Source organism: Callorhinus ursinus, unplaced genomic scaffold (genome assembly GCF_003265705.2).
Source record: "Callorhinus ursinus isolate GAN/ISIS: 27379988/994484 unplaced genomic scaffold, GSC_fseal_2.0 scaffold25, whole genome shotgun sequence".
In the NCBI taxonomy this organism is placed as follows: Eukaryota; Metazoa; Chordata; class Mammalia; order Carnivora; family Otariidae; genus Callorhinus; species Callorhinus ursinus.
This window is the reverse complement of record NW_027397087.1, coordinates 38,229,527-38,351,422: the sequence shown is the minus strand read 5'-3', so window position 1 is coordinate 38,351,422 and position 121,896 is coordinate 38,229,527. Positions and strand designations below refer to the sequence as shown.

The window sequence follows — 121,896 nt, the reverse complement described above, 5'->3', positions numbered from 1 at the left end:
TCCCCATGAAGTCCTGGTCAGCACCGCTCACCGAGGGCTTATGGAATATTCGATCCACTATCATAGAATTCCAAAGAAATATATCAGGTCAGGGGCCAACTTAAAAGCGTAAGTGTCATGGGAATAGGCCCAGGGCCATGGTATTAAGGGTCATGTCCTGTGCTGTACCTGATACATGAAATGCTTGCCCCATAGAGTATTGGGGCAGTCTGCTGCAGGCACAGCTGAAGCTGAGGGCGATGCTCTGCAAAGATAGGGTGCCATTCTCCAGGACATAGAACATTCATTGAATCAACATAACAGCAGTGGTGCGCCACGGGTATTTGGAATTATGCTAGGATGGATAATATGGATTACTAGTATGGGTGACTATCTTAAAATAATTTCAAACTTAAGAGGAATTGCAAGAATAGTGCAAAGAACTTTTTTGCCCTGAGCTATTTAAGAGTATGTTGCCCTGGCACCCATGAGAATACCTTACTGTGTGTATCTCCTACAATCAACAACATCCTTTTACGTAAGTACAACACAACCATCAAAACCAGGACGTGTTACTACAATCAAACCCCCAGAGACCATTCAAGTTTCACCAATGATCCCAAAAATGTCCTTGCAAAAGAAGCCAACCCAGGATCACCCTGTTTTCGGTTTTCATCCCTCTTTGGTTTTCTTTATTCCGGAATATTTCCTCAGTCTTTCCTTGACCGGTACAACCACTTTTGATGGTGACAGGCCAGGTGTTTTGTAGACTGTCGCTTGATCTGAGTTTGTCTGATGTATTGTCATGTCTAGATTCAAGTTATGCACTCTGGCAGGGATATCTTCCTGTTGCATCTTATCAGGTGATGCACAATTTCAATTTGGTGCATTACTTGTGATGTTAACTTTGATTACTTGATTTACTTGATGAAGATGGTCTCTTCCAGGCTTCTCAGCACTCAGAATCTAAGATCTCAATACCAAGTAGACTTCTTGCTTCTGCATTGTTGTTCCCAGTCTTTCTTCTTTCTCAGTGGACAGATCAAGGGAATATATGTTTTAGATATACATACATACACTTATACATACATTATTACCTATTTATTATATTAAATGAAAACCATTCCAATTCCAACCCAACACCACAGGGTTTTTCTGGTTTCTCCATTACTTATTTGTCCTTTCGTTTCTGATAGTGAGAAAATTGGTTCCTATTATTCCATGATCCTTGACATATTTACTTATTTGATCAATCCCTTTGTATCTTTTTTTTTTTAAGATTTTATTTATTTGTCAGAGAGAGAGAGAGCACAACAGGGGGAGCAGCAGAGGCAGAGGGAGAAGCAGACTCCTTGCTGAGCAAGGAGCCCAATGTGGGACTCGATCCCAGGACATTGGGATCATGACCTGAGCCGAAGGCAGATGCTTAACTGACTGAGCCACCCAGGCGTCCCCCGTTTGTATCTTCTGTGTCACCACTGTCCTGCCCCTCCCTGAACTTTCTCCTTACCTGGCTTAGACTCTGATATCCTAGCTGGGTGGCGACTGCCACATCCCCATCCCACTATAGAAAACTTCCTTGTGCTTGGGCTCCAACACCTCACTGTTGACCATCACCAATCTACCTCTCCTCACCAGACTTCCTCCTCATTCTGCTTGGGCTTCGATACTCTGAGCTGAGTCATGAAATGGGATTTTTATAAAGCCAAGGGATTAAGAATGTGCACTATAAGTTCTGACTGTGATGAAATCAGCCATATGTCTTTGTTTGGCATGAGGACAAAATTAACAATATTCTGTATTTATGCTAGAGTTCTTAAAGTACCAACTACATTTCAGCATTTAATCTACTTGGCACTTGTTTTTATACATGGTATAAAATTGGGGTCTAGTTTTTTTCCCTGGTAGATAACATCAGCACCATTTATTATATATTCATCCTTTTATCACTGAATTTCACCTTTCATGCTTCTATCCTTTAAACACATTGCTATTCCTGGATTTTCTAGTAGTTACACTGGCTCATTTGTCTCTTCCTATGCCAATTTCATATGGGTTTTATGGTAGCTTTACAGCATCTTCCAATATTTGGTAAGCTAAGTGTACCTTTAGTGTACTTCTTCCTACATTATTGGCTATTCACAGGTACTTTATTCTTTCCAAATGAATTTTAAGATAATCTAATCCAATTAAAAAGAAACCAGGAGATACTGGGAATGAGCCCCAACCCTTGGAAGAACAAGGAGTTCTGAAGGGATCTCCCTCAAAAGGGGGCCGTGGTCAAGGCGGGGAAGCTGGGCCAGGAGCCAGCACCCAGAGAGGGTGGTGGGAGTGAGCACAAGTCAGGTCCCAAGGTGCACGTGGTGCACTGCCGGCACACAGATGACCAGTCCTCGACGGTGGAAGCCCAACATCGAGGTGTCGGCAGAGCCAGCTCCCTCTGAGACTCTGGGTGGCATCCTTCCTTCCCTCTCTCCAGCTTCTGGCGGTGGCCAGCGATCCTCAGCATCCTTGGCTTGCAGCGGCGTGGCTCCAGTCTCTGAGTCTGTCCTCACTTGGTGTTCTCCCCGTGTGTCTTCCTGGGGCACTTTCGTCTTCTTCTGAGGACACTAGTCATATTGGATTAGGACCCACTCCCATGACCTCCTCTTAACTTGATTACATCAGCAAAGACCCTATTTCCCTATAAGGTCACATTCGCAGGTGACCCTGAAGATCAGCCAGCTTTGGAAGTCACTGATCACGAATTGTTTGCAACTGGGAGAAATGTCCCAGCATCACCTATGTGCACAGATTATCCTAAACTAGATATTACTGGAATGTTTCCATTTATGTTAAAATTTCTGGGTGGGATGCGTTATTTCTATTCTCTAGCTAAGCCAACCTGGGGATTCTAAGTTCTTAAAATACTTACCCTTCATTTAACTTGGTGTTGGCCTGGATGTCTCTGATGCCCCGGACCAATTTAATGTGTGCAAATAAAAGGAAGGAATCCATTAAAAAAAAAAAAAAGAAAGAAACCGGGTGGAAAATTAATTGAAATTAATTTTATATAAATTTATGGAGTTGACCTTTTTGTGACATTAAGTCTTCATATTCTAGGATAAAACAATGAGCCCATACAATGCTTATTCATTGTTCAGATCTTGTTTCATTTATTTATCCAACAAATATTCTTGAGCACCTACTACTGGCTAAGCCCTATTCTAAATGTTGGGGATACAACAGTGAACAAAACAGACAAGTTTCCTGCCTTTTTAAAGTATACATTCCAGCAGGGCAGACAGGTAATAAACAAACACATAATATACATAACAAGTAAATATGCAATGTGTCACACGGTGTTACATGCTACGACAAAAAAAAAAAAGAATCCAACTGAGGGGGCGCTATAGAATGATGGATGTCTCTTTTTTTTAATTTAGGGCAATAAAGTGATATGGTGACGTTTGTGCGCAGCCATTAAAGAGTAACCCGCGCGGTGCAGGTAGAAGAGGTAGTTTCTGCCAGGGCGCGCGCATGCGTGGTGTGTTACACCGGCAGAGGAAGGCTAAGCAGCCCAGCATGGCCGGCATGGAGTAAGGGTATATGGGTAGGAGGGGAAATGAAGACATTGGCTTTAGCTCTGACTGAGAAAGAAAGCTGCTCCTGAGTTTTGAACAGAAGAGTAACATGATCTTGATGAAGGTTTTAAAAGATCATTCTGGGGGCGGCTGGGTGGCTCAGTGGGTTGAGCCTCGGACTCATGATCTCAGGGTCTCCACATGGAGCCCCCGGGTGAGGCTCCACACTCAGGGGAATGTGCTTCTCTCCTTCCTCTGCCCGTCCCCACGCTCGTGCGCGCAGGCATGCACTGTCTCTCTCAAATAAATAAATCTTTAAAAAAAAAAAAGATCATTCTGGTGGACAGGTGGGGAAGGAGGGAGACCCATCAGAAATCCCTTAGGATAATGCTTGCCTGAGGCGATGGCTTGGACACGGTGGAAGTGGGAAGAAGTGGGGGGGTTCTGAGTGGCCTGACTGAAGTGCCACCGTAGTCCACCAGGGGGCAGTACACACGTGTCTTGAAGGGACCAAGCCGTGACAGCCGGTCCTTCTCCCTCCCATAATGATAGTTTGTGATTATCTTCCTATATAACAGCCAACCCTTACCCTTTGCTGCTAGAACTTACATTTTATTTGGGACTGTGGTATGCCCAGCCTTAGGGGATGAATCATGACGGTATAAGCACCATTTCCATCTCCATGATGGCAGTCACCTAATGTCATAACCATCAGCCCCACCTTCTATACATGTACAGGCATCAACTAGCGTATTCATGTAGTCTGGGAAAGCAGGTTTGCTGAGTGTGACTAGGAGCTCCTTTCTTTGCCATTATTTCTTATGGGAACATTGTCTTTTTAAACCTGTAACGTTGAAAAGAAAAAAACAACATTTTAAAAAAATTTAATTCACGGACATGTGAAGAAAATTTGCAATGTACAAGAGTTTACAGCAGTGCTGTCCAATAAAACTATAATGTATAGTTTAGAGCCACATAGGTAATTTGAAATTTTCATTTACACACATAACCAAATTTTTTAAAGTAAAAGGAAACAGGTTGAAATTAAGTTTAATAATGTATTTTATTTAATCAACTATATAAAAATATTATCATTTCAAAATACAATCGATATAAAATATACTTAATATTTTACATCCCCTTTTTCATACAAAGTCTGAAATCTAGTGGATATTTTGCGATTATAGCACATCTCAGTTTGGACTGGCCACATTTCAAGTACTCAATACCCACCCGTGGCTAGTGTCTGCTGTATTGGACAATGCAGGCTTACAGAGTATGCAAGAACATCTTATCCCCCCATTCTTCTCTCTCTCTCTCTCTTTTTTAAAGATTTTATTTATTTATTTGAGAGAGCGAGAATGAGAGAGAGAGAGAGCACATGAGAGGGGGGAGGGTCAGAGGGAGAAGCAGACTCCCTGCCGAGCAGGGAGCCCGATGCGGGACTCGATCCCGGGACTCCAGGATCATGACCTGAGCCGAAGGCAGTCGCTTAACCACCTGAGCCACCCAGGTGCCCTCTCTCTTTTTTTTTTTTAAGATTTTATTTATTTGACAGAGAGACACACAGCGAGAGGGAACAACAAGCAGGGGGAGTGGGAGAGGGAGAAGCAGGCTTCCCGCCGAGCAGGGAGCCCGATGCGGGGCTCGATCCCAGGACGCTGGGATCATGACCTGAGCCGAAGGCAGATGCTTAACACTTAACGACTGAGCCACGCAGGTGCCCCCCCTTCTCTTTGTTTTATTATAGATGCATCCCACCCTCAAGTTTAACAATGCATATGAATGCCCAGCTGGAGACACCATCTCCCAGCCTCCCTAAGAGTTGTGTGTGGCCATGAGGCTTCATTTTCTATTACAGTGTAAAAAGCTACTACAAACTTAGCAGCTTATAACAACACCACTTATTGTCCCAGAGTTCTGTAGGTCAGAATTCTGAGCTTGGTTGTTTTCTGTTCAGGGTCCCACAAGGCCAAAATCAAGGTGTCAGCTGGGCAGGGCTCTTGTCTGGAGGCTCCCTTGTCTGGAGGCTCCAGGTAAGAACCTCCTTCTAAACTCATTCAGGCTGTTGGTAGAGGCCAGAGCCTTGTGGCCATGGATCTGAGGTCCCATTTCCTGCTCTCTGTTCCTTGAGGCTGCCTGGACCCCTCCTCTTGTGGCCCTCTCCATCTTTAAAACAGCATCAGTACAGCAAGTCCTCAGGCTTTGAATCCTTGACTTCCCCCTCTGCTCACCAGAAGGAAAAAGCTGTGCATTTAAAGGGCCTGTGATTAAAGTAGGCCCACCTGGGTAGCCTTCTTTTTGCTATATAATACAACACGACCACAGGATGAGATTGATGTGGGAAATAAAAGCAGAAGAAAAATTATTAAATTTCCTTACTACCTACAGCCCATTGACAAGTCCTTGAAACAGGCAGAGTGACATTCCTCTAGGGACACAACTGCCTCAATGTTAATACTTTGTTAAGGGCAAAAGGCAATCCTAGCCTGACTGGAACCGCAGGATCCTCTAAGTCTACTTTAACGTGTAAGAAGTCCTTTAGAAACTTCCTTTATCTCTAAACCCTCCAAGATATGTGTTGGCAATCATCCCCCAAGCATACGGCCCACCGATATACATCTGAGGGGTCTAACCACTAAGGTTTTAGCAGATGGTAACAAATGACCCTTTTCCAACAATAGCTAGCCCCCTCAAGGTCCTGGAAACCTTGCTTCCAAAATTCCTTAGAGACTTATGCACTCCCTAACCCCCTCCCAACTTGAAAGTATATAATAGGCCGCTCCTCATGACCCCAGTGCGGCTCTTTCTGCCCACGGGTCCTGTCCCCGGGCTTTAATAAAACCACCTTTTTGCACCAAAAATGTCTCAAGAATTCTTTCTTGGCCATTGGCTTCAAACCCTAATAACGTCTTTCCCACATCAAGATCATACCCACACTCGAAGGGGAGGGATTTCACGGGACATTGAAGGCATTCTTAGAATCCGGCCTCCTATAGCATGTGACTAAATGCCAGGCAATAGGAAGTTAATGGCAACTCTATCCTTCCAGCTGCTCAGGGCAACGTTTTGGGTGTCATCCTTGTCCTCTTGCTTTTCCTTACACCTCACTGGTGTTAAAAAACAAAATTTAACCAAGTAATCTTAAAGATCTTACTGGCTTTATTCAGCAATTCATAAATCAGGCAGCATCCCATCTAGCAGGAAGAAAGGAGCTCCAAGTTGCTCTACAAAGTGAAAGACTTATAGGCAGAAGGGAGTGGGAACAAAGACGCTCTACCAGCAAAAAGGGGATTGGGGTGGTGAGGTCACTTTCCTTTAGGGGATGGCCGGGGCCTATCAGGCAGATTACCTCACTAGTGCAGACCGGGTGATTCCTGATCAATTGATTTAAGATTCCACTTCTGGGAGAGGCCAAAACTATAATTCAGTTAAGTCTCGTTTTGGTGACATGGGGCTTAGCGTAAGTGACTCCATGTTGGGTCTGTTGCCTTGTTTTTAACACTGGTCAGTCATCAAATTCTGTCAGCTCAACTTTCAAAATACACTCAGAATATAACCACTTCTCATCACCTTCCCGGTGCCCTAGCTTGGGCCAGCCATCATTACCTTTCACGTGGATTACTGCAGTAACCTCCTAACTGGCCTGGCCTCAGCCATCTTTTCTCAGTAACCCATGTGGTCCTGGTACAACCTATGCCAGACCATGTAGTTCCTCTGTTCAGCACCCTTCATTGGAGGCCCATTTTTTTTTTTTAAAGATTTTATTTATTTATTCATGAGAGACAGACAGAGAGAGAGAGAGAGAGGCAGAGGGAGAAGCAGGCTCCCTAGGAGCAGGGAGCCCGATGCGGGACTCGATCCCAGGACCCTGGGATCATGACCTGAGCCGAAGGCAGACGCTTAACCATCTGAGCCACCCAGGCGCCCTTGGAGGCCCATTTTGGAATAAAAGCCAAAATCCCTAATATGGACTAGTCCAGACTGTAGTCCTTGTGAGGCTGTACTTTGGTCTCCTCATTAGCTCCTGTGACCTCAAATCCTACCATTCTTCCCTCTGTCTCTTCACTGCAGCTTCACCGGCCTTCTTGTCAAAAAGTCCTCTAAGGCTTTTGCATCTGATCCTCTCTGTGCCTAGAACGTTCTTCCCCAAGATACCTGCATAGCTAGCTACAAACACACACACACACACACACACACACACACACACACACACACACACACAGGGGAGATTTCATATTCCCCTACCTTGCTTAATTTTTGCTCTGTAGTACTTTTCATTATGTAACATATTACATATTTTAAATCCGTATCTTGTTTGTCTCTCCCACTAAAATGCAAATCCTTCAGAACAGGGATTCTACCCTCCCCCCACTTTTGTTCATTATTGTATCAAGCTGGCACATGGTAAGTACTCCAAATTGTTTGGTAAGAATAGCAACATCAGAGGGAGATGACAGGAGTCAAAGCATCATAAGGTCCTTAGGTCCTTTGGAAGGAAGGCAGTGATGTTAACTTTAGACTTTGCTAAGCTAAATGTGCGTGCTACACTGTTCGCGGTTACCACTCAGAGAACAGAAATAGAACTGTGACTTCAACGTTCAGGAAAAGGAATGGGCAAAAGAGAATATTTGAGTAAACCAAAGGAAGGCAGGACTGAAGAAGAAACAGCAAAATGGATATGATAAAAGGAAAGCACAGAGCTCCCTGATTCCTGTAGAATAATGGCAGATGCCTAAATCCCTTCACAATCCTCGTGAAACCACACAGATCAACAATGACAGCAAATGAAATCACCCCAGCCCTCACCTACAGCATCCTAGGAGACAGAGAATACCTCACACTTCAATTTACATGTAAATGGACAGATAAATATCTGGAAGTCAGCTCCAGAGCTCACAGCAGAACTGGGGCATCGTGGGGGTGGGGGGTGGAGGTGGGGGAGTGGGGGTTAGGGATGGTGTGTGGAAAAGAGAAGTACAGCTGGTCCTAGAGGAGGCCTATACCAACACCATCAGCTCCAACTAGCCTCAGAAGTAGAGGGTTTGATCCCACGACGGGAGATACCAAGGACAGTCTGAGACCTGGTGGATCAGAACACTGGCTACTGGGTAATCGAAAGGCACATTCGTGAAAATGGGTGATTCATTAGGTCACAAAAGAAAATCTCAGTAACTTTATTTAAAAAAAAAGATTTTATTTATTTATTTGAAAGAGAGAGAGTGAATGAGAGAGAGGGAGCACAAGTGGGGGAAGAGGCAGAGGGAGAGGGACAAGCAGACTCCCCACCGAACAGGAAGCCTGATGTGGGGCTCAGTCCAGGATTCTGGGATCATGACCTGAGCCAAAGGCAGCCACTTAACCAACTGAGTCACCCAGGCGCCCCATTAGTAACTTTAAGAATAACAATAATGTAAGCAACATTCTCAGATCACAAGTCAAAAAAATTATAATAACAAAATTAAGAGCAAAAAGATCCCTCCACGGGAGGCTGGGTGCCTCAGTTGGTTAAGCCTCTGCCTTCATCTCAGGTCATGATCTCAGGGTCCTGGGATCGAGTCCTGTATCGCATTCCCTGCTCAGCGGGGAGCCTGCTTCTCCCTCTACGCCTCCCCCTTGCTCATGATCTCTGTCTCTCTCTCTCAAATAAATAAATAAAATAAAAAAAACAATAAAAAAGATCCTTCCACCAATTAAAAAAACTGTATTAAGCACATAGGCCAATAAGGCAATACAAACCAAAATCACAGAATTTTATGAAATAGCAGTTATGAAAACAGCTTATCTGAAGCTATAACATACTGCAAAAGCAGTTGTTAGAAGAAAATATATTACATGAGTTACCTGTTATCAGTAAAATTAAACATCAATTAAAAAGCTTAAAGAGGGATGCCTGGGTGGCTCAGTTGGTTAAGTGTCTGCCTTTAGCTCAGGTCATGATCTCAGGGTCCTGGGATCAAGTCCCGCGTCGGGCTCTTTGCTCAGCGGGAAGCCTGCTTCTCCTGCTCTCCCGGCTTGTACTCTCTTGCTGTCAAATAAATAAATAAAATCTTAAAAAAAAAAGCTTAAAAAATAAGTAAACCTAAAGAAAGCAGAATGAAGGGACTATTAAAGATAAAAGCAGAGGGGCGCCTGGGTGGCTCTGTCATTAAGCGTCTGCCTTCGGCTCAGGTCATGATCTCAGGGTCCTGGGATCAAGTCCTGCATTGGGCTCCTTGCTCAGTGTGGAGCCTGCTTCTCCCTCTGCCTGCCACTCCCCCTGCTTGTGTTCCCTCTCTTGCTATGTCTCTCCCTGTCAAATAAATAAATAAAATCTTAAAAAAAAAGAAAAGAAAAGCAGAAATTAATGAGTTAGCAGAAAAAAATCTAAAGAGAATAAACCCATCCAATTGCTGGTTCTTAAAAAAAATCAAATCGGGGCGCCTGGGTGGCTCAGTTGGTTAAGCGACTGCTTTTGGCTCAGGTCATGATCCTGGAGTCCCAGGATTGAGTCCCGCATTGGGCTCCCTGCTCAGCAGGGAGTCTGCTTCTCCCTCTGACCCTCCCCCCCTCTCATGTGCTTTCTCTCTTCTCTCATTCTCTCTCTCTCAAATAAATAAATAAAATCTTAAAAAAAAATCAGATCAATCCAGTTCAATCCAATCCAATCAATCAAACAAACCATCAGCTAATATAATTAGGAACAAAAAAGAAAAGGCATAAATATGGAAGATAAGAAATGACAGGGAGGAAATAGCCATTGAAACAGAAGAAAAATTAAAAATCTTAAGATACTACTTTTCCCAAGTCTAGACCAACACATTCAAAAACCAATGATGATTTCCTAGGAGGATATCATTCACTGAAATTGACCCCAGTAAACATAAAAAATTTAAACACACGGAAGAGTTACCCTCAAAAAGACACGGGACCCAGATGGATTCATAGCAGAATCTCCTAAACCTTCCAAGCTACTTAAAATATTCCAGAGCATAGAAAAGGGAAGCTCCCACATTATTTTTAACTAGTCACATGCATGTACAAAAACCAAGAAGAATAAGTAGTCTTTGACATTTATCCACATATTTACCACTTCCAATGCTCCTTATTCCTTCCTGAAGATTCAAATTTCCATCTGGTTCCAGGCAAGAAAAGAAGAAGCGAAAAGGAGAGAAGGAATGATACCTACAGCCAGAAAGCAAAGCTTTTCCAGATACCCTTGGCAGAATTTTGCTGATGTCTCATTGGCCAGAAAACCTTTGTGTAGTTTTTAGCTGGGCATATTGCTTTACCAAACAAATTCAAGGTTCCACTAATAAAGAAGACAAGGAGAATTGTTCTTGGGTAGGAAAAAGCAGTGACTGCCACAGTCCACCCTTTTGGCTATCCGTCATACACCCTCCCTCATGGAGACAGTGCTGAGGTCTCGGCCAGACAGTGCATCCATCTCAAAAGCCCGGATCCCTAGCCAGTGAGCAGTTTTCTCCACGTAACCCTGATGGGAAACCTTGGAGTCCAATAACCTGCAAAGTAAGAGGCAAGTTATTTTCCCCTAATATGTTCCATGTATAAGAGGAGAAGGAAATACAACTCCGACATAGAAGGGGAAGAATGGGAAATACAACCTCAGCAAACACCAGATGCTGCTAGATGGGAGTGACCAGGACTCCCTCCCTGATAGTAATTTCCTTACTCAGCCAATCTACTCTCTGGGAGGACATCCCTCTTAGATGGAGCTCTGCGGTCCAAATTCCATCTTCTTTGGAGAGGACTTTTTGTCCATTGTCCTCTTCAGTCATATTGGGAGTGAACTCTGGGGAGGAGGCCCATTCTGCTGTGTGTGTTCAGGGGTCTGGGGTGAAAATGATAAGGTGTTGCTAGCCAGATTCTTAAATTCTCATTTTTGGTGATATGATTCCCTCAAAAATGTAGGCTTTCAGTCTATTTGCCTCTCATTCAGTCCTATCTGTGAGTAGCCACAGCCAAAGCTCCTATATGGCCATGACTTCTTTTTTTAAGAGAGAGAGAGAGAGCACAAGTGGGGAGGGGCAGAGGGAGAGGGAGAGAGAGAATCTCAAGCAGGCTCCTCACCCCAGCATGAAGCCAGACATGGGACTCAAGCTCATGATCCTGAGATCATGACCTGAGCCAAAATCAAGAGTTGGACACTTAACGGAGCCACCCAGGCACCCTATAGCACTGGTCTTTAAACCTGAAAGTCCTCTATAATCTTCTGGCCTCTGTGCTCTGCCTATGTCTCAAGCCTTCAACTTAATGTTTACTGACTTGAGACAACTGGAAACAAAAGACTGGAGTGGGAAGAGAATGCTTTGCAGACCTCACTTCCTCTGTTGAGTGGTGGCTCTTAAAGGAGGGTGCTTAGGAAAGTTCCAGGACACCAGTCTTATCTTCTTCTAAGCTACTGCTTGGCAGCTACCACTCCTATTTAGAAAGGAGAAAGAACAATCCTTTTTCAGCTCTGTAAATCTCCAAATTATGAGAGGCTCCTTCAAAGATTTGCAGGCCCTAGGCAGAGTGTTTTTTCTTAGTGAAGGACCTCAGTGAACAGGTACTTCCTTCCCTTTTTCCTTCAGCTTGGATAACTCTAGTACACTGGTCTCTCTCAGGACTTTGTGGAACGTGGAGCAAAGTGACCTGCACGTGTTAATATTCTGAATTATTCCAGCTATTTCCCCAATACAACAGACTTGGTTTGCATGTAGGGTATCTTGCATCAAAGAGCAAATAGACCCAATGTTTCACCACTGCATAAGGAGGGTGTGGGCATTCCCATCTGCAATGTCTGCACCCTCACAGCCCAAGGTCCCATCTCTACCAGTCAGTAGAGTCCATGTTTCATGGGCTGAATTCTCTAAGTGATTGCATTTGGCTGCATTTCACAAAAACCCAACAGAGTGGCTAACCCAATAATGGGTTTACTTTTTTTCAAGTTACGATGAGTCTGGCATATGCAGTCGGGGCTGGTGCAACTGTTCATGGAATTAGGCTCCTTCTATCTTCTTTGGCCATCCGTAGTGTCTTTTGGGTTTATAATCACAAGTTTGCTGTCACTCTTCTGGATGTTGTATCTGCTTTGCAGGCTGGAAGAAGGGGGTAGAGGAAGGCAGAATGCATGCACCAGTGAATCTGCCCTTTTTTTTTTTTTTTAGTCAGGAAGTCAATCACTTTTACAAAATCAATTTTCCTAGTGAGTTTCACTTGCATCTTATTGGCTGCATTGCCACCCTTAGCTCCAGGGGAGCTGATTTTTTTTTTTAAGATTTTATTTATTTGTCAGAGAGCATACACGCAGAGGGAGGCAGGCAGTGGGAGAAGCACGCTCTGCCCTGAGTAGGGAGTCTGATGCAGGACTCCATCCCAGGACTCTAGCATCATGCCCTGAGCCAAAGGCAGTAGCTTAACTGACTGAGCCACCCAGGCGTCCCAGGAGCTGAATATTTTTATTCATAGGAGGTTCTGGAGGTTCTGTAAATAAGGAAGAAGAGGAGAATAGATATTGGGTAGTCAACTGGGTCTGCCAGACCAATGCAAACTATTTACGCAAGAAAAGGAATATCTTGGCTCAAGTAACTGAAAAGTCCAATTCTCTTCAGCTCTCCACTCTACCTTCTTCTGTGTCAGGATAATCTGAGGCTGACTCCCCTTTTGGTGATCAGATGGCTCCCAGGGCTACAAGCTTTGTCATTCATGCCCAATAGCAAATAGAGGGTTATCAAGCTCCCAGCATTTGCAGCTGACATGCTCCACCCAAGACGGGGCTCAGAGGATGGGATGTGCTCATTGCTCAGCCTAGGTAGCAAGCTCCAAATCTAGATTTGCGGTGGAATCATCCCAGGAATTACATGGATCAGATCCCCAAATGGAAGCTATGGTCTGTTAAAAGGGTCAGGGACCTCTGGAGAGTAAGGTAGGGAAGTGGAGGATAGGAACACGATCAACAAATGTCCTCCAGGACAGCTAAAGAAAGAAGGAATCAATCAAAAGTGGATTAGTTAGCACTGGAAATAGCAAGAAAAAGGAGAGTCTCTAAAGTAACATTGACAGCATTCATCGATCCAAGCACTGGTGGGAAGAGGAAGGCCTGGCCCAAGGTCATATCTTGTCCACTTCCAATGGCAGATCCATTTTTACTGTGAAGGTCTTAGAAACACACTCCTGTTACTCCCAGCCCCCATCTCTCATTCTGATGCTCTAATTGCAGCTCATCATGCAGGCTTCTCCCAAGTTATTTTCTTATAGGAAGAGAGTACTCTAATCAGAGAACAGAACGCTTGGCAATACTGGTTCACAGTATAAACCAATACATCAGCCTTCTGGTTTTTATATTAATTTCTGACTCACTGTGTCTACAAAAGTTCCTTTCTGAGCCTGTGTGGCTATGAATCAGACCCTGAAGTCCTGGTGTTCCCAAGATATCTGAAAACTTGTGAGTCTATCAGCAACCAGCCAATGGGTTTCCTTTGAAGACTCCCACATCATCATGTGTCCAACCCATCACCCCCTTCTCAGGTATTGATTTGAGGTTCCATAGCATTCAGTGTCTTACACTGGAATCCCACTGTTTTATTCCTAATGTAGATAAGGCTGGGTTTGAGCTGATGCCAAGTTCTTTTTCATCTTCAGGATCTCTTGCTGGAAGCCTCATGACCTGCCTAGTTGTCCTTCTGATCCTGTAGCAGAAGTCTACGAGGCACTAAGTTGAATCTTACGTGAGCAGACACTTCAGAAAAGAGGATACTTGAATGCTCATAGGAAAATGTATTCATGTTCACTAGTCATAAGGCATATGTGAATTAAAGCCAAAATGAGGAACTACTACATACCCACTGGAATGACTAAAATTAAAAGAACTGACAATACCAAGCGTTTACAAGAAAGTAGAGAAAGTGGGACTCATATATTTCTGCTGGGAGTGTAAGTTGGTACAACTATTTGGGACTTCTGTTTGGCAACATATATGAAGCTGAACACACACTTACCCTATATCCCGGCAACTCTACTCCTAATATACAAGAGAAATGCATGCATATGCTCACCAAAAGATGTGCATAAGAATATCCACTGCGGCACCATTCCTAATACCTCTGACTGGGAAACACCCCAAATAGTAGAATTAATAAATACATTGTATTACAGCCAAACCATCTATACTACAAAGCAATGCAGATGAAGGACCTACCACTGTTCACAACAACGGGGGGAAATCCCATTAACATAATGTTGAACGAAAGAAGCCAGACACAAAAGACTATTTTTGGTATGATTCCACTTAGAAGAAGTTCAAGAGCAGGCAAAACCTAATTTTTGTTGTTAGAAGTCAAGATGATGGTTATCTTTGGAGAAAGAGGGGGTAATGACTGGAAAGGACCGTGTGAGGTGCTCCCAAGTGTGGTGAATGTTCGGGTTTTTGATCTGGGTGGTGATTATATGAATGTGTGCAACTTAGTGAAAATTCATCAAGTTGTACAATTATAATTTGTACACTTTTCTTGGCTAGGCTCACCAACATGTCTAGAGATTCATCTGACACTCAGCCACCTGGGCTGGCCTCTGCTAGGACAATTCAGGAGACTCAGCTCTGCAATGTGTGCCTGTCATCCACCATGGGCCAGCCAGGCATGGTCTCACGGTGATGGCAAAGAAGCACAAAGGGTAATTCCCGATGTTCAAGTCCTTATCAAGCCATCCTAGCTGCTAACATTCCACTGGCCAAAGCAAGTCAAACGGTGGAAACTAGAATCAAGGGGCCGGCGGGTTACTCTTCTCATGATAGGCAGACACTGATTGCACAGTTATGTGGTAAAGGGCATGGCTATAGGGAGGGTGATGACCACAATCTCCCACAGTGTGGGAATAAGAAACCTGAAGCTAACGACAAAACAGTGAAACACATACATAACTGAGAAGTGCAGGGTGCTTTAAGGGCACAGAAAAGGGATTATTTCATGTTTTATCTCATACTCAAATTATTCATGAAAAAATTTATGCATGGACATATCCCTTCCAGACTATGAACTTCTTGTATGTGCTTCATTTTCACATTTTCCCCCAGCTGCTGGCATAATGCCTTGCATAAAATAGGCACTTGAACATTTGTGAAATTAATGTTCAGCCATAAAGGTAGTCCTATTTATTTCAGGCTCCAGAGGAAGGAAGAGACCCACATACATAGCAATACCTATCTTTATATTTTATAGTCATTTCAGTGAGCTCATAATCTCTATTCATAGAATAGTTTCCTGTCAAGTGAAGAGTTGGAGGAGTTCCAGCCCAGTGACTGATGGGTAGGATCATTCAAATTTTGATGTGTTCCCTTTTATGGATGGGTGCATGGTGATGGGGGTCTTCACCATTTTAAAAAATTGTGATAAAATAGGGGCACATAGGTAGCACAGTTGGTTAAGTGTCTGACTCTTGGTTTTGGCTTAGGTCATGATCTCAGGGTTGTGGGATCAAGCCCCACTTTGGACTCCACACTCAGCAAGGAGTCTGCTTGGGATTCTCTCTCCCTTTCCCTCCACCCCTCCACACCAAGCATGCACACCCTCCCCCTCTCTACCTCTCAAATAAATAAATAAATCTTTTAAAAAATTGTGGTAAAATATATATAACATGAAATTTACCATCTTAACTTTTTAAAAAGATTTTATTTATTCATTTTAGAGAGAGAGTATGTGTGCGCGCAGAGGGGGAAGAAGGGGCAGAGGGAGACAAAGAGTCTCAAGCAGACTCCATCCTGAGTGTGGAACCTGGAACCTGAGATCACAACCTGAGCCAGAATCAAGAGTTGGACACCTAACTGACTGCATCACCCAGGAACCCCATCTTAACTTTTTTTTAAGGGTATAGTTCAGTGGCATTAAGTACATTCATATTATTGTGCAACCACCACCACCATCCATCTCTAGACTGTTACCTTCCCAAACTGAAACTCTATACTCATTAAACAATAACTCCCCATTCTCCCTGCCCCCCAGCCCCCCAGCCCCTGGCAACCACCATTTTACTTTTTCTCTACATGAATGTGACTGTTTTAGGTACCTCATGTGTGACTGGATTATTTCACTGGCATAATGTCCTCAAGATTCATCTATGTTATAGTATATGTCAGAATTTCCTTCCTTTTATTTGAGAAACAAGGCAGAGGATCACAGGGGAAGGGAGGGGAAAATGAAACAAGACGAAACCAGAGAGGGAGACAAACCATAAGAGACTCTTAATCTCAGGAAACAAACTGAGGGTTGCTGGAGTGGAGGGGGGTGGGAGGGATGGGGTGGCTGGGTGATGGACATTGGGGAGGGTATGTGCTATGGTGAGCGCGGTGAATTGTGTAAGACCGATGAATCACAGACCTGTACCCCTGAAACAAATAATACATTATTGTTAACAAAAAAAAAAGAAAATCCAAAAAAATAAAAGAACTTTCTTCCTTTTTAATGCTGAATAATATTCCATTGTATGCATATACCACATTTTATTTAGCTATTCACCTATTGAGGGGCCCTTGGGTTGCTTTACCTTTGACTATTGTGAAGTGATGTGCTCCTTTTATATGCAAAACAAATTCCACCTAGGTATGGGAACTAGTGCAGTATGAATGCCCTCCACCTAGCTTGCTAACAGCATGCCCTGCTCCCATGTTCTCCTGTGGACCTGCCCCATCCAACATGCCCTGGGCAAGAATTTTCCAAAGCAGCTACAGGTCCCTTCCCACAGCAAAGCAGTGCAGACCTCATTAACACCAGTGCCCCACACCCACATTCTCTTGCAGACCTACCTGATCCAACATGTCCTCAGCAGGAGTCCATGCAAAGCAGAACCACAAGCTGGGCACTATGCAAGCAGCCTCAATGGGTCAGCACCACAGCAGAGGGACTCCTGCCCCGGGGAAGGGGGAAGATAACCATATTCCAGTTCAACTGTAGCCCTAGCAGTGGGCTGGGGGCAGACATCTGGTCTGACTGCAGGCCCCACCCACCAGTGAAAGATTTTCAGGGGGACAACACAGGGAAAGTGCCCTGAAGTTTGGTGCTACTGCATCTCTGGCAAACACTTGGTCTGACTCAACTCAAGCCCAAGGTGTCCCCAGACTGGCCCACTAACAACACAGGGAAAAACCCTGCCCACAGCAGGCAAAGAGAACCATTGTAGACAACTGGACTGAAGACAAAGGTGGCTCAACCACAAGAGTAGGGCACACACAACACATGTAGGAGACACCCCAGAAGGGCCAGGTCTGGTAAACAGGGGATATTGCACTATGGGTTACCATAAACCTCTTCTTCATAAGGCCACTACTTGCAAGAGGAGACATAGCTGACTTTCCTAACACTTAGAAACAGACACAGAGAGTTAGAGAGAATGAGGAGACAGAGGAATATGTCCCAAATGAAAGAACAGGATAAAAATCGCAGTAAGAGAGCAAAACAGAGATAAGTAATATGCCTTACAGGGAATTTAAAGTAATGGTCATAAAGATACTCAATGGACTTGAGAAAAGATCAGAGGATTTCAGTGAGACCCTCAATAAAGAGACAGAAAAAATGAAAAGAAACAGTCAGAGATGGAGAACTCAATAACTGAAATTTAAAATACACGAGATGGAATGGCTACTAGACTAGAGGAAGCAGAACAAGTCAGCAACCTGGAGGTAATGGAAAGCAATCAAGCCGAATGGGAGAGAGAAAAAGGAATAATAAAAAAGTAAAACAGATTAAGGGAACTCAGTGACACCATCATGCATAATAACATTTGCTTTATAGGGATCCCAGAAGGAGAAGAGAGAGAAAAGCAGGCAGAAAATGTATTTGAAGAAATTATAGCTGAAAACTTCCTGAATCAGGGCAAGGAAACAGACATCTAGACCCATCTCCAACAAATTAACCCAAGGGGGTCCACACCAAGACACATAGTAATTAAAATGGTAAAAAGTAGTGATAAATAGAGAATTTTAAAAGCGGCAAGAAAACAGTTATGTAGAAGGGAAACCTCTGATAACCCAGGTTATCAGCTGATTTTTCAACAGAAACTTTGCAGGCCAGAAGGGAGTGGAATGTTATATTCAAAGTGCCGAAAGAAAAAAACCTGCAGCCAAGAATCTCTATCCAGCAAGGCTATCATTCAGAATAGAAGGAGATAAAGAGTTTCCCAGACAAACAAAAGTTAAAGGAATTCATTAACACTAAACCAACCTTATAAGAAATGTTAAAGGGGATTCTTTGAGTGGAAAAGAGAGATGATAAGCAGGGGGAAGAAAAACAGGAAAATTAAGTATATCTATAAAAATGAGTCAAGAAATTCATAAAATAAAAGAATGTAAATTACAGCATCATATACCCAAAACGTGGTGGGGACAGGAGTAAAAGTTTAGTGCTTTTAGAATGAGTTGAAACTTAAGCAACCATCAACTTAATATAGACTGCTATATGCATAAGATGCTATACTTAAATCTAATGGTAACCACAAATTAAAAACTGGCAAGAGATATGCAAAAAATAAAGAGAAAGGAATCCAAGTATATCACTAAAGAAATTCAGCAAACTGAGAGAAGAGAGTAAGAGAAGAACTACAAAAACAACCACAAAACAAGTACTCAAATAGCAGTAAGTACATACCTACCAATAATTACTTAGAATGTAAATGGACTCAGTGCTCATTGAAAGATATAGGGTGGGGTGCCTGGGTGGCTCAGTCAGTTAAGCATCTGCCTTCAGCTCAGGTCATGATCCCAGGGTCCTGGGATAGAGCCCCCATCGGGCTCCCTACTCAATGGGGAGCCTGCTTCTCCCATTCCCTCTGCCCCTCCCCCTACTGGTGTGCACGCTTTCTCTCACTCTCTTGCTCTACTCTCTCTCTCAAATAAATAAATACGTTTTTTTTTTTGGAAAAAGAAAGATACAGGGTGATGGAATGGATGAAAAAGCAAGACCCATCTATATGCTGCCTACAAGAGACTCATTTCGGACTTAAAGACACGTGCAGATTGAAAGTGAAGGGATGGAAAAGCATTTAACATGCAAACAAAAGTGAAAAAAAAGCCAAGGTAGCAATGCTTACATCACACAAAATAGACTTTAAAAGGACTGTAATGGGACAAAGAAGGACAATACGTAATCATAAAGGGAACAATCCAACAAGAGGACAACCATTTTTTTTTTAAGATTTTTTTATTTATTTGACAGAGAGAGAAACAGTGAAAGAGGGAACAGAAGCAGGGGGAGTGGAAGAGGGAGAAGCAGGCTCTCTGCTGAGCAGGGAGCCCGATGTGGGGCTTGATCCCAGGACCCTGGGATCATGACCTGAGCTGAAGGCAGCCGCTTAACGACTGAGCCACCCAGGCGCCCCACGAGGACAACTATTAAAAGGGGAGGAGTTAAGATGGTGGAGGAGTAGGGGATCCAAATTTCGTCTGGTCCCTGGAATTCAGCTAGAGAGTTAGTTATCAAATCATTCTGAACACCTGTGAAATTAACCAGAGATGTGCGAAAAGAATTGTTGCAATTCTACAAATAGAAAAGCAACCACTTTTTGCAAGGTAGGAGGTGCAGAGAGGTGAATCTGAAACAATATATCAGAAGATAAACTATGGGGGGAGGGAGCCTCCATAAGCCGGGTACCAGAAAGTGTTTTAAGCAGCAGAGCCTAAGATCCTTACTTTTAGAAATCGGCCTGAAACGTGCTCAGGGGCGAAGTGGGGTGGAATCCCAGGTGGGACAGCATGGTTTCAGGATCCCTGGGATCACAAAAAGAATGGGGGTACCTAAGTGCAGCAGAGTTCCCAAGCATCGGAGTGGGGAAGCCAGCTGCAAACAGCAAGTCCAGCCACCAACTTTCTGCTTGGTGTTGCCATAAACTGAGAACTGCTGCAGGGTGGGGCCACTGCACTCTCCGAGCAGGGGCCCAGCAAGAGGCCGAACTGCAGAGAAACACCCCCTCCCTCCTTTGGGAGGAACAGCACAGGTGGGTGCTGCAGGAGTCTGCAGGGTTTGGAGAGTCCAAGCTGGGTCGTGTGACTAAGATAGGTCACAGGCTGGGTGAGCACAGAGTGCTGACAGAGACCAGGGAGAGAAGAGCAATTGACTGCTTTTCGGTGAGGGCTCACTGAAGAGTGGGAGGGCACAAACTTTCAGCTCTGGGGCTAGACATCGGGGTGCCACCACCATTTTCATCCTCCCCTCCCCCATTGGTGCTAAAAGCCTTCAGAGAGCAAAACAGCCACATAGTGCAATATGGAGGGAGCCGCTTACACTGAGCCTGGCCCCCTGGCACAGACCACTGGGGGAAAGACACCTGAGAATCAGCCCAACAGACCTCTCCCCCCAGAAGACCAAGTTTACTGATGACAGAGAGCTGCAAAACTCCAGCTCTTGGGGAATATGGTATATAGCATTCATGGTTTTTTTTCCTTATTATTTTTTACTCTTTCAAGTTTTATATTTTTTCTTTTACAGCTATTTTCTTATTTTATCAAATCTTTTTTTAAGTCTTTTTAAATTTTCATTTACATTTTATATATATTTTTTTCATTTTTGGCTTCCTTTCATTGTGTTCAGTTTTATTTTTGTATAAGTTTTTCTTGCTCTCCTATTTTGAGATCTAGTTTCTTCTAACAAACAGACCAAAATACAACCAAAATCTAGTTTATTGTTCTGTTCTGTTCTACTTCTTGGTTGATTTCTCTCTCTCTCTCTCTCTCCTTTTTTTTGGTTTCTGTTCTCTTCTGATTCGTTTAGTGTATATTTTTCTGGTGTCTTGTTTCTATTTTTGTATTTCTCTTTCGTCTATTATTTTCTGGACATAATGATGAGATGGAAAAACTCACCCCAAAAGAGAGAACAGGAGGCAGTACTCATTGCCAGGGACTTAATCAATATGGATACAAGTAAGATGTGGAAATTAGAATTCAAAACAATGATTATAAAGATACTATCTGGGCTTGAAAAAAGCATAGAAGATACTACAGAATCCCTTACTGGAGAAATAAAAGAACTAAAATCTAATCAGGTTAAAATAAAAAAGGCTATTACTGAGATGCAATAAAAAATGGAGGCTCTAACTGCTAGGATAAATGAGGCAGAAAAGAGAGTCAGTGATATAGAAGACAAAATGATGGAGAACAAGGAAATGGAGAAAAAGAGAGATAAACAACTACTAGATCACAAAGGGAGGATTCGAGAGATCAGTGATACCATAATGTGAAACAATAATAGAATAATTTGGGTGCCAGAGGAAGAGAAAAGAGAGAGAAGTTTTATTTGAACAAATTATAGCTGAGAACTTCCCTAATCCAGGGAAGGAAACAGGCGTTCAAGTCCAGGAGGCACAGGGAACCCTCCTCAAAATCAATAAAAATAGGTTAACACCTCGACATATAATAGTGAAGCTTGCAAATTTCAGAGATAAAGAGAAAATCCTAAAGGTAGCTCGGGATAAGAGGTCCTTAACCTATAAGGGTAGAAACATAAGGCTAGCAGCAGACCTGTCCACAGAGACCTGGCAGGCCAGAAAGGACTGGCATGATATATGCAAGGTGCTAAATGAGAAAAATATGCAGCCAGAATACTTTATCCAGCAAGGCTGCCATTCAGAATGGAAGGAGAGATAAAGAGCTTCCAGGACAAATAGAAACCAAAAGAATTTGTGATCACTAAACCAGCCATGCAAGAAATATTAAGGGGTGTGGGGCGTCTGAGTGGCTCAGTCTGGTCAAGTGTCTGCCTTAATCCCAGGCAGGTCATGATCCTAGGGTCCTGGGATCAAGCCCCACATGGGGCTCCCTGCTCAGTGGGGAGCCTGCTTCTCCCTCTCCCTTTGCCCCTCCTCCCACTCATGCTTTCTCTCGTGTGCTCTCTCTCTCTCAAATAAATAAATAAAATCTTTACCAAAAAAAGAGAGAAATATTAAAGGGGATTCTTTGAGGGAAGAGAGAGCCCCAAAGTAACAAAAACCAGAAAGGAACAGACATAATATACAGACACAGTAAGTTTTCAGGCAATACAATGGCACTAAATTCATATCTTTCAATAATTACTCTGAATGTAAATGGACTAAACACTCCAAAAGACACAGGGTATCAGACTGGATAAAAAAACAAGACCCATTGATATGCTGTCTACAAGAGACTCATTTTAGGCCAAAAGACACCTCCAGATTGAAAGTGAGGGGGCGGAGAACCATTTATCATGCTAATGGACATCAAAAGAAAGCTGGGGTGGCAATCCTTACATCAGACAAATTAGATTTTAAACCAGAGACTGTAATAAGAGATGAAGAAGGACACTATATCATAATAAAAGTGTCTATCCAATAAGAAGATCTAACAATTATAAATATTTGTGCCCTTAACTTGGGAGCAGCCAATTATATAAACCAATTAATAACAAAATTAAGGAAACACATTGATAATAATACAATAATATCAGGGGACTTTAACACCCCACTCACAGCAATGGACAGATCACCTAAGCAGAAGATCAACAAGGAAACAAGGGCTTTGAATGACACACTGGACCATACGGACTTTACAGATATATTCAGAGCATTTCATCCTGAAGCCATAGAATGCACATTCTTCTCGAGTGTACGTGGAATATTCTCCAGAATAGATCACATACTGGGTCACAAATCAGGTCTCAACTGGTACTAAAAGATTGGGATTATTTCTGCATATTTTCAGACCACAATGCTTTAAAACTGGAACTCAATCACAAGAGAAAATTTGGAAGGAATACAAATACATGGAGGCTAAAGAGCATCCTACTAAAGAATGAATGTGTCAACCAGGAAATTAAAGAAGAATTTTTAAAAAACTCATGGAAACAAATGAAAATGAAAACACAACTCCTCAGAACCTTTGGGATGCAGCAAAGGCAGTCCTAAGAGGGAATTATATAGCAATAAAAACCTTACTCAAGAAACAAGAAAAGTCCCCAAAATACAATCTAACCTTACACCCAAAGGAGCTGGAGAAAGAACAGCAAATAAAGCCTAAATCCAGCATGAGAAGAGAAATAATAAAGATTAGAGCAGAAATCAATGAAATAGAAACCAAAAGAACAGTAGAACAGATCAATGAAACTAGGAGCTGCTTCTTTGAAAGAATTAATAAGATCAATAAACCCCTAACCAGACTTATCAAAAAGAAAAGAGAAAGGACCCAAATAAACAAAATCACAAATGAAAGAGGAGAGATCACAACCAACACCGAAGAAATACAAACAATTATAAGAACATATTATGAGCAACTATATTGCCAACAAATTAGGCAATCTGGAGGAAATGGATGCATTCCTAGGAACATATAAACTATCAAAACTGAAATAGGAAGAAAGAGAAAACCTGAACAGACCCATAACCGGCAAAGAAATTGAAGCAGTAATTAAAAATCTCCCAACAAACAAGAGTCCAGGACCAGATGGCCTCCCAGAGGAATTCTACCAACTATATAAAGAAGAATTAATACCTATTCTTCCAAAGCTGTTTCAAAAAACAGAAATGGAAGGAAAACTTCCAAACTCATTTTATGAGGCCAGCATTATCTTGATCCCCAAACCAAAGACCCCACCAAGAAGGAGAATTACAGACCAACATCCATGATGAACATGGATACAAAAATTCTCACCAAGATACTAGAGGGAACATACCTTAATATCATAAAACATGATATATCACATCAACAGGAGAAAGGATAAAAACCAGATGATCATTTCAATAGATGCAGAAAAAGCATTTGACAAGGTACAACATCCATTCATGATAAAAACCCTCAACAAAGCAGGTTTAGAGGGAACATACCTCAACATAATAAAGGCATATATGAAAAACCCACAGCTAATATCCCATCCTCAATGAGGGAAAATCTGACAGCTTTTCCTCTACGGTCAAGAGCAAGACAGGGATGTCCACTTTCACCACTTTTATTCAGCATAGTACTGGAAGTCCTAGCCTCAGCAATCAGACAATGAAAAGAAATAAAACGCATCCAAATTGGCAAGGAAGAAGTAAAACTTCTACTATTTGCAGATGACATGATATATATATATATATATATATATATATATATATATATATATATATAAAACCTGAAAGACTCCACCAAAAACTGCTAGAACTAATAAATGAGTTCGATAAAGTTGCAGCCTACAAAATCAATATACAGAGAAGTCCATTGTATTTCTATAAAATAATAATGAAGTAGCAGAAAGAGAAATTAAGAAAACAACCCTATTTACAATTGCACCCAAAATAATGAAATATCTAGGAGTGAACTTAACCAAGGAGGTGAAAGACCTATACTCTGAAAACTATAAAACACTGATGAAAGAAATTGAAGATGACACAAATGGAAAGATATTCCATGCTCATGAGTTAGAAGAACAAATGTTGATAAAATGTCCATACTACCCAAAGCAATCTACAGATTGAATGCAATCCCTCTCAAAATACCAACAGCATTTTCCACCAAACTAGAACAAACAATCCTAAAATTTGTATGGAACCGCAAAGACCCTGAATGGACAAAGTGATCTTGAAAAAGAAGAACAAAACTGGAGGTATCACAATCCCAGATTTCAAGATCCACTACAAAACTACAGTAATCAAAACAGTATGGTACTGGCACAAAAATAGAAACATATATCAATGGAACAGGATAGAGAGCCCAGAAACAAACCCATGATTTACTTATATAGTCAATTAATAGTCTATAAAGGAGGCAAGAATATGCAATGGGAGAAAGATAGTCTCTTCAACAAATGGTGCTGGGAAAACTGGACAGCTACATGGAAAAGAATGAAACTGGACCACTTTCTTACACCACACACAAAAATAAATACAAAATGGATTAAAGACCTAACTGTGAGACCTCAAACCATGAAAATCCTAGAAGAGAGCATAGGCAGTAATGTCCCTGACATTGGCTGTCACATTTTTCTACATATGTCTCTTGAGGCAAGGGAAACAAAAGCAAAAATAAACTACTGGAACTACACGAAAATAAAAAGCTTCTGTACAGCAAAGGAAACAATCAACAAAGCTAAAAGACAATCTACTTAATGGAAGAAGATATTTGCAAATGACATATCCAGAAAAGGGCCAGTATCCAAAATATATAAAGAACAATTCAACACCAAAACTCACAAATAATTCAATTAAAAATGGGTAAAAGACATACGGATGGCCAACAGACACAGGAAAAGATGCTCAACATCACTAATCACAGGGAAATGTAAATCAAAAGCACAATGAGATATCACCTCACACCTGTCAGAATGGCTAAAATCAACAACACAAGAAACAACAGGTGTTGGCAAGAATGTGGAGCAAAAGGAACCCCGTGCACTGTTGGTGGGAATGCAAACTGGTGCAGCCACTGTGGAAGACAGTATGGAGGGTCCTCAAAAGATTAAAAATAGAACTATCCTATGATTCAGTAATTCCACTACTGGAGGTGTACCCAAAGAATACAGAAACACTAATTCGAAAAGATATATGCACCCCTATGTTTACAGTAGCATTATTTACAATAGCCAAATTATGGAAGTAGCCCAAGTGTCTAATAACAGATCAATGGATAAAGAAGATGTGGTATATATATACAATGGATATTAGTCAGCCATAAAAAAATGAATGAAATCTTGCCATGTGCAACAACATGGATGGAGCTAGAGAGTATTACCCCGAGTGAAATACGTCAGTCAGAGAAAGGCAAATACTATACGATTTCACTCTCATGTGGCATTGAAGAAACAAAACAAATGAACAACAAAAAAGAGACAAACCCAAAAACAGACTCTTAACTGTAGAGAACAAGTGATGGTTACCAGAGGGGAGATGGGTGGGGGGGGATGGGTGAAACAGGTGATGGGGGTTAGAGGACACTTATCATGATGAGCACTGAGTAATGTATAGGATTGTTGAATCGCTCTATTGTACACCTGAAAACTCTATTCCAGTATGTTAACCATACTAGAATTAAAATTTAAAAATTAATTAATTAGTTAAAATTAATTAACTAACTTTTTAAAAAGAACTACTTTTCTGAGGGGATAAATCAGCCCAGGAACTTAGGAACAGGATAAGACATTAAGCCAAACCTCATTATTAACCCCAGGAACAATACCCAGAGTGTGGCAAGCACCATGATTTCAAAGCTAGGCTTGTGGGTGGAAGGTCACAGTAGACTGATACAGGATATTTCTAAGGTTGGTTCTTGCCTCCCTTCATGTTTATGTCCACTTTCATTGATTCTGAGAGCTTCACAGCACCATTCCAATATATTCCTTTTCTGCTAAGGTTAGCCAGAATTAGTGTCTGTTGTTTGTAACCAAGAACACTGACTGCTGTACTACAGTGACATCTTTTTGTTTGTCATTATATTAAGACAAATTAAAACTTTATTGTAGTTCATTTTTTAAGTCTATCCAATTGGCATGAACTAAAGAAAGATAATACTCATTGTCGAAAAGGATGTGAAGAGTAGGTTCTGATGGGTTTTAACCGAGAACACTGTTTAAAGATTGAAAGTTTGGAGAGGATTCTGGAAGATGATGTTGGTGACATGGCTTTTCCCCCGTTTTTTCTTTAAAAAATTTTTTTTTAAGATTTTATTTTTTTTAAGTAATCTCTACACCCACTGTGGGGCTGGAATCACAACCCTGAGATCAAGAGTCCCATGCTCCGCTGACTGAGCCAGCCAGGTGTCCCCCATTTATTAAATTATTATAAAAAACACATCAAATTCTAAGCATTTTAAGTTTGCAGTATTAAGTACAGTCACATTGTGGTGCACCATCATCCATCTCCAGAATTCTTTTCATCCTGCAAAACTGAACCTCTATGCCCACCAGACAGTAACTCCCCATCCTCCCCTCCCCCAAACCCTAGCAACCACCCTTATACTTTCTGTCTCTATGATATTAACTACTCTGGGTACTTAATATAAGTGAAATCATATATTTGTCTTTTTTTCCTGACTGGTTTATTTCACCTAACATAATGGGGGACAGGCTTCTTAATCTCTCTGTATCCCCAGTTAAAAACAGAACTGGGGTCAAACCCAAAAACACAAGGACAATATTTGTAACAATACTAGGTGCCATGAACTGTTTGTCCACCAAATTTTTTTTTTTTTAAAGATTTTATTTATTTATTTGACAGAGAGAAACAGCGAGAGCAGGAACATAAGCAGGGGGAGTGGGAGAGGGAGAAGCAGGCTTCCCGCCGAGCAGGGAGCCCGATGTGGGGCTCGATCCCAGGATCCTGGAATCATGACCTGAGCTGAAGGCAGACGCCTAACGACTGAGCCACCCAGGCGCCCTTGTCCACCAAATTTATACGTTGAACCCTAAACTTCAATATGACATTATCTGGAGATAGAGCTTTTAGGAAGTAATTAAGGTTCAATGAAGTCATGAGTCCCTAATACAATAGGATGGGTGGCTTTATAAGAGGGAGAGATCTCTCTCTCTCTCTCTCCATGAACACAGACCAATGAAAGGCCATCTACAAACCAGAAAATGAGTCCTCGCTAGAAACCAAATCCTGTTCGACTTTAATCTTGGACTTTCCAGGTTCCAGAACTGTGAGAGATACATTTCTATTGTCTGTGGTATTTTTTTATGGCAGCGTTACCAGAATTATATACGAGGTGATGGTATTTCCATGAACTCCAAAATACAAGTTGGTGAGGACAAAATATTGGTAACCACAGACTTGCAGGGTATTAGCATCTGTGCAGAAAGAAGCAGAAAGAAGTAAGGAGGCATCTCACAGATTTGAGAATAGGAATTCATGTAAATAGTCAACAGATATTCACTGAAAAGCCTAATCATTTTGAACAGCAGCTGAAACAGGGAGGGTTTTTTGCCCATTCCAACAGTGGCTAAAGGCAAGGGATCCGCTTTAGGTCTAAATAGACTGGAGCAGTCTCGTCAGTACGGCCACAAAAACTGACCTGTCAGGGCTTCCTTCCAAGTAGGCCCTCACACGTGGGAAGGAGAAGGCAGTGCGGATGACACGCAAATTCCGAGAAGCGGGCACGCAAGGGTGAGGCATGGAGGGCTTTTCAAAAACCACAGAAACCAACTCCGCCTCATTTATAGGCCAGGTGGAGCCCGTGAAAGCTCCTGAGCTGGACAGCAGAGGGAAGAGGTATCTACCTGCGGAAGATAAAGGAACGGAAAAGACAAGCTGTCCACGGGTCCTGCTCCTGTTCCCCTCGCTGTCCATCAGGGCCACGTGGTCTAGAGAAAAGCCACAGGAGCTTGAGCCCTGTCCTTCCCCCTGGATGGCTTCATGACCCTGGAATGACACTCGTCTCCCAGGCTCACTGTGAGGAGCAAAGGAAACAGAGTGCAGCAGACAGCTCGTGCACGGAGACGTGCAAGCAAACGCCCCACGGCCGAGAGAGGGGCCCTCTCCCTCCCCTGCGCCCCGGCGCTGCGGTTCCCGGCTGGGGGCGGACTTGGAGCGACTTAGCCGGGGCTCCGGCCCCCGCCGCTCGCTCACCGCGGCGTTACAGCCCGCTCCGGCGTGCCAGAGCGCACACTCACACGCTCACCCAGACCCACACGCTCCCCGCGGGGACAGCCCGGGACCCGCAGTGGCGCGCACGTACTCCCTCCCGGGCCCGCACACTCCGCACCCGCGCGGCGCGGCGTCCGATCCCGCGCCGCACCGGCCGCGCGGCGCCGACTACCTTTCCAGACAGCGGAGATGCGGGGTCCGTTCTTCGGGTGGCCTTGGGTGGCGGCGGCCGTCCACAGCAGCCGCAGCCGCAGCGGGAGCCGGGACCGAGCCAGCGGGCCGGGGGGCAAGGAGCAGAGTCTAGCGAGGCACATCTGAGCAGAGGTGGTGGCGTCCCGAGGACCCGGAGCAACAGTAGCCAGCCGCCCAGCCGGCGAGGTCTCCGCGCGGGGAGGGGGCGTCAAACGCCGACCTCACCCGGTCCCTCGCAGCCTTTACCTCCCGGAGTAAGCAATGCCAACCGCCCCGGGGAACCTTCGCCGCCCGCCCTCCGGGGAGGTGACCAAGGGGAGAACCCAGGCCACCGGGGACAAGACAGACTTGGGGACTTCTGTGATCGGTGGCAGGCCTTGTCCCCTCTCTGAGCCTCAGATCCACTCCGCTCCACCCCATGAAAGGGTTGGCCTAGAAGTGGGCGAGTCTTAATAAGCTAGCAGACAAGTCTAGCACCAGGCAGTCTCACTAATGGCCAGCTAAGTGGTTTGGATCCTGAAAGTTGTGTTTCTCAGAGGACAGGCTGGCTTGAGTGGACATCACTTCCTCCGAGCCTATCAGCAGGAGAAAGATGCCTTCCCTTCAGGAGGCGGGCAGAGGGCAGGGGTCAGCACCGCATCATTGCTCTGCTGGGAGAACACAGAATTTTTTTTTAAAGATTTTATTTATTTGAGAGAGCGAGCGAGCACACAAACGGGGAAAGGCCGAGGGAGAGGGAGAAGCAGACTCCCCACTGATCAGAGTCCGATGCGATGCGGGGGTGGGGGACTCAATGCCAGGCCCCAGGGAACATGACCTGAGCCCAAGGCAGATGCTTAACTCACAGCAACCCAGGCGCCCTAACACAGAATTTTCATCTTGGCCTGACTCCCTCCCCTCTCCCTTCTCCTCCCGTCCCCAATCAACAGCCTTCTGGACTGCCTCCCCCAAGCCAGCTGGTGTTTGCTCAGAAAATCCAAACTCATTTCCATGTCAGTGGAGGGGGGTATAATTAAGAAGGCCCCTTTTATTTTGTTGAGGTAGTTTACTTCTATTGCTAGTTTGTTAAGTGTCTTTATCTTAGAAGAGTATCAAATTTTGTCAGTGCTTTTTCTATATTAAAATGCTCATGTGGTTTTTCCCCAATTCCTTTTGTTGCTGTGGTATAAATTACATTAATAAATTTTTGTATGTTGAACTATCTTTGCATTGCAGAATAAATCCCCCCTTGGTCATGGTGTATAATCCTTTTAATATGCTACTGAATTATTTGCTAGTATCTTGTTGAGGATTTTTGCATCACTGCTCAAAAGGGTGTATTGGTCTGTAGTTTTCTTGTAGTGTCTTTGGTTTTGATAACAGTATAATATTGCCCTTGTGAACTGAGTTAGGAAGTGTTCCCTCCTCTTCAGTTTTTTGGAAAAGTCTGAGAAGGATTGGTATTAGTTCTTTAAATGTTTGGTAGAATCACCAATGAAGCCATTAAATTCAGGGCTTTTCTTTGTTGGTTTGTTAAAAAAAGTGTGTTACTCAAAACTTCTCATCACCATCTAGTTGTCAGATGTTGGGAGATTTGTGATTACTGATTCAGTCTCCTTACTAGTTATAGTTCTTTTCAGATCTATTTCTTCATGATTTAGTCTTGGTAGGTTTTGTGTTTCTAGGAATTTGTCCTTTTCATCAATGTTATTCAATCTGTTAGCATACAATGTTCACAGTACTCTCTTACAGTCTTTTTATTTCTGTAGAATCAGTGGTAATGTACCCACTTTCATTTCTGATTTGAGTAATTTGTCTTCTCTTTTTTTTCAGTCCATCTAGCTAAAGGTTTGCCAATTTTGTTGATTTTTTCAAAGAACCACTGGTTCCATTGATATTTTCTTCTGTATTTCATTTCTCTTTGCTCTAATCTTTATTATTTCCTCCCTTCTGCTAGCTTTGGGTTTAGGTTGTTCTTCTTTTTCTAGTTCCTTAAGTTGTAAAGTAGGTTGCTGATTTGAGACCTTTCTTGTTTTTTAACATAAGCATTCATAGCTATACATAATAAACAACAGAAAAGAAAGTCAAATCTCATACAAGATTATTATAAGTAAAGGAGAATAAGGAGCAGAATTATGAAAGCATACCAATGGGATATGAGCAAGAGACAGATATAAATGACAATCACCTATTTCAAAATGAACTAAAAGATTTTTTTTTAAAGTAGCCTCCATGCCAACATGGGGCTTGAACTCACAACCCTGAGATCAAGACCTGAACTGAAATCAAGAGTTGGTCACCCAACTGACTGAGCCACCCTGACACCCCAAAATGAACTAAAAGATCTTAAGAAAATGGTATATGATATGAAAGCACAACATTAGTTAGAACTAGGAAAGCTCAGAAATGAGGTGACAGAACTTAGGAAAGAACATTACAAGTAAAAGAAAAAAAAACAAAGTAAAATCTAAAAAGGAATGCAAGAAGGAATAAATACAACAGATAATGCTATAAGAGAAATATGAGGAAAGGAGGAACACCTTAAAAATAAAAAAAAAAGATATAAAAAGATTGGAGAAAAAGCAATAAATACTGAAGAGAGAACAAAGATCCAACATATGAATAACAAGAGTCTCCTTAAGAAGCATATCAGAGCAAGAGATCAGAACTATTCTAAAACTTATATTTCAAAAAGCTGTCTTGAAATAAAAAAAAAAAAGATACTACATTTTGAAAGATCTTACCACATGCCTGAGATGACTAACCTTGAACAAGTGACACCAAGACATAGTCTGGTAAAATTATAGGACCTTATAGAAAAAGAAAATTATTTTTAAAAAATTTTTATCTTATTTTTATTAGAGAGAGAGAGCCTGCATGCGTGTACATGATTTGGGGAAGGAGGGGCAGAGGGAGAGGAAGAGAGAGAGAATCTTAAGCGGCTCCACACTCAGTGCAGAGCTGAACGTGGGGCTCCATCTCACGACCCTGAGATCATGACCTGACCCAAAATCAAGTGTCGGGCTTAACTCACTGAACCACCCAGGTGTCCTGAAAAAGAAAAATATTTGACTAAACTAGGAGCAAGTAAAAAGAGCAAACAAGTTGTAAGGGAAAGAAAATTTGGTTTTCATCATAAGAAAATGAAATATCTCAAGGAAAGAAAATGTGAGCCAAGAATTTTATGTTTAGAAAGCTGACTTTCACATGTAAAGGCTATTAATATGAAAAAGCTCAGGGAATATAGTACCCCTTCCTGGGAAATCTAGGAGAGAATGAGTTGCAATTGTAAAAAACTAGTGGTGAGCATTAAACACAGAATTCTTTGGAAAATAAAAGTGTTAAAAGGAAGAAGGTAAAGTATTTAATGGTATAGGGTCAGATAATATGTAATATGTCTGTTGAAGTAGGAGTGGAAGGGGTAGAGTGAAAAGTATATGCAAAAAAATTTTAAACTTTTCTCTTTAATTTCAAAAGTTATTTATTTAACTTTTTATTTTATTTATTTGAGAGAGAGAGTGAGCAACTGAGAGAGAGAGAGAAAGAGCACGAGCAGGGGGAAAGGGAGAAGCAGACTCCTCACTAAGCAGGGAGCCCGATGCAGGGATGGATCCCAGGGCCCTGGGATCACGACTGGAGCAGAAGGCAGATGCTCAACTGATTAAGCCACCCAGGTGCCCCAAATTATTTTTTTTTTAAAGATTTTATTTATTTGACAGAGAGAGAGAGAGGGAGAGCACAAGCAGGGGGAGTGACAGACAGAGGGAGAGGGAGAAGTCTCTCTGCTGAGCAGGGAGACCAATGTGGGGCTCAATCCCAGGACCCTGGGATCATGACCTGAAGTGTTAACAGATGCTTAACTGACTGAGCCACCCAGGCACCCCTAAAAGTTATGTATTTTATTTAAGCAATCTCTACACCTAGTGTGGGAATCGAACTCATGAGTCAAGAGTCACAAGCTCTTCCAACTGAGCCAGCCAGGCACCCCTTAAATGTTTCTTAATAATTACATTGGTGATGATTGTATTGTTATTTTGGAGAGTGTTGTTTATGTAATGTGGGCTAAAGTAAATGAACAATTATGGATTACCCCCTATGCTCTTGAGAACTAGGATTCTCAGGGTGGAAGATAGGAAATAAACATGCAGTATAGAAAAGGTTACAAAAAAACCCTGCAGTCTTGAATTTTAAGTAGCAGTATAAACTTTTTTCTCTATGAATATAGATCTAGACATAAATTGGTATAGATCTAGATCTCTCTCTAGCTCTGACCAACAAAGCGGCTTAGAAATAATGATCAGTCTGGTAGCAATGAGCATCTCTAGTGCCGATTGTGGTCTTGAAATACAATTTCCCACTAAAAACCATTTGAACTTCTTTTGAAGGAATGGTTCTTTCTTGTGTCTGGGGCAGGAAATGTACAAGATGAGCCTGGAACTCTTGTCATGCCAGATAGTATGGAAACCAGCAAAAACTTCCAGGATTGTATGTTAAAAGGACTCAGCCTCAATTTCAACATGAACAAATACAGGTAAATATACTGTGGAAAATGGGAGCCATTTTGAAGAGCAGTAAAATTATAGAGGAGGAGAAGACTAGAACAAAGTGTGGTGTTGGATTAGAATTTGAAGTATTGGTGTTAAAACATACATAATTTATATTTACATATTTCCTATATGTATGAAATAGAAATATAGATGAATGGGTTTGTGTGTGTAAACATTCATACATTTCCTAAGTCTATCCACTTTGAGGGACTGGAAATAATGCCATCCCGGTGGCAATAAGCACACCTAGCATCCAGACTTGGATTCTAAATACCATTCTCTACTAAAATAAACTAAGGCTGTTTGGATTAATGACTAATGGGACAGCCTTTGTCAAAATTTCCCACATCACTTATGAAAACAGCAGTGAGGGGGCACCCGGGTAGTTTAGTTGGTTGAGTGTCCAACTCTTGATTTCGGCTCAAGTTATGATCTCATGGTCCTGGTATGGAGCCCCACTTTGGCTCCGTACTTAGTTGCTTGAGATTCTTTCCCTCTGCCTCTCCCTCTGCCCTTCCTCCCCACACCCCACCTTGTGCGCGCATCACTCTCTCTCTCTAATAAATAAACAAATCTTAAAAAAAGAAAGAAAACAGCAGTGAGGTGATCAGTCTCCATCTACCTGGGGCAGTTGAAATTTGAATTACATCTGTGGATTAACTATAGATGGTAGTACTGTATTAATATTAATTTCTTGATTCTGATAGGTTGTACTGTGGCTATGTAGGAGAGCATGTCTTTGTTTTTAGGAAACACACACTGAAATATTTAAGAGTAATGGGGCATCATATCTGCAACTTGCTTTCAAATGGCTTGGGGATGGGGTGGGAAAAGAATAATATATCTAGAGAGGGTGAGAAAGAATGAAAAGGTAAATGTTGTAAAATGTTAACAATTGGGGCTTTAGGTGAAGGTTAAAAGGGAGTTATTTTCTATTATTTTTGTAACTTTACTGTAAACTTCAAAATTATTTTAAAATAAAAATGGGGGGCGCCTGGATGGCTCAGTCGGTTGAGTGTCTAACTAGATTTTGGCTCAGGTCATGATCTCAGGGTCCTGGGATCCAGCCCTGCATCACCCTCCAAACTAACGGGGGGGATCTGCTTCTTTCTGTCTCCCTCTGCCACTCCTGCTCGCATTCTCTACCTCTACAAAGTAAATAAATCTTAAAAAAAAAAAAATGGAAAAGTCATGTTCTCAAACATGAGCATATGGGGAAATATTTAGCTTACTAAACATGTGCAGTATAATCTAAATCTTGTTGAATACATGCATTTATCTAATTCAATATAGTTATATTTTTAGAAGTATAAAAAAAGTTAACAATCATCATCTATTAGTGATAGATCCATCTTAAAACAAAACAAATTTGGAGGACGTATACTACCAGATATCAAGACCTATTCTGAAGCTACAGAAATCAAGTTGTATGGTATTGGCACAGGGATAGAAAAATATATCACTGAGATAGAATAATCAGAAATTGATACATACAAAACAGTCACCTTATTTATGACAAATTCAATGGGGACAGGATAAAAAAAAGGAGTGCTGGATCAATTGATACTCATACAGAAAATAAAAATCTTGATTCCTTATCTCACTTTGCACATAAAAACTAATTTGAAATTAATCATGACCTGAATGTGAAAGATAAAACTTACAGAAGGTAACAGGAAAATATCTTCAAAATTAGGGCAAAGATTTCTTAAATGGGACATATAGAACTTGGGGAGAGGAATTTCCACTGAACTGTTACAGAGAAACTGCATATTTTAGATGCACAGTTCGAATTGGATTGTTTGCACGAAGTTAGAATTAGCGCTAAGATGTTGAGGAGCTACTTCTAATTGGACTCTATTCGAGAATTAAGGACTAAGGAAAGAAAAAAAAACAAAAAAAAGTGAATATAAGAAGTAAATGAGGTTGATCATAGCAGCTGAAGGCTGATCTGGTGTGCACAAACGTAAAAGTGTAATTCCAGAACATCCAACCAACAAAATAAAATTTCATAAATTGGACTTCTAAGAAATTCTTTAAAAACACCATTAAGAGTGTAAAAAAGCAAGCCACTAATTGGGAGGATATTCACAATATACATTCTTGACAAGGACCCACGTTTGTGCAACTCCTAATTTCAGTGACCATACTTATTTCTAAAAGTTCTTTTTGGTTCTTCTCGAATATGCCTGTTCTTTTTTCATCATGTCTTACTCTTAAAGGCTTGATATCTTCTTTAATGTCTTTAATAATTTAAATTTGCTTTACCAAGAGCCCCAGGACTATTTTTTAAAATGTACATTTTATTGTGTATAAATTCTTTCTAAATAAAGTGGACTTAACAAAACTTGAGGTAATACTTAAGATAACACTTTGAACATCCTACCTGATTTTATTCTCATGTCTTTAGTTTTATATATTTTGTTCATATAGATCTGGGTTTTGTTGCTCTCTGTAAAAGAATAAATTAGATTTAAAAATTTTAATTGTAGACACTCAAATGACATGTTATTTGCCTTTTCCCCCCTTAAGTAGCAGACCTCAGCCAAATCAACCTAACTCACAAAAGCCACCCAGCTACACATTTTCTCCTGCCACCGAATCTTTAATCTTTTTTAAATTATTATATTATGTTAATCACCATTACATCATTAGTTTGTGATGTAGTGTTCCATGATTCATTGTTTGCATATAACACACAGTGCTCCATGCAGAACGTGCCCTCTTTAATACCCATCACCAGGCGAACACATCCCCCCACCCCCCTCTCCTCTAGAACCCTCAGTTTGTTTCTCAGAGTCCATAGTCTCTCATGGTTCGTCTCCCCCTCCGATTTCCCCCCCTTCTTCCCTTCCTGCTATCTTCTTCTTCTTCTTTTTTTTAACATATAATGTATTGTTTCAGAGGTACAGGTCTGTGATTCAACAGTCTTACACAATTCACAGTGCTCACCATAGCACACACCCTCCCCAATGTCTATCACCCAGCCACCCCATCCCTCCCACCCCCCCACCACTCCAGCAACCCTCAGTTTGTTTCCTGAGATTAAGAATTCCTCATATCAGTGAGGTCATATGATACATGTCTTTCTCTGATTGACTTACTTCACTCAGCATAATACTCTCCAGTTCCATCCACGTCGTTGCAAATGGCAAGATTTCATTCCTTTTGATGGCTGCATAATATTCCATTGTGTATATATACCACATCTTCTTTATCCATTCATCTGTCGATGGACATCTTGGCTCTTTCCATAGTTTGGCTATAAACATCGAGGTGCACGTACCCCTTCGGATCCCTACATTTGTATCTTTGGGGTAAATACCCAGTAGTGCAATTTAATAGTGCTTCAGTTTCTGCATCTATTCATTGGACATTATATACTACTGTTACTGTATGTTAAAATGCAGACCATAAGACCAATTTTGGATGTTTCTGGGAAAGTATGACCACAAACTTGCACAAAGTATAGAACTGGGGTTTCAAATTCTCAGGTAAGACTATTCTCTCACACATCAACTCCCCTTTTATGGTCCTGCCCAACCAAGCAGAGAAAATTTTTTCCTGTCTTCTTAGCGCTGATACATCATTTTTTGTTTTTTCAGGTTGCCCTTTGACATAGGGTGCAAATTTTTTAAAGGTTTCAATTTCATGCAATGGTGTCAGTTTCAGTCTCTGAGGGGCTCAGTGCTTTCGTCCTCCCAGACCATGCAGTCTGTTTGCTCTCCTCAGTCAGACTATCCTGCTCAGTGGCTGCCCCAATCCCTGGCCTACGTTGGGATGTTCTGGAATTACACTTTTACGTTTGTGCACACCAGATCAGCCCTCAGCTGCTATGATCAACCTCATTTACTTCTTATATTCACTTTTTTTTGTTTTTTTTTCTTTCCTTAGTCCTTAATTCTCGAATAGAGTCCAATTAGAAGTAGCTCCTCAACATCTTAGCGCTAATTCTAACTTCGTGCAAACAATCCAATTCGAACTGTGCATCTAAAATATGCAGTTTCTCTGTAACAGTTCAGTGGAAATTCCTCTCCCCAAGTTCTATGGATGACTGTTACATAAAACTCTCCACTGCGTGTTGAGGTATCACGATCTCGACTTAGTAACACCCCTCCATGGTTTAGAGGGAGTCATCCTTCCCTTCCCCGTTTGCCTCCACAGATAGGTTGGCGACGAGAGGCACAAGTAAGAGGCTCACTTCCCCCGGGGGCACGCCGTTTTCTAGGGGGAGGACGGCGACGTACCGCTCGGCGTGTCTGAAGAGGCTGCTCCGGAAAGCGCCCTCGGGCGTGAGGGTGGCCAGGGTCGCAGCGGGAGGGGATGCGGGCGGGCCTTCCCTCCCGCGGCGCTGTGACAGCCCGCCGTAGCCGACGGATTCTGCACGCTTCCCGGGATGGCGCCAGGCCCACCTCCTGCGAGTCGCGCCCTGGAAGGCAGACAGATAACCAGGCCCCTCGCCCGCGAAAACTGCATAGATACCCTCGCGCGGGAAATTTCGAGTGGCCTAGAAGGCACGCCCTCCCCGTCGACCGGAAGCTTTGGCCATAGCGCCACTAGTCTACAGGCGCCTCAGAAGGGGCGGGGTTGCAGCAGAAACTGCAACTCCCAGAGTGCAGCGCAGGGCTTCCGGCTTCCGGCGAGTGGACCGGAGTGTGTTTACACCGGCGGCTCTGCGGCCGGATTCCTTCCGCGGGACGGGTGAGGGCGCTGGGCCCTGGGCCGCGCGCGCTAGACGTGTGTCTATTAGTTAGCTGGTCCCGTGGGAGCGGTGGGGTCGTCACCTAAAAGATAGTGTCCCTGACCCACTACTAGCTGTCTGTAACCTTGGGCCAGTGACTTCACCTTTCTGAGTTTCGGTTCCCTCGTCTGTAATATGTGGATGATAATGCCTGCCTCAAGGAACAATTGTGAGGGTTAAATGAGATATGGTATATAAAAAGACCTATTTATTCTCATAAACCTGAACAGTATTAAAGTAGATGTGTACCTTGAGGATGCCTTGGGGTCTGCTGTATAGCCTCAAAGCCACACGACCTTTTTCTTTTTCTTTTTACTCTTGCCTACTAGAGGCCTCTTTGGAAGCAGTAATGATTATAACGAGGGCTTGCCTGGTCCTATGAGATTCTTCCACCCTCGGAGTTCCTGATTCATTTTCCGGATACATTTGCCAAGCATTGGGATAATAAAGGCAAAAATTCTAGTCTTTGCTTTCCAGGGCCTCCTAGAATGGGTTGGGGGTGGAGTGGAGGGTTGAGAATTAAATAGATATTTGTAACCTTTGCCCTGAGGGAATGTGAGAGGAAGGGGAGAGGGGATGGAGGAGGTTGTATTTGAGTTGATCTTGGCAGGAATTTGCTAAGAGACCAAAGGGAGGAGGAATTACATGCAGTGTGAGGGAAGGCTTTCTGGGGGTGGACTTAAGTGCTGAAGAGGTTAGGGTAGGACAGGGCTCTATTGGGGGCGGGGAGGAAGGCTGGCAGAGGGAACAGAAAGAATGTTGTCATAAGCCAGGCTGCAGAATTTAGACTTATTCATAGAAGTGGTTTGGAGTCATTGGAGGAGTTCTAAGCAGAGGAATGACTTGATAAGGTCGGTGTTTTAAAACCATGATTAACTGTGGAGAACAAACAGATGGTTACCAGAAGGGAGCTGGGTGGGGGAATGGGTGAAATAGGTGATGGGGCTTAATAGTACACTTAATCAGGATGAGCAGTGAGTAATGTATAGAATTGTCGAATCGCTAAATTGTACACCTGAAAGGAATACTCACTGTATGTTAACTATACTGAGTTGAAAAAAATAAAGTGATGAGTTGGCTTACTGTAGCATGGATGTTTGATAGGGAGAGAGGCAAGAGTCAGGGAGCTTGTTATAAAGCTATTGCAGTTCAAGAAGAGTTGATGAAGAAAATTGGAAATAAGGAGCATACATAAGGGAGAGGGTTGGATGATCTCATTTGAACCTCACAACATTCCTATTAAGTGAGATGGTGTTTTTATGTCCACTTTAAAGATGAAGGAACTGAGGCCTAGAGAGCTGAAGTTTTGTGCTGTTTATCATAGGATGAGTAAAGAGAGGATCCCACATTCTAGTTCTGGCCTCCTGATGTTGCATCCTGTGTTTTTCCAACATTGTCACACTGAATTAGCTTTCATTCAACCCCTTGGTGGGGTGGGGGTGGTGTAGGGTGGTGGTCTGCCCTTTAACCACTAAGGCTTTGTTCCTTTACAGGGAGAAAGAGAGAGCGCGAAAGAGAGAGGATGTCTCTCTCAGATTGGCACCTGGCGGTGAAGCTGGCTGACCAGCCACTTGCCCCAAAGTCTATTCTCCAGTTGCCAGAGTCAGAACTGGGTGAATACTCACTGGGGGGCTATAGTATTTCATTTCTGAAGCAGCTCATTGCTGGCAAACTCCAGGAGTCTGTTCCAGACCCTGAGCTGATTGGTGAGTCTCTGTGGACTGGGAATGGGCTGCTGCTCTGATCTCTTTCTGGGGAGATACTTCTGGAATTATAAGGGTAAATTAAGAGTTTGGGATTTGCTGCCTCATCATGTTAACAGTCTGGGAAGTGAGTGTTGTTGGGTGACTAGGAACACAAACCATGTAATAAAACTATCGATTGCCATTTCAGTTGTGCGTTATACTGAGCTACTTTATCACAGAGTTCCTTAGCTATAACATGGAAGAGCAAGAATTTGGGGTAGGCTAGAGAAGGAGGAGTGCATTGTTGGGGGAGGCCCCCAGTATATGGTATTGAAGATGGGTTTTGAGGGATGATTAGAAGGATTTTTGTTTGCTTGGTTGGTTAGATGGAAGGTAATAAAAAAGGAAAGGAGGATGGCAAGGGTATTCTAGGTGGAGGAAGAAGGAATTAAATTAAATTACATAATTTATAATAGCTGAGAGATCCAACTGATTCATCCTTTTTTTGTTGTTGCATTTTCCCATTCATTTAAATTGAGCAGTCTCCAGGATGTTAAGCTCTAGAGCTTTCCTATGCATAGATTCTGTATTTTATGACTTTGTACTTGCTAATGCTTTTTATTAAAATGTATGTATTAAATAAAGCAAGTATCATTATCTGTCCAATCAAGATAAGTTTCTTAGGGGCAGACACAATCTACATTGTTTTGAGGAGCAAAATATAAATGGACCGTTCTCTTTTTAGATCTGATATACTGTGGCCGGAAGCTTAAAGATGACCAGACCCTTGACTTCTATGGCATTCAACCTGGGTCCACAGTACATGTTCTGAGGAAGTCCTGGCCTGAGCCTGATCAGAAACCAGGTGAGTAAGGGCCCTTAGATAGGGAGAGCCTCTGTAATCTCTACAAGGAAAGGGTCTGTGTGTTCTTGAGGCATGGCCTGGGTGGAATAAAGAGGGGATTTACTGAGATGGTGATGGAGGATATCTGTTTTACTTATTGGATTAGTCTCTCATTGATAATGTGCGATTTTGATCTACTTGCTTTCAACACCACTAACAGAAGGGGGTTTGTTGCTCTACTTTTTTAAGTTCATTATCCACTGTTTCATAGTGGGGTAGGGAGTGTGTGTCTATTTAAACTCCTTTAGATTAACAGTTGATTTCTCAGTGAATTTTGTATCTTTTTGTTGTTGTTGTTGTTGTTCACATTAGAAAAAAGCTGGAAACTCCTTGTGCTCCTGTAATGATGTAGTTTGTCCTCTTGCTAGCAGATCTTCCTACAAGTGACCCTAGGTGGTGATTTATTCAATCAGGTCACTCCTGCTATCCTGGTAATGTGTTTTCCTTAAGCTTGAAAATAATAGTATTAAAGTAGCTCTTGGAGTAAACTTAGGGGCCTTTAATGCCTTTTTGATTTATTAATAAAAGGTGCTGCTTAGAACTCATAATTTAAATTTTCTGTGTTTTAAAAGCTTTCCCAAGGATAAAGCTAAGCTGTATAAAAAGATTAGCTTTGTGAAACTGGCAGTTTGACATATTTTTTACGTTCATGATTGCTGTGAATGGTTATCAGCTTGAAATTTCCCGTTTTCAATTCTAAACATAAAGGACAAAAAGATCTTCTTTTGCCCCTCATGGGAAGTGCGAAAGAGAAAGGCAGTCTCTGACAATCAGGCGTTGGCCTGGCCCTCAGCTAGGCCTTGAAACATGAACAATTTCACTGATCACCAACATCTGTAAGGCCACTCACTCTGAGAAAGTAATGGATCAAGACAACAATAAGATCGCTCTCATTTTTGAACAGAGACAAAACTCTGAACATTGTCTGCATCACAAAAATGACCACATATCCCTGTCTCCAGCTATCATGAGTGACTGCTCCATCTTTATCAGTTACAGCTTGGGCCTTGCTCTAGTTTTCCTTCCTTCTAGGTAAGAATTGTTAAGATATCCAATCATAAAATCACCCCCAATTCCTGACAGCATTCAACCCCGAGCAAAACCCTGCTTCTTTAAACGTCCCTCCACATCACAGCCAAAGCCCAAATCCTATAAATCTTCTCTCACATCATCTGATTGAGATGCCCACATTCCTATGGTGTGCATCCTCCTCGCTCTACAAAGCAGTAAACCCAGTGTGGTCCACTGCAGGTGTGCCCCTCTGGTGTTTGGCTGGAGGGCACTGCCAAAGGAAAAGTAACATTTGTTGCTCCTTTGAGCCAGATTGTTTCTCTTTGCTATCCCATTTAATCATTAGACCTGTAGGCCAGATGACAGCTTTAGCATTTTATAGATGAAGAAAAGGAGCATTAGAAAAGATATTTATTGGGGTGCCTGGGTGGCTGTCAGTTAAGTGTCTGCCTTTGGCTCAGGTCATGATCTCAGGGTCCTGGGATCAAGCCCAGCATCAGGTTCCCTGCTCAGCGGGGAGCCTGCTTCTCCCTCTTCCTCTGCCCCTCCCCTCCTCGTTTGTGTGCTTGCACGCTCTCTCTCTCAAATAAATAAATAAAATCTTTAAAAGAAAAAAAAAGGTATTTATTCAAGGTCACCTACTTAGAAAGTGAGTGCAAAAGCTGGGATGTGAATCAGGTTTTCCTGGCTCCAGAGCCCACATTCTTTCCACTGGACTGGCTGCCTCCCACTTCCAAAAGAGTGAGACTGAGATTAGCTCAGAGATGTTGTAGAGACAACCATAACCCTTAGCTGATTGCTGGCTTAAGCTATTAAGAGTCCTTTTCCTCCTCCCTTTGGCCTGGAGATTTATTTTTGAAACAAAGTCACGTTTTATTGTGAGTGAAAATAAACTCAGATCCGAAAAGAAACTATCATGTTGGCATTTTGGATATTTTATCCTTGAGTGCTCTTATAAAAGGAAGCACATTTCTTGATCTCCCACTAGATTAGCGCCTGTAGGAGGAGAACCTGTCAGTTCCCTTCCTTCCCACCTGGATCCCTTTGATGGTTCTCTGTGGCAGGTTGCAAATCCCTTCAGGATCTCACTGAGCCTGCTATTCCAGCAGCGCTGTGTACCCTGAACTCCAGCCACAAAAACCAACTTGCTGTTCTTTCAAAGCACTTCGTTGTTTTATGCTTCCATGACTTTGCACATGTTCTCACTTAAGCTTAGGACTTTCTCCCCCTAGTAAACATGTGCTTGGCCTTAAAACACCCTCTCAGATGGTCTCCCCTGGGAGACGGCTCTGTGTCCTAGCCTGCCCTCTGCATGATGGCTGTCTGCCTCCTGCCCCTCGTGCCCTAACTGGGGCCCACATCTCTGCGGAGTGCCTAGCATGCTCTTCTGTCATTGTGTGTTTGTGGGTTTGATCTAGTCTCGCTGCTTCTCCTGTCCCAAGAGTTTCTTGTTGTAGCAGGGAGTCTTATTTTTTTGCCTTCCTGTGCCTTTCCCTCAAACCAGGCCTGGAGTAAATTGCTTAGTACATGTTTGTTAAATGAATAAATTGGGTAATTCACTTAAGATGAATATTTTTTTGGAAGATACCACTGTCCTGATTAGAAGTATAGGTAAGGACATGGTTGCTATCCCAGACCCCAGGCTGCCATTCCCCTTGCTTTGGGACGGTGGCCCCTGGAGTTGGGCAGTACACGGTGTGTATAATCACAAGAAGCTGTCCCAGGTGAGGAGAACCACACTTAAAAGTGTGACCCAGTGTGGACTTCATACCTCCTGCCCCTCCTTTTACCCAGATCTCTTCACCTGTGAAATGGGCTGATGTCCTAAATAGTAAAGTAACCAAGTAAAACTAAAACAGCTGCTAAACTTTTCCATATTGGGAATGAATCATAGTGTCCAAAGATCAGAAGGGAGCTTTGAGTCTCAGTGAAGCACTTGTTATGGGGCATGTGATACAAGGTTGTTACAAGAACCCTAGGAGCACGGTGTGTTTTCTCGGTCCTTTTTAAATATTTTTTTAAAAATTCAGAATAATATTACAGAAGCCTGAAAGAAGATATCAAAGAGGAAACAATCAGCCTTGATCCTGCCACCCTACCCAGGTTCTCTTCTTCCCTCTGTCCCTTTCCAGCCTGGGACCACGTGCACACGGACACATTTTACGTAGCTTTACTAGAGAACATATGTACAACTTTGTGTTCTATTTCTCTCCCTTAACATATTGTGTCAGCATCGCTCCATATTGTTCAGATGGCTTTTGGTTCTTATTTTAAATCACTGTATAAAAGTCTACTGAGTTGATTATACCTTCCCCCTTGCAAATGTAAGAAGTCTAGAATTCCTGCAGTGGGAGATCGATCAGAGCCGTCTCTTTCATGTGGCAAGGTTCACCTCTGCCAGAGCTGGAATCTCTTTGTTTTATATACTGGAGAAGCTTAAAAGAGCACAGTTTTCACATCTGCGGCATCGGTGGGTGTTTCTGCACGGGCACTCATCCTCTTAGCAGGGTGCTGGGGGAACGGGCTGAAATGCTGCACTGCATCTGCTGCAGGGACAGGGCCGGGTTGTAGGTAACTGAGTGTCTTGTCCCCAGAACCTGTGGACAAAGTGGCTGCCCTGAGGGAGTTCCGGGTGCTGCACACTGCCCTGCACAGCAGCTCCTCCTACAGGGAGGCGGTGAGTGTGTGCCCAGGCCCCTTGCCCAAGCCTCCTGTCAGGATGGCAGGAGAGGGTGCTAACGCTGGTGAGTGGTATAGAGTGGGAGATGGTGGGCCGTCGCCATGGCGACCGAGAGTTCCTGGGGAGTTTTTGTCATGCCTATGGGTCTCAGTAGAGCCCTGTCATCCCCCAAAGAGGCTCTCTCAGCTAGGTATTGTTGATTCCATCTAATGATAATGATACCACCTCTCCTGATATTGGCCTCATGGAATGAATGTAGTTACAGCCTGTGGATCCACATACTGTTTCTGCTGGGCCTTGTTCTTTGACTTTCTGCTGAATTGCCTGCCCACTGCTCCTTACCTGGATTTCCTCACTGAGAAAATGTGCTGACGTGTCTCTGTAGGAGAATTGATAAGCCAAATTAATAGAGCTGCAAACTTCTCAATATGATGCATACAAAAATGATAATTTTATAGAGATTGAAAAGGGCTTTTGGGACCTAGAGGAACGCTTGTTACTGGGCTTATAAAGAGAGCTTTTATTTTGGAAGCATTAGAACTGTAGAGGAGGGAAAGGAATAGAAATTGAAGGTTTACTGTGATCTTGCTTTTTTTTTTTTAATGTTTACCCTCCAGTAAACCACAATCTTAGAGCAAAAAGAGGTTCATCTGTTTCCTGGGGCTATTGTTCCATTGTAGTGGTGTGTGTGCGAGCTTGTAGAGGGAGGAAGCCCTTCAGCAGCGTGCGGGTGTTTGCTGAGTGGATTGGGCTTAGTTGAGTGCTCAGCCCCCCCCATTTCTCCTGCAGGTCTTTAAGATGCTCAGCAATAAGGAATCTCTGGATCAGATCATTGTGGCTACCCCAGGCCTCAGCAGTGACCCTATTGCTCTCGGTAAGTGCCAGAGGAAATAGGAGTTGTTGGAGAAGGAGAAACCAGGGGAAGGCAATTACCATCTTGTCCAGGATCACTGGTCTTGTTGAAGGAGAGGGGAGACCAAGACACATTCCCTACACCCAGCCCTCCAAGGGCGGTCAGTGCCACGGAGAAATCATGGCCTACCTAACATCAGAAATGAGGCGTGAGGATGCCAAATGGGGGCAGCAGTTAGCCCCCAGTAGGGAAGACTTCCTGAACACATTGGTGGCTTAGGGAAGAACCCAGACGTATGGGGAAGAGAGGCTGGCGTGTTAGTCTAAGGCGTGTGGCCTAAGTGCAGGGGGAGGCGGTGAGAGGGGCACAAGATGGAGAACACTTGGCTTGTGTTTCTTTTTTTTTTTTTTTAATTTTTTATTGTTATGTTAATCACCATATATTACATCATTAGTTTTTGATGTGGCTTGTGTTTCTTGGTGCTTCGTTTCCCCCCTTCTCGTGGGAGCTGCTTTGTGATCCTATGTCCCTGTCGAGCCGGTTGATCTGAGGCCTACAGCCTCTTCACCCTCCTGGATCTGGCTCGATTGGCAGTCTCTCAGGTGAGCCCTGTTCTCCTTCAGGCGTTCTCCAGGACAAGGACCTCTTCTCCGTCTTCGCTGATCCCAGCATGCTTGATACGTAAGTACACCCATCTTAGTAAAGGGTCCCCTATCCCTCCCCAGATGGTGGGCCCAGAATCCTCATTGTTGCCCTGGATTCTGCTCTTAGAGCCCAACCCTGTCTATCCCTGTGTCCACCTGTGAAGTATGTCAGGAGGTGAGAAAGAGCAGGGGCTACCAGTAGACCAACAAAGCCCAAGGGCAGGGACATGTGGAGATGTGGAGACGAAGCAGGGTTCTGAGGGCGGTGGCTTTGCGGGCCAGGCTCAGTTCAGCTCTTTCTGTAGACATTGGAGAGCCTTGGAAATATTTTAGGATGGGGAAAGCAAGCAGGTGCATTGATCCCTAAAATTTGAGAGCCGGAAGGGACATAGTAAAGGTCATATCCCTTACTGTGCAAGTGAAGAAAATAGCCCCACCCCGGGAAGAGAAGGGACCTCCCAGAGATTTCCCAGAGGAAAGTCGCGACGGAGTCGAGGCTGAAGAAGGGCGCCCGAGCCTCCTAGGCTGTGCGTGTCCCATGACGCCTTGCTGGAGGGGCAGGTGAAGCATGTGAAGTGGGCCCTTGGACCGCAGACCTGGCCGCTGTGGCTGGGGGCAGAGCCAGCCGGTGGGAGGCGCTGAGGAATTTAAAGGCGGGCACAGGCAATGCGATTATCTGGAAGGCACCCAGAACTTCTGTCATGCCCAGGGAACTCGGTCCTTCGTAGTTACCCTCTATTTCTTCCCGCCTCTGCCCCAGGTTGGTGCCTGCTCACCCAGCCCTGGTCAATGCCATCATCCTGGTTCTGCACTCGGTGGCTGGCAGCACCCCACTGCCGGGAGCCGACTCCTCTTCGCGGAGCGCACCCTCCAGCTCATACCGGGACATGCCAGGTAGGCCCCAGGGCAGTGTAACGTAGGCCCCCTGGGGAGCAGGCGGTGGCCCAGGGATTTGCTTTACTCAGCAGCTATGTATAGCGCTGGCAGAGGGCGTTCCTTGGGAACTCTCGGTTTGAGTCAGGGAGTGCATCTGTCCTGTAATTTTCCAAGGGGAGAGATGAAAATGTGAATTTGGAGAGTATCTGAGCTGAGATTCTGGAGCTGCGCCTGTGCCTTTCTGTTCTTCCTCCCCAAATCTGTTCTCCCTCCTCCAGGTGGCTTCCTGTTTGAAGGGCTCTCTGATGACGAGGACGACTTTCACCCAGTAAGTGGCCTGGCTGCTTGCCACTTGAGGAGATGGTGCCAGGGATGCGCCTCTCCTTAGGACTTGGCACACCCAAGCTGGGAGGTGGTCTTAACCTCTTCGGTGGCCAATCTGTGGCCTACTCTAACCTTCTGAACCTGGCAGCAGTTCAGGTAGTTCCTGTAGTGGGGGCAGGGTTCATGTGGGACCGTTACAGTGCCACTTCCCCGATTGCCTCCCTTCTCCAGAGCTCCAGGTCCACGCCCTCTAGCAGCACACCCAGCTCTCGCCCAGCCTCCCTGGGGTACAGTGGAGCTGCCGGCCCCCGGCCCATCACCCAGAGCGAGCTGGCCACCGCCCTAGCCCTGGCCAGCACTCCGGAGAGCAGCTCTCACACGCCGACTCCTGGCACCCAGGTATGGAGGGAGGGCCTGAAGAGGGAGGCCGGCCCCCAGGGGAGAAGCTCCCTAGCAGTACTGACCCTGGTACTCCATCTGGTTTGAGCTGAAGTCTGCCTGGAGCCCTGGTGGGGTTCTCAACGGCAGCTCGGTCGACCTCCCCCTGTCCCTTGTCCTTAGGGCCCAGCCTCTGGGGTGCGGTACAGTCCAGAATTCCTCCCCTCATAGCTCAGAAGTACCTCCCCTCACATAACGTGCCCTTCTTCATCCATGACAGGGTTCAGCCGTCCGGCTTAAGTGTTCCTGGTAATGGTCACTCTAGTTGCCAAGGCCATCTCTCCCAGTGCAGCGGTCCTAGGCTAGGTTAGGGGCTCGATTCCATTTCCCTGGAGCAGGAAAGGATGGAATCTTCCCTGGCCACAGCAAGCTTTTAGGCATCCCTCTGTGGTTGTCTCATGCAGGTCTCTGTTGGGAGGCAGTAATTGGGTCCCCTGGGGACCCACGATGGGGTGCTGTGACAGTAGCTGGTATGTGCTGGAAGATTGAGGTGGCTCTGAGGGTGGCACTGACCGCTGATTCGTCTCTAGGGCCACTCCTCGGGGACCTCACCGATGTCTTCTGGGGTCCAGTCAGGGACGCCCATCACCAATGATCTCTTCAGCCAAGCCCTACAGCATGCCCTGCAGGCCTCGGGGCAGCCCAGCCTTCAGGTTAGTTGTCCCTTCTGGTGTCCTAGTTACTGGCGACTTCTTAGCTACTTTGGATAGTCAGCTTCTTCCTGCTCTTCAGAGGGCCTTATTCACTCCAGAACAGCTGGGGCATGGTGGTGTGACAGGAGAGGATGTTTCCAGCAAGGGCAGTTGTCGCTGTGGCTTTCACTCCTGTACCCTGTGACTGTGGCCTGCCCCTACTGACTGTGTGGCTTGGATACTTAGGGCAGTTTGAGTCAAAGAGTTGTTCATTTATTCCATGAGCATTGACCGAGCCTTGAGCGTGCTATGTACCAGACCTGGGTCCAGCTCCTGGGGCAGAGACAAGCCATCATCATCACTGCCATGGAGGGGTACCAGCAGAGCTGATTGTCAAAGAATTGGTTAGAGGTTAGTCAGGTGGGGAAGGAGGTATTTAGGTGGGAGGATGGTGTCTGGGCAGAGGCAGCCACCTGTGGAGGTACATGTGACATACCCAAGCCTATAGGCTAGAAGGCAGTATCCTCATGGAGAAGATCCTAGATGGAGCCAGTGAAAAGGGAAGCAGGAGCCTGAGCACGAAGGCCTGGAGTGCTCAGGTAAGGAGACCAGACTGGATTCTGCAGTCACCAGGGAGCCATGGAAGGTTTTAAGCAGGGAGGGATACCATCAATGCTCTGCTTCCTGGGAGGGTCACCCTAGCAGCTAAGTGGAAGGCCCTAGGAACCAACGTCTGCTTGCACGTCTCCATTCATGAGGAGTCCCTGCTGCACTCTGTTTCCTTTGCTCCTCACAGTGAGCCTGGGAGACGAGTGTCATTTCTGGAACTTGTCCAGGGTCATGAAGCCATCCGGGGGAAGGACAGGGCTCAAGCTCCTGTGGTTTTTCTCTAAACCACGTGGCCCTGGTGGACAGTGAAGGAAACAGGAGCAGGATCCGTGGACAGCTTGTCTTTTCCGTTCCTTCATCTTCCGCAGCTAGATGCCTCTTCCCTCTGCTGTCCAGCTCAGGAGCTTTCACTGGCTCCATGTGGCCTGTAAATGAGGCAGAGTTGGTTTGTGTGATTTTTGAAAAGCCCTCCATGCCTCACCCTTGCGTGCCCGCCTCTCTGAATTTGCATGTCATCCCCACTGCTTTCTCTTTCCCATAAGTGAGCACATTGTCTTCCCTAAATTGTTCACTTCCTCCTTGATGAGGTAGAGGTATTATTAAGCTTTGAAAGTACTAAAAGAAAATGTGGGCTAATTTCTTTAAACCTTTATAGTAGAAGAGGCCTTTTGTAGCTGAGAGTCAAAATCCAAGAGCCATTGCATGAAGAGTAACACATTTTGAGTTTGTAAAAGTGAAGATTTCTGCATAGCAAACCAAACCAGCCAACCAAACAAACAAGCAAAGACCGAAGCCTGACAAACTGGGAAAAAATCTGTAACATGTATCAGGCAAAGGGCAAAACTTCCCTGGTATGGAGAATTCTAGTAATTTGGGTTTAAGAACTCCATAGAAGAACAGACAGAGGGCAGGAACGGACTCTTCGTGGAAAGGAAGTACTGAAGGCCTTAAAGCCGTGTGATTCCTTGCAGCCCCATTTCTTGGAATTTACCCTGGAGATGGAGGTACGTGTATGTAGAAAGTGACATCTGTACAGAGGTGGTCCCTGCAGCATCGTTGTGATGGCCAAAGGTTGGAAACAGCTCGGTTATGGTACACTTCAGGACGTCCATGAGTTGGAATATTGTACAGTTATTAAAAAGGTCTTTACTTAGGGGCGTCTGGGTGACTTAGTCAGTTAGGGGTGTGCCTTCAGCTCAGGTCATGATTTCAGGGTCCTGGGATCAAGCCCCACATCGGGCTTCCCTGCTCAGCAGAGAGTCTGCTTCTCCCTCTCCCTCTGCCTCTCTTCCCACTCGTGCTTTCTCTCTCTCTCTCAAATAAATAAATAAAATCTTAAAAAAAATAAAAATAAATAAAAAGGTCCTCACTTAGTGGCATAGAGAGATCACCGGGATGCATTAATTATGTTGGAAAAAAGTGAGAGGGGTTGCTGAATGTAGAACAAGGGTCTCAGAAAAGAGTAGATAAAAGAACACATATTTGTATTTTCTCAAAGAAAGTAAAATAGGTTCTCTGGGGTGGGAATGGGAGTGGATAGACTGAGACTTTTCACTCTGCGTCATGCTCAGAAACAAAACTAATTTAAAAATGTATGCCCTTCCCCCATTTTGTGTGTACGTGTCTGTCGGTCTGTACATAGAGCAGAAGAAAGTAAGTCGTTTAATTTTTTGAAATTTAGACTGTGAGTAATCTGCGCCTTCTCTTTTGATCTTTATGGTGACATTTTCCTTTTTTTAATTGGGAAAACTTTGTGTTTGTTCTCTAAACCTTCCAGCTCCTCTGGTAGGTAGTCTTCCTCGAAGCCCTGAGTGCTGTGGAACTTCACAGCGGCGACTTTGCTGTGGGAACCCACCTTCCCTCTCCCCCCCTAAGAGAGCAGACCTGAGGGAGTCTACGGAGGGTCCCAGCTAACCGCTCCTGCCTGCTCCTGTTTTTCTACAGAGCCAGTGGCAGCCTCAGCTGCAGCAGCTGCGTGACATGGGCATCCAGGACGACGAGCTGAGCCTGCGGGCCCTGCAGGCCACTGGCGGCGACATCCAAGCGGCCCTGGAGCTCATCTTTGCCGGAGGAGCCCCATGAACTCCTGCTCCTTCTCACCGCCCCCCATCCCCAGCAAACTGCCAAGGTGGCTGCCCACAGGAGGCACTCCTGAAGGTGCCCCGTCTCTCCTCTCCCCAATACATCTGATGGTTGACCTTCTGCCTTGTCCATTGCGTGACCCTTCTGGCTGACCGGAGCTGGTGGAGGCAGGGGGGCAGGCATGGTGTGTGGGTCTTGGTGTGTAGCTCGCCCCTGCTTCTGAGCCCTGGGTGGAAAATTTTAGACCCGTGTCATGGGATGTTGTGTGATGCCCATACTCTCTTTTGGGAGAAGTTTCACGTGATAGCCCCAGGCCCTTTGGTACTTTAGGGTGTGGCATCCTCAGGACATGCCCAAGGCTGGAGCAAGGCTGCCACCCAGTGTCCAGGGTGGCTGCCATGTGGCCAGAAGAGGCATGTGCTGCTGAGATGACCCCAGGCTGGGGAGTGGCCAGGGGTACTTTTACTGGGAGCAGGTAGGGCAGCTTTCCTTCCCACGGGCTTCCAGAAGATTCCATGTCCCTCCCCTGGCCTTGTCTCCTCAGGCAGTCTTTGCCGCTGATGCTGTAAGGACGCCAGACTCCAGGCCTCAGAGCAGTGCCAGGAGGCAGGGCCCTCTTCTCTGTCCTGAAGGCGTAAATACAAGAGCAGTTAAATAACAATGCTAAACAACAACACCAACACGAACTGGGCTCAGCTTTCATCTTGAAGAGAGGGCACCAACCCCCAAGCTGCTGCTCCATCTGCCTGAGCTCTCGTTCCCCTTGGCACAGTGTTCCCGACTGCGTCGCACACACGCCCAAGTTGAGCGAGTGGGTTTCGTGTGCCTTGAATACTTTGTCACATCCTTCCCCTCAGATGGTGTTTCTGTGGAAAGGAGCTCAGAGGTCTGCTCCTGCCCTGTGTCTTCGGCAGACGTCTGTCCTCAGCATCCCCAGTCATGGTCATTCAGCTTCTGCTTGTCGCTCCTTGGGACAAGAGGTCTCCCCCACTCCTAAGGACTGCCTGCTGTGTCCTTTGTTCCCCAGAGCGTTTGGCCTTTAGTCCCCACAGACAAGCCTGCTGCTCCCTCTGCTCTGTTAGCATGGCTCTAGTTGGGGAGAGGAATGGCAGTTCACTTGCCCCTTTGGCTTGTGCTGGTGTTGGTGCCCAGCATATCCTGTTCTCTCTGCATGACTTCCAATTTATCAGTGACGCTCTTAAAAGGAGGTTCTTGGGGTGGGGGGGACCCACAGTTCCAGATATGGCCTGAGCAGCACATTGTTCTTTCCCTCCTCCAGAAAACGTGAAGTCTTGCTGCATTCCCTTCTCAGTCCTAGAATTAATGTTGAGAGGTGTTCGCTGAAAAGGCTCGGAACTCACCAGGTTTCTTGGTGCCAGGCCTCTTTGTGCCTCAGTGGTCTGCTTGGAGCCCAGCTGCCCCCTTGGGCTTGAGAACAAAGACCAGGAAGCTCTGTCTTCGCACTGGCGTCCCTGGCTTGTTTGTGGTGGAAACAAAGGCCACTTCCATCCTCGTGGGACCACTTGGTCAAATGGGGCTGACAGAGCCCTTCCTCTCGCAGCCTGCCTTAGAGCTAGTTTCACTCTGTGACAAGTCATAACTCTGCCTCTGGGGACTGCCTTCAGAGGTGCTAGAGCTCCCCCACCCCTTTATGCTGTAGGACATTTGGGTAACCCTGTCCTGTCCCTGGAACTGGCCCCCAAATACCAGTTGTACTGCTTCCCAGAATTGAACCATTTCCATGATTTCCCTTTCCCTTCTTTGTCAGCTCTTTCCTCCAGGGTCTTGGCAAGTTGGCTTTGCTTCCTTTGGCCACATTTAAAAAAATATATATTGAGTCTGATAAGTGCCCCTACGGAGTCTGGGGCTTTCCATGGGCCAAGAACTCCTTCCTTACCATTGTTCCCTTCACCCTTTCAATAAACACTCATCCAGCTTCTGCTCTGTGCCAGGTAAACCTGATGGGGTCTTTGCTGTCACAGAGCCACGTCACTGGGAAGACAGAAAAACAGATGTTCACACTAAAGCCTGAGGAGAGCTGGCAAGGCAGGTCCCCTGGCTTAGGGCTCCTAGGAAGGGGAGCCCATTTGGGTTAGGGTGGGGGGGGGAGTGTGTGTGTGTGAGGGAGAGCTGCTTGGGGGAGGCATTGGGCAGGAAGGTGTACATGTTGAGTGGGAGCGGGAAGAACAGGGCTCTGGTAGCCCTATGTGGCAGGGTGGATCTTGAGGTGGGCAGAGGCTGGGTTATTTTAAGCCATGTCACAAGGAGTTTGGACTTCCCCTAAGGATGCTGGGCAGTCACAGGAGATTTCGGATCACGGGAGAGTGAGATTTGCATTTTAGAGAGGTCACTGGCTGCTGTGTGTAAACCGGTGGGGAGTGAGGCAGGCTTGAGGGAGGGAGGCCAGCGAGGAAGCTGTGATCCACTTAGCACTGACCATGCGCTCACCAGGCAGCGTGGCCTTGTGGGGGGAGGGCGGGTGGACAGTGAATTAGCTTTGAGGAATCAGCATTCATATCGCATCTTGGGAAAGGGGAGTGTACTTAATTACCTCTGGTTTGTATCAGGTGGGGACACCGGGGTTGAGAGGTGAGGTCATCTGTCCACAGTCTCAGGATTTGGACAAGTCGGCCTTAGGAACTCAAGTCTGTCTTACTCCAAAGCTGGTGCACCTCCCACTTCTGCCCCTGGCTGGTGAGTGTGGGAGGGTGGGAGGTGCTGCAGGGTCTGACCAGGCTGAGGAGCTTGGGCTTTATCCTGACACCAGAGAGCACCTTGGATGGCTTTAGGCAGGGCAGTGGGGGAGCCAGATTCTTGTGAGGTAACCTGACAGCTGTGTGGAGGCTGGATTTGTGGGAAGTGAGATTGGCAGTAGGAGACCAGCTAGGAGGCTTGCTGCCTGCAGATGGGACACAAGTGGGGGCCTCGACGAGAGCCACAGCAGGGGGATTGGGTTGGAGGGGAGGGATGTGAGATGAGAAACAAAAACTAGCTGTGGGGACGAGGGAGAGGGAGGGGGCGGCAGGGGAGGAGTGGGTAGATGGGGCAGCAAGAATAAGGGATGGGGCGTGGGATTTGGAATGCAGAGCCAGTTTGGGACATGTTGGGCTCACAGTGCCATGGGGCAGCCAGGTGGGGATGTCTTATAGAACAGTTGGATGGTTCTGAGGCTGCAGATAATAATGATCAGGAAGTCTTAAATTGAAGACTGGGCCTGTGTCATGTGAGAAGGGAACTGAACTCTTCAGCGGCAGGTAGCAGGAAAGGGACCCCCACTAAGGAGTTATACTGTATAGGGGTGGTGACTGGTGACCATGGAACACGGAATGGGGGGTATCTGCCGCTTCTGGGAATGCGAGACCAGGAGTCATCATAGCTGCCAGACTGGAAGGAACTGGACAAACTGCATGGTCGGGTGCTGTGAGCTGTCACGGAGAGACCTGGTAACCAGGGCTTGTAACCTTGGACTTGCTGCCGTGAGTCATGGTGACCTTGGGGAGATGTTACCAGGGACCCAGAGCCCAGTGATAGGGGTCGAGGCCTGAATAGGTGGGCACAGCAGAGGCAGGGAAGGTAGAGAGCTCTGGGGAACCTCGCCTGCAGGAGGGTAGCTGGAGGGAAGATGGTTGGCAGTTGGAGGGGAGATGAGACTGAGAGTGAGCTTTTGCAGTTCAGTAGAGGTGAAGTTGGAATTGATCACGAGAACTTTTCTAGGAAGCTAAGGGGAGAAAAAAAAAAGGAAGAGACCCCAAAATAGAATATGTAAATATGCAAAGATGGGTGAGTTTTCTGAACAGATCCCTTCTCCTGATATAACTCACATTTGGCTGGGCTGGCATGGGCTGGGCTGGCACAGCTTGCCGGGCGCATGGGCCCCATCTGGCCTGGGCCCATACCAAGCTCTCAGAACCCTACCCTGAGCTGGCCTCTTGTCACCTCTGCCACAGGCCGTGGCATTGCATGTTTGCTGAGAAAGTCAGGGGTGGGGGTTAAATCACTTCCAACCTCCAGGCCTCCGTGTGCTTACCCAGCCTCTCCAATCCCCCTCTGGGCCTGGGGAGGTGGTAGGTCGACTTGGCTGTGCCGCTGGTTTCCCTGGGCCCAGCCCTGTCTGGCTCCTTCACTTTCTGTCTGCAGTTGCTGGTAACAGAATTCAGCTTTCTGTATGCTTGAAATACCTTGTGCCGAGACCCAGGCATTGCCCTACTGTACCTTGGCAAAGCAGCTGACAGCAATGCGCTACAGTAGTACTCATCTATCAGGCCCTCTCTCTGTGCCAGTCCTAGAGCTAGGCATGCACAGATGCTATCGCAGCTGAACCTCATGACAACCCTGAGAGGTAGATACTCCCCCTTTTACAGATGACTGCTTCCTGTTGTCACAGGACGTGGCTATGTGGGGAAACTGGCCTTCCTGGGACTGGGATGGGACTGGATCGGCACGATTCCATCAGTCCATCACCTGGGGCCTCTTACCTGGGTGCCAGACCTGGACGCCCGTGGGAGGCACTGTGGGGTCTGCTCAGCACTCATCCCTCCAGGAAGTGGCAGCTTGCGTCTTAGAAGGGATTCATTCTTCTAAGTGAGACTGGCTAAGGGTTAGATCTTTTCCACAGACAGCCTAACCTCTTGGAGCTCACTTGTGTCCTGTTTGACATTTTCCCTCAATTTATATAAGTGGAGATTGACAATGTGCAAATCAGAGATGGCAGGGCACTCAGAGATAGGCTGGTGATTGTTCTAGATGACTGATGGAGTCAGTCATTCTTGTTAGGGCAACCCTAACGACGGACAGGAACAGGGACAGTCTAAGGTCCTGTGGTGGGGACCAGAAAACCAATGGCTCTCATGCAGGATGGGGTCTCATTTTTCCCCCTCCTAGGCCCAGATTCAGACTCATCATCTTTCTCAACCAGTGTTCCAGAAAGCCACTGCTGATGGGTGGGAATTGGCCCAAGGATGACTGTGGGCTAAGATCAATAGGATTTAGCAGGCTGCTGTCCCAGCTCAATAGGGCAGTGCCTTTGGAGGGGCTTGGTCAGGAGTGAAGTCGGTCTTCCAACCCTGTACTACTCAGCCTCTTTTCTAAATGTTGTGTTCTGATCTGCCACCCTATTTTTGAAGGAGGTGGACACAAACTGGGCTGCCCAGCACCTAAGAGCTTCTCTGTAGAAGTTTGTTAAGTGACTGCTGTTGTCCTAGGAATCAGCCAGGATGACAGAGAACAACCAAAACCCCATGAGGGACCTAGTTGGTACTGGGGTTATTTACCCTGAAAAAAAGAGTAGATTTAGAAGGGCACGACCTCCGTGTTGAAATCCCCTATTGAAATCCCCTGGCTCTATCCCAGGAAGAGGGATTAGACGTGGTCTGTGTGGCCTTGGAGGACAGATTTAGGACTACTGGGCAGGAGTCTTCCTCCGGGGGGGAGACGTTTTCATCAGAACTAAGTAAGGTGGGCAAGGCTGCCTTGGAGGTGAGCTCGTCATCACTGGAGGTATGTGAGAGGCTGCATGATCACCATCAGGGCTGCCGCGAAGGGCTCCCAGGTCCGACCGAATGACCTCTGAGAGTCAAGAATTGGAATTCTTAGATCACTGTATCTATGGAAGACTGGGAATGGTTTGTGGGAGACTACATATCTGCAAGTGTTTCTTTTCATTCAGGAGGCCCAGCAGGCTCAGGCATCACGTCAGAGCTGGGAGGGTTCTGGGACGCCTATCCTGCAGAGATAGTTTTAGAAGCATATGTATTTCAACCTGCAAACAAGAAGGACATGCAGAAAGTAGGATGAGAGAGCTTTGTTGGTCTCTGGTCTAGAGGGAAATGGACCAGAAGAAGCATAGCTCCTCTTTCTCCTGTAAATGGAGGAGTGGAGGCTAGGGCTGGGGCAGGGCCTTGCCTAACTTGGGTCAGTGGCCAGCTGGGATTTTTTCTTTGACCTCCCAGCCACTTCTAGTCAGGAGACTTTCTTAGTCTAGATGGGCTCCACATGACTCCCACGAGATCCTGCTCTGCCACAGGCCTTGGGCACTGAGAAGAGAGGCCAAGAGATGGGGGTGGGGGTGGAGGGGGTATGGTGGGGCGGAGGGAGGAATTTGTCTCCACAAAGGCTTGGGAGTTATCTGTACAGTTTAGCCTGACTCCGCTCTGTTCCAAAGTGGCCACCAGGTGGCACTCCTGCCACAAGCCCAGTGCCAAGCCGGCAGAGTTTTGGGGCTAAGACACTGGGTTGCCCCTGGAAGCCATGGGAGGACCTGCCATGTTTTTAGGTGAGCTGAGTGCCCTGATGGAAGGAGAAAAGGTCTAGCTCTTATCTGCGAATCTCTTGGCCATCACTGAATATCCCCCTGTAGGTTTTTACTTTTGTCTCTCCACTTAGCAGGCCAGACCCCAATCTTGGCAATTTCGGGTAGAACCAAACGAATACAAATGCATCTAGAATAGCTAGGACAGAGAACAGAGATGCGGGAATGGGGTACTGCTGGGAAGTGCTGACCCTCAGGGGTAGGAGGTGGAGGCGATGGCTGAGCTGACCTAGAAGGAAGAGTCAGGCTTGGATAGGTGGGGAGGGGCGGGCACTCAAGGTGAACATCCTGGCAGAGTCTTAGGGGCAGGCAGAACACTAAGGGAAAGGTGAGCTGTGGGACCAGGGCCCGCACAAGCCGAGAAGGGTTTCCTGTGTGCACCTCACATGGTCCATCCCTAAACCCTGACGTGGTCTTCAGAGGGTTGGGCCATGTCCAGGGGAAGCTAAGGCTTTGGTGTCTGCCTGCACTCATGAGATACTCATGGGCCTGCATACAGTGAGCACACAGCAAGTTGGAATTTCCAGACATGGTCTACATTGCCTTTGAGGTGTTTGCCAGTATTTTAAAACTGGGAGTTGGGAATTACAATAAAAATTCAATTTTCAGCTTCTCTTGAAAAATCAGACTGCCTGTCCTACTGGGTGGACTTTCCCGTGGCCCCTGTGGCTGGGGCTGAGTAGCATCTGCCCTGTGGACAGAGCATGTGCCCTCCCCATGTTCCCCAGCCCTGCCCTGTCCGCTTCACCATTCTCTGGATTTCCCCGGTCTCTGCCGCCTCCCCCCACCCCCACCATGGGTGCTAGTGGTGGTCGGGGGATGGACAGTAAGAGCTGCTGTTGTGAGTGGACAGAGGCCTGGGTGGACACCAAGTTCTGAGGCCTCGTAGCATGGTGGGTCTTGCATGAAGGGGCTGTTAGGGGCTTGGGCTCCTTGTGCCTATAACGGCGTTCTTGTGAGGGGTGGGTCACTCCTTTGAAGGCCAAGTGCAGCTGTGGAATCGGCTGAGGAGGAGGTCAGAGAAAGCTGGGAGAGAGGAGGAATGCACTGAATAGGGCCCTGAAAGTCTTTGCTTGGAAGGCTGGGGAGGGGTCCCAGTGCTGCTTCGGGGCTCTGAACTTCAGGTCTATGTGTGTCCATGAGTCTGACTCCCCAAGAGGCCTTCTGGATTTGGCTGTGCTTCAGCTACCCACAGGGAAGACCTCTTCGAGGTATTTTTCTCCTGGATAGGAGGCCCTGCACCGTTTCTTGCTCCCAGCCTTCTTCGCCCGGCTCCTGTCCCCCATATGGGGAGCCATGGGGAAGGGGAGGACAGGAATGCACACCCCTCCCCCTCAGACCCATCAGCATTCCCATCTGTGGCTGCTTCTCCTGGTCAGTTTCCCACCATTTGCTGTGAGTGGGGATTATGCCCCCACACTTGCTCCAGGCCCCAAAGCTAGCCTTGGGCCCCCAGTGAGGCAGGCAGGCTCCTGTCAGCACCTTTACCATTCTCAGTGGATTTTCCTATGCTGCCTGAGGCAGGGAAGTCCATGCCCAAGCACCAGTCTTGGCCATCTGCTTTCCCGACCCTGGGTACCTGCCCACAGTCTAGTTGCTCTCTCCCTCTACAGAGCTACTGCCCCAGTCATAGGCCTAGTTCTCACCTCCCCTGGCTGCTGGTGGGAGTGGGCTGCCATCTGGCCCTTTGCCCCTAGATTGGCCGGCTTGGGGGTGCCCATGAGTGCAGCAGGTGCTAAACTGGGCATGGAGAAGCCCAGCCAGAGGCCCACCCTCGGACATGAGGTGGAACAGTCTTCAGCATTACCCCCTCATCCCCACCCCAGCCTGGAAAAAAAACTTCCCTGGCATCTACCCCGGTTTCCATCTGCTGCCCTGTTGCTTGGGAGGCTGAGCCCAGCCGTGCTGGCCTGTCCTTCTGCCCGGCACCTGGTAACCTGGGCCATGCCTGGGTCTTTCTGAGATCAGTTGGATCCAGACTCCAGCCATACACAGCAGGCAGCAGCAACAGGGGGCAGTGCATGGAGAGCAGAGCATTTGATGTAGAAGATGAGGGTGGAGGCCCCAGGGAGACAGCCGGAGCTGCCACCCCAGCCCTCTCTCTACCTAGCTGTGTGACCTTGGGTATATCTCATTCCCTCTCTGTTCCTTGGTTTTCTTGTTTGCAAAGGGAGCTGAATAATATAGCACGTACCTTAGAAAACTGTGAAGGTGGGCGGAGCTAGAGCGAGGCTGCAGAGAGAAGCATGCACAGCACAGAGTGACCTTGGTGCCAGCCATTGCAGTCCCCGCTCCCCGTCCCTGTGCCTCAGTGTCCTGTCATAAGGGCTTCTACCCTCTCCCTCACTGAGGGAGACAGTGTAGAACTGCTGGGGGTAACGTAGGTGGAAGTGGGTTGCCTGGCACGTGGGCAGTGTTATCATTAATTCGGAATTCTCCCTTCTTAAAGGCAGGAGCAGGTGATTTCTTAATTTTCCTTATCTTTGCAGAGAGGACAGACATTGGAGGCCATACAGCTCAGCAGATGAGGCCCTGGGCTGGAGAGTGTGTGTCTTGGAGACTTAGCCAAGGCCAGAATATGTTGCTGGCCTCAGGGCCATAGGCTCGGGTGCACGCCTGGGGAGGGGCTCTCTGAACTGCCCCCAGCCTACCCCTCTTTGGGGCACTGTACCTCTGGGCATCAGCAAGCTGTTGGCCCCACCCTGGAGGCCAGGAACCTAGCCCTGCACTGTCTCTGGGGGCATCTTGATTTCACCTTTTGGCCTGTTGGGGTATCTTGGGGCTCATAGGGAAGAAGGAAGGGGATAGCTGGAAACAAAATATGGAATGGTAAAGCAAAACTTCCTGGTAACAAAACTTTCCTGGCCATGGAGCAGGGCAAAAGGCTGGAGCTGGGGCTGGGGCCAGGGCGGCCTGGGGCGGCCTGCACCCTGTCTTTGCTGGGATCTGCCTCCAGTGAATCAAGTCCAGCTAGGTGTGTGGGTCCTAGAGGCCCATGTGCCCCTCTGCTCCCTCCTCCTCACCCTGTCTCCTCTCACTGCAGCCCACCTGGAGATAGGTATCCAGTAAGCACTGGAGAAGTGGAATTCCCATCCGTGGTTCCCTCAGGCACAAGGAGAGGTGGAAAGTGTGGGCCCTCTCTGGCCTGAGGGAGAGGAGACCCCTTTACAAAGGGCAGGCATGTGGCTCTGAGAGGATGAGCTAATGGCAGAGCTGCCTGGACTGTTCACAGACCTGCAGAGGGCCTGGGTCTGGATCCTGCCCGGCATCACCACTGGGTCATTGGGTTGCCTGCATGGCTGAGCCCTGTACACCTTGTGGGCAGAGACTCCCTCAAGCCGGTCTGACCCTGCGTCCAGGACAGTGAGTCTTGGGAATGCAGGATGCTCCCTTCTCTTTCTACTGGGGAAAGGGGCCTTCTTAATTATATCCCCTTCCACTCACATGGAAATGAGTTTGGATTTTCTGAGCATACACCAGCTGGCTGGGGGGAGGCAGCCCAGAAGGCTGCTGGTTGGGGAAGGGAGGAGAAGGGAGAGGGGAGGGAGTCAGGCCAAGATGAAAATTCCGTGTTCTCACAGCAGAGCAGTGATGGGGTGCTGAGCGTTCCCCACAGATCATCTACCCTCTGCCCTCTTGCCCTTAGGGGAAAGCATCTTGCTCCTCCCTATAGGCTCAGAGGAAACCGTGTCCACTCAAGCCAGCCAGCCTGTCCTCTGAGAACTACAGCTTTCAGGGTCCAAACCACTTAGCTGGCCATTAGTGAGGTTACCTGGTCTGTGCCCTGGGAGAAGTCCTCCCCGGCTTCTAGGCCAACCTTTTCATGGGATGGAGGGGAGTGGACCTGAGGCTCAGAGAGGGGACAGGGCCCCTGCCACCGATCACAGAGGACCGTAAGTCTGTCTAGTCCCTGGCGGCCTGGGTTCTCCCCTTAGAGTTGCCGAGGAGGGGATGGGTGGCGAAGGTTCCCCGGCGGTGGGCACTGCGCCCCCCTTGGGCAGCAGGGAGGCGAGAAAGGCTGCGAGGGGGGGCGGGGAGGGGGAGGGTGGGGTCAAGCATTTGACTCCGCCTCCTCGCCTTAGCTCTGCTTTTCGTGGGGCGCTGGCTCAGTCTAGGCTGCTCGCCGCTGTCGCTCCCGGGCTGCGGGATGACACCGCCTCCGCCCGGATGCGCCTCCCTTGGCGCCCAGCGCGCCCGCGTCCCCGGCCCGCTGGCTCGGTCCCGGCTCCCGCTGCGGCTGCTGCTGCTGCTGCGGCTGCTGTGGACGGCCGCCGCCACCCAAGGCCACCCGAAGAACGGACCCCGCATCTCCACCGTCTGGAAAGGTAGGCGGCGCCGCGCGGCCGGTGGGGCGCGGGATCGGACGCCGCGCCGCGCGGGTGCGGAGTGTGCGGGCCCCGGAGGGAGTACGTGCGCGCCACTGCGGGTCCCGGGCTGTCCCCGCGGGGAGCGTGTGGGTCTGGGTGAGCGTGTGAGTGTGCGCTCTGGCACGCCGGAGCGGGCTGTAACGCCGCGGTGAGCGAGCGGCGGGGGCCGGAGCCCCGGCTAAGTCGCTCCAAGTCCGCCCCCAGCCGGGAACCGCAGCGCCGGGGCGCAGGGGAGGGAGAGGGCCCCTCTCTTGGCCGAGGGGCGCAGAGGAGGGAGAGGGCCCCTCTCTCGGTCCTTCAGCGCCAGGACCTCAGTACAGGACCCTTTCTTCGGCCGGGACCCCCCAACCAGGTCTCCTCTTCTTGAGCGGCGGGCTCCGCTGTCGCGCGGGGCGCAGGCTGGGCCGGCAAAGGGGGGCGCGGACCCCTTGCCGCCGCCGCTGCGCTCCGGCTGCGGGAACAAAGACCCCGCTGCCTGCCCCCGCCCCCGCCCCGGCCCGGAGCGCGGGCCGGGTAGAGGGGTGGGCACCCTGTGGCGAGCCGGGCCACAGTGCGGTGCGGAGGCTTGGGGCACCCGGGTGCTGCCTCTGCAATGCCGGGACCGGCCGCTCCCCCCTTGTCCGCACGTGGCAGTTGTCACCAGGAATCGGCGCCAGCGTGGGGGGCATGCCCATTGGGTGGGGCATGGTCGTTGGGACCCCCAGGCGGCGGATCTGGGGTGGGTGTGCAGCTTTTAGGCCGCGATGGATATGTGAACCTGGGGGACCAGAGTCTCCCCCAAGGGCGCCTCACTTTAGACCCCTGTACAATGGGTCAGAAAGCGGGCTAGGTGGGGTTTGAGGCTTTCTGCCGAGAGGGGCTGAGCTCCCCTCCCCTGCATTGCACACAGATGCTTCCCCGCCCCTAGACCGACAGGGCTCTGTCCCCCAAATTTGGCGGCACCGCGGCCCCCCTGTGGTGGTGGTGGACTCCCGGTGGGGGTTGGGGGACTGGTCTGATCTGGCCCTGCTGGGAGCCTTTGATGCCTGCAGCGGTTTGCAGGAATTGCCAGAGCCTGAGCATTATCTGGGGCAGGTATTCTTAGCAGAGATAGGGGGGGAAAAAAATCCCACACAATACGAGTGGCCGGATCTGCAGCTGCAGCGGAGGGAATGAATGTGACTTGCCCAAGGTCACTCTGCAGCATGTGCGCTCACAGTGCAGACTGGGGGCTCTGAACTGGCACAGGACCAGAGCTAGTTCTGAGTTAGGGAGGGGAGAAGGATTTAGGCAGTTTTTTGGCCATAAAGGAGGGACTTTGGGGGCAAGCTCTGCTACCCAGCCAGAGGTGTTCCTGGTGGGAGTAGAGCAGGAAGCTGGACCTCTGGTGGTCTGTCCGTGGTGGACACCCGCAAAATCCTCACTCATACCAGCTCCAGCCCAGGCTTTCTCTGAATTCCCAGTATCTTTGCTTTGCCTCAGTCCCCTTGGCTGTCCTGGAGAGCACAGCATTTGGGCACTCTGAAGAGGACTCATGGCCATATCTGAGTGTTCTGGAATCTCCCCCTGCACCAAACCCCTTGCATATGGCTCTGCTTGCCCCTACCCCCAAGTCGTCCTAAGACCCCTCCCCCCCATACTTAATGCACAGCCAGTTCTTAGCACTTAATGTGAACCTCCACATCCAGGGCACTTAGTCCCCACCCTGGGGCTATTTAAAGATGCTTTCAGTCCTCTTACCCACTTTCAAAGCTCCCAACCCAGCTCCAGCTCTTCTTTCCACTGCACGCAGTTCACGACTGGACCGCACTGGACCGCACTGGCCATGCCCTCTGCGGGGTAATGCACTATTGATCCCTCCTGGGATCTGCCACCCCCTCACCTATCTTGTCCAGAGACAGTCTTGGCTCATCTTCGCCAGTGCCAGGCGCCCCACTGGCCAGACAGACCCTGCCATCAGCCTCTCCCCCAGGACCACCAGCTGGTGATGGTATGCCTGGCTGACAGGTGCCTCCTGTTTCCTGTGGGGTGACACATGGCCGTCGGACAGGAATGGGCTTGGGCTGGGCAAATCGGGGTGTAGGCTGAGAAGAGGCCCCTCCAGCCTTGCTGTAGACCTAGGTCCCTATCTTCCAGGGGGTGGGGTGCTGGGAGGGTGGGCCTCTACCAATGACTAGACCAAAGATAATGGTGTTTCTGGAGCCACTTTTCTATGAGGCATAGACCGGGGTTTTAGTTTTCAGCCAGGACAGGTGTGGGGACTGGAATAGGTATGGAGGGTTCTTCTCTGTTATTTATTTGGTGTTGCTTAGACTCCTAAGCTTCAGGGAAAAATTCAACCAGAGTTCTGGGAGATTCCCAGCCTGATGCCTCTCCAGCCTGATGAAGGCCTGGCCTGGAGAGAGATGGATGTGTCAGCACTGACCAGCTGGGTGCCCTTGAACTCTGCACCTGTCTCTGACCCTCCGAGCTCGCCAGATCAGGAAGGGCTCTGGAGATTGTCCTCTGAGGGCATCAGTGACACATGGACCAGTCACGCATGCAGAGTGTGGGCCTGACCTCCCTGCCAGCAGGGACTGGAGGGGAGTGGGCTGCAGGTGAGGGCAGGAGGTTGGCATGCTTGTGTAAGCTGTGCACCCCTCTCTCATTCCATCCCTGCTTGGAGGACATGGAGAAGCCCAGGAAGGTCCTGACCTCCATCCAAGATCAGAGGTGAGCCAGCATGTCCACAGCGAGAAACAGCCCAGTCTCCAGTCTCAACCTGCCCAGCTGGTTCTGAGCTCTCTCTTGTCCAATTAAACAACAGGATGTTGTTGTTGACTTGGTGGCTGCTGGGGGAGCCATTATGGGGTGACTCCCCAGGGCAGGGGCTTGTTGTCATCTCCCCCAGGGGATGAGGTCAGAGCTGGGGCTCCCCAAGCATCAGCATTTCCAGTGGAAATCCTTGCCCACTTGGGGACTTAGATGTGCTCATCACCTTCAAGGTGAACTCCCCCTGTAGAACCAGGGAAGGGGGGCAGTTCCCAGGAGGAGAGAGGGGGTTTCCTGAGCTGGAAGAGCTACTCAGTGACGTCACTGGGAGTGTCTGGCCAAGCTGTGTGGCCCCTCCGTCCTGGATAGTGAAGATTCTGAGAGCAGGCTGGGGTGGGGCAGATGCGGGCATAGGCCTAAGACAACCACAGTGTGGGGAAAAGAGAGCAGAGGTCAGGAGCTTGGCACTGGTCCTGGCTCTCACCTGATTTTCTGTGTGACTCTGGACGGGTACTTGCCTTTTCTGAGGCTTAGTTTCCTCAGATGCCCAAAGTGGGTGGAGGGGGGAGCTTATACTTATCAGAGCATGGATTCCCTGGGATTCCTGCCTCTTCTGGGATGGGCAGAGGCTGTGGTGGCTGGTTCAAACCTTAGCACAGAGGAGAAATTGAAACCTGGAATGTCAGGGGAAATCCTCGAGTTTTGTGTTCTTTCCTATCTTTTTGTCTCATGAGCTGAAGGCTGAGATCAGGTGGAGGAAGTGGTTCATTAGTTTGTAGTCTCAAAGGTGACGTAGTAATTTAGCGTGTTTGACATTTGACATTTGCTGGGGCCAACCTTGTATTGGTCCCAGGGCAGGGCTTGGGGACCCAGGAATGAGACTTCTCAGTGTAGATGGGGAGACAGGCAGGTCAACCTTCCGTTACAATAAAACGAGGCAGGACCTATAACAGAGGGCAGCTATGGGGGTTGAGGAGGTACCTAACCCAGTCTGCCCAATCAGGGAGGGCTTCCTGGAAGAGGTGGTAAGTTGGGCTGGCAGAAGGAGTAGAAGCTAGCTGAGGAGGGGAGGGATAGGAGGAGGTACCTGGTGTGACAGGATTTCCGACCCCAAAACTTGCAACTAGGACCAGGGAGAGGAGAGGAGCTGAGTGGGTGCCCCCAGGAAGGAGACATTGAGTTAGCCAGGGCTTGGGGGCTCCAGAAAGGTTTCTTGCAGGAGGGGACATCTGAGTTGGGCCACTTGACCTTATACAGCCAGTGGGAGAAAGGACCATGGCTGGCAGGGGAGGCCTTTGGAGTGTCATAGCTCCTTGATGGAAAGCCAGGGCTGGGTTTGGGGAGACCAGAGCTTTCTGCCTAACTCCTGACTGCGGGCTTCTCCAGATGAGGCAGCCTATATCTCAGCAGAGGCTCTCCGTGGTGGGGAAGAGTTTCCATCGGCACCATCTAGGCACTGCTGATGGGGGAGGGGCAAATGCCCTTCCTGTGACCAGCTTCCCCTTCCAGAAACCTTCACCTCCTTGGGGGAGTGTTGGGGGGGTGGAGAGGTGGGGGTGGGGGGTGGTGTAGATCACTTCTTGGGCTAGGGAGCATGGGGGGAGTGGGCTGCAGGTGAGGGCAGGAGGTTGGCATGCTTGTGTAAGCTGTGCACCCCTCTCTCATTTCATCCCTCAGGAAAAACAGGGAGAACTGGGCACCCTTCTTTGCGAAGGGCCAGGCCAGGGCCCCTCACGCGTAGGTGGTAAGCCGAGGCTCGGAGCAGGGGAAGGGGTCAGTAGCCTGCAGGGGGGCAGTGGTGGGAGGGGGTCATCCTGAAGTTGACAGCTGAGGTCCCAGTTGACGTCTTGTCCTCCGCCTCCGGCCCCGTGTCCCTCATTTCAGCTACCACACGGCATCTGGCTATGTCACAAGAGACTGACCGTACTTCCTCTACTCTGGTTGGTAGCTTTGGGGCCAGAAAGCTTCCGCTTCTCTTAGTTTCCTTTTTTGGCCAGGCCTGTCTGCCCCCAGAAGCCTCCTCCCTCCCAGGGTGGGGGAGGAAGTGGTCCTCCTAGAGCCAGGAGGACCCTTGTTGGGCCCCCTGTCAGAAAATACGCACTTCCCCTCCCCTAGCTAGCCCAGGCCACAAGGGCCCAGGAGATCTGTCCCTTCGCTGCTCATCTGTCCTTCCACGTCCCTGTGCAGCACGGTTCACCCAGAACACGCAGTGACGGAATTACTGCCCTCTCCAGGGTTGCATGGTGGCCAGGCCCTGCACCTACCTTGTTTCCCATACATCTGTCTTCACCTGTGTTTTCCTGCCTTGGGGCTGCTGCCCTGCTGGTTTTCACCCCCATCACCCTTCTCCTTTCTGCCATTTCTGTCTCACTTCCTCCAGGAAACCTTGGATGACTCTAGCCCACAGCCTAATGGGGGCAGAGCTTGAGGCGTCAGAAGACAAATGTCAGAGATCAGCTGGGCCAACCACATATTCCACAGATGGGGAAACTGAGGCCAGAGATGACAGGGACTGGCCCAAGGTCACTCAATGACACAGGCAGAGCTGGGACCAGGGCTGTATCTTCTGTCCAAGCCTGCTCTTGGCCTCAGCTATTGGCCTCCCTCCACCTGTCTGTCTGCCTACATGTTCCTTCCCTAGGCTTGGGGCTCACTGAGCCCCTTCCTTCTTGGTCAGCTCAGCTGAACCCAGATTCTTCCTGCCCCAGCGCTGTCTGCTCCCAGGAGCTCCACCGGCCATGACCATCCTCCCTTCGGGACCTTAGATTGGGCCAGCTTGATGTGCCTCTTCTGGTCTTTTTCTCAGGGCAGCTGGGCCTCAGGTCTTGAGGGCAGGTTGATCTGTGTCACGGCTTGGGCTAATCTGGGTTTAACCGTCACGGCAGCCTGGGATTAGGCTGATCCTACCCTGCCTCCTGCACCCCTTGCTTCCAGTCAGGGACTCGGGCTCTGTGCTAACACCGTCAGGGGCAGCTCTCATTGTGGAGGGCAGCCAGCACCTGCCCCTGTGCCTGGGTCCGTCCATGTTCAACAACTCTAGGGGAGAGAGCAGGAGAAGGCCTGGGTTTGCCCTTGGAGAGCACACAGGTACCTGGCGAGGTGGGCCTGCTGCCTGGTTAGGGAGGGCTCCTGGGAGATCCGGAACCTGTAGGTATAGCCAAGGACTGTGACAGGTCGTTGTGGGGTGGCACAACCGTCCTGGGGAGGGGAAGAGCCAGGCAAGAGTGAAGGGCAGGTGCATGGGGTGGGGGCAGAGTGGGGGAATGGAGAACCACTCATGCTGTTTATCTTCTGGTCCCAGGGCTCTAGCCCAGCCTAGTGAGGAAGGAAGGTGACCATGATAAACTCAGTACCCTATCAGTAGCCCAGGAGCCTGTTCCAAGATGTTGAGCCTCTGACGTGGCAGTTTACCCTACTGCCCCCGTCCGCCCTGCCCTACTATCTGAGCTGTGCTTACTTGCCCACCATTAGCCTTGGCTTGGCAGGGCCCATGGAATGAGAGGAGGCCTGGCCTTCACCTTGAGGACCCCACAGTCCGGGCAAAATCCCATCAGACAGTGTGATCTGAGAGAAGATGGTGTGTGCCAGATGGTGTGTAGCACAAGGTCAGAGGGAGGATGGAACAGTGAGGGCTGGAGCAGTTGGGAACACTTCCTAAAGCCAGGGGGGTGGAGGCCAGGTGTTCAAGGACAGATAAGACCATGTGCACAGACGGAAGGGGAAAGGGTGATCAAGGGAAAGGAGACCGCAAGCGATGATGCGGAGGAGGGAAAGAGCCGCGGCAGAGAGGAGCAGAGATGGGCCTTGACCGCCAGGTCTGCCAGCTAGAGGGGGAGGGCCCTGCTGGGACAGGCATTTGGGAGCCATGGTGGGTTCTTGAGTCAAGGGTGGAGGCGAGTGTTCTTGGCAGGTGCTGGTTGGGTAGGAACCTGGCTGGGCAGATAGTAAAGAAGGGTTCATGAGTGTATCCTGCCCTTCACTGTGGTCTACGCCAGGCCGCATAGTGTCTTCTATTTTGGACAGAGATCTCAAGAGATTTGTCTTCCTAATTAGTCATGCTGGTCAGCACTCAGCGCTGTCCTGCACCCCCAGATCCCTACCACCCTCCCCCGCATTCCTCACGCCTCAGGCCTGCAGCCCACGCTCACTTGCACACAATCTCTTTAGGGCATCACGGGTAGAGGTCAAGAGGCCTCTGACCAGGCCCCACCCTCTCTGGTCCCCAGTCTTCTCTTCTGTGTGGGAGGCGCTGGCTTGGAAGCTTCCAAGGGCCTTTTGCAGAGCGCAGCGCTATACGCATAGATTCCAGAGTCAATCTGCCTGAGTCTCAGCCTCTGCTCTACCACTTAATATCTGTGTGATCCTGGGCAAGTTCCTCGAGTCTTCTGTGTCTTGCTACCCTCGCTGTAGAATGCGGGTAATAAGAGAACCCACCTTAGACGAGTTCAGTGATGATTAAGTGAGTTAATGTATCTAAAAATCACTTAGACTAGAGCCTGGCACATAGTAAGTGCAGGGAAGGGTGAGGCGGGAGGGATGTCACTGTCGCCATTGCTGTTGATCTCCCCCTTCGGCATCTCTGATTTCTGGGGAGACGCAGCCCAGGCAGCCCAGCCCCTCCCGCTCTCCCTCACCGGCTGTGCTGGCGGGCTGCCCTTGCCTACATCTACCCTCCCCGCGGGGGAGCCTTCTGTTCCTCCACTGGGTTAGTGTAGCCATCCTTTGCCCTCTCCCCCACCTCTGCCCTGGCTCTGCACCCATCCACTCCTTTGAAGGAGCTACCCGTTGACCTTGACGTCACTCTGGGGCCAGGCTGAAGAACAGGCGGAAGGTGGGCAGGACATGCTGTCCATCCTGGGTTTCCTGCCTTCCCTTGGCCTTGGAACCTCCTCCCTGCTCCATGTGGGCTGCAGGAGGGGAGCCTTCCCGCCTTGAGTCCCCTGAGTCTGGCTCAGCCCAGTGCCCCCACAGCTTGCCGTCCACACTGCCCCTTCCCCTGCAGCCTTTGCCCCCAATGGTCCTCGCCTCCCCCCCCACCCACCCCAAGCCAGGCTTCTGGTCATTTGAGCACAGTGGCCCAGTGCAGAAAGCATACAGCCCTTGCTGACTTGGAGAGGCCTGAGTCTTCCTGTCTATCAAATGGGGTACAGACACTTGTCCTGCCTTCTTTGCAGGGTAGTTGGGGAATTTGCAGGCTAGTTGATGGAGGCAGAGGGGGATGTTGGCTTCTTCTGCTGCCCCCACCTCCATTCAAAAAGCTGTCTGTGACTTTTCCAGGACTCATAATTCCACACTTCCCCCAAACGACCCATGAACTCAACACTGTGATTTGTCCTAAGAACCATGGTTGGGTCATAAAACTTAGACCTTAGCAGGTACCAGGCCCTTGAATTCAGAGAATGAAACTAAACCCGGGGTAGGCCCTGGTCACAACCAACCAGCCACTTGGCTGCCAAAGGGGGCACAGGCTTTCTTGGAGCCAGGGCTGAGTCCACATGTGAGGCATGCTCCCCTCCCGCCCGCAGCTGATCTTTGTGGGTAGGAGGATGTGTCCCTTCAGCCCAGCAAGTTTTCACCTAGTGGGCCAGGGAGGCAAGGATGGGGAGCAGGAGATGACCCAGGGAAATAGAGAGAAGCAATATACAGTGTTTTGTAAAGCAAGAGGTTCTCAAGGAGGTCGGGGATGTGGTCCTGGAGAGCTGGAGCTGGTGATGGGGCCCAGAAGCCCTGCGCTGTGGCCCGGCCCTGCTTCTGCTTCCTTGGGCCAGGGGCGCAGCCCGTCTGAGCTCCGTGATTGTTCAGATTCTCTCCTTTCCAACTTGACCTCTGGGGTATGGGTTGCAAAGGGCAGAGAGGCTGCACCCTCATTCCTGGGTCACACATGGGCCCTCCCTCCTCTTTCTCAGCCAGGTGTGTGGGGTAGGAGAGGGTGTGAGGTGGGCCCGGAAATGCAGGGTGGGGTGCAGGGTGGGAGAATGTGGCTGGGTCCCCAATCTGGGGTTGGCCTGGCTCCTGCCCGGTGCCTCGGCCTCCCTGGCTGCCTGACTCAGGCATTCCCTGCTGGGTGCCCACATTCCTACCATTCTTAGAGCCTGCCTCAATGCCCACTTTCAAAGGGCTCCTTGAGGTTAGCTTTCAAGGCCTGTCAGGTCAGTGAGTCAGGTTGGAAGGCTGTCCCTGCCTGGGCCAGACTGCGGGCCCTGTCCCTTGTTGCTGCCTTCAAGGACAACATCATCCCCTGTGTTCCATCCTCTACTCCCACCCTTCTCTTGGGCTGCCCCCCTCTTTCATTAGCAGCAAGGATGTGGAGACAGTGGGGACCCGAAGGTGACAGCACCCAGAGTGAAGGAGAGGAGGAACGATACACCTCCAGGCCAGCCTGCTTTAGGAAAACCCACCCTATGTAGGTCCAGACTCGCTCCAGCCATTAGGCCGCTGGGACGGTGGTGGGAGGGTGGCAGCCACGAGAGCAATCAGGTCTGATTCTTTCCAGTGGCATCTTGCCCCCCACACCCAGCCGTCTTCTTGACCCTCCTCCCTGGCTGGGGCTGGGCCCTGCGGCTCCTGCCCCTGTGAGAAGGCTGAGGCCATGGAGTCCGGCTGGGCACAGGGCAGCTTGAGTGTGCTCTTTCTCGGTCCAGAAGGAGCAAGGGTTGGCTCAGAATCACACGGGGGTAGGAGTGGGGGTCTTGTGCCTTGGCCCACCTTTGGGGCCATGCCCTCCCCATGGGCCCCTAGCCCCCTCCCCTGCCCGAACCCCTGGTTATTCTGGGAGCTTTTAGCTACCACTTACTCAGCCACTAATGCGTCAGGCTGGGGAGTGAGGGGGGAGACACGGTGCCAGACGGTGCTCCTTTTAGACATCCAGGATGGGAAGCAGAGGGGGCTGGTCAGGCAGGGAGAGCAGGGGGGATGCTGGAGGAGGGGAGGCTCTCTCCATCCTAGCCCTGCCTGGAGGGAGGGGGGCAGCACTGCAGACTGATGGGCAGTACCCTTGGGCTCCCCGCCCCATCCCACTAGGGCTGTTAGGTCTGGGTACTCCCCATTCAGTCAGCCTCCCCACCTTGGTTCAGCTCTTGCCCTTGTCTGGTATTCTGTTCCTGCCTGTTCCTGACCCATCTGGCTTTGATCCGCCTCCCCCAGCCCTTTGGATTCATTGGGAAGCAAAAAGACGCATTTAAGGAGGTGACACTTGCTCACCCGCCTGGGCTTTTTTAGGGGCAAGCGCTGGCCTTGCTCAGCCCTGGCATGGGCAGAGCCTTGAAGGCCGCCCCCTCCCTGACCCAGCTCTCTGTGATGGTGCCACGGGGCCATGGGTCCTGGCTGTGAAGGCTTGGTGCTGCCTTCACTTCCAGGCAGCCCTCCTGCCCCTGAGCCCCCCAGCCCCCGCTCCTGCAACCTGAACAAAGCTTCCTTTCATGTATTCATCGAGCTGCTGCCGCTCAGACACTTCCCCGGCACAATCAGGCCCTTTGAGGGCCTTGGGCAGTTCGGGAGCCAGGCTGGGGTTGGGGTGGAGAATGGGCCAAGGCCTGGTCCTGGGGTTGAACTGGTGCTGTCCTACCCATACACATCACCAGGCGCAGAGTGGGGAGGGGCGGGAGCCTGGGGGTCAAGGGAGGCGATGCTTCCTGGCCCCTGTTTGTTCTTCTGCAAAATGGGATGAACAGTTCCTGCTTCACCCACCCCTGGCTGCTGTAGCCAGGATTTGAAGGGCATGGGACTCATGCCTTGCAGATCTGTGTGGGACCGTCCTGGGCCCGGTGTGGTAGCCTGCCATGCTGTACCCCAGGCGCGGGCCGCTCTCACCCTCCCTTCTTTGTGTCCTCAAAGATCCTTTGTGAGCAGCCCTGAGTTCTGCCCCGGGACAATCCTGCATGCGATTCGGGGAGGCTTGCTTCTAGGTGGCTATCTCACTCTGTCTGGATTTCAGTGTAGGGCCGGATCTCTTCCCCTCACACCTGGCTCTCCGGGGCCAGGCCGAACATCTCCCATTAGGCTTGACTCCCCAGGGCAGGACTGCCACCCCCAGACAGGAGCTGTCCCCGGGGCCCGCTCTGGTGCCTCTTTCCCCACTACCAGAGCTGTGGTTGGCCTTGAGGGGTAGGCTTCTGGGGGCTTCAACTCTCAGGCCCCAGCCCATCTCCAGATGCAGACATGCAGGCTTTCCTGGCCATGGCTGGCTAGGGGAGTGGAAGGGGGGGCAGCCGCAGACTGTCTGGATCCTTGGCTGGCTGCCAGTGAAAGGGTAGCTGGGCACCCCACCTGGAAAGGCAGGGGAGTCCGGGCGCCGAGACCTGCCAGCCATGCCGTCCCCGAGCCTTGACCAGCACCCCCCACCCCCAACCCAGGGCAGAGCTGGGCTCTCAGCACTGGCTTGTGCAGCTGGGGCTGAGGGGGTGAGCCTGGGGGACAGTGAGGCATCACGCCGAGCTGCCCAGGCTGTGTGTGGAGCGCTCCAGGAGAGCCAGGGGAACCCGAGGGCAGTGAGCTCAGCACTTCTCTGTGGCTGGCATCTCTGAGCACCGATACTATGAGCCAGTCTGCCTTCCCTCCTAGCGTGACCTTGGGCTAGCGTGTCCCCCTTCCCCCTTCCCCCCCGGGGGCCCTGAGTTTCGGCCTCTGTGCTGTGAGCCAAGCCACAGTGGCAGTGAAGACTGAGAATATCCCACTTCCAGGACTGACCTGACTGTGTGGGGCAGTAGCCTAAGGGAAGGGAAGGCGGCTGCGGGTCACAAGGTGCGCCCCCGTTGAATGCAGAATCAGTAGGGATGGCTCAGATGGCCGGAGAGGGCCCCGGGGCAGACGCGAGGAAATGGCAGCCCTCTTCCCAGTGGGCTGGGCTGTGTCCTGCTTCAGTGTCCCTGGGGAGCTGGCTGCCCCCGAACTCACTGCAGCTGAATAAACAGTGGTCTGGCCGAATTCTGGGGTGAGCCCCAAGCCGGTCAGGGGTGGAAGACACTAGCTGGGGCTGCTTGCGGGGGGGCCCAGCCACAAGCTGTCCCATCCCTGTAATTTAGTCCTTCAACTGGGCTGACCTCGGCAATGTCACCGGAGATGAGACATCTTCTCCCTGAGGTAGTGACTACAGACTGTTTCTTTTTTGGGCAAAATTGCCCTGGTCAGCCCTTCTGCTTAAAGGTCCAGGCTATGCTCTGTGAAGGGCTCCCTGTCCCAGAGCTGCTGCGGAGGGAGGGCTGATCTTCCCCCGCCGGGGCCAGCCAGCACCCTGTGAAACCAGCCCAGAGCAGGCCAGGCTACCGGGTGCAGCTGGGGGTCTGCGGCGGGGGATGTCATTCAGCACCTGCTACTGACCCTGTGACCTTGGGCTGCCGCCTCCTTCTGGACTTCCATTTTCCCATCTGTAAAAATGGGGAGGAGTGGGGCACCTGGGTGGCTCAGGTGGTTAAGCGACTGCCTTCGGCTCAGGTCATGATCCTGGAGTCCCGGGATCGAGTCCCGCATCGGGCTCCCTGCTCAGCAGGGAGTCTGCTTCTCCCTCTGACCCTCCCCCCCTCATGTGCTCTCTATCTCTCTCTCTCTCTCTTGTTCTCGCTCTCTCAAATAAATAAAATCTTTAAAAAAAAATGGGGAGGAGTGGATACTCAGATACCTTTCTAGCTCTGATTTAAGCTGGCCTGCTCACTAAGGGGCTGGGTGGGCCAGGAGGGGTTGGAGAGGGCTTCCCAAAGGAGGGGTTGGGGTTCTGACCAAAGCGATCCCTGGGAACCTTAACTCTAAGTGGGCTGCTTTGAGGCCCTGCTACCCGCAGGAGACAGAGGTGGCCGCTGGCTCTGTCCTGGCAGTGGTGAGCCTCACAGACCAAAGCCAGGGAGCCCTGGTTGAGTCCCGAAGCCTGAGCTCAGCTTCTTAGGAGTAGCCGACTGTGTGCCGTGTGTGTGTATGTGTGTGTGTGTGTATGTTGGGTGGGGGTGGAGGGTTCTGTTTTCTCCAGGGGGGCGCCGAAATCCTGCCCTCATCCAGAGGTTACACATATTGTAGGATAGGGGTCATGGCTCTGGGCCAAGGACAGCTGGTTGCTGAACCCCAGCAGGGGACCCTTCACTTCTCCCACTCAGGGCTCTGAGTCCTGGTGCTGCCCTAGTCCAGACCCCAAACACTAGTTGTCAGGCAGGTGCTGATATGCCTAGGGGCGTGGGTAGGTTCTTCCTGCCCAGGGCCCAGCCTCAACATTTCTGCCAATTGCCTCCTCCTCAGGCCGCGCAGGACAGGACTGGGTTGACTTCGGCCTGGCAGAGCCTCACACGGTGCTTTTCCATGAGCCCGGCAGCTCCTCCGTGTGGGTGGGTGGACGTGGCAAGGTCTATCTCTTCGACTTCCCCGAGGGCAAGAATGCCTCCGTGCGCACGGTGAGCCTAGACCCCTCTGCCTGAATCCCTCTGCTGGCCCCAGGAACAGAGCCTGAGCCCCTCCCTCTCTCCTTCCTCCCCCCATTTCTCTCCTTATCTCCCCTCTGGGGTCTCAGGGAATCCATGGGAGTTAGCGCTCTTCCTAAACTGGTCCACCCCCTATTATATCCCATAATATAATTATATCCCATAATATAGTCCCTGGAAGAGGCTCCCTAAAGGTAATCCAGATTGGCGTGGGTGTTGGGGCAGCATGGAGAAAGGCCTAGAGCTAGTCCCCCAGGCCAAGTGGGTAGTGCTGCTGCAGGAGACCCTGACAGGAAGCTGGGCTCCAGAACCCCATGGCCCCTATCCTCTGAAATTTCTGGGCTGGCTCTGGGCTTTGGCTCTGGGTATCAAGGCCAAACAGCCTGCAATCTTGGGTAAATCACTCAGTCTCTCAGAGCCCTCATCTATAAAATGAACTCATCCTGAGGATGCATGGAAAGTACTTACAGGCATCTCGCCTTGACAGAGTGGACTAATCCTCTCCCCTCCCCCCCAGGTGAACATTGGCTCCACGAAGGGGTCCTGCCTGGACAAGCGGGTGAGTGGGGCAGAGGTAATACAGAGGGGAGGCTGACTCCCTTGGAAAAGGGATGGGAGTCCCTGAGAGTCTGAGGAAGGAGGCACGGCCCTGTCTTGGGAGCCATGGTCTGGGAGGAGAGGGGTAATCCTGCCTCAGGATTCCCAGTTCTGAGGGGGAGACATGGTTCTTCTCCAAGGCCTCTCTGCTCTTACTCTGTTCTTGGGGGGTTGGAGTCAACGGCAACCCCTCTGGGCTCTCCTTTTGGAGGGTACCTCCTATACTCAGACTTCTGATGCCTCCTTCCCCAAGACTGAGGGTCCTAGTGCTAGGCCTGCCAGGGCCTCCAGCCAACCTGTCTCTTTCCCCTTCTCACTGGCAGGACTGCGAGAACTACATCACGCTTTTGGAGAGGCAGGGTGAGGGGCTGCTCATCTGCGGCACCAATGCTCGGCGCCCCAGCTGCTGGAGCCTGGTGAGAGGGCCCCTCCCCGTGGACCTGGTCAGCTCAGTCTTGTCTGGGTGGGCTTCTCCATGGTGGGAAGGAGCTGGGGGGACTCTGAGGCTGGCCTCACCTTGTATGGAATCCCTGGAAGGAGGGGGACCCTGGCTGGGAAGCTGGCACCCATGGGAGGCAGTGGCCATGGTGTCACATGGCTGTCTGACCCTCCTTGGTGTCTCCCAGGTGAATGGCACCGTGGAGTCGCTTGGCGAGAGGAGAGGCTATGCCCCCTTCAGCCCGGATGAGAACTCGCTGGTTCTGTTTGATGGTAAGGCTGCTGCCTTGGGCTGGGGGAGGGTGGTCAGCTCTGCATCCAGTGGCCCAGGTGTGGAGGAGGGACTTCCAGGAGCTGTCTGCCCTTACCCATGGCCCTTCCCCCATGCCCAGGGGACGAGGTGTACTCCACAATCCGGAAGCAGGAATACAACGGGAAGATCCCCCGGTTCCGCCGCATCCAGGGCGAGATCGAGCTGTACACCAGTGATACCGTCATGCAGAGTAAATCAGACTCTGGCTGGGCTGGAGGGGCAGGAGGGGTGTGGATGCCCAGGGCTGTGGGTGGGGTCCCCCTCTTCCCTGGGAGGGCTCCCCAAGGGCCACTGGGGCCACAGCCCACTCAAGAAACGAGGAGGTTGCCCTGTAAGGGAGCCGGGGAACAACAGAGACAACAGTGTGCCGGCAGGATGGGCCCTGTACACTCCGGGAGCAAAACGGAGGAAGCCGCAGACCCAGCGGGGGCTCCCCGAGAGCCAGAGCGTATCCACCTGCTGAACTCATGTGGGGGCAACACCTCCTCCCTCCTCATTAGGGCTCTGCCAATTAGGCAGAGGTGACATAGGGGCCCCCAAGGACCTCCCCCCAGTCCCCAGGCATGAAGTCATTGCTCTTGGGCCGATGACATCTTTGTAGGAGAGGGCAAAACAGGTGTGGGGTGGGGGTGCAGTCTCAGGCCCCTTGGGCTATTGGACCTGATGTTCTTGAGTTTTTTTCTAGGTCTGATTTGCCCTGGGTTTGTTTGTAGAGACTCCGGGGGTAGGGTGTGTGCTCGCATGCACACAGAGTGGGGGCACACAGGGTGGTTGCACAAAGGGTGGGTCCTCTGAGCAGACTCCCAGCCTCACACCCATTTGCCTGTGTCTCTGCCAGACCCCCAGTTCATCAAGGCTACCATTGTGCACCAAGACCAGGCCTATGATGACAAGATCTACTACTTCTTCCGGGAGGACAATCCTGACAAGAACCCCGAGGCCCCTCTCAACGTGTCCCGCGTGGCCCAGCTGTGCAGGGTGAGTGGGTGGCTGAGTGGGCAAGAATGTGTGTCCGTGCCTGCGCAGGAGTGAGCAAATGTGTGAAAACACACTTGGGTCAGGTGTCATATGTGTTTGCATGAAGGAGCGTGTGAGATGTGAGAGTGCATCTGGGTGTGGGATTGTAGGAGCAAATGTGTGTGCGCAGGAGGGTCCGTGCATCTGTGAGTGGGCGAAGGTGGTGGGGCTTGGGTGCGTGTGTGGCGGTGTGCACAGGTGTGACTTCATGTGGAACGTGTTTGTGTTCGTGAGTGTGGAAGTGTGTTTACATGTGTTCGTTTCACCTGACTGAAGGCGCTGGGATGTGCATCTGTGGCACGTGTGTGAGTGTGTATGCATGGTCTGAGCTGGTCTGCTCTATGGGGACCTGGCACCCGGAGCCTGCGGGTCCCCACTGCTGGCCCTGTGTCCTGGATTAGCCAGGCCTGCGGCTGGAGCCCGGCCCCAGCACCCAGCCCGAGAGGACAGGCACCTCTGCCTTGGCACCTGGCAGGTCGTGGCCCCTTTCAGAGCTTCCATGCCGGCTCCAAAGCCCGGGTGCTGGCACTCCTGGCAGCCAGGGCAGGGACTGAGGGGCCTCTTCCTCCTCACCCTCTCAGGGGGACCAGGGTGGCGAGAGCTCGCTGTCGGTCTCCAAGTGGAACACCTTCCTGAAGGCCATGCTGGTGTGCAGCGACGTGGCCTCGAACAAGAACTTCAACAGGCTGCAGGACGTCTTTCTGCTCCCCGACCCCAACGGCCAGTGGAGGGACACTCGAGTCTATGGCGTTTTCTCCAACCCTTGGTGAGTGACCTTCGCCGGGGCTGGGGCCAGTGAAGTGGCCAGTGGGGCTCAGAAGGCTGGGGCCCTGCTGAGAAGAAGGCTCCTGTGGCATGAGTGGACAGGGCTGTTGCTGGGCGTGGGGTGGGGGATAGTCCGTGCTCAGGGAGATGTGAGCTCTGGAGTGTTTGTGAGTCTGTGCACACGGGTGTGCGTGCACTTGCCATATGCGTGCTGAAGGCTGCAGCTGTGCCCGTGTGTCCATCGGCTGTGTGCTCAGAGTGGGTGCTGGGGCGCCAGGAAGAGGCGGCTGAGGCCTCCTAGGGTGCTGGGTGCTATCACACCTGCTCAAGCATGGCCTGCTCCTGATCATTCACGCCTCTTAATCACTCTTGTTGATTGAAAACAAGGCAGGTGTTGGTTGGGTGTGTGCAGGGAGAGCTGGGTGGCAGGGTGGGGAGGCCAAGCCCCTGCTCTGTTGCTCCTGTGTGGGTGGACCCAGCCTAGCTGCGAAGGGGACGGGAGTCTGGCCTCCTCGGGCCTCAGCAGGCTGCAGCTGGGCCCAGAGAGGTGGGAGTGCCCAGCTAGAATGCACACACTGGGATTTCTCTGGCCCCAGGGTTGGCCTCTGAACTCAGTGATTCTGTGGCAAAACACAGGTTGGGGTTTTCAATTGCAGGAGAAAGAAATGTGGTTGAATTTGCCTCTCTCCCTTCCCCCTTCCCTCCCTCCCTCCCTCTTTCCCTCCTTCCTCCCCCCACAGAGCTCACAGGCGGGGGGGGGGGGGGGGTTGGTTATGTCCCTGTCTGGTGCTGGGCTGGCCTGGGTGAATGGGGGTGGGGGTCCCGGGCCCCCCACTGAGGTGGTCTCTGTGTCCCCCAGGAACTACTCGGCTGTCTGTGTGTACTTGCTTGGGGACATTGACAAGGTCTTCCGTACTTCCTCACTCAAGGGCTACCATACGAGCCTTCCCAACCCTCGGCCTGGCAAGGTAAGCTGACCCCCCACCATAGCCCAGGCCTCAGCCCCACCTCCCAGCCACGCCACTAACCTGGACCTCTCCTCCTTGCCCAGTGTCTCCCAGACCGGCAGCCCATCCCCACGGAGACCTTCCAGGTGGCTGACAGTCACCCTGAGGTGGCACAGAGGGTGGAGCCCATGGGGCCTTCGAAGACGCCACTGTTCCACTCGAAGTACCACTACCAGAAAGTGGTTGTCCACCGCATGCAGGCCAGCCGTGGGGAGACCTTCCACGTGCTTTACCTAACGACAGGTGAGGGGCTACCCCAGGATCTTCTGGCCTGCTTTGTAAAAATGGGTATGAAAGGCATAAAGAATAATACAACATCTGGTTGGATCTTTATACCTGGAAGGAAGAATTGATTGACCGAGAGCTGTCAGGGGATGGTATGTGTAGCTGTGGAAGAGTCAGGCTGGGAGGGCTTCTTGGCGGAGGTGGGGGCAGAGGGAAGAGGAGAGGGTATCCCAGGATGGGAGAAGAGCAAGCGTGAGGATTCAGAGGCAGAAATGTAGCAAGTCTGAGCAAAGCTGGGTGTAGCTTTGGTCCAGATGTCTGACCCAGGGAAGATGGTAGGAAGAAAAGTGGACAGTCAGGAGGAAGGACTGGGTCACTGCTATCCTGAGGGCCTCTGCCGGGCAGAACGAGGAAATCAGACCCTCTCCCTGTCTGTGGGAGTATGCAGGTGAGGGGAAACATTTGATGGGGGGATGCTAAGAATTTAGTGAGACGTGAGGAAGGACTTCCAGACAGCAGAACCTTTGCAGAGACTTTTAAAAAAAAATATTTTATTTATTTATTTAAGAGAGAGAGAGAGAGAGAGAGAGAGAATAAGAGAGCACAAGCAGGGGGAGCGGCAGAGGGAGAGGGAGAAGCAGGCTCCCCACTGAGCAGGGAGCTGGATGCGGGACTCAATCCCAGGCCTTGAGATCATGACCTGAGCTGAAGGCAGACGTTTAACCCAGGCGTCCCCCTTTGCAGAGTCTTATAGAGGACCAAAGAGGGGGCTTCCATGGGGTCAGGGGTTTTGCTGACTCCAGAAGCTGGGGGGAATGCCCTGGGAGATACCCCTGTATTCTGGGAAGCCACCAGCCATGGAGAAGCCAGACTTGAGCTGAGGTTTTGGCAACTTCTTGGTCCCAGACTGTGTGGGCAAGGGGTTCCTGGGAGCAGGCATGGAGATCAGTGTTGGTGGGGGCCACAGGCCTTCCTTGAGACGAAGTGGTGGTGCCATGAGAAAGGGCACTGTCTCCCCAGGGGCCTCAGGCACCTACCCTAAGTACCTCCCCTGCTATGTGGCTTCCTGCTATTGCTTCACCTTGTAGCTTTCTCAGGGCCATGGTGACCTTCGTGGTTGTTTGACTCCTGGAAGCCTCGGGAGAGGAATTCCCCAAGGGGTCTGGCTTCTGGGTCTTGAGACCTCACTTTACTCCTCCATTCATCCTGGCTGTACCCATGGGCCCCTGTCCTTGCTCTGCTCAGCCGTGGCTGGCCTAGCTGCCGTGGTCAGCCGGGGGGACGGCAGGGCATTGGGGTGCAGGAGAGGAAGGGTCACACAGTACAGGACTGAGAGCAGGAGACAGGGGCCGTGGGCTCCCCTCACGCAGACCTGGGAGGCAAGCGCACTTGAATGATGGGGCAGTTGTCCTGGTTTATCCATGAGGGCCATTGGAGAGGTACCATTTTGGAGCCTGCAGCAGGAAGGATTGGGGTCAGATAAGAAATAGAACTTTCCGAGCCCTCTGCAGGGAGTGGGAGGCTCTCACACCTGGGAGAAGCTATGGGAGGCACTCACGGGGCAGCCATGGAGGCAGCGGAGGGCAGCATGTGTGTGTGGGCGTGAAGACAGCGGCGAGGCTGGGGGCTTGTCAGGACAAAGGAGCGTCTGGTCGCATCTCAGAGCCTGCAGAGGGGCAGCATAGACACATAGAGGAAAGTCCTAGGTGGGTGATCATCTGATCATCTGACTGCTTTTTTGGGGCAAGTGATGCCCTGGGAAATTGGGAAGGAGGGAGAGGGAGGTAGGCTATTCTAGAAACTGGGGCAGCAGGTGAGGTGGGAATGGGAGGGCCCAGGGGTCAGAATGCCCATTAGTCCCCCCCACGTATGAATGGAGACAGCATGGACTTGAAGGCAGGCAGTCTGCTTCTGACCTTGGGAATCTCTTTGTGGCATCTAAGGTCCTTTTCAGATCAAAGATTTTATAAAAATTAAAAAATCCCCGAAGATTAAATGCAATGTGGAGTCCTAGATTGGATCCTGGAACAGACAAAGGACATTAGTGGAAAAACCCAAGAAATCCAAATAAAGTCTGTCATTGGGGTAATAGTAATGTCCCAGTGTCAGTTGCTTCATTGTGACCATGTACCGCAGTTATGTAAGATAGTAACGTTGGGGGAAACTGGGTGAAGGGTATTCGGGAACTCTGTACTATCTTTGCAACTTTTCTGTAAAGCTAAAAATATTCCAAAATGAAAAGTTTATTTAAAGCAAACATCCCCGAAGAGTCCAGGAAGCAGGGAAATCATAGAAGGAGCTGAGGGTTGGGGTTCTGACGTCTCTGGGTTCCAGTCACCGGCTGTGTGACCTTGAGCTAAATTGCTCAGCCTTTCTGAGCCTCATTTCCTCGTCCCGGAATTGGGAAGATAATACGCACCTCTTAAAGAGTGTGGAGGATTCCTCAAATTACTGTTTTCTGTTAATAAATTGCCTTTGTGTGAGCTAAAAAAAGAGTGTGGAGGATTAAACAGTGCACAAGGCTAACACACAGAGGCTCCACAAAGTACTGAGGACAGCCGGTTCTGTTCTTCATGCCCCAGCTGCCCCTGCGGCCTTGGGGAGCCATGGGCCTCCTGGGATGGCCTCTGTGGCCCAGCCTCCGAAGCTCCCTGGGTCACCCTCAGGCTCCCACGTCCCTCTCCAGCCGTACTCTCCTCACCCCACCCCACCCCAGTCCTGTGACCCTCGCCTGAGCCCTGACTGCCCAGCCCTCCTCCACGTCAGCCCTGCCTGGAGGGAGGCTGCCCGGCGCTGTGGTGGAGCTTCCACCCACCAGCCCGCTGACCCTCTCTGCCCCTCGCCCACAGACAGGGGCACCATCCACAAGGTGGTGGAGTCAGAGGAGCGGGAACGCAGCCTTGTCTTCAACATCATGGAGATCCAGCCCTTTCACCACCCGGCCACCATCCAGGCCATGTCGCTGGACACCGAGCGGGTGAGCCTCCCCACCCCGCTGCAACCCATGGGGCTACCCGTTGCTGGAGGACAGAGCTCCTTTGCCTGTGATTTGCATGTCCTTTAAGAACCTTGGGCCCCAGGGCCTGCCAAGGCAGGGCTGGCCTGGTAACTTAGAACACAGTGTTGGGGCTGTGGGCCCTGGCCTAACCTGAGTCCTGCTCTCCTTCCAGCGGAAGCTGTATGTGAGTTCCCAGTGGGAGGTGAGCCAGGTGCCCCTGGACTTGTGTGAGGTCTATGGCGGGGGCTGCCACGGCTGCCTCATGGCCCGAGACCCCTACTGCGGCTGGGACCAGGGCCGCTGTGTCTCCATCTACAGCTCCCAAGGGTATGTTGGCCTGGATCCCTCGTCCCTGGGAGCAGGTGAACATAGGAGTGGGGGTGGTGTCGGTGGGCTGCACGCCCTCCCTGGGGAGGGGGGCACGGATGCTGATCCTGGGTGGGGGTGAGGACAGGGAAGGGGCCAGACCCCTGGCCTCCTGTCCGCTTAGCCTCTCTTTGCCTTCCAACTCCAGACCAGTGCTGCAGTCCATTAATCCAGAAGAGCCACACACAGAGTGTCCCAATCCCAAACCAGGTACCCGATTTGGCCCTGCTGGGGTCCTGTCCGCTGAGGGTGGTAGAGCCTTGTCTGAGGGAGACATGGCCTGGTCCTGGGGGCCTCAGGCAGATGGGGCAGGACAGTCCTGCGGAGGGGGCCCTCTTCGGTATGGGCTGGTTGTGGAGAGGGTAATGGTGAGGGAGGCAGGGGAGAGTCAGGAAGAGGTAGGGCACTGTGTTCATTTATAAGCGTTGGCCTGGGCAACCTGGTCAGCAGGGGAGAATGTAGCCTGCCTTGGGAGCCCTCGGCCCCCTCCTCACCACTGCCTCCCCCACCCCTCTCCAGACAAAGCCCCACTGCAGAAGGTTTCCCTCGCTCGGAACTCTCGTTACTACCTGAGCTGCCCCATGGAGTCCCGTCATGCCACCTACTCATGGCGCCACGAGGAGAATGTGGAGCAGAGCTGCGAGCCGGGCCACCAGAGCCCCAACTGCATCCTGTTCATCGAGAACCTCACAGCCCGCCAGTATGGCCACTACCGCTGCGAGGCCCAGGAGGGCTCCTACTTCCGCGAGGCTCAGCACTGGGAGCTACTGCCCGAGGACGGCGCCACGGCCGAGCACTTGCTGGGCCGCGCCCGGGCCCTGGCCACCTCCCTCTGGCTGGGCGTCCTGCCCACGCTCGCTCTTGGTCCGCTGGTCCACTAGGGCCTCCTGTGGCTGGGCATGGCGCGGGTTCCTGCAGCCTCAGGGGCACCGGGAGTCCCCCACCCAGAGCTGGCCGGGCCCGGCGAGCTCCCTGCCTGCTGCCCCTTCCAGGGGGCCTGCATAACCCGATGAAGGACACCAGGCCTGGAGATGGCCAGCCGCGGGCGGCTGCTGGGCCCGTGTGGGGCACGGGGGCTGGGGGCCGTGGGAGGAAGGCGCTGTTGTGAAGCTGGGGCATTGATGACTTCAGACTTGATCTTCTGGAGACTACTTTTCGAACACCCCTCCTCAAACTTGACTAAATGCAGTGATGTTCCCAGCCTAAGAGCCCATGGGCCAGAGAATGGGGTTTGGAGAGGGAAGCTGGGACCCCGGCTTTGGAGCTTGGGGCCAAGGCCTGAGTCCTTCAGGACTCCCCATACCCCAGCTGCCCCCTCCCCCTCCTTCCTGCCGTGGCCATGGCTCGGGGTGGCCGTGGCCATGGCCGGGGGTGGCCGCTGTTCCTATAGGCCCAGGGCTGCCTTCTGCGACTCCCTCACCAGCCCTGGGGCCCAGCAGGCGGCGGCCTTGCATGTTTATTGAAGGATGTTTGCTTTCCGGACAGAAGGACGGAAAAAGCTCTATTTTTATGTTAGGCTTATTTCATGTATAGCTAATTCTGACTGCATCTGTATGAAAATACCAAAACTACATGCTGGGGGTGGGGCGGGACAGGGAGGGACTGGGGAAGACATGGGCTGGGGTGGGGGGTCCCAGTCTGAGGCTCCGGGGACGGGATAAGAGTCTGGGGACAGGCATGGGTTCACGGAGAGTGGCATGAGCTGGCTCTGCCCTGGGATCCCAGTCTGAGGGGAACATGGTCCCAGTCCCCTGGTATGGGGGGCAGTTATGGGAGGGGGGTAGGGTGAGGGAGACAGGGGAGAATGAGGGAGAAACTGAGCCCTAGGTTTGCCACATTCATATAGAAGGAGGAGCCGGGTCCTCAGGGGGAGGTTCCAGGACTCTGCCCTTGGCATTGGGGGTTGGGGGGTGGGGGGTCCCCTCCCCTCCCCTCAGCCCCCTTCCCCAGGGGCTGTGCTTCCATGCTCCTAGTCTCCCACCTTCAGCTCAGGACATGTTATAACTTAGGCTAAACTGTGAATTCCGGTGGGGACAGCCTCGGCCAAGCTCTCTAGGTGCATGGCTCTGCCCCCAGCCCTGTCCATGGATTTCAGCAGAGAGCCGGGCCCTTCTCTGGCTGTGTCTGGCCAGCCCAGGGCAGGGCCTGGGGCCGGCGGCCTTCCAGCTTTGGCCTCTGCATCTCTTCTCAATGCACTTTAATAATGTAACATATTACTAATAAACAAACTATTTATTTACCTGTGCCTGCTCCTTGCCTGCAAAGCCATCCTGGTCAGGGGAGGAGGGTGGGGGGCTCCTGTTTAGGACTCAGTGCCTCCTGCCTGTGTGAGCATCACACACACTGTCTCTGTCCTTGGAGCCCAGGAAGCACTCAGTAGAGCTCCTAGCTAATGAGAGGCAGGGATGGGATCCGAACCCACATCTCCTGAGCAGTACACTGCCTGCCAAGCTGCTGTACCCAGGCAGCTTCTGCACTCCACGTGCTCTCCTCACATGTCGTCGGGAGCTGGCCTTTCTCCCACCCCACCCCCAACCCTCCAGGCTCCACCTCCCATCACTTTCCTGAGAGGCCTGGCCTGGCCAGGCTAGAAACAGCCTCAGGTCTCCCTGCCCTCCGGGGGCCCACTCCAGTAGGGAGACCCGGTGGGATAAATGTGTGGTGACTGAAATGTGTGTGCAGGAGGCTGGAGGGCCGCCGGAGGTGGTACCCGAATGGGGATGAGGTACTTTCTCCAGCCTGGCCTGCCAGGCAGGGCAGGAGGCTGGGTGAGGGCTGCATGCAGAGGGGATGGCTGGAGCGAGGGGGGACTGGCAGGCAGGGTGCAAGGTTTGTGTGCTAGCCCCCGAGTTTGGCTTTTCAGCCCCAGGGGTGGTGGGGAGGGCCAGGGTGGGATCTGTGCCTCAGGAATTCTCGAGCTCCCTCCAAGATAAAGCTCACAGGGTTCAGAACCCAGAAGGATGGCTGAGAAGGGTACCCGAGGCTGGGATGGGAAGTAGGGAGGGCAGTTAGGAGGATATTCAGAGGGGTAGTGGGCTGGACGAGGGCAGGACCAGGAATAGGGGCACCCAGAGGGAGGGAGGCAGAGAAGAAAGAACCTGGAGGCCTCCCGGGGGCCTTGCTTCCCCTTTGTTCCTTTCTCACCTGTGGTAGGGGCCCAGGGCCTTTGGGGTTTGTGGAAGATTGTCCTGAGCAATAACTGCTAGAAAGGGGGATGTGGCAGATTTGGGACAGTTCCCCTCTCTGGGTCTGAGCCCTGCTTCTGGGTGGCTCTGGCCGACACCCACAGAACTAGAATCATCCCCACCATGGCACACCCCCTCCCTGTCAGTCTGCCCTGTGCTTTCTTGGGCCAGCCCCCTGGCTGAAGATTCTGCCTGGTTCTTTTCCTCCCCACACCCAGCCTCCCCAGGATGACCAAGGCAACAGCAGGTGCTTGGGGCCGGGAGTCTGGGAGTCTGGGGGGACCCGGAGGAGCTCTGGGCTGGGGGCAGAGACGTGGGTCCGCCGTTACCCTTGTGATCTGGGCAGACCTCGCCTTCCCCGAGACTCATTCTCCTCATGTGTACACAGTTCTGGGCTTTAAGTCCAACTTCCTTTGTCTTGGGGTACCTCAGAGTCTATGTCTTGGCCTTGTCTCTTTTCCCAGCTCACAGCCAAGCAGCAGTAGCAGAAGAGCTCACCCCTCAGGAAGCCAACCGGCCCCACGGTGGGGGGAAGGCAGGAAGGAGTGGGGTTTAGGAGCAGCTAGTGAGGAAAGTGTGGGCTCAAGCCCCCCTCCCCCCACCGGATTGCTGGGTGACCTCCAACAAGGTCCCTGCTCTCTCTGGACTTCAGCAGTCTCCCTCTTTCCCGGCGGGATTCTCTTGGTACCCGGATGGGCCTCTGGGAGAAGACTCGAGGGACAGAACACACTCCTTTGTCTCTACAGAGGCGCCCGCAGGGGCTGGGCAGGAGGATGCCAAGTGCATCAAGGCATGAAATGAGCCCCTGTAAATCCATGTAAATGAGCCGGTGGGGAGAGGGCAGGCCAGCCGCAAGCCTCCTGGCCTGTTCCCCCCCCCCACCCACCGTGGGCAAGAAGCACAGTGGGCCTCGGATGGCGGTGGACCGTTAGGACCCTTTGGCCGGGCCTGGAGGCATGGCGATCCCCCATGATATCAGGACACCAACATCAGCCTCTTGGGGCCCAGGCTGGGGGCAGGAGCCAGGCCTGTCCTTCTGCCTTCTTTCTTGTGCGCCCCTCCGAGGGGAGGAGGGGGGTGGGCAAAATAGGGAGTTCAGACTGTTAAAGACCAAAGCTCAGCTCTGCTGGGGAAGCTAGAGGGAATGGGAGACTCCTTTATAACTCGAAAGGGCCACTAAGGTTTACCCTGGGGGCTCCGTCTCCTGCTGTTCTAGTCTCTCTGCTACCGATGTCCTTGACCCACCATTTACAGCCCCGCATGCCCCTGCCTTCTCTATCCTTGTCTCCCTCAGTCCCTACCCACCTTTGCTCTCTCCCCTCAAATGCCAAGGGTAATGATCCCAGGCAGAGATTCCAGAACGACTTGGAATTCTTCAGAGGAGTCCTGAACCGTCCCTTCTACGAGCACCACTGATGCTCCAGCCTGCTTGGTCCTGAGCTGCCGGCTGGGGAGGGGGCAGATGGAGCCTTAGGGTGAGTCAGGCCCTGGGGTCCTGGCTAAGGAAGGCACAGCCCCTGCCCCTGAGACCCTCGAAGCCTGGTAGGGGAGGCAGAAGTGGGGCTGTGCCTTCCTTAGGTGGTGATGATCCTAGGAAGGCGGTACCCAACCCATGGTGTGTGTGTGTGGGGGGGTGTTTGGAGGGGGTTGAGTGGGCCTTAGGGGACAAATAGAAGTCCCTAGGGTGGAGAAGTCTCTGAAGAATGGAAGAGGGAACAGCATTTGCAAAGGTCTGGGGATGTACAAGGGCCTAGTGTCCTTGGGTTTGGCTGGAGTTGTGTGAGCTCCGGGAAGGCAGAGAGACTTTTGTCAGTTTGGGTGATGGCTGCATCTCTAGTATCTAGAACAGTGCCTGCAACACATTCTTGTTGAATTCATGGATAAAAGAGGAGAGAGTATCTGGAAATGCCATCGAATGACTCTGTCAGTGTCAGCTCCTGGGAGCTAAGGCCCTAGATCTTCACCCTGCAGGTACTAGGGAGCCATCGAAAGATTTTGAGCAGGGGGAGGGTGATGATGACTCTAATGATGGTGAGGATGATCAGGGCTGGGTGGGGGCCTCCAGTTCCCATGTGTCACCCCTGTCTGCCTCACCCCAAGCTCACCCTCTCTCCCATCCCCAGTCATTTCCAGCTGCGTCTGCGGCCCAATTTTAGCCTCTCATTGTCTGGATGGGGCCCTCCCAGCTGGGGTTCCGGCCAGGAGGTCTGTGGGCGTGGGTGGGTGGAATGGGGCTGACATGGCTAACTCAGGCTCAGGAAACACTTGTATGTTGATATTGGTTAACTCTGGGAGGAAGAGTCCTTGGGAAGAAAACAAAAACAAAACCACATTCCCAGGATCGCCAATGGCCACAGGCCAGCCCACACGAGAGGAAAGAGCACAAAACCACACCCGGGAAGCACTTGTCCTGCTGGTGTGCTGGTGCCCTTCTGTAGGATGGTGCCCAGGCCAGGACTGCCGGGCCAGCACCTGAATAAAGTTCCCGAAGGCCTGGCCTCCCACACTGGCTGTTTATTCAGGTTGCGCCCAGTGAATGAGCTCAGAGGGCTTAGGCAGAGGTGAACACAGGCTTTGGGTTGGGCCTATAACCTATAACACGTGGGCTAATGTGGCCTGCAACTTTATCCAGCTCATGGGGCTGACTCATGCCCATAGCAGACATTACTAATCAATGGGGGCATTTCTTTCTCCTGAGCTCAGTGACTGAAAAGGCAGGGATAGAGATAGAGAAGGCCTGGCTCCTGCCCCCAGCCTGGCCCCCAAGAGGCTGATGTTGGTGTCCTGATATCATGGGGGATCGCCATGCCTCCAGGCCCAGCCAAAGGGTCCTAGTGGTCCACCACCATCCGAAGCCGCTGTGCTTCTTGCTCAGTGACCTCCGGAACAACATTCTTCAAGAGCTCCCGAGCACTTGGGATGTGGCTCATCTGAATTGAGAGGTGTTGTAAGTCTAAAAGACGTAATGGATTTTGAAGGTGTAATAGGAAAACAAAAGTTATTAATGCATTGTTACATCGATTACACTTGGAAATGAAAATGTTTTGGATATATTGGGTCAAATAAAATATACTGTAAAAGTTAATCTCACCTGTTTCTCTTAACTTCTGCTTAATGTGACTACGGGAAAGTTGAAAAGTATCTGTGTGGCTCACAGATATTTCTATTGAGCAGCACTGCTGTAGAGTATCTGCTCTGTGAGGACAGGGAACGTTGTCTTTTTTTTTTTTTTAAAGATTTATTTTATTTATTTGAGAGAGAGACAGCATGCGCACAGAGCACGAGCGGGGGGAGGGGCAGAAGAGAGGGAGAATCTCAAGCCGACTCCATGCTGAGCACAGAGCCCAATGTGGGGCTTGACCCAACGACCCTGAGATCATGACCTGAGCAGAAATCAAGAGTCAGACGTTTAAACAACTGAGCCACCCAGGCGCCCCTCTCTTTTTTTCCACAGCTAAATCTCCACCTAGATTAGTGTCTGGCACCTAGTAGGTGCTCACTAGTTGTGGAATGAATGAACGAACGAATGAATGAATCCTTGTTAACATTGCTCTTCAGGGAACCACCGCCAATTAATCAGATAGGACGCATTTGCCCCCTGAGCTTACACAACAGCCCCAGCATGGTGCTAAAACCCCCATTTGCACTTTCCAGTTTTAGAACATGTATCACCTTCTCTGGACTCTCTCAAAACCCAGAAGGGGCAGCTGGAGGTGGACTTGGGTGATAGCTCTTCCCCACCACTGGTCCTCTGAAAGGGAACTTTTGGTTCCTTCTGATGAGGAAGCAGAGCAGCATGCAAATGATATGGAAATCACCTCTTAGGGGCATTTGCCTCCCTGGGGTGCTGGGGATGCTTCCAGTCTACTTCCTGGCCCCAGCCCCTGGTCTCTAGGGACAAAGTACGAAGCTCTTGAGCTCCGGGGGCAACTGGGGCCACTTTAGTCTTTCCCTAGCGAGCAAGGGCTATAGCCTGGAGCATCCTTGTGTCTCCATCCAACAGGAGCCTAAAAATAGTCTGCAGTTCCAGCCTCCCCCACAGTCGCCCACGCTGAGCCGGGCCCTGTGCCCACCAGCTCCTCCACAGCCCAGATTGTCTGCACAGTCTGCCCCAGCTACTGACCCCCCATCTCCTCCGCCTTGGTCCCATCCTGGCCCCTGGGGACCCTGAGCTCAGTGCCTGTCTGCCTACTGCTCTGCCCTCCCAAGCAGACTGGGTCCTGACCCCCTGGACCTCCAAACCCTATGTCCTGTCCACTTTCCCATTCTTGAGGGGATGGATGTTGGCCGGACACAGAGTCAAGGCAAGCATGTTCCAGGCAGTGTGAAAGGCTAGAGTACATGGCAAAGTGTAAGACGTATGGAAGGACTGTTTGAACAAGCTGAAGTGGTGGGGCCGGGCACAGGCTGGAAATCTGCTGGCTCCCATCCCCCATGCACGGCTCCTCCAACTGTCTCTGTCCTGCCCCACAGAGAGGGGGCTGTCCTCTCAGATCTGGTGGCCCATGGTAGAGCTGTTTCCATTCTGTCTAAACTGTGTGTAGAGCTCAGGGGGAACTCTCAGTGCCAGAGCCATCTCCCCATTTGGGTCATCCATTATCTATGATTTGTGGGAAGCCCTGGTGCCTTCCAGCTCTGAGCTTCTGGGGTTCCTGCCGGCGGATAATGCGGCACGGGGCAGGCAGGACTCCCCACTGATGCCTGGAGAGAGGAGGTACTCAAGGCAATCTGGAGTGCCTGCCAGAGCTGGGGCCAAAACCTCCATATCTGGACGCCCAGCTGGGACTCATCCCCTCACTCTGTGGTGTGGTTGGATGATCACTGTTGGGAGCACATCCTGCTCTGGGTCTGAAGAGTGGGGTCAGGGGCCCACGCTGTGGAGGGCCTTCCTGGTGGCAAGAGTGAGCGAGCAGGTGATGCTGTTGGCCCATGACGGTTTCCCCACTCTGAGCTGAGCAGGGTCCCAGCTGCAGGAAGTGGGGGTAGCGGAAGTCACTTTTTCCTCTTCTGGAGGGTGACTGTGGGGGAAATGCTGAGTTCATGGGGCAGATCTTCCTATAGCTGGTTCCGGGAATCCTATTACTAAAGCCCCATCTTGCCCCAACATCTCCTGATAGGCTGGTCAAAGCCCTCGGAGGCAGAGTGTCAGTGTGGGCATTACTGTCCCCCAGTAGAAGATGGGGGGATGGTGCCTGGGAGGGGAGCTCCTTGCCCAGAGCTGCATAGCCCATGAGAGCCTAGCCCAGAACTCTTGCCTCTTCCCACCCTTGCATGACACCTGCCCCCAGTGGAGCAGGGTGGGTGTGATCTAGATGCTTCTTGGTTAAGGTAAAGGTGTTGGGGAGGTTTTGAGACTCTTGAGGTTTTCTTACTCTCACCACTGCTGTGCTCATTTCCCAGTAGATGGGGGCCCTCCTCAGTGTGCACATTGGCCACCATGAGCTGTCAGTCTTAGGACATTCGTCTCTGGCTCTGGGGCATGTCAGAGGTGCTCCCCTCCCCTGGCTGCCTGAAGAGCCCAGAGTCATTTGGAGCTCCTCTGCACCTTGGATGGCATCCTTGGGAATCTAGCCTGAGGAAACCACGGCCCTTGAAAAAGGCCCAGACTGGCTTTTTGAATGAGGAGGCCTGGGACTGTCACCATCCTAGCCCTGATACATCCCTTCCTGAACTCCACCTGCTGTCTGCTCACCTCGTCTGGAGACCTGCCCCAATCAGTGTAATGAGAGGAGAGCCCCTGCCAAGGAAGATGGCTTTTCTGTGTCTCAGTCTCACTCCTTCTGTATCGGTCAGTCTGTCTCTTCATGTCCCTCCTGATTCTCTCAGTGTTCTCTTATGTTCACTCACATAGAACAAGCATGTGTACACACAACATGCAGGCACATAGGACGGCACATATTATCTGCTCACATGTACACACAGGCAGGCATGACCATCTCGAGTCCTGTCCACCCACTTGGGGGGCATGCAACTATCTTCTCATGTGTCTACAGGCTCGAGGCAAACCCACATTTCATTTCAGCGGTCCCTGCCTCCCTGGCACTGACAACTGGGGGCTTAAAGACCTAGAGTGGTATCTAGGGAATCCAGTGGGGATCACTGGGCCAATGTCACTTGCAGAGAGACAGAGAGACTGCCCTGGAGGTTAGCAGGGGACAGAGGGACACAAAGATGCAATGTGGAGTTAATGATGCACTGGCCCAGAGGGGACTCAGCCCCAGCCCCATTTTATGCCCCTTCTCCTGGGGTTCTGCCGAGATGCCCCCTGGCCCACCTGGGAACTGGGAACAGAGGAACACTGCACCATAGGAAGCCCCGGGATCAGGAGGCTGCAGAGAGGAAAGCTGAACATGTACCCCACCCATGGAGAGCTGGGGGCTGGATGTCCCTGGGGGCGGTTCATGGTGACCGAGGTCTAGGTTTCCATCCTTTCAGGACAATGGGCCAGATGAGGCCCTACCAGGTACTTGGGTTTCCTGGGCGGATCAGGGCTTTCCTGCAATGCCTAGCCTCCCTGGTCTCCCAGGGCCAAAGTGACCCCACGGGGTGGGGGGGGGCAGGAGTGGGGGATGTCAGACAGGCAGGAAGTCCTGGGAGTCACCTAGGACCTGCCCTGCCTGAGCGTCCGGGCTCAAGTGGTCCCCCAGAGCCTGTCTCTACTGTGAGCAGCCCACTTACTGAGCACCTATTAAGCACAGGCTCTGTGTAGGGGAGGCTTGCAAGGGGCGGGAGGAGCCCGGGCTGGACCCTTGGGGAGGGGGCACCTTCCACTGCTGGGGTAGGAGCTAAAGTCCTCCAGGGCCTGGGGCTGACCCAGGTGGAGCCCAGAGGTCCTTCTGAGAGGGGTGACTTCTCTCCCCACCCTCCCTCTTTGTCAGAGAGGGGCATTGGTCAGCCAGCGCCCTGGCTCGCCTTCAACGGGGACAACCATGAAGACAGAGTTACAAACAGTTATAGTGGTGGCCCTATACCACCTATGATGCATATGCCTGAGACAATTCTAGAAGTTTTACATAATTATCCTAACTTTCTCAGCAGCCCTATGAGGTCAATACTATTATCATTTCCATTTTATTGTTAAAGGTACTGAAGGACAGAGAGGGTAAGTAATTTAACACTGCACAGCAAAAACATGCACCTGGGTTTGCCCTCAAGAAATGGGTTTCAGACCAGTTTATCTGATCTCACTTACTCATTCTGTAGCTACTAATTAAACTCCTCTGCTTTGTTGGCCTTGTGGTTGACACAAGATGTACACAGCAGAGGCTGGTAGACACATGGGAGCCCTCTGGTGAAATGAAAAAGATCAGGCCTGGGGCAGAAGCAGCCCCAGTGGGCCAGGACCTCTCGTACACCATCTGCTTGGACCTGTTGCTTGGCCATCAGAGGAAGATGATGGGACCACCTGTTCCAAGAGGCTCAGAGAGGGGAGGGCCACCCGCCAATGCCTCCTCCAAGGGTGGGAGTGGGGGGCCCCTCCGCTTTGGCGGGGGTGCTGCCGCAGGTGGGTGGGGAGGGTGTCAGCCTTCCCCTTTCGTTGGTTCCCACCAGCACCACCTGAGGAAGCAGCTGCTAAGGGGGCTGGAGGGAGCCCACATCCTGCTCCGTCATGGCAAAGTGAACATTGTGGGGTGATGACCCCTGAAACTGAATAACGTTGAATCAGACTGACTCATTGGAAACCTCTGCCCACTGCTGACTCCGAGCCAGATATTACAGTCAAACCAAAGGAAGAACTTCCCAACTGTGGGTCCATATACTGCTGGAACGTGTGCCAAAGGAGAGGCCTTTGTGTGTGTGTGTGGGGGGTGCCCAGTCCTCAGGCTCTGTCACCCTTACCTACTGTGTGAGGTGAACTGTTGCTGTGCTTGAAGGAGGGACAGGACCTGTGTCAGAGACCAGACTGTAGCCATACTTCAAGTCCCCTTGTCATGGGGGCACCTGTCCTGAAGTCGGGGATACAGGAGAGGTCTCCATCCCACTACAAGGCCCACTGGGTCTCCCGGGGCCCCTCCCAGGCTGAGCGTGGGGGCAGGGGTGCAGTAAGCCGGTGGGGCCCTCCCAAGGCAAAAAGTGGCTCCCATGGGGTGATGTTTTCAGACACAAACCAGCCAGCCAGACAGGTTGGCCTTCCAACTCATCCCTAGGGAGGTAGTTTGCCTTTATTTTATTTCATATTTAATTGAGAGAAAAATCACATTTTAAAGTATACAATCCAGTGCTTTTCAGTGTATTCCCAATGTTACACGACCATCACCACCATTTAATTCCAGAACGTTCCATCATCCCCAAAGAAACTCTGTGCCTTAGCAGTCACTCCCCTCTCCCTTTCCCCCACGAAGTCACTTTCTGTCTCCAGGGATTTGCCCATTCTGGACATTTCGCAACAAGGGAGTCATATACAACGTGGCCTTTGAGCATGGTTTTCTTTCACTTACCGTAATTGTTTTCAAATTTCACCCACAGGGCAGTGTGTATCTGTCTCTCACACACCATCCTCCTCTTATTGCTGAGTAACATCCCAGGTGCCTCTGCCGCGTTTTCTTTACCCGCTCACCGGTTCCCCGACACCCGGGTTGTCCCCACTCTCGGACAATTGTGGGCAGTGCTGTGCGGACGGACGCTGCGGTGCAAATTTTCCTACAGGCATCAGTTTTCCGTTCTTTGGGGTATCTGTCTACCTGGGGGTCGAGGTGAGGAATCACGTGGTGTTTAGCTTTGGGGGAGCTGCCAAACTGCTTTCCACAGAGTCATACCAGTTTATATTCTCACCAGCGATGGGGGCTCCGCTTTCTCCACCTCTTCACCCACACTTGTTCCTTTCCGTGCCTTTCTTCTTTCAACACCTATTTTGTTGAGCAGCTACTTGGTGCCTGCGCTAGGGGTAGGGGGAGTGGGGGCACAGAGGCTCCGGCTGCCCCAGCAGAGCCAAGGGGACACAGACCAGAAACGGTGGCACTCGTGGCGAGGGGAGCGAAGGAAGAGTCACGGGGCCCTCTGTGCGTGCGACGGACAAGCGGGAAGGCTCCAGAGGAGGCACCGGTTCTGTGGGCCGTGCCCTGCCTTTGCCCCCTCCCAGCACTTGCGTCCCTGGAAAGGGTGATGGTCAAAGTGCCAAAGCGCCTCAGTGTTGCCGGCTGAAAAGTCCCCCTCTTTGCTTCACATCCGCCCATACAGCCTGTTCCTTTTGTGCTGAGTCCTCATCTCCAGCTCATGGGCCAGCAGCCCAGGCCAGACAAGGAGACTAAGGCTCAGAGTGGGGAGTGATCTGCCAAAGGTCACCCTAGAAGGCAGTGGTGGAGGGAAACCAGCGCCCTGAACCCCTCCCCCAGCCTGTGGTCCTTTCAGTTCAGATGGAGTGAGGCCTGGGGAGCACGGTGCTTGGGGGTAGGGAAGGGGAGGTGGCAGAAGGAAGCCGAGCTTCGAAGACTTTCCCAGGCTTGGGGGGGGGCGGTGTTGCTGGGCAAGGTGTGTGCGGATGAAGGGTGAGCACTAGCGGTCCCTGGGGCTTGTTCTGGCCAGTCTGTCCTCTGCCCAGTTTCAGTTCTGCCTGACTTGCCCCCTGAGACCCCAGGGCTAGGGGTAGGGGGATGGGCCCACCACGGAGTCAGAGCTCCCTCCCTCAGCCTGCCTTCCTGTCCCCCCCCCTCCACCCTCCGAGGTCCTGCCCTCTGAGGGAGGAGGCTGGAGCCTGGCTGGGTCCATCCTCTGTGGGGAAGGGTGAGCTACAGCAGGACCCGGCTGGCAGGCAGAGTCGGTGGCCTCTTGCATGTCCCACAGCTTAGAGCCTTCAGTGGCTGGCCTCAGAAGCAAGGTTTGGGGAATGCCTGCTCAATGAACTCATACTTTCTAGGACTAAGTTGAAATGAGCTCACTCGTGAGGGAGACCTCATGCTCTCAGTGACTCATGGGGCCCCTGGGTAAGTTCTGGCCAGATCAGGTGTTGAGGTGTGTGCGGACAGGGTGGATGCAGCCCCTGTCCTCCCAGACAGCAGAAGTTCCTGTCCTCCCACCGGCACCCTCGGCTCTTGTACAGGCAGCGCTGGTGGTGCCAATGGGGTCTGGACCGGTGGGACCAGCCTGACCCGGGTGCTCGGGTGGGTGGGCTGGGAGCTTTAGGAGCTGGGAGCCCTCTGGTTCTCAAGCCCATCCTGCCTGCTTGTCCCCCCTCCCCCTACATCCCCTCATTTCTTCATCTCAGTGCTCAGCTCGCTCGGGCTGACGTTATCTTCTGACATGGTTCCCTGGCAGCCCCCATGCTGTGGAGAAACTTTTGAGTCATGGGGGCTTGGGAAAGTCCAGAAGATGATGTCCTTGAAGTGCCTCCTGCCACCCTGGCCTCTGGAAGGCCTCACTTCCCTATCATGGAGCTCCTGTGGGGCTTCCGGGGCAATTTCTGGATCTTTAGCAACGGGCCTCAAGGACTGGCTTTTCCTTGGGGCTGCCCAGGTGTTGCGGCACTGTCAGGTGGGGGATTTTGGCAGGGCCAAGGGCTTGGCCTGGCTAAAACTCCCCTGGAGGGCTTAGCTGCCCAGGCTGGTGGTGCCGTGAGAACAGACATTGGGACATCATCGGTGCCCTTGGGACGAGCCATCCAGCGGGGATCAGGGTTCTGACAGCAGCGAACCCAGGGAGGGGGGCATTAAAACCAAAGTGATTCTTGGATTCCATCTTTGTGGAAAAGTAGGTGTTAGCTAGACAAAGATGGGGCCAAAGACAGCTACACAGTCGGAGGCATGGAGGTGGGAAGCAGAATGAGCTGTGTGGGAAACTCAAGTGTTTCCATCTGACCGACTGGGGTGGAGTGGATGTGCGGGGCCAGGAAGACAGAGGGTGAGCAGGGAGGCTCCAACAGGACCCTGAGCCCTCAGCCGAGGGGTGGAGAGCTGGGACCCTCCCGAGCCCCTCACATCTGTGCCAGGAGGCCTCCTGCACGAAGCTGGCCTGGGCAGCCTCCACTGCACGGCAGATGGTGGCTGACTGGGCTCGGCCTGTGAGGCCAGTGGGAGGCGACCCACAGGAGCCATCTGAGCTGCGGCATGGCCCGGGCTGGCTCTTTGGGGCTGCCCTCTCCTCAGCTCGGCCTGTCCCTCTTTCAGGGATCTGTCCGACCGCCCAGGCCCAGCTGGGCTTTGACCCTGCACCCTGCTCACTGGCTCCCACCCCTGTTCCATCTCTGGGGGGCCAAAATAGGCCGTGTGTGTGCCAATGGGTAGGTCAGAGGCAATGGCCGGGAGAGGAGACCCAGGTGGGGAGACCCTGGGCAGGAGTCCATACCCCTGGCCCCTGGCACGCATGAAGGCTCAAAGTGTTCTTCGAGAGTCTGGGGGCCGGCCTCCCCAGTGCTCCCGGCTGGGTCCCCAGGACCCCTCTATATAGGCTCAAGGAGGCCGACCATGACAGAGGCAGAAAGCAGAGCCAGCCTTCAGTCTCAGGCCCCTCTTCTGAGGGAGGCAGGTTGATCCGGGGTGGCGGGGGGGAGTTCAGGGCGTGAGTTCAGAGTCCCCGGGCTCTGCGTCCAACTCTGGGCCCTGCTGGGGCATGCGCCGGGGCAGCGAGTGGGTAGGAAAGCAGCTCATACCTCACTAGTTACCTTCGGCCTCTGGGATTCTGTCCCACAGAGACACTTACGTGCAGGTGACACGTGCACAAAAGCATCCACAGCAGCGCTGTTGTGGTGGCAAAAGGTTGGGAACACCCCGTGTGAGCATCAGCATAGGACGGGCTATGGCTCTGGCAGCTCCCCGTGATGGACCACTAGGCAGTGTAAAATGAATGTGAAAGCTCTCTGTGTGTGCAGGTGCAAAAAAGCGCTGGGATTTCTGTCCAGTGAAAAAGCAAGTACGAGTCAGAGAAAGGGGCCCATGCCCAGGCAGGGGCGGGACGCAACGTGACGGCTCAGGAGACCTGGGGAATTTAGGGTGATCGGAATGAAGGGACAATGCCAGGCAAGTCAGATGGAGGCCAGCTTGGGAGGGTCCCTGTCTTTCAGAGAAGAAACCGAAAACCCCCAGGAGCCCAGCGACAATCTTCAGTAAGTTCTGCTCTGCTTTGTCTGGTAATGAGATCTGGCAAGTGCAAAGCAATAACCCCCATTTATAATATGCTTTACCCACGTGGTCGCATGTAAACCTCTCCACAACTCCAAACCCCACAAGGGAGGTGCTATCATCATCATAATGTCTCATTTACAGATGGAGGAATAGAACACAGAGAGGTTAGGAAAGCAGCCCCAAGTCACACAGCCAGTAACTGGCAGAGCCAGGGAAAGAACCCAGCCAGTCTGGCTCCTGAGCCCATGCTGGGTCCTGCGTCTCAGCCTGGTGGCCTGGAGGCCAGGGAGAGTCAGACAACCCAGACACCGAAGCTGCAGGGCCTGGGCGGAAGGCAGTGGCTTTGGGGATGAGGACTCGGGTGCAGACTTGAAAGCTTTTAAGGAGGTAGAAACAAGGCTTGGTGGTGAGTGGGGTGTGGCTGCTGCAGAAGGGGAGGAGCCTAAGATCTCACCATTTATTGATTCACGTAGCAAAATCCTTGAATGCCTACCTCGTGCCAGACACAGTTCCAGGAACTGAGCTTGCCTCCATCGCCGAAACAGACAAATCTCTGCCCTTAAGGAGCTTTCTTTCTAGCGGGTGGTGTCAGACAATAAATGTGATGATACGTAAATCACAGAGTCTGTTAGAGGTGTGGAAAACATACTGTAAAGGTAAGGGTGATTGGCAGGCCTGGTCAAGGAAGCCTCTGGAGTTTTAAATGGGGTGGCCAGGGCAAGCCTTACCAAGAAGGAGACATTTGAAGGAAGGCATAAAGGCGGTGAGGGAGGGAGGCTCGCGCATCTGTGGGGGAAGGGCAATCCGGCAGAAGAGCAGAAACTGGGACACCCGAGGTGTTTGTTAGACACCAAATGGATCACAGCGTGGGCAACTGGGGAGAGCTCTGGACAGGGGAGGGCGGTTGCCTCAGTGGGTGTTCGGGGGCCCACAGCAGAGAAGGCACTTGATGCCTCGAGACCAGATGAGATCTGGTGGGAGAAAGTGAAGGGTGTGCTTGGTTTCAGCATCTGGGAGGGCAGAGAGAGAGAGAGAGAGAGAGAGAGAGAGAGAGAGAGAGAGAACTGGGAGCAGGGCAGGTTTCGGGGAGATCGCGAGAGGCAGCCAGAAGCAGTGTCCGGTGGGCACGTGGATTATCTGGTCTGGAGTTCAGGAGAGGAGCCGGGGGCCCAAGCCCGGAGGATGCAGGAGGAGTACAAGCTAAGGGTGGGAGAGGTCTGTCTCCTTGGAAGGACAGGCCCAGGATGGAGCTCTGGTGGGGGCTCACTTGAAGGAGGCATCGGGAGAAGGGAGAAGCAAGAAGCGGCCTGTGGGAGGAGCAGCCAGGGAAGTGGGAGGAGGCCTGGGTGTGAGTGGTCAGCAGTGCGGGACAGCACTGAGGAGGCGAGTCCATGTGGGCAGTGCCACGGAGGGACAACAGAGAGGCTGCCAGGGCCCTGGGTGGTGTGCAGGGCGGGAGTCAGATCTCAGGTCAAAGGGAGGTGGGAGGCCAGTGGCCATGAAGGCAGAGCTGGGGCTGAGGCTGGACGGGAGAGGGTTCTGGGAGGACGGGAAGGATGGAAGCAGAGGGTTTGATGCCAAGAGGCAGCGGCAGGAGGTGGAGGGAGGTCGGGCCGCAGGTTCCCCGGAGCCTCTCTGAGACGAGGCCGAGATGACCGGCTCCTGTTTCACTCTGGCGGCTGCATCCTGGGAAGGGACGAACAGATGCTAAGGAGGTTACGGGAGGGGAACCGGTGAGAGCGAGGGGAGGGACAGAGGCAGGAACAGAGGCAAGGGAACATCGTTTCAGGTGACAGGATGGCTGTTCCCACTGCGGTGAGGAGACCAGAAGGGAGACTGGTGAAAGCAGAGGGGTCTTTTGAACATATTTCTGGAACATGTAGGTGTAGGCCCCCCTCTTACCCTGGCTACCCTCGGCAGGCCCCTAGAGAAGGGCTCTCAGGTGGGGCAACCTGGCGGACACAGAGGCAGAAGAAGGGTGGGCCAGATGGGAGGGCCGCCTTCACAAAGCCTTGGAGCCAGGGAGCTCCTGGGGGCAGGACCAGACGGATGGAAGCCCGACTGCGGAGCCCAGCCTGGCAGGCGAGGGCTCTGCCGAGCGTGCCTGGGCCAGAGATGCTCACTGGCCGTGTGTCTGCCTCCTGCCCCTGCCGGGGAAGACCTCCAGAGCTCACCACCCTCTCCAGGGCCGGGGCCAAACGTGCCAGGAGGGAACGGACGTGTGGAGGCAGGGCCAGGTAGGCAAGAATTCGGGTGAGAGATGCTGGCTTTAGAGCCCGTGTCAGGTCACCCTCGCCCTCTACCGGACCTCACCTACTGAATGGGCAGAGCTAGACCCTTGCCAGGGGAGTGGTCTTCCCCTCTGGGCAAAGTTTCTCAGGAATCCACCTACTTCCTCTTTTCTGAAAATTAGAACTACCTCTTAATTTGGGGGAAAAGGAACTAACCTTTGCTGTGTGGCCCTCCCCTACACACACACACACACACACACACACACACACACACACACACACACACACACTGAGCAGGTGCCAGGCCTGGAGTGTTATTATTCACCTGATAGGAAAAGGCCTCACAGGGAGGACATTGTTGTTTTCCCTTCTTGACAAGTGGGGACTCTGAGGCTGTGCGAGGCCAAGCTGTGTGGTGATGCAGAGGGCACTGACAGGGCGGTGCGGAGAGGCCTGGCCGTGGTGTTATCTGTCCCCTGCACATGGCCGGCTAGACACTCCAGGTGGCCGGGTGAATCTCTAATCCTCCCTCTTATCTCGGGTGCTGGTTTCCTGGATGCCTGGGGTTCCGGACGCTCTCACGGACACATGAGAGAGTTCTGTCACCTCTGGTGAGAGGCCCAAGGGGCCTGAGAGGGTGCTTGGACCTCTCCCCTCAGTCCCTAGGGCACCCCACTGGGGACTGGGGATTGGCTTCTAAGGGGGCTGGTGGTCAGGGCTTGGGGTCCCCACATGCTGGCTAGATCTAGCTCTCCTGTTGTGACCCACAGAGGCTGGCTCTCTGCTTGTCCCTTGCCTCCCACAAATGCCCCCCACTTTTCTCTGCCTGTTCAAGTGCAAAGAGCACAGGCTCAGCGCTCAGAGGTGAGGATCTGTAGCACCTGTGTGACCTTGGGCAAAGTCTGTACACTCTTGGAACCTTTCTTTCCTCATCGGCAACAAAGGGGTGCTAACAATGACAATGTCCCCAGAGGGTTCCTGAGGATTAGGGGAGACGGTTCCAGAACCTAGCTCACAGGAGGTGCTCAGTAAGTACTACTTCCTTTCCCCAGGCCCCCAGTCTCCTGGGACGACTCCCACTGTCAGTTGCTAGGTGAGGGGCCCGAGGCAGCTCGGGAATGAAATAGGGAGTGGCGCTTTAGGACTTGGCCTCTGCTTCAGGGAGCTGATGGTCCAGCCTGGGAATTTGGGGTTCATGTCCCTTCCAGGGCATCCCGGAGGAAGGAGGCCGTGAGCTTCAAAGCAAGAATGAGGAAGTGCATGGTGGTGGTGTGGGACCCTGCATGTGGTGCCTCTGCTAGGCCCACCCCTAACAGCTGTGGGGCTCAGGGCAGACGTACAAGCAGAGGCCCACATAACGTATGTCTAGATAGTTCAGTTATAAATCCAGCTAACAAATTGATAAATAGGATACACTCTAGCCTCCCACGTGGATAAACATTCCTTGAGAACCACCTAGAAGGCCAGATTGCATTTGGAATTCTTGGACTCTTGGGGTCTGGTTGCTGGAACGTGGCGGCATGGGGAGAGCCCATCCTCAGCCCTCCGGCCATGTTTCATTCACAGATGAGGCAATAGCTGCCCTTGACCACCCCTCAGGCCCGGGATGTGCATACAAGCTGCAGGGCTGCGGGAAAGACCCATGCAGACTGTGGGGTGGGGAATTCTGGGGTTCTGCATTAGGAGAAGGGGCATGGGCCTTGGGTGGGCCTGAAGCCAGAGGAGGGACAGAGTGGGTTCCTCTAGAGTGTGGGGTCCAGGGTAGGGGCCCTTCTCGCCTGGGTCCAAGTTCGAGGCTGTCTTGGGGCACCCCCAGGATCCGGCTCCGGAGTGCATGTGCCCACCCTGCTTGCATCCCAGCACTTGAGCCGCACTGGACCAGGGTGATGCAGGCCACTGTGCTTTGCTGAGCTCTGGGTCTAGGGAGCTGACCCTCCCCCTCCCCCTGGACATCAGGGCTCCTCTCCAGCACCAGCCCCTCTCTTCCTACCTAGCGGGCCTCACTTTCCTCTTGCGGGATTGGGGAGGGGTGTCTGCTGCCACCTGTCCCCCACCTCTCTGGGACCATGATCTTAGGCTGCCTCATCTGGCTCTGCAGACCACTGCATCCTGGACCCTGCAGGCGGTTGGGCAGCCCTTCCTCGCTTGTGCCAGAAAGTGGGGCACCAACTCTACTTTAGCCCATGTTTCTCGCTCACTCAGCTGAAAAGCCACAGCTTCCCTGAGGCTCCTAACCCTCACTTCTCTGATTCTATGTGACAGGCCCGACCGCTGGGCTCCCGCACCTGTCCTGCTGCCCTGATACCTGCTGCCTCCCTCACGGTGGGGTGGGAGCCGCAGGGTTCTAGGTGTCTAAGCACTGCCCCCCAATGATGCTGCCTGCCTTTGGGGCTCAGTATGGCCCTTTCTGGGCTCCCTTGTTAATGAACATTCCCCCTCCCACCCCAGAGGGGGTGGTGGGGTGCCCAGAGAGGGCAAGAGACAGTGGCGGTGGTGAACACACCCTGCTATCAGGGTTCAGAGGCTATTCAGAGACCTGTTTCATTGGGAGAGGAGGGCCCTTGGCGGGGGGTGACAGGGATTTTCCAGGAAGGCTGAAGTACACCCTGAGCTGTGGCCATGGGGGGCCTACACCAGCCCTGCTTCCCAGGCTGCGATCCAGAACACGCTGGACTGAATGCTCGGGGAGAGGCGATCTTGTGCCTCCTCCCCCAGATACGCAGCCGGTGATGCCGGCCACCAGCTCAGGAACCGTTCCTGCACACACAGCCCCCTTCCCGTCTCCCTTTGTTCAGCGATAGCCTTGTTCTTGCCGTGTCAGCATCATGCTGTCCTCGGCCAGACGAGCTGCTGTCCCGCAGCCAACGCAGCTCCCCTGGGGTGCGGGCTCCCTGTTGGTGGGGACCAGGTCTGGGGCTGGGTGAAGGGGGTGCCCACCTCGTCCCACCAGGGAATGGAGGGAGGGAGAGGCACCCGTAGTCCCCAGGGCATCTGTGGTCCACCCTGGGAGGCCTCTACCTCTTTCTTATCCTGGTGGGACATACCTTCCTCCTCTGGGAAGGTCACAGGAAGCAACTGAGGATCTGACCTCATGTTTGCATTAACCCAGCCCTGTCTGGTGCCACCAGATGTGCCAGGAGCTTCTGCCGGGAAGGGGGGAGCGGGCAGGAGATGGGCCTGTGGGGATGAGAGGCTGGACCTGACCCCAGCCCCTCTTGGGATGAAGATGTCCTCCATTCTAGCAGGGGTCCCAAGTTGGGGAGCAGCCCTGGCTATACAGCTAGGCTGCCCGTGCCTCTTTGCCCAGAACTAGAGGTTTGCAGGGAAAACAAAAATCTACCCAGTGGAGACCAGCCCTCAAAGCCACCCGAAGCCCAGCAGCTGTGAGGAGGCGGGTTTGGGGCTGCAGCCAGCACGAGCAGGGGGCCGCCAACAGGAGGCTGACTTCAGCTGGGCCCCCTATGAGGACAGGACAGCAGGCCACCTGCGAGGCTCTGAGCCTCAGGCCCTGGAGACAGGAGCCTCTGGGGCATTGTGGCCTCTGGGAACATCACTAAACTGAGCTGGTGGGACAAGCGGAAGGACCAGTTACTTCCTCTTTCCTGACCACACCTTTCTAATGAGATCACCTTCTACTTCACTGCCTGGCATACCCGGCTGCTGCAGGAGCAAATGAGGTGATGCAGAGACTGAAAAGCATAAAGGTGGTATTATTATTAGCAGGAGTCATATTTGACTTGCTAATTAGCTTCCTAAAAATAGTCACATTTATTATAGTGCGGGGAGAACCCTAAGCCGGAGCTGGCGCCCTGGATTCTTGGTGTAGCTCTGTGGCAGCCTTGCTGTGTGACCTTGGGCTGGGCCCTGACCCTCTCTGGGCAACTGATTCTAGCTGGGACTCCTCCAGTTGGGGGGCTGGGTTCTGGAGGACTGGCTTCCTCTGAGTCGGTAGGTCATGGCAATTGGTGTCACTGAGACTCTCCCTGGCACCTGCTGGGGAATTTACAGGGGTCTTCAGTCTGACGTTGATCTTGGGGTCTGGGGGCACACTGCCCAGTCCCCACCCAGAGCCCAACCAGTAGGAGGCTCCAGGGATCGTGGATGACCAGGGTTACCGAGAGGAGCTGGGGCCTGGTGAGGTGGGAGGTGAGGGGCTGCAGATGCCCCATGGGACATCCCTTCATTCGGTGCATGTTCACTGAGTGCTTGGCACTCAGCCACATGCTGTGGAGACAACGGAGGCCACACTAGACCCAGTTCTGACCTCGTGGCAGACACAGGTGCTCATCACGGACCATACGATTAAACCTCGTAACATGTACTCAGCTCCTGCCAGGGCTCCAGAGAAGGGTACATGGTGCCAGGGGGGCCTGACTTAGTTGGGGGGGGGTCAGGGAAGGCTTCTAGGAGGAGAACCTGAAGGCAAAGTATGGGGTGGGAGGGGCTGAGGAAGAGAGCGCTAGGGTGGGGGACAGACTCTGACGACAGCATGAGGCAGCAGGAGGGTCACCGTGATTCCCGGAAATGCTGGCCTGGATGTGCACCTGGGAGAACAAAGCTGCAGGATGTGTGTCCCTCCCTCCCGTGCTTCCCCGTCTGGGCGCTCCCTGTCTGGTTTCGCCTTGGGAGGAAATGCCCCTCTGGGTCGCTGTGAGTCACCAGCCCTTCTGTGGTGCAAGCCTGCCACCTGCCAGGACGCTGCCCCCCGCCCTGGTCCCCATCTCCATGTTTCTTGCCTGCTGTGGACCCACAGCCCCCCTGCCCGCTTTTTGGGCAAAGGAGCCAGTCAGCTCATGAGGATTGTAGGGTTGGGGGTGAGACTCCTGGCCTTTATGGGAGGCTTCCCGCAGACTGTGCCTGGACGGGGGTATGTGGGAACAGCAGTGGGAACTCAAGGACCGTGATGCTGGAAGGGGCCCGAGAGACCATCTGGTCTGTCCCCCACCAGGCACAGCCAGGCTGGGTGCTGAAGACCAGAGAGGGTACGGCTTACCATAGGAAAGCACAGCTCACCTGGATGACATTCTCCAGCCTCCTAGGCATTTTAAATCTCAGTGGGGGGAGGCAGGGCTGGGGGTTCTTTCTGACCTGGGGATCTCAATATCCTCAGTGCCCCAGATCTCGCTTTGCCTTCTGTCCTGGGACTTTTGCCCCTAGAAGTTGGACCTCTGGGACTTTGAGAGGAGGCCTCAGGAGATATAGTGAGCTCTCAGTCAGAGCAGAGATTCCTGCTGTGACCAGATTCTAGAAGACTGGTCATAGGACACCTCACCAGTGGGAAGGGTCGTAGGCTGTTGGGGGTAACATGGGGAGCCCTCTCACAATGGGCCAATTGCCCTGTACTGGGATCTCTTCTGGGGCCTGGATTGGCTTATCACCCCCACTGCCCTCCCTCAACTGTCCTGGGGAAAATTCTCTCCCTTCACCTAAGAGGGGCCTGAGACAGAGGCAGCGACATCTAGCGCCTCCCTCCCCACAGCAGTCTGATCATCCTTCTTGCCCCCCAGAGTAGGATTTCGGTAAAAGGACAGCTGGGGACACTCTGTGGAGACCTCCTTAGGTCTAGCCTCTTTTCAAGAGTTCTATACAGGGCTGCAGCCTAGGATGCATTCTCTTTTCCAGAGAGCAGAGGTTGGATGGAGCTGGGTATATTTCCAAAACCTTCTCTAAGCTGGTGGGCATGTAAGGAGGGGGAAAAAGTCTGATTTTCCCCCAGTGCACAGCTGGGGAAACTGGACCCTTTGGCGGGAAGCGACAGGTGTCAGGACTAGCCCAGGGATCCTGATTTTCAGCCCTGCATGCTCTTCCTGCTCCTGGGAACTCTGTTCGCCCCTTCCCTGCCTCTGCCCTGGGACCTTGGGGTAGACCTGGAGAGGTGGCTGGGAGCCTGGGAGCTTTCACTGTGGGACAGCACCACCCTCTGCTGGCCACCCAGAGAGGCCAGAAAGTTCACCAGTGTCGGCTGGTCCGCCCACTGAGAGCTGCTGGGGCCCCAGAGGGGCTGCATCCTCAGTTCTCCCCAAGGCCAAGCTGGGCGTGCCCTGGGACAGGGCCTCAGTCAGGCCTGCCTCTCCACCAGCACCCCCCACTCCTCCGGCCAGTTCAGGATACCCTGGGTAGAGGTGGGGCCCCGGCCTAAAGGACGGGTCCCAGCTCAGCCTCTGACAGGCTGAGTGACCTTATTATGCAAGTTTTTATTCCTACCTGGGCCTCAGTTTTCCCATCTGTGCAATAATCAGGCGGGCCTCAAGGAGGTTTCCCGCAGACCTCAGCTTGATAGCCTCTCTCTCAGCCTACCTCCCGGGCCTTCCCCGCCCCTCTTGTTGGCATCTGGCCGGCCTCGGCTCTGGGCACCCCTCCACCTGTCTGTGACCCCTCTCCCACCTGCAGGGCCCACTGGCTTCAGGAGCAACCCTTAGCCTCCCTCCTACCCAGGCACTAACTATCCGAACAGGGCCCTGACGGGGTGTGTAACAAGACCATTGCTTATTGTGCCTGTAAAATGGGATAATAACCCCCAACTCCCAGGGCTGTTATGAGAATTAATTAACAAGCTAATAATATGTTTGCGAAAGAGCTTCGTAGGTGGCGGATGTGAGGTCGCTCTTCCCCAGACCCCTGCCTCCAGGGCCATGCCCACACAACGGCACCCGCGGGCCATGGGCCCACCCTCCCAGGTTGGGATTCAGCTTGTCCTGTCCTGGTCCCTTGTGGTGAGAGAGGCAGGGCTGTGCCCGGCAGAGCTCCATCACCTACTAGTTCTAGCGCCAATGCGGGGGCTGCGGCCAAGGCAGGGCAGGCTCTCAGCTCCTGCAGGAGAGGAGGTAGGACATCCCTTGGGCACCGTCTCAGATCAAAATCGGTGGGAGATTTTATTTTGAAGGCTCTCCACTCGTCTCCGGAGCAAGTTCGTGGGCCTCTTAGTTGAACGCAGACGTTTTCAGAGACCCGGTTCCTGTGCCCTCTGCCTCATTTTAGGCCTCCTTGTCCCCGTCCCCTACTGGCCACTCCGGATTCCTCGGGAACCATCCTGCTCACAGGCACCGAGGAGACAGATACCAGCACTAAGAGAAGGAAGCACAGAGATGCTAAGTAGCTCGCTCAAGGCCTGGGGCCCAGCTAGGAGCGGAGGAGCCAGTGATGGGACCCTCGGGGCCATGCACCTGATTTCCAGGCTCCGCTGCCTCTTGGGACTCAGCGGGGAGACCAGCTAGGGCCCTTGCGAGGTTCTTGGTGACCGAGGACGGTGGCCTGAGTGGGGCAGAACCAGGGGTCTTGGAGGAGAGGGATGGTATCTGGATATACTTGGGAGAAGGAAGCGCTGGAGTTTGAGGCTGTGAGGACTGAATACAAAGAGGGCAGGGCAGGGGAAGTTTGTGGGGTCAGCTTGGGGTGGGTGTGGGCCTGCGGGCTGCCCGGGAGGGCCTCGTTGTGGGAGGTGGCAGGAGGCAATGGTCAGGGACTCAAGCTGGGAGCCACTTGGGGGTTGTCCGCCCGATGCCAGGGACTGGATGTGGGCACCCAGGAGCACGTGTCCAGGGAGAAGCCCCGGGGAGCCACAAATCAGGGTCCTCTCAGAAACTGGTTGGGCGGAGTTGCCAGGCAAGGTTCAGGGGCAGACACCTGCCTGGGAGATGACCAGCCTCCATCGAGACCCCCAGGACGGAGGGAACAGCAGCCCCAGGGGGTTGAGTTGGGACCCGTGGGTAGGAATTGCACAGAAGGAGACTTCTCTTTCTCATATGTGGAGCTCTCAAAAAGAAGGCAGGCTTCTTCCTGGGGTCCTCTTGGGGTCCTGAGTTCCCTGTCAGAGCAGGCATGTGAGGCAGGGCTGCTCGGCCCCTCTGCAGGGGGAGGGCTGTTTCTGAGGGGGTTTTGCACTGGGTGGTGATGGCATGAGGCCAGAGAATCTGCATCTAGTCGAGGGGCCTTGCTTCCTAAACGTTCAACAGCCTCCTTCCCTGGCTCAGGCTCTGACTTGGCAGTGGTCGGGCCAACGCACCAGCTGCGTACATGGAGGCCTCCTGCCTCTGGCCCTGCCAGGGCCTCGAGGCCTGCTTTTGGGGGTGCTTCCCCTGCCTCCCCTCACCCTGCGCCCATTCCAGGGCAGGCCTCTGAACCAGCGCTTCCTGCGTGGTCTGGCGTGAAGGGAGCTGTGGAGGACGAGGGAAGTCCGGCAGCAGCTGCTAGCCTGCCCCCCCCCCCATTTCTGGTTGGCCTGGGGCTGCAGCTGGCGGGCTGGCCCCGGGAAGGGGGCTCCTGAGACACCTCCTTAGACATGTAATTGGGGTTGCACGGCTTGGTAATTAGGAGACGCAGCACACTGTTCTCTAAATGACTATAATTAAAGCTACTTTCTGCAGCCAAACCAGGAGTTTTGGGCATCACCTGGGGGAACTGGGTGGAGGGGGGGGAAGGGAAGAGAGGCAAAGACTTGGCTGCAGAGGGTGTCCTGCGGGCCGGCCCCTCTTCCTCACCCCTCTCTAGGCCCCTCCACAGACTCCTGGGGGCTCTAGACAGCCAACAGGCCTGGAGACCATCTGGCTCAAGGCCCCGGTCTGACAGAAGGAAGATGCCTGGAGAAGGGAGGACATTTGCCCCAAGTGACAGAGGTGTCAACGGCAGAACCTGCACAGGAGCCCAGCCTTCCCCTCAGCAGGACTAGCCTCCTGCACTGGTTTCTAGTGCATGCCAAGCACTTTCTCCTCTCCTGGTCTTTGGCCAGCACTCCCTTCAGCCTGGCACACTCCCCACCCCTCTCTGGGATCCTTACTCTTCCCTCAAGATTTCTGTGTGACAACACCTCCTCCAGGAAGCCCTCCTTGAGCCCCTGGGTAGGGTCAGTGCCTCCTCAGGTTCTCCACGGCCCCGCTCTGGCCCCAGCTGATGACCCACCCTGGGTGGGCCCGTCTTCCTTACTTAGCTAGTATGATCTCGGGGTCATGGACCACATCTGATTCCTAGTGGGGCACTGGGGCTGGCTGGCAGTGGCTTTTGAGAGCTGGTGGTTGAATTTTTAGGAATTTTCTGAACTGGTTGTTAAACTCAGCCACCGTTAATAATTAAATTTTATAAACTTACAATTAAACACATTTTTTTAAAAGATTTTATTTATTTATTTGACACAGAGAGACACAGCGAGAGAGGGAACACAAGCAGGGGGAGTGGGAGAGGGAGAAGCAGGCTTCCCGCGGAGCAGGGGGTCCAACGCAGGGCTCAATCCCAGGACCCTGGGACCATTACCTGAGCCAAAGGCAGACGCTTAACGATTGAGCCACCCAGGCGCCCTCTAAACACATTTTCTTAAAAAGGGAAATACACACTAAAAACGTTATCACTTCCCAATTATTTTTACTGTTATCTAAACTAAGCTTATTTACGGCTACTGTGTCTGGGGGTGGACACACTATATAAAGGTGGGCACCAACTCGGCAATCATCGACATCACACCGACGCCTTGATCCCCGCCACGGGAGGAATGCGGATGCCACAGACATAAGCAGGGCCCCTCACCCCAGCCCAGGGATCTGGGTGTAAAACATCTTGCGGCGCACCACTGAGCTCACCTCTGACCTGCTGGCCCTTCCAGCAGGGCGAGGGGCACAGCAGCGCTTCATGAAGGCCACCAAACAAGGAGAGAAAGAATGCAGTGTTTGCCTTGGGAAGCAGGATTATTGACTTGCAACAACTGCCACCAGGTGCCGGCTCTACCCCTGCCCCATTTTCGTCCTGGGGCTTTCATGGGGGCACGGGGAAGGCCCACGGCTGGGGCGTCTGTGGGCGCTGGGGTGGAGGGGAGCCAGCTCTCCCAGGCCAGGGCTGAGGGGCCCCGGAGAGGCGGTAGGTGTGGGCGGCCTTGGCAGGGCGCACAGAGAATGGGGCCCAGGGGAGATCCTGCTGCTTCCTCTCCCAAACGGTCCTGGGCAGCGTGCCACCCTCTTGCGCCCCTCCCAGCCTGGCCACCGCAGTGGGGTGGGGGTGGGGGTGGGGGGGCAGGCAGAAAGGCCATGCAGCTGGGCTGGCTTCAGAGAAGGTGCCTGAAGAGCTCCCCTCCCTTAGAACTTGGGGTAAGAATTGGCCTTTTCATGGTTTTTTTTTTTTTTTTTTAAGATTTTATTTATTTATTTGAGAGAGAGAATGAGATAGGGAGAGAGAGCATGAGAGGGGGGAGGGTCTGAGGGAGAAGCAGACTCCCTGCTGAGCAGGGAGCCTAATGCGGGACTCGATCCTGGGACTCCAGGATCATGACCTGAGCCAAAGGCAGTCGCTTAACCAAGTGAGCCACCCAGGTGCCCTTTCAGGGTCTTTCTTAAAAGTGGCATCCCCGTCCCCTCTGTGGGTAGCAGGCCCTTTAGAAGCCCAGAAGGTCAGGGATGAGGAAGAAGATGGAGGCTGAGTGCTTCCTGCCCATTGCCTCATTTAACTGTACAGCAGGCAGCCCTGCTCTGCCCTCACGGGACAGGAGGGGACTCCGATGATTGCAGTTCACCTAGCCCAGGGACTTCCTGCAGCTCTTCTACAATGTTTCTCTTCTTTTTTGAGAGAGAATGTGTGCATGCGTGCATGTGCGCTTGCGCGTGCAAGACAAGGAAGCAGCAGAGGGAGAGGGAGAGAATCTTAAGATCATGACCTGAGCTGAAATCAAGAGTCAGATGCCTAACCAACTGAGCCCCCCAGGCGCCCCTCTTCTGCAATATTTCTGAGCCCCCAGAGCACATTTGTCAATGTCTGGAGACATTATTTTACTGTCACAACCGGGAGTGGGGGCGCTACCGGCATCTAGTGGGGAGAGGCCATGGATGTTGATAAACATCCTACAGTGCCCACGACGGGCCCCCACAAGAAAGAACGATCCAGGCTAAAACATCAACAGTGCCACGGCTGAGAAACCCTGATCTAGAGAGATGTACTTGGACATACGAACACAATGTCTGTCCCCAGTTAAGAACCCCTGGTCTCCCACCTGGTAGTTCATGGAAGAGGAGCGAACAGAAGGCAGGGTGGATAAACGGCTTGTTTCAGGGTACCCAGCGAGATCCCCTGGCAACCGGTGCGGTGAGCACAGCGCTTGCACACAGTGGCAGCTCAGCAGGGATGAAAACCAAGAAAGGCCCAGGTTCTGGGCTACAACGCCTCTCAAGGCTGTCCTGGACAAGAGCCTCATCAATGTCTTCTTGAGGTTTGTTGGACCCCAGCCTCTCTGACCAGCCCCTTCTTGACTGCAGTGAGGAGGCCTGAGCCGGGCCCATGGTGGGGGTGGGGGGGGTGGGGGCTGCTTAAGGGATGAGGGAGACAGTGGGTTGAAGCCAACTTCACACGTCTAAGCCTGAGAGGCCATGGCGGTTGGAAAGGTACACCACGGTGGTGGGCACTGGAGGGCGGGGTCCAGGTGCTGGTGATGGGGTGGACTGGTGCCACTTCCCCATGGCTATATCCCTGGCGAGGCAGGTGGGGTATCTGTGGTGGGAAGCTCAGATGTTCTGACCTTACTTGACAGAGGACTTGAGGTCCTCGATTAGCTAAAAGCCCTTGTCTGGTGCCTGCTTCTGCAACTGGCCTTGAAGAGCCCACTGGGGTTATGTCTGCAGGGGCCTCAGCTGCCTCCTCCTGTTCTCCATCCTGTCCACCCTCTTCTCAGGAAGCAGAGTTGCATGGTGTGAGGCATGCAGGCTCTACAGCTCCACTTCAGGGTTCATATGTGGCATGTACTTACTGGCTGTGTGTCCTTAGGCAAATTACTTAGCCTCTCTGTTCCCTCATCTGTTGAATGGACCCCCCCTCCCCCGCATAGGTTTGGTGGGAGGATCAAATGAGGTAATTTTTTATAAAGCCTTTAGAAGGATGCCTGGCCTAAAGTAACTACTCAATAAATGTGAACTATTATTGGTATTGTTTCTATTCGGCTACTCATGCCCTCTGGAGTGGGTGTGAACTAATAATCCAGGGCTCTTCTCTCTAGCATCTCCAGCTCTCTGCCGCTCTCTAGTGGACGCTGGCTGCATTGTCTTGAGGGGACACTTGGTGTATCCACAGAGGTAATTTCTTCCTTCAGATTTCAAAGGAAATTTGCCATGTAAGGAAACCTTATGGTTGATTCCTGGATAGAGTCAGACAACTAATTTCCTCCCCTTCCTCCCAAAGAGAAGTCACTTTTGGGTTGGTATTTGCATGTTGGTTTGATGGAGCTGCAGCACCCTGTTGTAGTGGAAAAGCTACACGGGGGCAATTTTTCTTCTTGATATCGATGTTAATTGATCATTTTCGGTTTTTACAGGTGTGATTAACTTTAACCCCAACACATTTCAGCAAACCTACTCATTCCACTGTTGAAGCCAAACATTATCACCCACACCCCAGCGTGGAGATAACCTGTCCGTTTTCTCAAGTTGTTTCTTCTTCTTCGTCCAACAGTCTGCGTGGACCCTGGGGTACAGCAGAGACTGTGTCTGTTTCGCTCACAGCTTTATCTCTGGTGCCCATTACAGGGTCTGGCACATGTACCTGTCTGTGGAATGAGGAATGCACTCATGACAACCATGTGGCCTTGTGGCTCCCTGCCCCTCCTTCCTCCTATTGAAAAGGCCACCACAGAAGGGTGGGGGATCTACTGAGGCATTACGGGGGGCGGGCGGGCTCTGTGCTGAGTGCTAATGGACTCTGGGAGGAGACTTACTTAAAGGGAAAGACGAAGGCATAGCTGTTGGTGAGAAGGGGCGAGGGAGTTGGAAAAGATCTGTACACCTACCTGGTTTGGCCGGAGGGAGGTCAGTTAGACCACGGGGAGGGGCAGCAAGAGTCCTGGACTCAGGCTGTCCCGGAGGCTCCCCAGGGGGGAACCTGGAACTTGGTCTCCCGCCGCACACCTGTGCCTGGGGACAACATGGCCGACGCTTACCCCAGACGCCGCATCAGGTCTGTAGCTCACGCTCCGGCCGGAAAAGGAACGCGCCACACCTGCGCCAGGTCTGCGCACCTTCCCCACGTATTCTTTATTCAGGTTTTTACGGCTCTCAGCTCCGCCCTTGGCCCCGCCCCTCACCCCCCAGCCAATCCGAGAACCCCAGCAACCCCCACGTCCAATGCGGAGCCTCCCGGCCCGAGCCCCGCCCCGCCGCCTCCACCTGCAGCAGCGGCGTGTGGACGCGTTCCGCGGCTGGGTCACCTGCGCTTGTCCGCGGAATCCTGGGCCTCCGCTCCGCTCTTGCAGGTGCTGGAAGGGACAGCGGCCCGGGTGCCTGTCCCGGGGCCAAGCGTGTACCTGGCCAGGGCCCGCTCCCGAGATCGCCCTATCCGGAGGCGGCACCTTCTTCATGTGCCCCCCCCCCCCCCCCCGCCACTGTCCTCTCTGAGACCGTTTAACCTTTACGGCTAAGGCAGACTTTGTAGGTCCAGTAAGTCCACTCTGAGCTGGGGCCGGCTGTCCCGCCACCTCCTGGCCCCGTCGTAGGGCCGAGACTTAGCCCATTTCTCCCTTAGTCCTCTGCCTCCCGAGCCCACCATCCTCTTCAACCCGGGCGGCCGATTGCCGTTGCTGTGGGCTTTGGCTCCACCTAGTGGCGCAATGTTTAACGTCCGAGGCCCAGGCAGGCTGGCGAAAGCGGCGGCAGGTATGCGGGCGGATACCTGGATACACCGCAGTGACCTTGAAGTGAGCCCAAAGTGGCCTTTCTCTGCCTCTGCCCAGCCCCTCCCTCTGGTTCCGAGGGGAGCCTGGGGTGCTGGGGAGTTACAGATGCCCGTTCGGACCCCTCTGCCTCCAGAAGGCTTTGGTGACTTTTAACTCTCAGAGGAATTGGTGCCCCTGAACTCCCATCCCTGGCCTGACCTTGACACCAGCTGTTGCCGCTGCTGTCCCAGGGTTCCCACAATCCCAAGAGATGCTTCCCTTCCCCTGAGTACTGGCACCCAGCCCCCTTCCCGCTTTACTCCCTGCCCTCATTTGGGCTTCTTCTCAGCCATTTGCTCTCCCCACCCCCTTGCTCGCCCTCCCTTCCTCCCTCTCTGCCCCGTCATCACCACCCTCTGTGTGTCCAACTGTGAGTCTGTCTGTGTCGCTGTGTCAGCCTTTACCGCCCTCCTGGTGGGGCACTGCCCTGGTGACACGGAAAGCCTCTCCCAGCTCTCCAGCTGCCGTATCCACCCACCTCTGTTGTCCGCACGTAGGTTTGCACAACTGCTGTGAAAATCAGGGGGAGTGGTCCCTTCTGGGGACCTTCAGAGTCCCCTCCTTAGGAGGGAAGAAGTGTCTGTGCCAACCTCTGAGGCCGGCTTGTCTCAGACTCTGTGCCCTCAGCAGCTCCTGCCACTGGTTGCAGTAAAATGTCCTTTCTTACATGATGGGACATGACAGGACATCGCTTCCCTCCCTGCTCTTAACTGGCCCGATTGTCTTCCCCATCTGCAGCCGGGCTCTGCCTCCCCAGTCCAGCAAGGCGATGATTGTCCTTAGGCGTGCGTGTGCGTGTGCGTGCGCGTGCGTGTGTGTGTGTGAAGGTGTGTATGCTTTGGGTGGAAGATAGGGAAGACCTACGGGTCCAGGTTACTTCTATGTTACCCATGAGAGGAACCCATGCCCCGAGCCCCCGAAGGGGACCATGTGAATATTTGACAGCTGAAACCAAATGATTGGCTCTAAAATAAGAACACTGCGAAATTGAAATCAATAAATTCTTAATCAAAGGTCCGACTGTAACATTATATCAACCTCATTAATTGTTAAATTTAGGATTCATAAAATTTTCATTACATTTGAAGGAATGTGTGGGCTAGGTTTTACAAGAATTCCCAATTGTGATTTAAATCAGTTACTCCTAGCCAAATGATTTCAAGAGCAAAATTATAAATATCGTTTCAAAAATTTTACAGCAGATTTTTAATATTTTAATATGTTTGCACTGATATGGGGTGAAGCTGTCAAAAATAAAGATGCCAGGGCTTACAGAGGTCCTAAAAACAGCTCTTTGTCTTAGGGTGAGGCAGGAGGCAGGAAATCAGTGAGGATGAGGGGGTGGGGTTGGTGATGGGGCACAGGAAAGTCTCAGGGGACAGGGTGGAGACAGCGATGGTGAAGGGGAGAGGGAGGAGGAGTGTCCTTTTGCTTCTTCAGGGAGCTCTACTCAACCCCTCAAGTTGGGGTGTAGAGGCTCCTCTGGACGTACAGGGGTCTGGAGTCTTATTGGAGCAGGGAGGGGCCACAGGGTCGCTGAGTGAAGACTAGGGTTCAGGCTTATTCTCCCCCATGGGGAGTCCATATGGGCGCTTGGCCCAAGGGGAGCAAATTCTTATAGGAGGGCTGTGATGGGAGGCATCTGGGGCCAGCCCTCAGAGGTGCCTTTTGCAGGGACCCCCAAACTGGGAATGCTCCTTTGCTAAGGGCTCTGGGCCCTTGGCATCCAGGTCCCATCTTCTCCCCTCCCCCACCTGACTTTACTTCCATCCCCAAAAGTTCTGTCAACTCAGTCTCATATTCTCCTTCATTTCACTCTCTCTGGCTAGAAGGAATAGACAAGGATCCATTAAAAGTTCCCCAACTGGGATCCCCTTTCCTCCAGAGCACAAGCACTCAGGCTTTATAAACCCTGGTTATGTGATAGCCAGCCTGGGTGGGGAGGACAGATGTCATTTCTTCCTGGGAAGGTGTCGCCGCTGGCAAATGGCCACATGACTTCCTGGCAGTCTGCCCCAGTCTGAAGTTGGGCATGTGAAAAGAAACAAGGAAAGAATCAGAATTTTCCTGTATGGTGTTTATATCCTAACCTAACGAGGGGGTGGCAGGGGGTGGGCGTTAAATGCGGGGAAGTTGGCTAGGCTACTCTGAGAACCCACACATTTTCTGAGTGCCTCATTATCTTCATCCTTGCAACAATCCTGAAAAGCAGGTGTGATGCCCTATTTTAAAGTCTCTGGTCTGCCCAATATTCTCTGCCTTTGGATACTGTCTTTCCCCCATCCTTTGTGGTTCCCGAGGCCCCCACCAACCCCAGAGGCTGCTGGCCCCTGGCTGCAGGGCTGGGTACCTGTCCACTCGGTACTGGACTGAAGGCTGGCCAGTCAGAATTCCTCTGTGAGATCTGCGGATGTTGGAAGGTGGGATGGAGGGACACTCCCTCTATCCTGAAAAGATGAGCTTCTGGGGCCCTGGAGTCTGGAGTGGCCTGGCTTCTTTCTTGCCATGCGCAGAGGACTGTAGGAACGTGTAGCCAGCGAGCAAGAAAGGAGAAGCAAGAGACAGGGAGAGTGACAGAGTGTGCGAGCCTTGGAACAGCATTCGATCGCCAGCTTTTAGCCTGACTTTTCAAATTTATGTCAATGAATTTTTACTTATTTATGTATTTATTTTTGTTTCAGCCAGTTTGAGCTGGGTTTTTGCCCTTTGCCCCTGCAAGAGTTCTGGTTGATATTACTCTACAACATGAAGCTCTTCTCTCCTGGAAAGGAAGGGGCAACTGGGATAGTTGTAGTTCTTGATGGAAAGCAACAGAAACCCAGCTGGAGTTGGGTGATACAGACTGGGGGTTTACCAGAGGCAAGGAGATGCAGCTGGGCCTCTGGGGGCTCTGGGAACAGGAGCAAAGTCCCGGCTGTGACTCGTGTGCTTTGTGGTGCTCTTCTCTGAGTTGCTCTGGCTCTGGCTCTGGCTTCCTTCTCTCTATTGGCTTTTTCCCTCTGGGTGGACAGAACATGGCCTTACATCTCAGCATTTGGTCGCCACAGAAGGACTGATGATGTCTCCTCACATGAATTTCAGAAGGTTCTGGAAGGGCCCATGAGTGGTCCAGTCTGGGTCAACTGATACTCAGGTAGAACTGTCATCTGTAGCCAGAGGGGAGGGTTACTTGCGACCCACCTCTGTGTTTTGAGGGTCTTTCCCAGAGAAGAGGGGCTTATCATGGGACAGAGAAATCCCTTCCAGAGTGTCTACCGTAGGAATGAGAGTACTGTGTCCGGCACTGTACTAGAGGCTTTCTGGGGTCCCAGGTACATTCCTGCCCCCTGAAAATTTTGTAGGGATTGAATAATAGAGCCAGATGTCAGACAGGGTCAGATTCTCAGCTTCATTCTTGGTGAAACCAGATGGAAGGACTAGGCTCCCTTGCCATTCTTTTCTGACTTAGCCTAACTTACTGTGGCTAAGACTGCTAGCTGGCCATGTTGCCAGCAAAGTGCAAACTGCCTTTCCCAGTCTCCCCCTAGCTAGGTGCATGCATGCAGTCGGGTTCTGCCAATGAGATGTAACTGGGCCTGTGTGGCTCCTTGAGGAAGACCCCTTCGGTGGAGCTCCTCAGCAGGGAGGGCCCTTTTTGTGTTGTTTAGCTCTTCTTTCTTCTTGCCTGTGGCACGGTTAGAGCTCCAGCAGCATCTTGGGCTGGGATGCGGCCAAGGAGATGCAAGCCAGGTACTGACATGAGTGGAACAGGAAGACAGAACTTGAGTTTCAGTAGGACTGATGCACCAGCTCCAGACTGCCCAGCTCTGAGCTCCCTTTCAGTTGGAGAGAATAGGCTCCTATCCTGGGTAGCCTGTACTTTGGATTTGCTGTTTATCCATCTGAATCTGATCCCAGTCAATCTGATCACCATCTCGGTCACAGGCAACATTCTAGATGGATCCAAGCGTCTACTAGCTCCACTCTGAGAACTACAGGGTAGTTACGGAATGCAGGAGGCAAGAGGAGGAGAAGGGGATGTGGGCTTTGTAAGCACTGGCCAGCCCTCCTGAGAGAGCCAGAAAGGACCCAGGCATGCCCGCTCACTAGTCCAGCCTCATCCATCAGAGAAATAAAACCCTTTTCCATCATGAAGGGCTTGGTGAGGGTGGAACCTGACTGTGATCGCTTTTGAGAGGGCGAAAGCTTCAGTTTGGGCGCTGGCAAGAACAGAGAGAGGGGGAGGAAAAATTATATATGTACGTTTATTTATTTATTTATTTTTGAGAGAGAGAGAAAGAGCGTGAGAAGGGCCAGAGGGAGAGAGAATCCTGAGCTGACTCCACGCTGAACTTGGAGCCCAGCATGGGGCTCGATCTCACGACCTTGAGATCACAACCCCAGCCGAAACCAAGAGTTGCATGCTCAGCTGATTATACCACCCAGGCGTCTCTAGGTATGTATATATTATGTGTATAGAGAGATAGGTAGATGAAAAAACAGTGTATGATTCCATTATCTCCTGCAATAATCCGGTGAGGTGGGTGCTAATTTTTCCATGAGCAGATGAGGAGCCTGAGCATTTGTCGAGGGCCCCACAGCTAGTAGGGGGTAGATATGAAACTTGACCACAGATTTGTCAGATTCTTAAAATTGTTGATGCTTTTTCCACTGCCTGTGGGTGTTTGTCTGAGTTGGGGGTGGAAGGCTTGGGAAAGCATATCCGGAACGACCTTTGGTGGTTTGGAGGGTGTTAGGACCCATTAAAGCCTGAGTACACGGATCTGGTCTTATTTCTGGGACCCAACTCATGTGTCTCCTGGACTTTGGTTTGATCTCAAAAATCTGACATTTGAGCCTTCTCTCTGGGAAACAAAACGAGAAAATGCCAGATGTGTAACTGTCTTAGAGTGTGTTCTAAACTGAGTCTCCTCATCAGATGGAGGGCTCGCCTACACTGCTTGTCACTTAGGTAAGAGCCTGCTGGCCCCTCTGCTCAGGACAGCTTCATAAGCGGGTGGGCCGTGTCCTGGATCCCGCCCAGGCAGTGGGTACGCTTGCCCTTATAATCCACCATGGGCTATTAGACCATGTGACTCAGTGCTATCGTCTTCATTTCAGAAGGGGATCAGAAGATATTTGATTCCAAGCAGCAGAAATCCCAACTCAAACTGGCTCAAACTAGGAAGAGGATTCATCAGCTTATGTACCGGAAAGTCTCACAGTAGGCCTGGTTTAGGGCTGCTTTAATCCAATATCTCTGCAGTAGCATCAAGGGCCTGGTTTCTTTACATCTTTCTAAAAACTGGCTCCCCTTTGTAATTGCAAGATGGCTGCCCCAAATCCCTGGGGCTGTAAGCTTCCTCAGTGCAGATGAAGATATGTCCACAAATTCCTTGACACCTCCTTTAAAAGTTGGAGCCAAATTCCCTGCTCCTTGAATGTTCTTCCAAGTGATGGCACAGCTTCAGAGACTAGGGCATGAAAGAGAATGAAGCTTTCAGCTTGTTCTTGCTCGAATCACTTGCTCTGAGGAAAATCAGCTGCCATGTTATGAGGATGGTCAGGCAGCCTTGGAAGAGGCCCATGAGGTGAAACACTGAGGCCTCCAACCAACAGCCAGGGAGAACTGAGTCACCTGCAGGTAGCCACTGAAAGGTCTGGAAGTCGGGCCACTTTAATCCAATGAGCTCGGGAGTTGGTTCCCAGCACCAGCCAGACCTCAGGTGACAGCAGCCCCTCATGAGAAACCACGAGCTAGAGCCCCCCAGCAAAGCTGTCCCTGGATTCCTGACCCATAGAAACTGAAGTAAGGCACATTTGTTGTTTTAAGCCACTATTTTGGAATAATTTGTTAAGCAGCAATATTCAGTGTGTCCAGGGAAAACGATGTGCTTCTAGAAGCTCTTCCAGAGAAGTGAAGAAGCCTCTGTCCCAGAAGCCTCCGCAAACCCTTCCTCATGTCTCATTGGCCCAGGCTTATCATAGACCTGTCCTTCAACCAACAACTGGCCAGGGGGGCGGAATGAAGCTAATAACCTTGGCCTGGGCCTCTCCCCGGGGGTCAGTGCCCTGAGACACATGGGCTGAGGGGCAGGTGTGGAGGGAGGCCTGACTAAATTTGGGGTGCTGCCCAGAAGAGGACCACAGGTCTTCCATGCCAGGCCAATCAGAGCTCCTCCCAGGGAGGAAGAAGTTTTGGTGGCGGGGGGCGGGGGGTGGCGCTTAAAACCAAGTGCTTGGCTTTCAGTCAGGAATTTATGAATTTTACCTTGGTTCTGTGATTCTGTGAAGGAAAACAAGTTGACTGCTTTTCTCTGGGGAAGCTCATTGCCCCAGTACTGCCTGTGAGACATGGCCTTCCCCCGCTGATGTCATTCCAGCCTCGAGGTCAGCATTGAGGCAAAACAGCTCCCTCCAAACTCTCTTTATCAGAAGGTCTGTGCCTGGAAGGGCCTGGAAGTGGTCACACCTCCAGCGAGAGCAATAATCACTCTGGAGAAGTGCAAATATGCGTATATATCTATTTTCCCCCCTAAAAAACTGCTGCTTTAAATTTTTTGGAAATGGTCCAACACTATTTGAATCCTGGGTCAGGTGGCTGTATGGGGACAGCATTCACTTTGGATGAATCTGTGGGCCGATAAACACAACAGAAGGGGTCAAGAGGTTGTCAGCTTGTGTGTGTGTGTGTGTGTGTGTGTGTGTGTGTGTGTGGTAACAGCTCTCTTGAGCTCTGATTCACATGCCACACGATTCACCCATTTAAACTGTGCAATTCAATATTTTTTAGTACATTATAGACAACAGTCATCACAATCAATTCTAGAATATTTTCATGTTCATCATTCCAAAAAGAAACTCCATACCTTTTATTTATCTTTATTTTTGGTATTTTTAAAAAGATTTATTTACTTATTTGAGAGAGAGAGCACAAGAGGGGGAAGGGACAGGAGAGAGAGAGAGAGAATCTCAAGCAGACTCCCCACTGAGCGCGGGGCTTGATCCCACGACCCCAAGATCATGACCTGAGCCAAAATCAAGAGTAGGACACCCAACCGACTGAGCCACCCAGGTGCCCTAAAACTCCGTACCTTTTAGATATCATCCCCTCAGCCCTAAGCAACCACCACTCTACTTTCTGTCTCTTATAGATGTGTTTTCAATATATCCTTTGTTTGCCAGCAGACAAGAGTCTGAAAAAAATGGAGAGAAATCATTTTGTCCAATGTGAAACATAAGGTGTAGTGTGGATTATTGTCATGAAATGTTCTCCATGGCGTGTGTGTGCTTTCTGACATACACACCTTTATCAAGTGAGCTGTAGTTTTGCCAAAATTCTATTATGATTGATCTTTGTTGTCTGGGAAGGTGTTGGGGGTAGGAAGGATGTGTAGGGGGCTGACCTTGGCGGGGATGGGTTTGGGGGCGTGGTATAGTGGTAGGGGTATGGTGGTAGGGGTTGTGGAGACAGACCAGAGAGCTTGGTGTGGACAGGAGAAGGTGACTTTCCAGTTTGGGTAGTGACCTGATTTGCCAAGATCTTGGAGTAAGTCCAGAGTGGCCTGACCACAGACCTCACTCAAGGGACCCAGGGCTCCTTCTGAGTCAGCCATGTTGAATCTTGGCTCCAGATCAGGGCCAGCTGAGGAAGGATGACGAGGATTGGGGTTCAAGGTGAAATTCCTTTGTTTCAAGTTTCTTCAAGGCCTGGCGGATGAAGGTCTTCTCATTCCTCCTCTTCCTCCTCTGGACTTCCCATCTATCATCAGCCAGGTGCCAACGCTCTGCAAGTCTGCAGTGATTGCCGGGTTGGCCTCATGCAGGACAGGCTGTGGGGAGGAAATGGCTATGCCTCTCCAAATGGCCACTCTTGATTTGGGCCTCTGTGGCTCTTTGGGTCTCAAGGCCTGGCTTCAGGCCTGCCTCGGTTCCTGCTTTGCTCTAGTGACTCAGGGCAGATCTCTGCCCCTCTCTGGATCTCCGTATTCT

The 121,896-nt window shown here is 51.5% G+C and overlaps 3 protein-coding genes and 1 long non-coding RNA gene across 4 annotated transcripts in view; 3 read left to right on the top strand and 1 right to left on the bottom strand.

Annotated features, from left to right (window-relative positions):
* Positions 1 to 3,186: 3,186 nt before the first annotated feature.
* On the bottom strand, positions 3,187 to 38,292 carry LOC112833019 (uncharacterized). The gene is made up of 3 exons (XR_003210527.2): positions 36,889 to 38,292; positions 36,171 to 36,236; positions 3,187 to 4,386 (listed from the first exon to the last, which is right to left on the bottom strand). It is a non-coding gene; the product is annotated as an uncharacterized lncRNA (long non-coding RNA).
* Positions 38,293 to 38,364: 72 nt separating this feature from the next.
* UBL7 (ubiquitin like 7) lies at positions 38,365 to 51,383 on the top strand. Its single transcript, XM_025883924.2, has 11 exons — positions 38,365 to 38,485; positions 40,019 to 40,231; positions 40,956 to 41,075; positions 44,720 to 44,802; positions 45,595 to 45,679; positions 46,282 to 46,339; positions 47,063 to 47,196; positions 47,457 to 47,506; positions 47,734 to 47,901; positions 48,471 to 48,593; positions 51,126 to 51,383. Exons 2-11 carry the CDS (start codon positions 40,048 to 40,050, stop codon positions 51,261 to 51,263), a joined length of 1,143 nt encoding a protein of 380 aa, XP_025739709.1. The 5' UTR covers positions 38,365 to 38,485; positions 40,019 to 40,047; the 3' UTR covers positions 51,264 to 51,383.
* A 10,297-nt stretch (positions 51,384 to 61,680) lies between these two features.
* Positions 61,681 to 85,029, top strand: SEMA7A (semaphorin 7A (JohnMiltonHagen blood group)). The gene is made up of 14 exons (XM_073877364.1): positions 61,681 to 61,895; positions 74,886 to 75,043; positions 75,588 to 75,623; positions 75,985 to 76,077; positions 76,288 to 76,372; positions 76,492 to 76,602; positions 77,251 to 77,390; positions 78,011 to 78,195; positions 79,054 to 79,162; positions 79,246 to 79,444; positions 82,276 to 82,403; positions 82,597 to 82,751; positions 82,939 to 83,000; positions 83,310 to 85,029. The coding sequence occupies exons 1-14, from the start codon at positions 61,718 to 61,720 to the stop codon at positions 83,669 to 83,671; spliced, it is 2,001 nt and encodes a 666-aa protein (XP_073733465.1). The 5' UTR covers positions 61,681 to 61,717; the 3' UTR covers positions 83,672 to 85,029.
* Positions 85,030 to 113,338: 28,309 nt separating this feature from the next.
* Positions 113,339 to 121,896, top strand: part of LOC112833220 (ribosome production factor 1-like) — a 13,373-nt gene continuing 4,815 nt past the window's right edge. The window contains 3 exon segments of the mRNA XM_025884238.2: positions 113,339 to 113,416; positions 113,467 to 113,571; positions 113,707 to 113,907. Of these exon segments, the coding sequence (XP_025740023.2) occupies positions 113,339 to 113,416; positions 113,467 to 113,571; positions 113,707 to 113,907 (384 nt within the window).

Coding starts and splice junctions, on each gene's coding strand:
- SEMA7A (XM_073877364.1), top strand. CDS start 61,718: ATGACACCGCCTCCGCCCGGATGCGCCTCCCTTGGCGCCCAGCGCGCC. Junction 61,896..74,885: donor CATCTCCACCGTCTGGAAAG/GTAGGCGGCGCC, acceptor CCTCCTCCTCAG/GCCGCGCAGGACAGGACTGG. Junction 78,196..79,053: donor GGCGTTTTCTCCAACCCTTG/GTGAGTGACCTT, acceptor TGTGTCCCCCAG/GAACTACTCGGCTGTCTGTG.
- UBL7 (XM_025883924.2), top strand. CDS start 40,048: ATGTCTCTCTCAGATTGGCACCTGGCGGTGAAGCTGGCTGACCAGCCA. Junction 44,803..45,594: donor GCTCCTCCTACAGGGAGGCG/GTGAGTGTGTGC, acceptor TTTCTCCTGCAG/GTCTTTAAGATGCTCAGCAA. Junction 48,594..51,125: donor CGGGGCAGCCCAGCCTTCAG/GTTAGTTGTCCC, acceptor GTTTTTCTACAG/AGCCAGTGGCAGCCTCAGCT.